The sequence below is a fragment of the Miscanthus floridulus genome, chromosome 13, assembly GCF_019320115.1.
Source record: "Miscanthus floridulus cultivar M001 chromosome 13, ASM1932011v1, whole genome shotgun sequence".
Taxonomy (NCBI): Eukaryota; Viridiplantae; Streptophyta; class Magnoliopsida; order Poales; family Poaceae; genus Miscanthus; species Miscanthus floridulus.
The window spans coordinates 51,583,988-51,712,846 of record NC_089592.1 but is presented as its reverse complement, the minus strand read 5'-3'; the positions used below and the strand labels follow the sequence as shown (position 1 = coordinate 51,712,846).

General features: G+C 47.3%; 4 protein-coding genes across 4 annotated transcripts; 3 read left to right on the top strand and 1 right to left on the bottom strand.

The window, feature by feature from the left end:
- The first annotated feature begins 7,200 nt into the window (after nt 1-7,200).
- Nucleotides 7,201-9,502, top strand: LOC136501226 (BURP domain-containing protein 12-like). Its single transcript, XM_066496724.1, has one exon. The coding sequence runs from the start codon at nt 7,241-7,243 to the stop codon at nt 9,179-9,181; it is 1,941 nt and encodes a 646-aa protein (XP_066352821.1). The 5' UTR covers nt 7,201-7,240; the 3' UTR covers nt 9,182-9,502.
- Nucleotides 9,503-52,445: 42,943 nt separating this feature from the next.
- On the top strand, nt 52,446-55,838 carry LOC136500393 (peptidyl-prolyl cis-trans isomerase, chloroplastic-like). Its single transcript, XM_066495734.1, has 7 exons — nt 52,446-52,601; nt 53,558-53,848; nt 53,986-54,185; nt 54,506-54,741; nt 55,030-55,172; nt 55,275-55,346; nt 55,441-55,838. The coding sequence occupies exons 1-7, from the start codon at nt 52,491-52,493 to the stop codon at nt 55,666-55,668; spliced, it is 1,281 nt and encodes a 426-aa protein (XP_066351831.1). The 5' UTR covers nt 52,446-52,490; the 3' UTR covers nt 55,669-55,838.
- A 22,197-nt stretch (nt 55,839-78,035) lies between these two features.
- Nucleotides 78,036-82,811, top strand: LOC136500422 (protein Dr1 homolog). The gene is made up of 5 exons (XM_066495766.1): nt 78,036-78,274; nt 79,950-80,039; nt 80,656-80,750; nt 81,754-81,822; nt 81,891-82,811. Exons 1-5 carry the CDS (start codon nt 78,220-78,222, stop codon nt 82,467-82,469), a joined length of 888 nt encoding a protein of 295 aa, XP_066351863.1. The 5' UTR covers nt 78,036-78,219; the 3' UTR covers nt 82,470-82,811.
- A 1,142-nt stretch (nt 82,812-83,953) lies between these two features.
- On the bottom strand, nt 83,954-85,324 carry LOC136502291 (clavaminate synthase-like protein At3g21360). Its single transcript, XM_066497740.1, has 2 exons — nt 84,922-85,324; nt 83,954-84,810 (listed from the first exon to the last, which is right to left on the bottom strand). The coding sequence occupies exons 1-2, from the start codon at nt 85,291-85,293 to the stop codon at nt 84,211-84,213; spliced, it is 972 nt and encodes a 323-aa protein (XP_066353837.1). The 5' UTR covers nt 85,294-85,324; the 3' UTR covers nt 83,954-84,210.
- Nucleotides 85,325-128,859: the final 43,535 nt, after the last annotated feature.

Genomic DNA, 128,859 nt, shown 5'->3' with positions numbered 1-128,859 from the left:
CCACGGTGGAGAGCGAGGGCATAGGCAGCTAGTGTTGGAGGCAATGCCGAGGTGGGCCATGGCCATGGTGGAGAGCGAGAGCGAAGGCAGCTCGCATTAGGGGTGACCCTGAGGCGGGCCACTACGATGGCTAAGGAGAGCCACGGGGACAAAGGGTAAGGCACACGGCAGGTGGCCGGATCGAAGGAGGAATGGCTCTTCTCGGTCCTTGCTCCCATGTCTTCATGGGCGCCCATGAGCTGAGGCTACCGCCATTCGGCTCGCTCCACCACTCTCCATGCTTCCTCCAGGTCATCAATAGGCTAGAGAGAGGGAGAGCAGAGAAAAAGGGAGGACACGGTTGATCTAATGGTAGAGGAGGCTTTTTACCCATCTTTGGCATTTTTAGCCAAAATTAGCTAGAGTTGAAGAGCTATGAAATAATAGCTAGTTGGTGTAGTGGCTAAAAATTAGCTGACCTTTTAGTCTACCTGTTTTGGATCCTTAAGGCCAAAAGACTAGCTGCTAATTGTTAGTCCATGGGATCAAACAAGAGCTTATAATATGCTCAATTATCTTTGGCCAAAGAAAACGCCACACCACAATATGGCTATTTTCTTTTGCCAATTGAACCAATATACATGCGCAGCTCCGTTCAATTCTCTCTTTGTATGTGTTTACCATCAATGCTAGCAGCCTTCACAAGCCTCACTAATTTCCAATGAGATAAAGCTTTGTTATCATGTCGACCACTTCCGATTGCACCATTTCCCTACTTGCTTGATGCCCTTATTACAACATGTCAGTAATTCAACACTTTTTCTACACTTCTCCCATGAAACTAGTGTAATAAATAGCCAACTATGGGCATTTAGCAATAGGGGTCTTGCGTTGATATAATGGGCTAAAATAGATAAATTATATATGAGTACAAATAACGGTGCACTCTCTAAAATAGTTATAGCCCAACATAATGTTACCTTACTTGAAACAGATAGTGTCATCAACCTGTCAGCTCCACCTCTCTCCCTTCTCGTTTCTGATAATAATGCCAGTCAGCCTCCTCTGATCGTGCATCCCAGGAGTCGTCTACCTTATCTTAATACAAAATATACTACTCATTTAATTTATTATCTACTTTTTCGTTCCAAATTACTAGCCATTCCTACGGGTACCTCTAATACTAGAATTGCCTGAACTTATAACAATTCACCTAACTAAACTAAACTTTCCACCATTTTGCAGAGACTACATTTTGTTCTCTTAGTGGAGGCTTCTCGATCCTCAGGTTGTAGTGAACAAGCACAATGGTGATTGGATGGAGGAGGAAGTGAAGGTATGCTTTATGTGAGGCTTTATATGTTGGATCTTTTTTGTTTGCCTAGTATCAATGGCTCCCATATTTCACTAGTGCCCTAGAAAGATGGACCAACTCGAATTGTTGATTTACGACTAATCTTATTGCTTAATACCTTAATTAAAATCCTTACGAAGATTTTAGCTAGCAGGATTTAGACACTCGTCCACTCTCTTGTGCTAAAAAATACCACAATGTTTTCATTCAGGCAAGAGCTATTCAACATTGCTTGGCCTAGTGTTTAGAATACTTGCATGTGTGTCATCACACCAAGAAACAACTCATTATTCTTAAGCTTCATTTGAAAAGGCCTTTGATCGAGTGGAACATGAGGTGATGCTGCAAATCACGAAATTCAATGGCTTTCGCACACATTGGTTGAGCTGGATGCCACTCATAGTCAACTCTGGCAAGGGCAGAGCCAGCATGTTGGTAGGGTATACCTAGGATTACACAACTCTTTTGCCAATAAGTCACTAGTATGTAGTACTCTCTCCATTCAAAATTGCTAAATGTTTTGGGTTTTCGAGATACATAGTTTTTACCATGTATCTAGATATAGCGTATGTCTAGGTCCATTATGTATCTAGAAAAGCCAAATGACTTACAATTTAAAATGGATAGGGAAGTTATATACACGTGTATAGTTTTATTTGATCATTGCTCCTCAATTCTTGAGTCCGTGTGTATGTCCAAAGTGCACAAAAATGCAACAAGTCATCTATCTGCCTAGTAAACCAATTGAATAGGCCAAACCAAAACCCAACCTAGTATGCATTTCCCCCTCACCTGGCCACTAAGTACTTAGGTTGTGCTTGGTTGTGAAATACATAGTTTAGTCTTGGTAATTGAGTGACAACTAGTGGATCCATACACTCCATTCACTTTGCTTACTTGAGATTGCTTTAGTGTGAGATTGGAGAGAGACCTAGCGCATTTATCTCCTCTCTCACCCTTTTTGTTTGTCCTTGCAATTGACTTCTTACGGACCCTGTTGAATGCTACCAAGTGCAAGTCATCCTTTCTTTGCCTTTCCTTTCAATAGCATACGAGTGACTTCCCAATTCTTCAACATGTCGATCACACACTCATCTTCATGCAAGGATGTATTAGACAACTTTTTCCCTATAAGCACAATGCTATAAATTCTTTTGTGGACTCCACTAGTCTGAAAAGTCAGTTATGCTAAATCCATGATGGTGCCAATCAATATCTCAGATGTTAAATTGAATGTTCTTGCATACACATTTGATTGCTCCAAGGATTCTTTGCCTTTCGGCTATCTCGGTCTACCCTTGAGTGATACTAAACCTAGAGATTAGGATTTATGGCCTTTGGTCTCGAGATGCGGAAAAAAGCTCAAGTGCGACAGAAAGGGAATAAATATGAACCATACGGAGATGCGAAAAAAGCTCAAGTGCGACAGAAAGGGAATAAATATGAACCATATGACATCAAGACTCATAATCCTTTTATTTTAGAATAATATAAAGGGGGTATGGTGGAACCTATCCATCCATGCTCAAGTTCTTTACTCGATGTAGGTGCTTATATTTTTATAGATTTATTTCAGGATTCAATGGTGTTATTTTTAGTGGCAGGCGACGTACTCGTCGACAATAAGGTATACGATGATTTTGTCAATCTTGAGATCTACCGGCTCAGTCCTTCTGAGGTTGATTGTAGAGTTATGGTCTGTGTGCGTGCGTTCATAGAGGACGAGTGTATGTGCATGTGTGTGTGATCATCTGCATCTATGCTATGATTCACACAAAAAGAAAATAATAATGGAAATTTTTGGATCACATCTAGGATTATTATAATCTTGATTATGAAGTTTAATAGTTAGAGTAATTGGATCTGTATATTATTTTGTTGGATTATTCTTGGATCAAGTGATAAATACTCATGGTCATCAAAAAACATATGAAGATGGATTATAGGATTATTGTAATATGGTGTTTTAGTTATAATAACCCACATCTTAATCTAGCATGTTTGATCACAATTAGATTATTTTAGCTTATTCTTACAATCACAATGGAGTAAAAGGCCCTTAGGACAACCCAACTATTTTAAAATTATGGAAACGCTCTAACCCAAGCATCCGATGTCTGGACGCTCCACCCACTCTATGTGCCACCCACACCACGCCCACCCGCCCTCTACGCTACCGCTGCCCATGCCGCCCCCACCCCACCTTCTGTGCACCGCCGCCCAGCTCTGCGTTGCCGGTGAGCACATCGGTGACCTCCACGTGCCACCCACCCGCCCTCTGCGCCGCTCGTGCTGCCCCCCACCCGCCCTCTGTGCGTCGCCACCTAGCTTCGCATTGCCGGCGACTCCACATCGCCGGCGAGCACATCAGTGATCTCCACGTACCGACAAGCCTCCATTCGACGAAGCTGTGAGCAGATGTTCGTGTTGAAAGAGATGTTGCAAACTTATGTTTCAAGTGTTTCAGAGATATATTGCAAGTGTTTTGTATCGATGTTGTAAAAGTAGATTGGGATGTTACAAAAGTAGATCAAGATGTTGCACATGTTGCAATGGCTATACACGTATGTTTTAAGTATATGTTTCAAATGTTTCATCTAAATCAGACGTATGTTGCAAGTGTTTTCATCAGGATGTTGCAAAAAGTTGATCTGGATGTGCAAGCGTGTGTTTCAAGTGTTCCATACGTCTGTTACAAGTGTTTCATCTGGATGTTGCATATATTTGCAATGGCTTTCAAGTGCTTTTCCATGTGTTTTGCAAGTGTTTCAGACGTATGTTGCAAGTGTTTCAGCTATTTTCGGATGTATGCTATAAGTGTTACATCTGTGTATTGCAAAAGTAGATCTGGTATTGCACATGTTGCAATGGGACCCATCTGTCGTAGCCACCTGCTGCAGTTGCTTGGTGACGTCCGAGCGGTGCAGGCCCGCTACTGGGGCATAGACGGGCGCTTGAGAAACTGAGCAAGACATGGGGCCCACGCGGTGGGGCGCGCCAAAAACAGGCGGCGCGGGCTCCTTCTCTTGTGTGCACGGCACCGTCCAACACTAACGCCCCGTATCGAATGTCCGAACGCTAGCAAGTCTTTTAAATTAAATTAATTTGTTACCCTAAAATAGTAAGCACCTTTAAAAATAAGCTGGCGGTGCTTGAGAAACAAAAATATTTTGCTTTTAGAAAATGGAAACAAGTACCTTAACCATTGTCCTTACTTGATGGCCGCGGGCATTCATACTCTGAGTTCCTGTTGGGAATGTGAATTTTTTTTTTCTATTCCTATATTTTTCCTGTAAAATTAAACTAATTTATATAAAGTTCCTGCGTTCCCAACCAGCCCTGAATCACAGCAATTACGACTACCCTATCAACAATTCAAATCCATTGCCGAATCATTCCTTCCAATATAGGAAAAGAAATCACTCACATTAACTAGTAGTCGTCGTTGTCAACAGACAACAGCTTCATCAAATCCAGTTGGAATCCTTGGTCGAACACCACACCAGAATAAACAACATTAATGTTGGCAAATAAAACATTAATGAATTACTCGCTGTTCATATATGGAGCAAAAAGACAGTGGTCTCCGCCTCCGGAGGTCAGCACGTGACAGACCAACCCAACAACAAAACATACCATCCAGCGCACGCGCCTCCACAGCCGAAAACGCGTCCTCAGTACTGCTCACGAGAACCAAATTCGACGACGCAGTGACGCGTGTAACTTTTGTGTTTGAAAAAAAAAGTAAACAAACGCGTTTGCTGCTTTCCAAATAAGGCGCTGCTTTCCAAATAAGGCCTTGTCTAGGCCTGGTATACTTGGCGAAATGGTACTGTAGCACTTTCGTTGTTATTTAATAATTAGTGTCTAATCATAGTCTAGTTAGCCTTAAAAGATTCGTCTCGTGAATTTCGTCTAAACTGTGTAATTAGTTTATTTTTTATTTATATTTAATGCTTCATGCATGCGTCCAAAGATTCGATGTGACGGAAAATCTTGAAAAAATTTGCAAAATTTTAGGAACTAAACACTACCTTAGTTCGGCCGGAACTTTGCATTTGCACAGTGTTTGATGTGACGGCAAACATTATAGCACTTTCGTTTATATTTATGAATTATTGTCCAAACATTGACTAATTAGGCTCAAAAGATTTGCCTCGCAAAGTTCAACCAAACTATGCAATTAGTTTTTTATTTCATCTACATTTAGTACTCCATACATGTACCGCAAGTTTGATGTGATTGTGAATCTTCTTTTTGTATAATGCCAAAGTTAGGAGTTTAGGGGAACTAAACAAGGGCTAAATTGGCTCTTCTCATTCCCAGGAGGAAACACAAATTTCACTGTTTTGCTCAGATATTTCACAAAGAGAATTCAAATTAGTATTAAAGGTTCTATTTGGCACAGCTTGGTGAGCTATTGTGAGATTTATTATTATTTTTTGTCAAACACCTATTTTCAAAACAGTTCACAGGGTGAAGCTCATTTTTTATGCTCCCACGAAGAAATAGAGAAATAAAGCTGAACAAAGTAGTTTTTCACAACTCTTTCCCTCATTTTCTTATCTTAACTATGCATGAAGTCAGTGAAGCTGTTTTACCAAACGGTTTTTTCAAAATAGCTGAACTTCACCGAGAAAACTGCTCATGAAACTGTTTTCAAAAAATATGTTCATACAAACGGGCCTAAGTTTAAGTACAACAACTTAGTGTATACTAGGGACCGAATGATAGAAGACAAGAAAATCTAGAACAGAAAATTAGTATGTACAACCGATTATGCATGATTCACCTGGCTTCCATGATGTCCAATGCCGAGTTCTACACGTATCTTCTCCGAGCAACAAGGCTGTTGTTGTGTCACCTCTTCGGGTCGCAGCACCGTTGCTAGTGTGTTTGCTTTGCCGTTGCGTCTACATTGTCGTGCCCTATGCATTGACGATATGCTACGTAATCTCTGGTGTGCCATCCGTCCATACAAGGTCTTCGTCAAGATATTCAAGTTCTCCATTGTCGACATCGAGCCACTTGTTGTCGTTGTACCTTGTGTCCGGACCGCTGCCTTTGGGCAAGTGCGTCCGCCCGGATTGCTCACCTCTGGGTTAGACGCATACGCCTCCGCATAGCTTCTTCTTCGTCCAGCACAACCATGTCTTATGCGTCGTCGTCTCTTATCCATCTACTTCGTCAACTCCGACAGCCGCGGGCTGCGTCGGCACCTTCTATCATGCTGTTCTGCGCACTATAACCGTCGCTGAGACCTTGTATGTTGATCCCTGAGATGTTGATGCATGGTTGGGGCCCTCTATCTCATACGTCCAGTATTGGCAACATTGGTGCGTGCCTTCGTCCATGACACGTTCCGAACCTAGCAACTTGGTGCATGCTTCGTCCTGGTGGCTTGACTACATGAACCCTCCCTCAATTGTGTCGCCATCTCCGACTACCCTGACTGCGTCGACATCGGCATCGCCCCCTTCCACGACGACTAGCTCGATGCGTCTCTGTCCTTGTCAACTTTTTTTTCCAGTCTGTCCGTCTGCAGTGCTCCCATTGTGACTGCAGGGGGATGTTAGAGTAAATGAGAATAGTACCATATTTTCCACTCAGGTGGGTGTTAGTGTTATGTACTGTGTATAATCGGCCCATAAGGCTCAATGTAATATAACAAATTCCTCCACCAATTATATTCTCACTGAAAATACAAGCAAAAAGGTTTTTTTTTAGAGAATGAGGGAGGGGAATACTACTGTATTTGCCAATTTTCCGACAACTGTCAGTTTTCTTTTTTTTTTAACCAATAACTGTCTTTTGCCATCCTGTCACTCACTCACATTCACACTCACTCCCCACTCTTGTTTATTAACCCGTCCTCCTCTTCTCTCAAGCCCCATCCCCAAATCTCCCATGGCTTCTTCCCCTACCCCACCGCCCATTCGCACCGTCCTCGCCGCCACCCTGCTCCTCCTCGTGTACCTCCTCCCGCACAATGCCGCCGCCGCCGCCGGTGCCGGCGCGTCGCCTGCGGTGAACCCGTTCACGGCGAAGGCGGCATTCATCCGGTACTGGAACCGCAAGGTGCCCAACAACCGCCCGCACCCAGCCTTCTTCGTCGCCAAGCTCTCCCCGCTCCCGGCCGCCGACTCCGCCTCCTTCCCCTCCGCACTGCCCGACATCCGCGCCCGCCTCCCCGCGCTCTGCACCAAGGCCGCGCTCCTCTGCCCCGGCCCGGCTACCACCGACGCGGCGTCGCTGGCGGCGTCGGGCCCCAGGGGCGGGGGCCCGTTCAAGGGCTACAGCAATGCCAACTTCAACAACTACGGCACCGGCGGCGTAGCAGGGTCCGACTCGTTCCGGAACTACTCCCCGGACCTCAACATCGCCGCCGACAGCTTCCGCCGCTACGGCCGGGACTCGTCGGGACGCGCCGACAGCTTCGCCTCCTACGAGGCCGACGGCAACGTGGTGACCGCCAACTTCACCTCCTACGCGGGCGGCGCCACGGGCGGCTCGGGCTCCTTCGCCGCGTACGCCGCCGAGACCAACGTCCCGGACTCCACCTTCACCAACTACGACGCCGGCGCCAACGGCCGCGGCCGCAGCTTCGCGTCCTACTCCCAGGAGGCCAACCACGGGGAGAACGGCTTCTCCGGCTACGGCAAGGACGGCAACGGCGTGCGGGAGACGTTCTCGTCCTACGGCAACGAGTCCAACGTGCTGGCCTCCGCCTTCGCCAACTACGGGCAGTCCGCCAACGGCGCCACGGACACCTTCACGGGGTACGGAGTGGAGGGGAACGTCCCCGAGAACACGTTCCGGAACTACGACGCCGGCGGGAACGCCGGCGTGGACACCTTCAAGAAGTACCGCGACGACGCCAATGTCGGCGATGACAGGTTCACCTCCTACGCCAAGGGCGCCAACGGCGGCGCCGCGGAGTTCGAGAGCTACGGCAACTCGGCCAACCCGGGCAGCACCACCTTCAAGGGCTACGGCGAGGGCACCAACCCCAACCACCACATTGGGTTCAAGGAGTACGCCGGCGAGAACAACACCTTCAAGGGCTACGCCAAGACCGGCGTCAGCTTCAAGGAGTACCACAACACCTCTACTGGGGCGCTGACGGTGTCGGCGGAGGCGGCGGCATCGATGCAGCACCACGAGCACCTGAAGTGGTCGCCGGAGCCCGGCAAGTTCTTCAGGGAGCGTGAGCTGGTGGCCGGGAACCGAATGCCGATGCCGGACATCAGGGACAAGATGCCGCCCCGGGCGTTCCTGCCCCGGGCCATCGCGGCGAGGATCCCGTTCGAGCACCGCGCCGTGTCGGAGGCGTTCGGCTTCCCCCTCGACACGGCGATGGGGAAAGCCGTGTCCTCGACGGTGGCGGAGTGCTTGCGCGCGCCGAGCAAGGGCGAGACGAAGCGGTGCGCGACGTCGGCCGAGGACGTGGTGGACTTCGCCGTGGAGACGCTGGGCGACCACATCGTGGTGCGCAGCACGGCGTCGACGGCGGGCAGCGGCGGCGACGTCCGGCTCGGGACGGTGACGGGCGTGGACGGCGGCCGGGTGACGCGGTCCGTGTCGTGCCACCAGAGCCTGTTCCCGTACCTGGTGTACTACTGCCACTCGGTGCCCAAGGTGCGGGTGTACGAGGCCGACATCATGGCCGCCGATGGCTCGGACGCCGGCGAGAAGAAGATCAACCACGGGGTGGCCATCTGCCACCTGGACACGTCGGACTGGAGCCCGAGCCACGGCGCATTCGTGGCGCTTGGCGGAAAGCCCGGCGAGGTGGAGGTGTGCCACTGGATCTTCGAGGGCGACATGACGTGGACAGTAGCAGATTGACGAGTGACGTTCCTCTGCCTGCTGCTGGCTTGGCAAGACTGAAGAACTATGAAGAATTATTTTCTCTCTCGCAATTAATTTTTTTTCACTCCTTTCTCGATCTACCTTATGTAACGACGAAGGTGGTAAGAATTGTGCGATTGTTGCAGGAGAAATGACCGATGAAAATTGTAAACTGTAAATCCCGAGAAATCTTGGGTGTGGGGTGGAATAGCTGGCGATGTGATTGTCTTGATCAAATTGCTGCTATTGTCAATGGTGGTGCAAACAAAGGAGTTATAATTCAAAAACAAAAGCTTGGTCAAATTTCAGCTATATAAAGTGGGGAGTGTGGTTCAAGGCCACGTTTAGATTAAAAGTTTTTTCAACCTGATGAATAGTACCACTTTCGTCTTATTTGACAAATATTGTCCAATCGTGGACCAACTAGGCTCAAAAGATTCATCTCGTGATTTCCAACTAAACTGTGTAATTAATTATTTTTTTTACCTACATTTAATACTCCATGCAAGCAGCTAAAAATTGATGTGATGGAGAGAGAGTGAAAAAACTTAGGAATTTTGAAGGTAACTAAACAAGGCCCAAGTACGACAATTTTCAGTGTGTATGTAGCAGATCTCAGAAGCAAATAGTTCCTTCCATGATCTCGATCTCATCTCAGAAGAAAAGCGAGCAGCAGCTTGTAACCCAAGGGTCGGGTGGCCGGCCTTTTGTAACCATGGACCATGGACGGATCATGGTCCTGTTCGGCAGGACTGAAAAATACTGTTCCGGCTGATTGCTGTGAGAGGAAAATACTGTTCTGACAGAACGTGAACAGTATTTTTGTGAGGTGGCTGGCCAGCCGGCAGCCAGCCAGCCGGCCGGCCGAACACGGCCCATGCTCCGATGTTCCAATGTTCCAAAGGGGGAAGGGGAGGGAAAGAAAATGACACGGCAAAGAAAAGAAACCGTGTGAGAGAGAACCACCGCAAGTTCCTTTCTCATGGCCCGTCAATTCCAGTTCCTGCAATGGAATTGATTCCGAACTCGATCCTGCCACTGGCGTGGCTCAAGAAAACGGCAACCCATGGTACCATTGCAGGAGTACGTGTTGCAATGTCATTTTCGGCGAGAATCTCGACAAGACTGCCATTTTGGATGGATTGGTAATCCTCAGGATCAAACGCCTATAACCGAGTGATTCGCTGCCTCATTGTGGGTTGTGACAGGTGACCGGGTTTGGGGACATGTTCTAGTGCTCTGAGCTCCTGATTCCTGAGCCCTGAGCCCTGCACGGCTGCACTGCATTGGCTGTCCTGTTCATGCGTGTTCTCATGGTTGTAACAGGGCAACCGATCGAGGGGGCGGTTGAAGACAACAAGAGGAGCCTGGACCTGGAGGTGACTGCGTTGTTGCCTAGCGTGTATCTTCAGTGGACGAGTGGTAGTTGTATCGGGGAGGACTTTGGCGTCTGGCCGGGCACGGCAGGCCGGCCAGTCCAGATTGCGAGCTGCTGGAACTTGCTGGGTGGGTGGCTTTGTCTGGCTGCTGCTCACGAGCTCTAGGCAGGAAGAGGCTGGGCCTCTCTCCGGCTCTCCCCGTGACGGCTACGAGTACTTAGCCCGATGCTGCTCTGTGATCTTGCAATCACGAGGGCGGGCTAATAATGGCGTTATGATATTCAGATTACTATACTGCTTGTTCAGGTTACCAGAGTCAGTGCCCGCTGGCCATTGACCCTGTTACTGAACCTGACCTTGCTCTCTGATTCTCAACGACGACATGCCTATCAGAGCTATCAGGTGTATCCTGTCGCCTGTTACTGACCTCAACCGAAAAAGATTTTTCACATCCTCATCTTCCATTGCATCCTGGATTGATTGATTGGTTGGTTGGTTTCTAAAATGAGCAGAATATGTATTAATTAATTTTGTTTAGTGCAAAGGTTGGATGGAATCATGGAGAAGGCATGAGCACTGCAAATCTCTCGTTCCATATGTCACCTCGGATGATCTACTTGGTGGGGTGGTGGTGGACGTTGCAGTGCAGGGCTGCAGGGGGCACCCAGCTGAGCTGAGCATGCCCAGCCCAGAGAGAGAGAGAGAGAGAGCAGTTGGCAGGGGGCCCGTGGTGACCTTCCTCAATGCAACGCCGTCTTTTTATGGGGCAGGCAATGCGTTTGGCGTTGGGAAGGGAACTGTACTGCTGCCGGCTGCCCCTGCCATGGCTGGTGTGGTGAGGTGAGCATCTTCGGGGTCAAAGAGCTGGAATTAATGGCCAGAGCGTCGTGCGTGCATCACATGAACAAGAAGAAGAGAAGAGAAGCTCAAGATGGATGGGGGGGTGGGGGGTGGGGGGGGGGGGGGGGCTCCTCCAATTTGAAGCCCTGTGATTTGCCAATTAATGCAAAGTCTCCTCACTCACAAGGGTAGCACAAATGTGCGTCCTCCCACCCTATCCATTTTTTTTTTGAGGAAACTGGAGGGCCTTTCGCCCCTACCTCCCACCCTATCCATGCATTGGATCCAATGGCATCCTTTTTTTCTCTCTTTTTTTCCATCATTTTTTTCCTTTGTTTGTTTGCGTGCGTGTGTGGTGGCGGTGGCGGTGGCAGCTCCGTCCTGGCTCACACTAGGCCTGCGTGTGTACTGTCTGGGGCCAAAGGAGGAGTGGCAGGCAAGTTTGGTGAATGAATTTAAGGCTCACTAGCCATGCATAATGCCGTGAATCATTCATTTTCCTGCCACTGAAAAAATATATGAATCGTCTTTATGATAAGTGAAATCTTTGTGAGTTCCTGGTGTCGATGATTGCGTGTCTGAATACTACTACCATGCATCTCCATTCTAATCTCCAGTGTGGGCACACCATCACACCCTGTACACCTTTCATCTGCTTCTGAAAGAGAAGCCGTGGCATGATAAATGGCAATGATTCCCTTGCTTCGTAACAAAAGACTAGCTGTGGATCCTTAGATTGGATGGAAATCATTCTTCCACATGAAGGATTTTTGACTTTTTCCTTCAGTGGTTGGTGCTGGCAGTCGCTGCACTTTGGATCTGTTCGGAAACTGGAGCCTGTAGTTTCATATGTCACTGGCTCATCATGGATCAGATGTGTAAAAACCAGTTTTACCTTTGCAACCTTAGAGAGTAAAAAACGATCTTACTTTTGTAGGCTTTCTGAAGCTTTTGTCAGAAACTGTGTTAGTCACACATTGATAAGAATGATAGTTTGATAATGAGACAGGAGCAGATTTTGCAATGATGCACTTTGGTGGAATTCCGGAAGATGCTTCCACCACCACAGATCTTGTAACCACAGATGCATGAATGCATACTCAGTTACTCATACAAAGTGCATGCTCAATTGCTCATACAAAGTGTTTGCCTTTAAATTATGAACTCTATTCACTAGCCACTAGGCTACTGATATGGTAGCCTCACGTTAATTTATTTAAGGATACATACATATTCTCTGCCACTGAATAGTCTTGCCGGAAAATCCTGCAAAAAAGTGAAGGAATAGTACAGAAGTTTGTTTTGGGGTTTCCTTAGTTGGTTTGCAAACAAGGCAAAGTTGTCGATCAAAGAACAAAGAGAGAGGTCATCGGTGAAGCAGCAAAGTTAATTTGTCCCTTTACAAGGGCCTCCCGACAAATGCTTAACAAGATCAAAGGTTTCTTCGGTACGCTTTGCCAAAGGTTTAGGCTCTCTTTGCCTCTTTGGAATAAAAGAAAAGCATAGGATTAAACTCTATGGAATTCTCGGATTACTATGCATGTGATGTATGAAATTATAGGAATTTGAGAGAAAAACTAGCATGAGGTTAGACCTCATGGAAACTTTCCTTTGCATCTAGAGGCTACAATGGAAACTTTCCTGCATTTTGAATTCTTGAAGGACTATAATTTTCGTACAACTTCAATCCTTCATTACTGCGTTTTAAAAATCCTGTGTTTCAAAGAGACCCTCGCTAGCTATAAATGATCTTGCAAGGAAGACAATGCTAGCATCTTAACCGTCCCATGAACTACGCGTTTAAGCGGAATGGAATTCTCTCTCGACAGTGGAGATTACAATCACGGAGTAATCTTTCCCCTGTTACACTTTACACTTACACTGTGGTGATTAGCCCAAGTCAGCACAGGTCATACTGACGTCATGCTAGATGGGCGAATCTCCAGTGCTTTTGTCTACCTATTTGTCATAGTGCAACAGCCATGCATAGCATCATCTTGCATGCGTACCCACTTCACTCACTGTTAGTTGTTGTCGATCTGCATTTTCACAAACGATTGTGCGATCCTATCAACACGATTCCCAAATTTCTGGAAAAAGTCCAAACCACTCTTGTTCACTGCCAGCCAGCTCTGCTCTGCTCTTTTGAGGCATTCCTGAATGACCACCCCCCCCCCCCCCCCCCCCCCCCCCCCCCCCCCCGGCCCCCTTCAGACAAACACACAAAGAAGGGTGTCGTTTCAATGCAATGCAAGACCTGTTCCTGCTTGTTGCAGCTCCACTCTGCTGAGACTCTTGACTGCAAAGGGTCAGGACATCCTCAATGCCAATGGATCGCAGAAAGTAAAAGGCAGGCACATGATGAATGAAGCACCGCTTGTTTAGCTTTAGCAAAAAGACGAAGTGTGAAATGAGAGGATGAATACAGGCAAGTGCTTGCTATAATTGGCTTTATTCCCTCATCCTTCTCCTGCTGCTCCTTTTCAGCTCCCTTTTTGTTTGGTTTCCTCTCGTCTGGCCTTCAGATTCTGATGGTCACTGATGATAAAATAAAAGGCTCAACTCAACAATGGTCCAGAGAGGTGGCTGGTTAGTTAGGCACTAATCTTTCTTTCTTGGTCCTGTAAAGTTGCAAAGCACCATGGCTTGTGCTCATTTGTTCTCACTTACATTAACACAGGAACAGACAAACTTTAATTAGGTTGCTTTTTCATGCTCTTGTTCTTTCAACAATGTGTTTCTTTCCCATCAGACATCAGCAGCCGAGCAGCGTGTTTAAACCAGCATTTGCCTTTTTAGATCGAGAACTGGCCTTCCCTGAGAAACAGCAAATTCAGTGTTCATTCCAATATACAGCACTGATCGTGGATGCTTTGACGAGTTACGTCCCATCGATGACCAAACCGCGAAAGCGATCACTTGCAAGCTTGCGCTTGGCAGCAGAAGATCCATGCATGCCAAATCATTCAGAGAGCAAAAGGCCGTGCACGCCCGCCACCGTACCATGCATGCATGTGCCAGAGGGCGAGGTTGGTTAGCAAAAGCCTCTTGCTGATCATATTCATATATATATGGTTTTATTTGGCTCCACCTCCAATCCGTAGCTGCTTCCTCTTGGTGCCTTGCATTGCACCAAAGATCCTTATTCTCTCCTCGTCAGTCCTCAGGGAAACACACTGCTGAGCAGTCGAGGACCATCAGGTTTTCAGATAAGCAGGCAGGCACACTGTGTTGTTGTGCGTCCGCTGCGTGGATTGGCATGCATAGCATAACGTGGTGTGGCAATTATGGGCGTGCTTGCTTTGTTTGTCATCTGGTTCAGACATGCGAAGTGGTAAGTTTTGCAGCATGCATGCCAGCATGTGACAGAGAGGTCTTCACTGATCACTGCAATATTCCTGCCTGCATTTGCAATTCTGCAATCTGCATGGTTGCTGGCTGTGAACAGCGTGGTCCTCGCTCTAGCTTGCTTAAAATTTGTCTCCTCACTGGCATGTCAATCGATGTTTTATCTTTTCGGTTCGTTCCTTCTCCATCACTGTGTGTGTGTGGAAGTGGAACTGTGCCTTTGCTTCTCGTCCACGGATGTTCATGCATGTTCACTGTGTGGGGAAGTGGAACTGTGCCTTTGGTCCTGTTCGCTTCTATTTTCTCTCACAACAAATCAGCCGAAATAGTGTTTTAGCTTGTTTTTTCAGCGAAACGAACGAGGCCAAAACAAAATGGACAAATTGTACGGTCCAGTCCAGAGGTGAAAGTGTGTGTGTGTGGGGGGGGGGGGGGGGGGGGGGGGGGGGTTGTGGAACAGTGGCTAATTAATCGCAGAAGAAGCAAAATCACGTGTTTCATTTTTGCAAGGACTGAGATTTGAGAGACATGAGCACGAGAGAGTAATTAATTACTGTCTGGTCACTACACATCAGGACATCATTGTCAGTTCAAAAACCACCTTTACTGCCGGATTTTGAACCGACAGTGGCATACCGGCAGTGATGGGGGGTTGACATCACTACCGGTTCCTAAGAACCGACACTGATCTACAGGCAACAGTGTTGGTTTCTGTCTCCACCTAGCAGTGTCCAGTTGAACAACACTGCCGGTTTGTAGATCCAACCAACAGTGATGATTGCTTCAAGAGTGTCGGTTCTTGGCTCAAGCCGGTAGTATCGAGCAAGACTACACTATCGGCTTGTGGCAGTGTTGAGCAAGCCATCACGGTTGGTTCATGGCTCAAGCCAGCTGTGTTGGTCGAGCCATCACTGCCGGCTGGTGGCTAAAACCGACAGTGCCGACAGTGATGGCTCAAGCCGGTAGTATCGAGCAAGCCTACACTATCGGCTTGTGTCTCAAGCCGGCAGTGTTGAGCAAGCCATCACTGTTGGTTCATGGCTCAAGCCGGCTATGTTGGTCGAGCTATCACTGGTGGCTAAAACCGACACTGCCGGCAGTGTCGGTTCCTATCTCCACCTAGCAGTGTCCAGTTGAACAACACTGCCGGTTTATAGATCCAACCGACAGTGATGGTTGCTTCAAGAGTGTCGGTTCTTGGCTCAAGCCGGTAGTATCGAGCAAGCCTACACTGTCGGCTTATGTCTCAAGCCGGCAGTGTTGAGCAAGCCATCACTGTTGGTTCATGGCTCAAGCCGGCTGTGTTGGTCGAGCCATCACTGCCGGCTGGTGGCTAAAACCGACACTGTTGTCTTCAGCAACACTGCCGGTTTGGATTTCAAGCCGACAGTGATGGCTCAACCAACACTGTCGGCTCGTGCCATGAACCGGCAGTGCCCTCTTTACCATCACTATCGGTTTTGTGCTAACCGACAATGATCTCTTTTTCGTATTTTACTATTTTATAATTTATTTTATTTTATTAGTGGAATCGGGTTTTGCTTTATATTCGTTACGTACATGACAGGTCCATCAACATTAAACATTACAAATGTTATGCCTACGGTTCAAATGTACTTATGAAGCTCTCGATCCCTTGAAATAAAAAAAAGAAATTACAATAGTCTAGCGAGTCGCTCTGGCCCGTATTGCGCCTTGTACTTCACGGATTGTGCAATGAAGAATGTTCTTTTTTTTTCCAAGCACTCCAATACGATGAAGGCTGCTAGCTCCGATGACAGTGCTTTGACCTCTATTTCTAACAGCATATTGTGTTTAAATTCCTTGCGATGTCATTCAAAAAACCGATTTCGAAAGGCAGAAATGTTAGAGAAATAAGTAGATCATTGTGTTGAATTAACAGATATAAATGAAATGGGGATTATACACACCAAAGCATCTGCCGCCTCCGATTTTACGCCGAGGTAGCGAAGCATTGCTCATATTATGTAGAACCCGCATTCATTGTTTCCCGTCGGCTGGTCTAGAGTCTCCAATTGCAATGGTGCAACCTGAAATGGAACCTTCGTCCCACCAACCATTCTTGCCTGGACATTGTGCCACGTTATAAAGTGTGAAAAAGGGGCAACATTAGAATATGCTATGTGCGATTAGAAAATAATATGTTATTAGGTTCGCTTATGCATTAAGCACTTCGACTAGTTGATCGAGCAAACAAAGTGGCTTTTTCTTCGAGTCCCACACCTTGATATGATTTCTTTTAATATCGACAATAATGAAGACGAAATGGTTGCTGCAATCACAAAAACTAAGTTAATGAATAATCGTAACTACAAAAAACAAGCATAAAAATAAGAGCAGAGAACACATACTCGCAGTTGTAGGCTAGAAGTATTTTGGTTTTATTACTCATCTTAAAAATTTTGAAAATGGCAGTCATTGTCTCCGTTAGATCTTCCACTTTATTTCCATGCATGCCTCAACATTTTCTCTCGTTGACTAGCTTGGGGTCCAGGAAAGACATATGAGCGTACTTTGTTTTGAAGCAATGTTTTGCTACACACCTGCATAATTCATGGGGAATGTGCAGTCGTTAACTATTTGTGTATCGAGAGAGTAGTTAATTATAATATCGTGCGAGTAGGGTACTTACATAGTCCATAGCGTCAACTTTTGTGTATCGAGATCGCAACTCTAGAATAGCTAAAACAAGTTATCCCAACCGACAAAGTGCTTCTCTTCATTAGGATAATGGAAAACATGCGACGGATGGATAATATATTCGAAAGCCGCCTGTCCCATCTCAAGTGCTTGGGCCATGTAATAATCATGCAAGTCACGCATATATGTTGTCAAATTTTTATACTCCTTCTCGTCCACCAAAAAATTTCCTCTTTGAAACTGCATTACCGGTCTTGTCGTCTCATATGCTAGTGAATCATAATAGATGTTCGCGGCATCATCCCTGCTTAATCCGGGGTTGTCTTCGATAATCTTGTTTATCTTCCTTTGATCTTCATGATGTATTTCTTCGACTCTTAATTGATTGTGCTTACTCTCTGTTTGCCTATTGAATTCATACTTCACCCTCCACTTAGGCAATGAGGCAAATAGATTCCAGAATCTAACTTTGTCTTCCTTGGAGGCTACTTCTGGCTTTTGTTGGTTCATCAAGTTTGTAACGCTGCCACTCATTGTCCTTTTCTTTTTTTGTTGGTCCACTTTGGGAGCATTAGCGATCGAATTCGAGGACCTTTTCTGCGACTGCGAGGATGCCTTAGATCTTGTTTTGGGCTGTTGTGGAGGAGGATGATGAGAATTATGTTTTCTTAGGGGTGATGAAGAGGGAGGAGGAGGAGGAGGAGGAGGAGGAGTCTTCTCTTTTCTTGGGGCCGATGAAGATGGAGGACGAGGAGGAAGAGAAGGAGGCTTTTGTCTTCTCGGGGGTGATGGCAAGGAACTAGGGAAGGTAGTGTGATCTCCTCTATTGGGAGATGGTGAGTGATCATCTCTGGGCGGCAAAGATTCATCATTGTCCTCATCATCATTCGAAGACAACTGATGATCAAGCTTAATGAAGCGCTTGCGCCAGGCCACATGAGCGCCCTTGTTCTGAACAAGGTGTTGCTTGTCTTCTTGTGCGAGGTAATCAATGTGCATCTTATTATACTTCTTATCAAGTATAGTATCAATGCCAACGTGGGCATATGCCATTGGAATTGGATGGCCATTAATGGTCCCGTCTCCCGTAGGCCGGGCCTGGCCGACCACCACCTTGTTAGTTGTCCATTGCTGATGGATGTACAGCCTGACATTGACAGGTTCGATGATGCTGTCCACCAGATGAGGCACATTTGCCTCTTCATTGTCGAGCAGGGTTGATCCGCAGCTGCTGCGACCCCTAAACTATGGGCTAAAGCTAGTCGGAAGAGGTTTTTGTGGTACTACTCCTGATCCCATGAACGCCATAAGTACATTGACTTTTTCTTGAACCCTCTCATCAATCCATTTTTTGAATTTGTCTTCCATCTCTTTTAGAACCCTCATATACTCTACCTCTTATGCCGCTTATCTACCACTTATAAGTGGAAGATTCTTCCTCGAATGCTATTTTCCAAGGAACAAGATCGGCTCACTAGTGCAACCAGGGTGCTCCTTGTTTCTAGGTGCTTGGGTGAGCACGTCATTCTCCCTATTAGTACTACGGGTCCCTTTCCTCACCTCATCATTTACCTCAAAGATCTTCTGGACGAGGCTGCTCATGGCTAGATTTGTGGAGCTAAAGCTCCCATCCGGGCCATGGTGTACCCCCCTCGCCATACAGAAATATATCGATCTGGCTCAATGTCAATGCATTCCACCTCCTCAAGTTCCCTTTCAAATGCATCCATCTTACTAGCGTAGCTACGAGAACCGAGTTTATGAGGATTCGTCGCTTTAAGCGAGTTCTCCTTATTCTTCCTGCTCAGTTCCAAGTACTCCTCGGTTTGCCTATATTGCTTGAATTCCTACCAGAAGTCCTTCTGCTTGGTGTACTCTCCACCATCCTAATTTGTCTCTTTATCCTCGAGGATAAATTTCTTATACAATGTCCCCTTGAAAGTCTTGAAGCATGTCCCCATGATTTCTTTTGCTTTTTTCTTGACTTGCTCCTTGTCATAGTCCTATGGGAAAGTGAAATACTATGGGATCCATTTCTCCCATATGTCATCCTTCTCACTTTCGGGAATCCTCCATGGGTCATCATCTTTCCCAATCCACTTCATGTACTTAATCGGGATGTAGTCCCTTACAAGTGTCCTTATGATAGTCTTGTATTTGGCCGCAGCTTTTTTAGGTGCGAGCGGCTCACCGACTTGGTCAAACTCAGTGATGTGCTAGTGTGCATTCCTACTAGTAGGAAGCTATGACACGCCTTGCTTAGTTCTAGCCTTGCTACTACCCGAACCATCTGGCTGCTCGGTCGGCTCAACCTCCTGCTAGAGACACTAAGTAAGCTAATAGACTCTCAATTAATTAGTGTGTGTGGCTACCTAGTCACATGATACATAAGTTACCTGGTCATCTTGGTCATCTTGATCTAGCTCGAGAAGAGTGGTAGGGGTCCATGGTACCTCGTTCTCACCGTCCTGATTGTTATCGCCACTGTTTGTCAGATCATGCTGCTCTCTCATCCCATCGATATCAGCCGCTTCTTGTTGCCTATCAGTTCTTGGGCGACGGGTTAACGGGCGATGATGAGTCATGGCTGTGACATGATCGTGGTCAGTTTTGGTTGCGTACAACTACTAGTAGCATTTGTGCATATATATATTACCCAACTAATAGAGATTTAATGCAAAGTCTAATAATAAGTCCACAAACAATTCACGTACAACAAATGCATTGTTTGATTGGCTCCATATAACAAAGTCCACCTACTGTTCTATGAAACAAAGCCTACATCAACTTCTAAATAAAAAAAGCAATGACTATAGCTATAAATAAAAGCATGGCATCTTTACAAGACCAAGGTGTAGGATCTTTGGTTGGCCCAGAGGGGGTGTGAATAGGCCTGTCAAAACAAACACTCAAACTTTTATCAAATTCACCCTGCGGCACTGCCGCTCTGGAGGGTGGCACTGCCAGACCAGAATAGCGGCACTACTGCACCTGTAGATAACTTCGAGTCATAGTCTAAAATCAGTAAACGGAAACTTAGATCAGAGAAATTTCTCAGCCTACTACAGGTATGATAGTCATAGATCAAGAGCTAGAAGTTGTAGTAACACCACACACAAGTAGATCGACCAGAAAGCCTAGAAATCACCTCAACCAACAATATGAAATGTAAGTAATGTAAATTAAGCACAAATGACACAATGATTTATCCCATGGTTTGGCTCGCCACTAAGGCTTACCTAACTCAGTTTGTTGAGGTTAGCCACTAAGGCTTAAGGCTTTCCAACTCTTCCTTATTCTCAAGTCAAGAGACTTAACTCTTGAGATGAGGGGTGAGTATACTGCTTTAAGAGATGGTTACAAACCTCCTAGGGCTGCCATACAAGTTGGCAAGCTTCACGGGCGATGCTCTAGTTGGCTAGGAGCCAAGCTCCAAGAGTAACAAATACAACCGTTGGCCAAAATATGAACCAAGTGCTCTTTTGAGTTGAGGAATCAATGGAGCTGCTCTCTAATCAAGTTTTGGACCCTTTTCTCTCAAGGATTGATGGGGAAATCAATGGATTTGCTTGAGGGCTCAAGGTCAACAATGGAGGGAGAGAGAGAGAGGCTCCTTTCTATTTTGGATGAGCTAGAGTGAGGAAGAAGAGGCAGAGAGCCATTGGGGAGGAAGGGGAAGGGTATAAATACCCCACAGCCCCCAACGGTCACTTAAGTCATGGCAGTGTCGTGGCTCAAGTGCGGCAGTGCCTCTCTTCAAGTGCGGCAGTGCCACACCAGTCAGGATAGCAAGGGTAAGAGTGAAGTTTAGGCTGTCTTGGCTATGAATCTGAAGATGCATGTGTATGTTTGAGCACTTGATATCATATGTTGGCTTAAGCATTGTGTCCCCCTTTATAGTATGGTTTTTCCTATACTCAAATTCAAAATATAAAAGAATTTAAACCTCCTTTGAGTTTGAAGCCATCAACATTTGTAATTGAGGTCTCCTAAGTTTCTTGTAGCATCCTCAAACATAAATTCCCTGCTTGTCATCTTGATAAATCTCATTAGTTCTCTAATTGCATGGTCATTATCACCGAAACCCACAATTAGGGCTTGATTGCACTTTCAATCTCCCCCTTTTTGGTGATTGATGACAACCCAATTATAGCTTACAAAAGATATGAAATAAATACTGAGATTTTTTGAGCCATGGGTGTAGAGCCTCCCCCTAAGTATGTGAATAGAGAATTAAATTCTCAAATTCACATAAGAAGCCAAGATTCACATTTTAGTGAAAGTGATGGGGCTCCCCCTACATCCATGCTCCAGTGGGGGTGCTGCATACTGTGTCAGGTATGTAAAACGTGATGCGAATGATAGTTTATGCACAACATGTTTTGTTGTAACAGCTGGGTGTGGCACTGCCGCACCAGAGTGTGGCACTGCCACACTTGTTGTAACAGCACAGATCAGAACAGACACCCACAGCATGTGATACATATAAAGATATACATTCTAGCACAATTGTATCACAAACGACAGCATAGATTAATATATGTCCATATCCCACATATATATAAAGTACCTAAGTAGCATTATTACACAAATAGAGTTTCTAATGGACTCTCAAACTCTCACCTAATGAAGACTACTCTAAACAGATACGAACATGACTCTAGCTGTAGCAACCTCCTCTCCATGGCGTCAAAAAGGTTGTTGACCCCTCTAATTTTCTCCCCCTTTGGCATAAAGCGCCAAAAAGAGAAGAAAAGAAGAAAGACCAACACTCACTCCTCATCCTCTTGGCTGGTATCCCAATCAACATCATCCCCACCAGTAGCTCCACTAGCACCTGCAACATCCTCCTCTCCATCATCATTATCGTCGGAGGAGGAGGAAGAAGACACCACCGCCCTTCCTTGGTGATGGGTGGTATAAGTGTGATGCTCATGCCTAGTGCTCCTCCTCATGGACTGCAAGGTGGACCTCAAACTCGTGTGAGGATCAAGCTCTAGCTGCTCCTGCTCCTCCATCTCCTCCTCATCCTCTAAATCTATCTCAGAAAGACTAGGGAGGTCATCAAACCTCGGCGGTGACTGAACTAGAGAAAGAGGTGGTAGCCCTGCATGCTCTCTAGCCTTCTAGTTGGCTTCATGGTTCTCCAACCAGTCCTGATATGTGGTCCTCGCTACATAGGTGCAAGTGGTGAAGATGGCCTTGATCCATCTCCTAAACTTCTCCATCTTCTTTTCCTTGTGAGGACTAGAGCAGGACGACTTAGGCACGTCCACAACTGATGGAGAGTGTCTCACTGGCCTGCTAGCACATACTCCTCGGGTCTTCTCAATCTTGTAGATGGTGTGAAGAGCATCTTTCTCAAATCTATAGCCAGTGACCCTCTCAATCATAAACATAAGATAGGGGGCATAGGGTATCCATTTCTCCTATCCTCCATGGCGTTCCTCAGCTCACACCACATGAAGCGAGGGACATTAAACCTGTCACCTCCAGGAGCAAATCTAGCAAGCACATTCCTCATATATCCATTAAGATTAGAAGCTGCTCCATCCTTAGGATTGATAGTGTGCCTAATCAAATTATTCAGAATGTAATAATAGCTCTTCAGGCCACTGACCTTCCCATCTGCACTTCTCTTGTCAATCCACATATATGCAATGTCATCAATATCAACTCTAGCCTCATCATGAATGTAAGTGAAGCCCCACTCCTTCTCTCCAAAACCAAGGATCCAGCTAAAAGTCACAAAATCAACTCTATAATGCCATCCCTTAATCATCCAGTGAATCTCATCTGTGTAGATACTATAGAAGAAAGTGGCATGGAACTGGGCTAGCACTTCCTCATTCCAATTATATCTGAAGCTCATAATATCAGTGAGGCCAAACAACTCACAAGCCTTGATCACCTTATTGAATTCTGGCTCATTCTTTACTTTATCTCCTCTTAATCAACATATTGCATCTTGACAACTTTGGATTTCTTGGAGTTGAAGTTCACAGATGCATAGAAGTTGGAATGAAACTCATTCCAAAACCTATAGTCTATCTCCAAATCCTTTGGCTACTCATAGGGATTGTTCTCATGTGCTTCCTCCACCATCTTCAGCTTTTCCCGCATAGTTGAGCACAGGATGAGCACGTGTGTCAACAAGATGCCTCATGACTATATCCTTAGAATACTCTCTGATGTAGCTCCTATCAAACTCCTCAAGATGAGGTGGAGTATCTAGGCAAGCACCTGGAGGAATGGTGCGGCCAGCCCTCTCTAGGTTCTCCTCATCCTAGATCATCTTATCTCTCCTCCCCTGTCTCTAGCAACATCTCTACCTACTGCATTGTTGCTGCCCCCTATGGTCCTACCATGGCCACGATGAGGCATCTGCTTATCCCAAGGCTCGGTCATCTTCCTCTTCCCCCTCCGGTCATCATCACCTCTAGAGGACATCTATGCAAACAAATATAGGTCTAAATAAGAAACTGTACATAAGGGGTATAAAAGAACACTCGTAAAATACTCTGGATAGATGAGATGATTTAAATCTCTAGTTAGGAAAGCACTCTGAACTAATCAGGTCAGAGGGTGTGGCACTACCGCACCCTAGGAGCGGCACTGCCACACCTAGTGCTTCACCTCTCCCATGATTTAATTCTTCTCAACTATTTATACTATTTCTCAAACATTCTCCTAAACCACTAGACAATCTCAGAATGAGTAGACCTAAACAAAAACATGGAGTTGTCTACAATGTAGGTAAAGTGGCTACATGTTTAAGATAGAAACAAATCAGGTGCATAAATCCAACCAAAACAGAGTTATCGATGGAACAACATCTGCATTTACAAGTTCAATCTATTGCGTGAGGCACTGCAGCACCCAACATGCGGCACTACCATGGGTATAGATGAGGCTCAACCAATGAATTGTTGTTTTGATTCAATTCATCCATCAAACTAATTTCTACCCTAATCATGCAGTCACTAGAAACTATCTTCCAACAAATATAGAACTCCATGGCATAGATCAGGATTAGGTTAGGGTTTCACCTTGATTCATGTGGATTGAAGAGGATAGGAAAAGAATGTCACTGTCCATGAGCTAGAGTTGTTGCTGCTATCGATGAGGAAGAGTAGTAGTAGGCCACGGCACAGCCGGAGTGGTGGCACGGCAGCAAGGAGACGGCGGTGGCTGGCTATGCGCACATTGAGGAGAAAAGAGGCGGCGGCGGCTACTGAGGAAAGATGAGAGGGGTTACCCTAGAGGGCCAGGTAAATAAGAGATAAGATGTGGCCCCCATGGTAACAACTGATATGGGCCGAATTTCCAGTTGAAATTAAAAGTGTGACACTGCAGCAGTCCACACGCGGCACTGCCACAGTGCGGCACTGCCGTAGGGCAGGCGCGGCATAGCCGCACTCCCTAGTATAGTAAATTTATCTACTAACTAAATACCTCTATATATAGGATATGGACACATATCTCAAGCACACTATGATCAGCAACAAATAATCAATACAAACAATGATCATAATGCACTTGTTTCTTATGATAAAATATTTTAAGCACAATATTTATACTTTTGCAATTCATTTCTCCTATCCATGCTAGTTCATCAATTAAGGTGTGCTATAGTTCAAACCACATTACGAGAATCAAGAATATTTTGCTTACTACGCAAAGCATAAAACCTTAACTCATCAAGAGGCTTAGTGAAGATATCGGCTAGTTGTTTTTTGGTGCTCACATGGCGAATTTCGATATCTCCTTTGGCTTTATGGTCTCTCAAGAAATGATATCGAATGTCTATGTGTTTAGTTCTTGAGTGGCTTTTGGGATTGTTGGCTAACTTTATGGCACTTTCGTTGTCACACAAGAGTGAGATTTTTATGAAGTGACATCTGAAATCTTGAAGGGTTTGCCTCATCCAAAGTAGTTGAGCACAACATGCACTGGCTGCAACATACTTAGCCTTGGTGGTGGAAAGGGCTATACAATTTTGCTTCTTAGAACTCCAAGACACTAGGGACCGTCTAAGGAATTGACATGTCCCCGAGGTGCTTTTTTGATCTACTTTGCAACCGGTATAATCAGAATCCAAATACCCAAGTAGATTAAACTTAGAGCCCTTAGGATACCACAAGCCAAGGGTAGAAGTGTGTACTAAATATCTCAAGATTCTCTTAACGGACACTAAGTGACACTTTTTGGGTTAGCTTAAAATCTAGCACACATGCACACACTAAGCATAATATTGGGCCTAGTTGCACATAATTAAAGTAGAGAGCCGATCATGGAGCGATATACCTTAGTATCCACGGCTTTTCCTTCATCATTGAGATCTAGATATCCATTAGTTCGCATGGAAGTTTTGATAGGCTTGGCATTCACCATGTTAAACTTCTTGAGCATATCATGGGTGTACTTCGTTTGGCTAATAAAAGTTCCATCCTTCACTTGCTTGACTTGAAATCTAAGGAAGAACTTCAATTCACCCATCATGGACATCTCAAATCTCTTGGTCATGATCCTACTAAATTCCTAACAAAAAGAATGATTAGTACTACCAAATATTATGTCATCGACATATATTTGGCACACAAATATATCTTTGCCAATTTTGTGAGTGAAAAGGGTAGGATCGACTTTGCCTATTTCAAAGCCTTGTTTAAGCAAGAATTCCTTAATGTATTCATACCATGCTCTTGGTGCTTGCTTAAGCCCATAGAGCGCCTTTTGGAGTTTGTAGACATGGTTGGGAAATTTTTGATCTTCAAAGCCCGGTGGTTGCTCAACATAGACAACTTCTTGAATGGGGCCGTTGAGAAATGCACTCTTCACATCCATTTGATATAGGTTGAAGTTGTGATGAGCGGCATAGGCTAGAAGCATTAGGATTGTTTCAAGCCTTGCCACCGGTGCATATGTTTCTTTAAAGTCCAAGCCCTCTACTTGAGTGAAATCTTGAGCAACCAACCTTGCCTTGTTCCTTGTCACCACTCCATTCTTATATTGCTTGTTGCGGAAGACCCACTTGGTGCCAATGACATTGGTATTGGGTCGTTCCACCAAAGTCCACACTTGGTTTCTTTTGAAGTTATTGAGCTCTTCTTGCATGGCCATCACCCAATTTGGGTCTCCAAGTTCTTGTTCTACCTTAAGAGGCTCCAAAGAGGAAACAAACGAGTAATATTGACAAAAGTTTCCTAAATGTGAATGAGTTGTTACCCCCCTTTCAAAGACTCCCAAGGATGTTGTTAATAGGATGATCCCATTGTATGGTTTGTCTTAGCCTTGGATGCTCAATGGCCTCTTGTTCATCTTCTAGATCTTCATCATCATCTTACTCAAATATGGGTTGTAGGTTTTATCCATGAGTTGGAGTCAAATTAGCTACTGCTGACTATGTAGGTGCGGCACTGCTACGCTCTAGAGTTGCAGCAGATGCTTGCTATAGTGTAGCATCAGATATGTCAGCGGAAATAGGTGCAGCAACAACTTGAGGAACCTCCACTTCAATGACTTCTTCTTCTTGTGGTCTAATATCACCAATAGCTAATTGCTTGATTGCTTCACATGGTGGATTGTCCTTTCCTACAACACTTGAATAAACTTGCTCCACTTGAGAGCCATTAGATTCATCAAATGTCACGTCTACCACAATCTCAACTCTCCTAGAGGTTTTGTTGAAGACACGGTAGGCATGCTCATTTGATCCATAACCAAGAAGAACACCTTCATCAACTTTAGGTGCAAACTTAGATGTTTTGGGTTTTTTAAGTATGAAACACTTGCACCCAAACACTCTAAAGTAAGACACCTTAGGCTTGTTACCAGTTAGAAGCTCATATGAAATTTTCTTGAACTTCTTGTGTAGGTAGAGGTGGTTGATGGCATGGCAAGCGGTGTTGACGGCCTCACACCAAAAGATGTCCGGCGTCTTATACTCATCTAGCATTGTCCTTGCCATGTTAATGAGTGTATGATTCTTTCTCTCTACTACACCATTTTATTGAGGGGTGTATGGAGTTGAAAACTCATGCTTAATGCCCTCTTCATCAAGAAACTCCTCAACTAGAGTATTCTTGAATTTAGTCCCATTGTCACTTCTCACTTTCTTGATGGGAAGACCGAACTCCTTTTGAGCTCTTCTAACAAATATCTTCACCTTCTCTTGAACTTGGCACTCGTCATGTAAGAAAAATACCCAAGTGAAACTAGAATAGTCATCAACAATAACAAGACCATATTTGTTATCCTAGATACTTAGGTAGGTGACCGATCCAAAGAGATCCATATGTATTAGCTCCAATGGTTGCTTGGTGGTCATGATGCTCGTTGGTGGGTGAGGTGCTCCAACTTGCTTTTTGGCTTGACAAGCGCTACAAATCCTATATTTCTCAAAGTGAACATTTGTTAGTCCAAGGATGTGTTCATCTTTTAGAAATTTGGCCAAGTTCCTCATCCCAACATGGGATAGTCGGCGATGCCAAAGCCAACCCATGCTATATTTTGCCATTAAACAAGTCTTAAGCTTAGCTGTACTTTTGTTGAAATCAACTAAGTAAAGCTTGTTCTTTAATTGACCCGTAAAGACAATAGAGGAATCATCCCTTCTAAAGACTTTCACACCCTTATCCGTAAAGAGACAATTGTAGCCCATCTCACACAATTGAGAAATGGACAACAAGTTATAACTTAATGAATCAACACGTAATACATTTGTAATTGAATGCTCAAGGGTTATAGCAACTTTATCGAGACCAATCACATCCCTCTATGAATTGCCTCCAAAGACAATATTTTCATTTGAGTGCATCGTCAGGGAATATAATGAGAACATACTCCTTTCTCCGGTCATATGATTTGTACATCCACTATCAAGCACCCAACTTGATCCATCGGAGGAGTATGCCTACAAAACAAGTTTTGTTGCTAGATTTAGGTCCCCAATTTGACTTGGGGCCTTGCATGTTAGTCACAAGAATCTTAGGAACCTAAATAGAAGTATTCCTATATATGTTGGTTTCCTTTCTAACATATTTTGCAACCACTTTTCCACTACTGTTGTTCCTCAAAACAGAGCATGATGTCAAGCTTTGTCGAGGTGCATAACTCTTTGGTTGATAGGCATACTTATTCTTGGTGGCCCACATTGATTCCTTAGGCTTCTGGAACACCTATTTCTCCTGGTACACCTTCTTCTTGGGCTTAGTTTGATCAGGAACAGAATTGGTAGCCTTCCCATTTTTGCGGGGCGCAGCACTGCCGCCCTTCACTACGGCACTGCCGCTGTGCGGCACTACTGCTCTAGGATGTTGCACTGCTACAGTCTGTGCAGGCTGATCTGTACCAATTTTGCCCTTCCTCTCAAACTGCACACTCATAGCCAATTACTATCCTTCTTCCATTTGTCTTGGCTCCTTTTGTGTGACCGAGCCCATGCTTGATTGAGGGATGCCTTCCTTGCTTAAATTGTGGCCCTTTTGATTCATGAACCTTCTTGTCATTGGATTGGGTCACACTTATCCACCCTTTTCTAATGACTTCATTGAGCCTAGCAATCTCCTTTCTCATAGCTTCCATGTTTGCAAGGTTAGTGGAATAAGCATTTAAGTGAAGATTAAAACATTTTCCACAACCTTGACTAGTAGAGGGAGTAGAGGTTTCCTTTGCCTTAGTGAGATGTGAGTTGCTATCCCAAAGAATGCTATATTGCATCTCAAGTTATTTGTGCTTTTCATCTAAGTCACAATACTTTTTCTTGAAAGCTTTATTTGCTTTCTTTGTGATAGCATGGTCCTCTTGCTCTTTGGCCAAGGCCTCGCACAAGGATTCCACCTCACTTCTCTCTAATATAAGAGCTTCTTTACTAGTAATGTAGAGATCCTCTTGTTGAATAAGGGTCTCTTCTCTAGATTCTAGCTCGGCTTAGACACTCTCTAAATCCTCCATTAGCTTAGTGATGAATAATTTGGTCTTTTTATCCAAATTTTTAGTTATCATGTTTATTTCTTCATCACTAGAGCTATCACGAATATCACTACTAGTGATATCACTAGGAGGTGGAGGAGATTTGGCCTTTGATTTGGATTTTACCTTCTCACGCTTTGCCATGAGACAAGTGTGGGGGAAGTAGTAGTCATCATCGAACATGTTGTTGAAGAGTCTTGGTGTAGGGGATGACATGTGAATAGTAATAGTTGCAACCTTCTCATCCTCTTCACTGGTGCTCTCATTAGTTGAGTCACATTCATACCCAATGTAAGCCTCTCCCATGTTTTTCTTGCTCTTCCTACGTTCGGACTTGTCCTCTTTTCTTGTCCTTCTTATATTTGTTGTCCTTGATCTCATATGCACACTTTGCAATAAAGTGATCGGTGCTTCCACAATTGTAGCATGTCCACTTTTTCTTGTTTGGGAAGCTTCTCTTCACTACCTTGTAGCCTTGCTTCTTTAGCTCCTTGTGAAACCTCCTCATAAAGAGAGCAACAACATCAATCTTCTCATATTGATCATCATCATTTTCACTTTCAATTGAAGATGATATGGTCTCTACTCTTTCTTGAACTTGCTTGCTTGCTTTGGGCTTGCTAGTTGAAGCTTGTTGGTTGATCTTGGACTTGATTGTAGAGCCTTGCTTGCTTGATTTGTTGGCCTTGAGAGCTACATCTTTGATCTTGATGCCCTCTAGCTTTGCTTGTAATTCTCTAAGTTTCTTCCTCTCATTTGCCTCTTCTCTTTGCATGTCAAAGGTCAAGATCCTCCCAAGTACATCATTTGGTGTGAAGTACTCAAATTTCTTCTTGTCTCTAATTAGAGTGACTATGGTCTCATTTCTAGGTGAATAAGCTTCCAACATAATCTTGACAACTTTATGATCATCTAGCTCATCACAACCATAGCCTTTAATCTTGCCCACCATTGTCATCAACCTATCAAACATCTCTTGTGGCCCCTCTCCATCCAAGATTACAAACCAGTTGAGCTTTGATATCAACAAGTCAATTCTTGCCTTTCTCACTTTGTCAACCCCTTCATGTGCTAGGTGCAAAGTGTCCCATATTTGCTTGGCAACATCAACTATAATCACTCTATTGTACTCATCACTATCCAAGGCACTAAGCAACACACTTGTGGCTTGACCATTGAGGTGAATGATTCTCATCTCTTCTAGTGTTGGGTTCATGGGATCAATCGGTGGCTCAAATAGTCAAATCCATTACAAACAATCTCCCAAATGCTGGGGTGAAGACCTATAAGATAGGCTCTCATCAAGTGCTTCCACTTGGCAAAGTTAGTCCCATTGAAATGAGGTAACTTGCCCACGGGCACATTGATGAAAGACCTCCAATCATGGTTAGTCATAGGAATAGAAGAGTAGTTAAAGGATACGGCGGCATATTTGTTGTTGTTGGCCTTGCCCTTTCCTTTCTTCTTCTTCTTGTTCCCCTCTGACACTTGGTATGACTTGTCATCATCTCCATCTTCGAAACTACTTGATATGTTTGATGATGTAGTTGTTGCCTTCTCTTCTTCTTCCTAGCTTCTCTTGTTTTTCTTCTTGCTTCTCTCTTGAGCCTTTTTTCTTCTTTCCTTTGCTTCTTCTCCTCTAATCGTTGCTCCTGCTTCTTCTCTCTTGCTTCTCTTTTTAGCTTTCTTGCCTCCTTCCTTCTTCTTCTCTCATTATCATTGAGAGCTCTTTTGGCATCAGTAGCCTCAAGATGTGGTAGTGTGGTGTTGCTTGCTGTCGATGCACTTAGCTTGCTACTATCTGTGTCAACATCCACCTGCTTCATGCCACTAGTCCCTTCTCCGGGCTCTATACCTCACGTGGTGAAGCGTATATGAGATAACCTGCTCTGATACCACTTGTAGGATCTCTGGTTAGCCTAGAGGGGGTGAATAGGCCAGTCAAAATAAACACTCAAACTTTTATCAAATTCACCCTGCGGCACTGCCACTCTAGAGGGTGGCACTACCGGACTGCGGTACTGCTGGACCAGAACAGTGGCACTGTTGCACCTACAGACAATTTGAGTCATAGTTCAAAATCAGTGAACAAAAACTTAGATCAGAGAAATTTCTTAGCCTACTGTAGGTATGATAGTCATAGATCAAGAGCTAAAAGTTGTAGGAACACCACACATAAATAGATCGACTAGAAAGCCTAGAAATCACCTCAACCAACAATATGAAATGCAAGTAATGTAAATCAAACACAAGTGACATAATGATTTATCTCGTGGTTTGACTCGCCACCAAGGCTTGCCTACCTCCATATTGTTGAGGTTAGCCACTAAGGCTTAGGGCTTTCTAACCCTTTCTCATTCTCAAGTCAAGAGACTTAACTCTTGAGATGAGGAGTGAGTATACTAGCTTCAAGAGATGGTTACAAACCTCACGGGGCTGCCACACAAGTTGGCAAGCTCCACAGGCAACGCTCTAGCTAGCTAGGAGCCAAGCTCCAAGAGTAACAAACACAACCACTAGCCAAAACATGAACCAAGTGCTCTTTTGAGTTGAGGAATCAATGGAGCTGCTCTCTAATCGAGTTTTGGACTCTTTTCTCTCAAGGATTGATGGGGAAATCAATGGATTTGCTTGAGGGCTCAAGGTCAACAATGGAGGGAGAGAGAGAGGCTCCTTTCTCTTTTGGATGAGCTGGAGTGAGGAAGAAGAGGCAGAGAACCATTGGAGAGGAGGGGGAAGGGTATAAATACCCCCTAGCCCCCAATGGTCACTTAAGTCACGGCAGTGCTATGGCTCAAGTGTGACAATGCCTCTCTTCAAGTGCGGCAGTGCTGCACCAGTCAGGACAGCAAGGGTAGGCTATCTTGGCTGTGAATCTAAGAATACATGTGTATGTTTAAGCACTTGGTAGAACAGTTAGCTTAAGCATTGTGTCCCCCTTTATAGTATGGCTTTTCCTATACTCAAATTCAAAATATAAAAGAATTTAAACCTCCTTTGAGTTTGAAGCCATCAACATTTGTAATTGGGGACTCCTTCATTTCGTGTAGCATCCTCGAATATAAATTCCCTGCTTGTCATCTCGATAAATCTCATTAGTTCTCTAATTGCATGGTCATTATCACCGAAACCTACAATTAGGGCTTGATTGCACTTTCACAAGGAACAATTCTCCTAATCTTCATATCTCCGGCAGGTGGCTCCTCTTCAATCTCTACAGCCGATGGATGGCCATGGTTTGCCCTCATTGGACCATAGTAGGCCCTCAAAGCTTTAGCTTTTATGTTGTTTTTTATAACAATTACCTGGGTATCGATTGACTTGAGCATAGCAATTTTCCCAGGTAAGGTAGATCCTAGGCATCCGACCAACATGCACTACATACCATGCCATGGTTGCCTATACATATAACCAAAATATGTTGATAGTGCTATGTCATTCATACATATTGTAGACCAAGCAAACTAAGTTTAGTGTATTGAGCAAAGTTGTAGACTATATTCAAATATTCAAACTTCAATTTCCAACAAAACTAAATCATGAATTTCAACATCTAACTCATTTCAATGTATGTTTGAGCACTAGTATGTATTCAACCATGCTTCAAATGACCATAGTGTTTTAAGCTAATTTGTTCGCCATAGATCAAAGAACATCTTAAATATCAATGTATACAAATATGGCCTCCATGCACCCAAATGTAAACACCATGCAAATTTGCATAAAAATCCTGAAAAGATTTGAGAATCTTAATAGCAAACCAATTTACCATGCCTTTCTAACTTGCCATTAACAGATCAAATTGTAGTGGACACTTGAGTCACGATTTATTCTCCATACACAAACAACGCCTAACAATATGATACATTCAAACACTAGGTGCACAAGTATAAATGACCATACATAAAATAGGTTGTTTGCAATATCAAGATATTTTTTTAGACATAGGTTGCATACTTACATCTGCATCCTTTTTTGGCACATGCATTCATTTAGATATGGTCAGTAATTAGGTATATAGTACCTTTCATTGCACTTGCTTCAATCCTAAACAACCATATTCTGCAGCTAGTGCTTACAAATGCAAACTGAAATGACTAAGTTGTCACAAAAGTACCAAATCCCAATCCCAGTTCCTAGTATCGATTCATGTTACATGGCATGCTACATTCCTTATAAATTGCTGCGCTCTGGCAAAAGTGGAAATAATAAAGCTACTTCAAAGTGATTGTTTGATGAGAATAATTTTCAAACAAACCAACTAATTCACTCAAAACATGAACTAAGGAAATTAGAAGTGATTCTACATGAATCTGTCATCCTCATGGGCATTTTAGCGAACACCAAAGGGGCATGGCTGAAGGCACTCACCATGGGGGCGGTAGCAACTCTCCGTGCACTCCTAAGGGCCTCGGTTCATAGTCGGCTTTGGTAGATGCAGGCATGGACGAGGGCATGGCCGGCGTGGACGACCAGACGAGGGCACGAGCGATGGCGGTAGTCTGGCGATTGTGGCAAAACCATCCAAAATAACACGCTTTCAGAGGTGCTCGTCTTCCACTAGACACTAAGCACCTCGAAAGTTAGCTAGATCGGGTGGTTCCATCGAGCACACCCCATGGGAGAACTCAAATCAATCCATGTTTTACCTCCAGAATCCAATAATGAGTATGAGCTTACAATACTTAGTCTATTTCATACAACAAGAGTTCTTGGAAATTATTTATTACAATACCAGGGTTTAGAGTATGATAATTAAACAGTAAAATAAAAATAAACATCTAGTGGAAACGATACAAGGATCTGTCCATGCCCACCAGAAGAATCCTCCACACAAGAGTTACCCCTCAAGCTGCACCTGCAACAGGGTAAAATAAACGCTGAGTACACAATGTACTCGCAAGACTTACCTGACTAGTGGGAATAGTTTTCTGACTCCAAGGGGTATGATAGGCAATATGGGTTTGCTGTTTTCTTTTTGTTTGCGAAAAGCATTACTAGAAGTATGTCCTTAAGATCAAGTTTAATTAGCAGTCATCATTACTTCATTAACTAACCATTCTAGATAAGCACATGTTCTACTTTTGAGCAAGGGTTAAGCAATCAAAACCATTTCACCATCTTTCATCTTTTAGTTTTTACTATGGTGCTAGACCATAGCCAAGTCGTACCATCTCATAGAAACAGTGATTCGCGAACCAATGTATCCTAGCTAGGTACCCCGAAACACATGCCCTGTTTGTACCCTAGGCACAAACAAGACTAACCCATTCCACTCATGTCATGGGGTCCAGGTCCCTGTCCAAACTTGAACTCCAAGCCCCCACACTTGAGACCCAGTCTCAATATGGTGCTTAGACCTCCACCTTTCCCACCTCCAATTAATCAGACTGGAAAGAGCCAGAACCCATGACAAGAGCATAACGAGCCTTCTCGCTCACAAAAGCAAGTATGTGCTCAGGATAATAAGTCTGTGACCTGACTACCATCCATAGCAATGGACGATCCTTAATCGACATGAATAGGAAAAATAGTGTAACCAAGCTAAGCCCTGTTGCCGTGGGACACAACTTGTCACACCCACCAATATCCATACCATATCCCTGCCATGTCTCCATTTTTCCTTCCATCATTTTATCATGAGAGTAATTATAATAATCACCTATTGTGAGTAATGGCAGGTTACTCACGCTACCAAAAACCTAAGCATAGTAGCTACTCGAACCTACACTAGTAAGACTCATAAGATAGATATATCTATGCATGTGGTTTCCATAGAATTCCTATAACATAAATGCACATCACATATATTTATGATGATTATCAAAAATAAGGGTTATGCACCGAGGCTTGCCTTGGGCAGACGCGGTGTCAGCTGAGTCAGTTAGTGGTGGCTCCGAGACCTCCTCCTACATGAGAATCTCCTCCTCATACTCCTCGACGATCTTCTCAAACTCACGATCGTCTATGGTCTCTATCTCCACCAACTCGTTCTCTATATGCATGCGATAACGATGCAACACTTAGCATTTAAGCAATAGCAACTCTTAAAATAAGAATACGCATACTAAGCTACTAAGATAGCTCTAATGACTAAGATACAAAGGTAACTATCATTTTCATCAAGCAAAATGTTGGGTTCAACTAACAAACCCTTAGCTTGGTAATTTAATGATATATCTTTATTTCTACTAGTGATTTAATGTATATTGAAACAAAGAGCATTTAACTACCCTAATGTCTAGTCTATTCTAAAGCTACAAAAATTATAGTGAATACATAATAATACAATGAAACTGCTGTAAAAATTTCAGGATCAAAACTATCACCAATTCACCACAAAAATTCCTACAATAATCAACTTAATAATATTAAGCATTCTCATACTATTTAAAAGCTCCGAGTGTCAACACATATAAACATGAACTAAATAAACCAACAGATAGATCACAATTTTAGGGACCTAACAAAATTTGTTTCACAATTTTTGGACACCTACATGATTTTATATTAATTACCAAAGATCAGCTCAGAAATTAAATTAGAAAACTATTTCTAATTCCTTAGGAAAATGAAAAGTGAATCTCCCGTGCGGCCCACACACGCGGCCCACGCGACACAGCGCGCGTGCAGCGGCCTGCTTCCACGGCCCATGTGATGTTGGCCCGCACGCGAGACGGACCGCGGTGGGGGAATCCTACGTGCGCTGGCGCTTTTGCAAAATAGACCTCGCACTTCTCTTGAATTACAACTAAGTCATAATGCTATTTTCTCCTCTCTCTCAAACCTTCTCACTTAACCCCCTGGCTTTCCTGGAATTCCTCTGCGCGCACCCCTAGTGACTTAGCGCACGACGGCGCGGCGGCGGTGACCCTCCTAATGGGTCGGTCACCATCTCCGACCTGAGCGACTATGATAAGTGGTGGTATGGGGTGACATGACTTGCTAGGGAAGGCTGCAGTAGCATGTGGCCATCCATGACGGCGGCGCCACTTTTTCGACGAGCTAGGACAACTACAGACCTAATTGGTTAGCGTAAGAGCATCAGGAGGCTACCATGGACTGGGGCGAGGTGACGGTTGGAGCGGAGAATGATGGAGAAGGGTTGGCCATGTGTGGCCAAGCCACGCAATGGCGCACCGTGGTGGCACATTCACGTCAGCAATGACGGGGAGGCGGTAGAGGTTTGGCTATGGCACGCAGGGCAAGGGATGAAGGAGAATCTAGCGGTGCATAGGAATTGGCTCGGGGTGAAGTGATGGAGGGCTACCCTCGGCCATGGCTGAGCGCAGCCTTATCGACATGGCGGCGGGGAAAGTTCCAAATTGGAGCTTTACCATGCACGGTTCAAGGCTAGGTGGGGTCAGGCGGTGAGGGGACTTGATGATGAAGCTGTGGACACGCTGAATTGAATGGAGGTGATCGCTCGATGCTTAATTTGATGGCGTGGCTTGACGGCGGTAGCAGAGAGAGATAGAGAGATGAGGCACGATAGGTGGGCTCAGCTTGGGTTCACCTTGGCGGGACGCGATCGGCGTGATCATGGAGGCATGCGCGCATATGCTATGGACAAGCGCGCATGTCCATGACCGGCATGGCCCACACGGTGCAGCACCATAAATGGTAAGGCGACGATGAGCTCAGCCACATGCGCGCGACAGTGGCGGCCAGGCCACAGCTAGGCACGAGCGCGGGTCTTAGGGTCCAGAGTGTGCGGCCTTAACCGCTGCGGTAGTATAGGGAGTTTAGTTAGATTGTTTTATTTTTTGTTTTATCCCACGCTAACGCACTATTAATTAATAAAACAAAACAGAAAAAAGTTTGGCCTACCTGGGGCTCGAGCGTGGGTCTCAGGGTCCAGAGTGCACGACCTTAACCACTGCGGGAGTATATAGAGTTCAGTAAGTTTGGTTTTATTTTTTGTTTTATCCCGTTCTAACACGCTATTAATTAATAAGACAGAAAAATGTACTCAAAATTAGTTTATATTCTATTTTCTTTTATTTAGACACACTATTAAAAGTTTTGTTCAATTTTCTTTTATTTAGACTTGGATTGGTTTTGTTTTTTCTTTTATTTGTTTATTGTTTGTAAATACAGTTAGTTTATATTCTAAAATAACACAAAAATTTGTGTCTTTATTATTTAATTCTATGATAATTAATTAATGGTCTATAATTATCAAATAATAGTATTTGTGAACATCATCTCAATATTTGATTACATAGTCAATAATTAAATTATAGAGATGCACATAAAATACAAATTAGATATTTAGAGCGAATTACTGATACAACGTCTGAATAATGATTACATAGTTAATAATAATCTAACTATCTTCATTGGGTCCAACAATGAGGGCCTCATCGTGATCACGCTAGACGTAAGCAGGTTTGTCACCCTCTTTAAGGATAGTTAGGGGTACGTTCGTCCTAAATGCAAGCATTTTCTGATAGCCCCTGTAGCCTTCTTCGTCTGTCACTCCATCGACAACGATAATCTTTCTTTTTCCTTATAGGACTACTTTTAGCTTTTCTTTTGTCTTATTGTCCTCTACATAGAAGATTTGCATAACATCTTTTTGCAAGGACAAAGGGGTTATCTCTGTATGCGGTCTTGGTGAGATCAATGGTAGTGAACCCTTATCTGTCGGTGGTGATTTCCTCAAGCCAGACCCACTGGCAGCGAAAAAGAGCTACCTTCAATCGGTCATAGTCTAGCTCCCATATCTCCTCTATGAAACTATAGTACATCGCCTGCACATTACCATTTTCGTCGTGAGCATCGAAACGAACACCATTGTTTTGGTATATGCTCTTTTCATCTTACTTTTTTTGTATAAAATGTAAATCCATTTATCTCATACCCTTGGTACTTATGCAATATACTTGAAGGTCCCTTGGCTAAGATATCCAGTTGATTACCCAACGTTGTTCCAATCAAGCGGCATCGCAACCAGCGGACAAATTCCTCCTTATGTTTTTTATCAAGCCAAGCCTACGACCTGCTCGGATACAAAGTTTGCAGCGATTGCCTATGCTTGTCAATATATGGCATCACATCCTCTGCTTGCTGGAGAACAACGAACTATGCCTATCTAAAAGAAACGGGGTCGTCTACTGTGATATATTTCTCCCCGATTGTTCCTTTACCACCTATTCTTCCCTCATAACGAGATTCTGAAACTCTAACCCTATTGATGTCTAGATAATATGTGCAGAACTCAATGGCCTCCTCTGTTGACCATCCTTCAACCATACCCCCTTCTAGCCTAAATCTGTTCCTAACATACCTCCTAAAAACTTTCATCAACCTTTTGAAAGGGAACATCTGATGCAGGTATATTGGGCCAAGGGCTCTAATTTGGTCAACAAGATGAACGAGTAGATGCACTAAGATATCAAAGTAAGTCGGTGGAAAATGCATCTCAAGCCTAACGAGAGTTTTGACTATGTCTCACTACAGCTGGTCCAGTGTGGACACATCAATGACCTTTTTTGAGATCGCGTTGAAGAACGAGCACAGCTTTATGATTGGGGCGCCGACCTTTGGGGGAGGATACCACGCAGGACAATAGGGAGCAGTTGAGTCATAATGATATGACAGTCATGAGCCTTCATACAGCCATAGTTGAACTTGAGTTCTCTTATGTTCACTAGCTGAAAGGTCCTAATGGCTAGAGGGGGGGTAAATAGCCTAATAAAAATTTCTACAACAACACTTAGCAAACCGGTTAGACAATTATAAGGCGAAGCAAGTGTTGCACTAGCCTACTAAAATTGTAAGCCACCTACCACAATTCTAGTTGATATAGTTTCTATCAACACGATAGCTATGTCACTACACTAAGTTAGTGTGCTCTCAAAGGCTAACTAAAGAGCCACACTAACCAAACTAACAAGCTCTCACAACTAGTTACACTAAAGAGCTTGACAACTAGTTTGCGGTAATGTAAAGAGAGTTAGTAAGAAGGTTATACCGCCATGTCGAGGAAGGAGCCAATCAATCACAAGAATGAATAACAATGAAGACCAATCACCTCGAAATCAAATGATGAACACAATGAATTTTTATCGAGGTTCACTTGCTTATCGGCAAGCTACTCCTCGTTGTGGCGATTCACTCACTTGGAGGTTCACGCGCTAATTTGCATCACACACCAAACCCTCAATAGGGTGCCGCACAACCAACACAAGATGAGGATCACATAAGCCATGAGCAATCCACTAGAGTACCTTTTGGCTCTCCGCTAGGGAAAGGTCAAGAACCCCTCACAATCACCACAATCGGAGCCGGAGATAATCACCAACCTTCGCTCGACGATCCTCGCTGCTCCAAGCCATCTAGGTGGCGGCAACCACCAAGAGTAACAAGCGAATCCTGCAGCAAAACACGAACACCAAGTGCCTCTAGATGTAAACACTCAAGCAGTGCACTTGGATTCTCTCCCAATCTCATAAAGATGATGAATCAATGATGGAGATGAGTGGGAGGGCTTTGGCTAAGCTCATAAGGTTGCTATGTCAATGTAAATGGCCAAGAGAGTGAGCTTGAACCGGCCATGGGGCTTAAATAGAAGCCCCCATGAAATAGAGTCATTGTACCCCTTCACTGGGCACAACACGGGGTGACCGGACGCTCCGGTCATATTGACCGGACGCTGGACCCCAGTGTTTGGTCACACGATGCGTGCCACATGTCCCCTCTCTTCAAATGTCGATCGCCCGATCTCAATGGTCAAGTGACGACCAGACACAACAGTTCAAAGTGACCAGACGCTGAGCCCCAGCGTCCGGTCATTTCCAGTAAGCATCTAGAGATGATTTTTCACGACCGGACGTGTCTGGTCAAGCTCGACCAGACTCACCCAGTGTCCGGTCACACGGTGACTCTTCTGTGTGCTGCCACATCAGCTAGACTAGACGCGACCTTCCAGCGTCCGGTCACTAAGTGACCCAGCGTCTGGTCAAAGACCGACGCCAGCGTCTTCATGCTTCACCTGACTGGACGCTCCGGTCCTACTAAGACCAGCATCTGGTCACTTACAGTGACCTCTGTCTTTTCTATCTAGGGAGCCGGTGGCACCATCGAACTGTCTGCACTCTATGGGCAGACACTCCGTCAATGAAGTTTCCTACCCTTGCTCAAATGTGCCAACCACCAAATGTATCACCTTATGCACATGTGTTAGCATATTTTCACAAAACATTTTCAAGGGTGTTAGCACTCCACTAGATCCTAAATGCATATGCAATGAGTTAGAGCATCTACTAGCACTTTGATAACCGCATTTTGATACAAGTTTCACCCCTCTTAATAGTATGGCTACCAATCCTAAATGTGATCACACTCACTAAGTGTCTCGATCACCAAAACAAAATGGCTCCTACAATTTATACCTTTGCCTTGAGCCTTTTGTTTTTCTCTTTCTTCTTTTCAAGTCCAAGCACTTGATCATCACCATGGCATCACCATCATCATGTCATGATCTTTATTTGCTTCACCACTTGGAATGTGTTACCTATCTCATGATCACTTGATAAACTAGGTTAGCACTTAGGGTTTTATCAATTCACCAAAACCAAACTAGAGCTTTCACTAGCCTCTTCGGGTTCGCATAGTAGCCCAAACTTGAGTTCATTGAAGAAAGAAATAAGCGCACACTTTTCTTCCTTCTTCAAGGTCCACGACACAACCAGAAGTTTGAACTGGCCATCCTCTACCGCCATAGGATGCAGCTCCTTCCTGATTCCCAAGTGTTGCATGTCCAAGCATGTGGCTAGTGAATCCTTCAATGTCCCTCCGGTGTCCATTAAGGTGTTATGCGTGTTAACGCACATGTTTTTAGTAATGTACATGGGATCAAGATAGTGGCGTACACTCAGCACTAGCCAGTAAGGTAGTTTCTAGAAAATCGATTTTTTCTTCCAAACGCTCCCATCAGGCGCTGCTACTGCATTGTGCCCCTTCCAAAGGACAACCTCCAGTTTGTTGACTTCTCGAAGTATCACATGCCCGTCTCGATATTTTGGAGGTAAGCGTTTCTCAATAGTCTCGTCAAAATCTTTCATGTTCCTGCGGTAAGGGTGATCCTGAGGTAGGAACCTATGGTGTCCCATATAAACTATCTTTGACTTCTTTGGCAGATGTACCGCATCGGTGTCGTCCAACCACTCGACATATCTAGTATAGCCTTTTGTCTTCTCTTCGGATAAGTAACCTCGACTTGGCAGGTCAGTAATTGTAGCAATAAGTACTGCCTTGATCGTGACATGTTCCTTTTTGTACTAGTCCCAAACATCCTCCACACCCTTTTCAAACATCTCCACTAGTTCATCGATCACTGGTTTCAGAAACACATTGATGTCATTCCCAGGTTATCTTGGCCCTTGGATCAGTAGTGGCATTTAGATGTACGACCGCTTCATACAAAGCCAAGGTGAAAGGTTGTATATACAGAACATCACTGGCCAGGTGCTATGATTGCTTCTAACTTGGTCAAAAGGATTCATCCCATCTATGCTCAAACCAAACCAAATGTGCCTTACCTCTCCATTGATGTTATTATAGAACACAGTATTGACTGTCCTCCAGTCCTTCCCATCGGCGGGGTGCCTCATCATCGTATCTTTCTTACGCTCTTCGCTATGCCAGCGCAACAGCTTGGCTAACTTTGCACATGCAAACAACCTATGCACTCGGGGAGCTATAGGAAAATACCAAATGACCTTCACGGAACCTCCTCTAGTGTTGGTACCCTCATCTAACGGTCCATTCTTGTACCATGGAGCTTCACACTTGGGGCATGCATTCAAGTCTTTGTATTCATCTCCATAGTATAATATGCAATCATTGGAACACGCATGGATTTTTTCAACCTCAAGGCCGATGGGGCAGATCATTTGCTTAGCCAGGTATGTCTTTTCTGGCAACTCATTTTTTCTAGGAGTATTTTCCTTATTATACCTAACAACTAATCAAAGCCTTTATCGCTCAATTCATTTGTCGATTTGAACTCTAACAGCATAATATTGGCTTCCAATTTGCTCATTGGACAATTCTTATACAATGATGTTTTGCCATCTTGTCTCATTTTCTCTAGCTTTCTCAGCTGTCTTTCACTAAGACATCCGGTCTCTACATTACATAGCAGCTAGGGCTGGACAAAATATTCATGGCTCGCCAACTCGCTCGACTTGTGGCTGGCTCGATTCGGTTCGGCTCGGCTCGGCTCATTTTAACTTTTTCATGAGCTGAGCTGGAAGTCTAGCTCGGTGTTTTAACGAGTCAGCTCGTGAGCTGCTCACGAGCTAAAACGAGATGAGGCCTATCAGCTCATGACCATAAATCTAAAAGATGATGATGCTTACATAGAAATATCAACTTATTCTATTGGTATGTAATCCTTATTTTTAGTTGGTTCACATGGATTTTGATTTTATAATTGTCGTGGTACTTAAATGTTGATTTATGGATTATTTTTCAGGGAGAAAATGATGATGCTGATATTGAATTTGTGGACTTTCCTAAGTCTGTGGTGGCAAGCAACTAGTAAGTATGCTAGAACTACATGAATCATGGATCGACTAACTATGTTGTATGGTTGATATTTTTGATGAATCTGATGTGTATTAATCATGTATGGTTGCATAATAGTGGATGTGAACTTCTAGAATTAATGTAGCATAAACATTATAAATATGTGTGTCCTATTTTTTTAGTAACTCGGGAGCTAAACGAGCCAGCTCAAGCTCGCTAACGAGCCAAGCTGAGCTACCCCTCAAGCTCGTAATATTAATGAGCTGAGCCAAGCTGGCTCGTTAGCCCAACAAGCCAGCTCAAGCTGGACCAAGCCGAGCTGAGGTGGCTCGATATCCAGCCCTAGTAGCAGCTGAGAAATGCCATCGTTATCCTCGGTGTCGTCAGCTAGTATGCTTCTAAACACATCATTAACTGTGGCCATAAGCTCAGTGTTGACACTAGGTTCTTCGTCAGCATCATGAATGGCTACGTCAGGCATGGCCACATCATTATCGTTTTTCTTTGGAACATTCACACCAACCTCACTATGCATAGTCCATATCGTATAATTTAGCACGAACCCCTAGTAATCAAGTGCATTCGTATAGACTCAATTGGAGCCCATATCATTTGATTCATGCAATCTTTGCATGGGCAGAAGATAGAGTTTCCATTCCCAACATGGGCTTTGGCATCGATGAGAAACTTATCGACGCCAACTATGTACCGCTTGTCCATTCGAGATCCATACATCCACTCTCGATCCATCTCTGCACAACAAAATATTGAGACAGTAATTACAGAGAAATTAATAACAAGTGGAGCTTCATGAACAACAATTATTGCTCGGAACAACATTTTATTCTACATTTATTTAATTTAGTCACCCCATTTTTAAAAAAACATTATTGTACACTAACTATTGGAATATTGAAATCGGTAGTCTCGGCCATATAAATTGAAAATAGTAGCACTATTAAAAACAATTATTTCACAATAATAAAGAACAATTATTCTACTCCATGCTACATAAGATTGGAGATACTGATTAAAAAATAATAAAATTAGAGATATGATCATGAACAACAATGTAGCTCCAAACAATATGTTGGTAGGTGGTACATGGATTATTTTGCTCACCAAAATTGTAAAAGAATCTACTCTACTCCTATCAAGAACTAATTATAGCATCACATACTAACAATGATCTTGACCACCATGTTATTAGCTAGGAATTTAAATATGTTCAAAGACACCAATCTTTTGGATGATGGATTTACCACAATTTGCTTGCAAGCCTTGCACAAAGTCCAATTGAAAAAGTGCTCTCTAGAATGAAGAAAGACCTAGAATAAGAATCAAGCAATGTAGCCATCAAAACAACGCTAATTAAGCAACAAAATCAAAAGAGTGGATGGTTGTTACTAACCTTAAAGCAAGAAGATCAAGTCATTTTTCAAAATCTAAGAGCTAGCTTCATGGTGAAGAGTAGCCGCAACAATGGAGGGAGTGGCTCAAACACGCATCTCTATGCTTGGGGTGAAAGAGATGAGGAAGGAGAGGACGGCGCCAGCTTTTTATACTGTGGTGTTATCACCGTCGGTTCTTGTCTAGAACCGACAGTGATAGCCCAACATCACTGACGGTTCTTAGCTAGAATTGGCAGTGATAAGTAGACGTCAAGCCACTACCGGTGCAGTCCACAAACCGACAGTGATGTGGACCTTTATTGTTGGTTTTGGCTCAGCCCCAATTACTTTCTGATTTTAAGCTTAGAACCAGCAGTGAAGGTACATCGCTGCCGGTTCATCCTAATCCGACAGTGCTGTAGTAGTGGGTCCCTCTTATCGGTTTATCGCTAACTAACAAATGCGTGGCCCCTTTTCTGTGTTTTCATTCAGTGAGGTCTGAGGCAAGGGCTGTGTTTAGTTCGTGAAATTTGGGAATTTGGCTACTATAGCATTTTCGTTTTTATTTGACAATTAGTGTTCAATCATGGACTAATTAGGCTCAAAACGTTCGTCTCGCGATTTCCAACCAAACTGTGCAATTAGTTTTTTTTCGTCTATATTTAATGCTCCATACACGTATCGTAAGATTCGATGTGATAGCTACTGTAGCACTTTTTGGGAACTTTTTAGGAACTAAACACAGCCAAAGTCAAAATCCAACTCGAAATGTAGGTTTTGCACTTCACGTCTTCATGTCCTGCCAAAGCCACAGTATATAGATTATCCGAACGGTCAAGGGCATCAGGGACTCTGTAAAAAAAGGTCATTATTGTGCTATATGCTGCAAGAGTTGCCCTAACTTAAATGTTAGCCTAGTAATGGCTATCTTTTTCTTTCTTTTAAAAAAGTGAAGGGTGTTTGTTTGTTCTAAGTCAACCCATCTTTAACCTTGATCAAATTTGTAGAAAAATATTAACATTTATCAAAAAAAGGTTAGACTATGAAAATATATGTAATTAACATAGTTCATTTGGTATCGTAAATATTTGTTGTGGCGCTAGGTTAAAAAACCGACAGTATAAATACATTTTTACTAGCCATTCTCTTAAGTCTACTAAAAACGACCAGTAAAAATGCATGGGTTAATTAGATACACACCATTATAATTCTATTGTTTTTGAAAAACGTCATTACTATTTGCGAAATTGTGCCAATGCCATTATAATTCTTATGAAAGCTAAAATATGTCATTACATACATCTGCGCCGTCTTTAGGCCCACGTGGAGGCATATGGACAATTTTGTATTTTCGTATGGGCCAAAATACTCCTCATATACTCTATTGAATAGTAAAACAAAAAGGAAGAACTAGAAGGGGATTTTCGCAAAATGGCTTTCTTCTTCCTTGGATCGGCCATGGCTGCCGTGAGGCTTCCTGCGCAGGGCCCAGCCTGGGCTGCTCCAACCAGCCGGGCAGCCAGTCGCGGCGGCACAATGGCCGCCCAAGGCAGCCACGGCAAAGGGCAGGCGCGCGCACGGGGCGGCAGTGCGCTATCGGCAGGCGATGTGGTGGCGGCGGCTCTGCAGCGCGCAGGCGGAGGCAGCTGGCGACTCACTGTGGGGCGGCGAGGTGAGGTGCAGGCGGCGGTGTGGCCGCGCACGGCGCTAGGGTAGGGCAGCACGTGGGTGGCGTAGGAGTAGGACCGAGCGGCGGCGGCGTCAGGGCCCGCGCGGGCTGCTCAGGAAAGCGGCGGCGGCGGCCATGCCGTGCCATGGAGGCGCGGCTGGTTGCTGGCCCGGTGGTGGCGGCACAGCAGCCCCCACGCAGCCGGCCGGCTGCTCGACGAAGGCCTGTGCGCGTGTTGTGTTCAACTAGGAGGAGGATAGAGGAAGGGGATGACACATTGGGCCCGCCTGTAAGTGAGATAGAGTGAGAGGGGTATTTTGGTCTGTATGAAAAATACAAAATTGTCCATACACCTGCATATGGGCCTAAAGACGTTGTATACGTGTATAATGGCATATTTCAGCTTTGACGAGAATTGTAATGACAGTGGCATAGTTTCTTGAATAGTAATGGTGTGTTTCAGAAACGGTAAAATTATAATCACTAGTAGAGAACAGACCTTTCATCCGAGGCTAAAATGGGCTCTAGTCCCGGTATTTTTTGCGCCCGGGACTAGAGAGACCTTTAGTCCCGGTTGGTGTCTCCAACCGGGACTAAAGGTCCCTGCCCAACGGCTACTGCGCTCGGCATAGTGGCAGGGGACCTTTAGTCCCGGTTGGAGACACCAACCGGGACTAAAGGTGGACCTTTACTCCCGGTTGGAGCCACCAACCGGGACTAAAAGTCCTCAACCTTTAGTCCCGGTTGGTAACACCAACCGGGACTAAAGGTAGACCCTTTAGTCCCGGTTGGTAACACCAACCCGGACTAAAGGACCCTTTAGTCCCGGTTGGAGCCACCAACCGGGACTAAAGGTCCCCCGATGTGTTAGTTCAAAAGGGAAGCATCCCATCCATTGTCAAATGTGTTGTGTAGGTGGGGTGGTAAGCTACGCGCGAGGCAATGCATGAGGTCTTGGGTTCGAATCTCACGGGACGCAGCGGTGGGAGGTATTATTTTTTTTAAAGCTGGGAGGACCTTTAGTCCCGGTTGGTGGGACTAAAGGTCCCCCTTTAATCCCGGTTCGTGACCCGGGACTAAAGGACCCCCCCTTTAGTCCCGGATGCTTACTCCCGGGTGGGGAACCGGGACTAGAGGGGGTTCCCCACCGGGAGTAAAGCCCGTCTCTGTATTAGTGAATGGTACAGATCCAATTAACCCAAAATACATTTGTATCGGGGCTATAGTTTTATTTTTATTGGTGTCTATACATTTTGAACCATCAGTGAAAATATCTTAAGCATCACTAAAAATCGATTTTTATACTACTGGGAACATGAGTTATCTGAACCATTTTCACCCCTACGCATAATGATGTGAAAGATTGATAGGATAGTGCCATTATGAGCGTCTTTGGTTCGTGAGCAAGTGTAGCCTCTCCCTACCTCACTTTCGTGGCCTGAGCAAACTTGCCTCGCCAGTGAAAGCAAGTTGACGCTTGCTAGTAAAAGCAAGAAAAAAATCTCGCTAATACAGGCATCGAGGAAGCCTTGCTTATCAACCAAACACGCAATTCTCTAATTTGACAATAATATACAGTGTGCAGCAAAGGATCCAATCTCAGGAGTGAATTTAGGCATGTTTGTCAGGGGTCCACCGACCCCCAATAATACATGCAAATCCTTTAGTAAAGTGTTGTTATAAATTAAGAAAATCCGTACCATATAATGAAGTTAACCTTGATGACCCATTAATATTCTAGGCTAGATTCGCCACTGTCCAAGCTATCCTAATATGCATAAGTAAGGGCATTGGAAGTGTATGAAGTCCCTATGAATTTTAAGATGGGCCCCACGTATAATAAGGTCCACCCTTATATTATGTTTAAGACAAAGTTTTAGCTTTAAGGTGGATCCACAATGAAGTAAAAGGTTCTTTCTAGAAACCACGTGCAACCAAGCTATACCAGCAGCGCAGTCACAATGGCAGAAGCATTACCATAGCTATTAGAGATGCAAGCGGGTTTGTCCGTGAGCCCGTAAATATATTTAATTTTTGTATGTTTTGTAAAAATTAAACATAGCTATTTGTGAGCTCGCAGACAATTCACCCATCCCATGCATTTGTTTATTGCTTATAAATAAGGAGTGGGTTTCAAGTATGAGAGCGGGCTTTAGTTTTTTTTTTCTCCAAACACCGATGTTACTATGTATATGAGTATACGACCGACTTAAGGCTGCTCCCTTATCCTTAAGACTCCCTTGTTTTCTCATTTTGTGGATGCCCTAAGGTTTAACCAGTTAAATAAATGCTTGTGTCAAAATGTACCTAGCTTTTCACTCTCAGACAAAAGAGGAAGAGGTGTCAAAGACATGAAAATATAAAATGCTAAGTGCTTCGAACATATTCATATTCATATGTAAAAAAACAATAAATTACTGCCAATTAACAACAAGTGTTTTTACACGTTTTGCAAGGATTGAGAAACGTGGGAATGAAGAGAAAATAGTAAGATCGAGCTAGTACCATGTTGTCGTTTTTGTCACTATGATCCAACACATGTGACCGCTTTCTTTGTTTTCAGTGAGACAACAGATAAGGCCAAGATCAGTTCTAATTGTGCTTTGGCACTTAACAACTTACCAATATAATTAAATCACATTATCCATTAAGGGCCTGTTTGGAGGACTTCATCTTGCTTCGGCTTCATGCTACTTCTAGAGGACGCAGTGAAATCAGTTTTTCTAGATCAACCAGGTTTTAGTTTATTATGAGAAAAGAGAGAAAAATAACTTTATACCACAACGTTCAAGAGTCCCTAAAAACTAGAACAGTTTGCTGAGGAAAAGCTTTCCCAACTGAGACGAACAACAGAGGATATGTAAAGAATTCATTTTTGAGTTGTCTTAAAAGAGTTGTCTTAGGGTACGATTCGATTTTAGTGCTGATGAGGTGGATTTCAAGGCTCTGTTCGGCTGATCTATAAGCTAATTGTGTTGATTTATACGACTAATTTACTGAGAGAGAAAAATACTATACCATAACTTATAATGACAGCCGAACATAGTCTGAGTGTGGAATTGATTGTCTGGGGACCTCAACAGAATAGAAAAGAGAAAAATATGTGTTGTTCTCTCCATACACTCTGCAAGAAAGGACGGAAGTAGAGGCTTTTACCTGTGTACTCTTAAAAAAGATGCCACACTCCTGCGTACCCCTCAAAAGTTGGTCGTCACCTACATGCCCTCGCTCGAACTTTTCTTTTCCCTCACGCTATTCCATCGGCATTTGCTCCTAATGGTGGGTAACAGCTCTGGAGAATGACTCAGTTGCCCTTGGACTTGTATGGGCGTCTGAACTTTTTCGTTTCCCCTGTGTCATTGCCAGGCCAATGGTGATGCGTGTGTTGGTTGCTCTATAGCAAGCAATGGTGATGCGTGTGTTGGTTGCTCTATAGCAAGCAATGGTGATGCGTGTGTATATGCATATCCTTGTAGCCCATCGATCCACCATGGGTCTGTCGTCGATGATGGCTGATGAGTCAGCGGCACGCCGCCTGATGCGTTCGTGCGTGTCACCCTGCCGTTCCTTTATATACAGCGGCTGAATTTTCAGCGCTGTGCCACGACCACCACGACGATAGCGTCTCTCTCTTGATCCCAGCTTTCAGGGGGTAATGATCTAGTGTAGGTGTAGTAGGCAAATAAAAGGATGTGGGTTTTGTCAAAATCAGCTCATTTTTGGTGCTTGTAGTCCTAGACTAGACGGTACATCTATCTATGCGTATTTGATACTCCAAGTGAAGGAAATAAATCAATTACAGAAATCAATGATTAGTATACTAGCACAAATTAATGAGTGAAATGGTACACTGAAACGGTTATTACGGTTAGGAATCTTAGCTAGTACGTAGACGGCAGGTGCGCACAGTAATGGCAACATATAGTCCCACCAATCCTGTGCGGAATCCATTCCATTTGAGAACGGTGCAAGTAAGTTACGCACAATTAATCGGTCTTTATTACTGCCAAAACCGGAAACGTTCAAATTTATTTGTAAACGCAGGAGATGCTGTTGATCCGAATATTCTCTCGGATTCTGATCATCCATATTGCATTGTTTAAATATATTTATTACTGTGCAGCGTTATATATCCGTCAATATTACTACTACACCTTAATTACTACACCAAGGATCCCACAATATCTACACGCCGATTATTCGAATCGCATACGGTTTTATTTGCATTGTCTTATTGAATTCTGACCCACTTGAATTATTGCTTGATTCATTTACGCACCACTTTATTCATTGCGTTTTTACCACTTTATTCATTGCGTTTTACTACCAAAATGTACACATGTAGCAGATTCTTTGATCCGAATATTCTGCGCCGGCTGATTCAATTCTATCAGGTTGATTCTATATATTTTATTATAATTACCGCACATATATTTATGTGACATTATATACGGAGAGTACACTATTCCACTGATACCCCTTTTTATAGCTATACTAGTAGTAGTATAATTTAGTCTTAGCTTTGAATGTATGCCAGTGAAAGAAAAAATTAACAGTGCCTGATTCTTGAATCCTGAACATGCATGTACGCACGCGACGAAAAAAAAAAGGAGCGAGAGAGAGGTGTGGGAAATTGACTTTGCCTTCAGCATCGTCTTGAAATTTTGGTCAAAGGAAGCTAAAATTTCCTTGTCCGGCCTTGCATGCTTTGAACTGGTCTATACAAACGTTGGAGGAAGGAGAAAAAGCATAGTTACAGCATTTTACCGAGTTTAGCCTCCTGGTTGCATACGGCGGTACGGACAGTAAGTTTTTTGTATTAAAAATTTCAGAAACGTTTACAATTTTGTCAGTTGGCCTGGCAATGGCCTGGCAATGGCACAGGGGAAACGAAAAAGTTCAGACGCCCATACAAGCCTAAGGGCAACTGAGTCATTCTCCAGAGCCGTTACCCACCGTTAGCAGCAAATGCCGACGGAATGGCGTGAGGGAAAAGAAAAGTTCGAGCGAGGGCATGTAGGTGACGACCAACTTTTGAAGGGTACGCAGGAGTGTGACATCTTTTTTTAAAAATATACAGGTAAAAGTCTCACGGAAGTAGTACTTGCTTAGCTGCACTGGCTGATTATTTTACTCGCTCGGTTTGAACCGTAAGGAAGAATCGATTTGCTTGGATCGGTTGCTTTAGTGTTGGAATCGAATCATACTTGTTTTCTCTCTTCTCATAGTTCGGTTTTACAGCACACTAGAGCTGCTCTTAGAGAGGAAATAAGGTCTTGTTTAAATTCAGGCGTAAAATTTTAGGGTGTCTCATCAATGTCGTATGGGGTATTCGAATACTAATAAAAAAAATAAATTATAGAATCGGTAAGTATTTCGCGAGACGAATTTATTAAGTCTAATTAATCTGACATTAGCACGTGTGTTACTGTAGCCCCACATTGTCAAAATCATAGACTAATTAGGCTTAAAAGATTCGTCTCGTAAATTAGTCACAAACTATGCAATTAGTTATTTTTTTAGTCTTTAATACTCCAAACCTTCGATAGGATAGGGAGTAAACTTTAGGGTTAGGAACTAAATAAGGCCTAAAAAAATTGACACTCAGCTAGTTCCCCAATAATGGTGGCACCACAAGATGAGGCTTCGTTGGTCCCACAACAATTAAACTACTAGAGGCTAAAGTTTAGTCCCGTCACATCAAATGTTTCATGCTAATTAAAAGTACTAAATATAGGTTAATTACAAAGCTAATTACATAAAATGAGGACTAATTCGCGAGACGGATCTATTGAGCCTAATTAGCCTATGATTTGACAATGTGACGCTACAGTAAATATGTGCTAATTATGGATTAATTAGGCTTAATAGATTCGTCTCGCGAATTAGCCATGGCTTCTGCAATTAGTTTTATAATTAACTTATATTTAATCCTATTAATTAGCATGAACATCCAATGTGACAAGGACTAAACTTTATGTCAAGGATTCAACACCGGCGCCTGCCAAACGTATAACAATAATAATTAGATTTAAATATTATTTTTATATAACAGGTAAAATGTACAATAAAACCTCATGCTATTGGGAACCAAATCAAAATACATACACAGAAATTTGAAAAATCCGCAAACAGATATATAATTTTCTTCACCGTTGCATCCGTTGAGCCAGGCTTGGCTCGTCGGCGGTCGGCCAGCCAATCAAACAGCGTGACACTGTTGCATCCGGCGAGCCAATGACGTCCTTATCCATGCCGTTATCCACCTCAGCGGGCATTCCACCAATCCTAGCGCGCCTCCGTCGCCCCGCCTTATCCACCTCACCGACCCACCACCGGCACGACACGAACCATCTCGTTCTCGGTTCTCGTCTCCACCACCGGCGCCTCGTCTCTTCGATTCTTCCCCTCTCTCCCCGGTCTCACCCCCGCTCCCTACAAAGTCCAAACCCTATCCCCCCCGCCCCCCCCCCCCCCCCCCCCCCCCCAACCACCACCACCACCACATGGCGGCGGCGCTCGCCTCCTCCCGCTGCTGCTGCAGCCGCCCGTCGCTGCCGCCCCTACCGACCCGCGGCCGCCGCTCCGTCGCCCGCTGCGCGCTCTCCGGAGGGGAGGTCAGGTTCATGGGCCCCAGCTGCATTTCTTATTATTTCTCTTCGGGTGTGTGTGAAACTGGGGGTATATGCTTCGATGTCTGTTTAGCAATGTGGATCGTTGGTACTGCATTGCAACTTTCGGCCAGGCAGGTGAAGCACACCAGTGCCTAGCAATGCTGGCATGCTGATCCCGGCTGTTGATTGAAACCATGAGCTCGACTGGTGAAGAAATTTTCTAGTTGAAGCTGTAAACTGGTGACAATTGTTTATGTCTGTTAGTTAGTAGTTTGGGTAAGATCAGATAAAAGGGATTTTTGTGCTTCCTGTGGGAATATGGGTAACAAGGTTCAGATTTTTTATCAGGATATAAAGGGTGCAGGGTTGCTCAATGTTGTGATTCATAATTCTACAAACTATTTGTGACGTGTAGTTGAGCAGTCAATGAAAAAGATGTGTCAAGTTGTTGAGCAGTCAGTGAAAAAGATGTGAAGTTGTGTGTAATCAATGGAAATTTGATGTTTTGCCACTTCCTTCAGACATCTGTCACGAAAACAGTAGGGTGGAAAAAAATCATGAAATGCGAACTAGTCTAGTGTTAAGTCCTGAGAATTCTCATCATTGAAATGGTACTGTGTGTGATAAGAGGAAAACAATGCCAGCCTTGAGTTTTTTGCTCAAAGATTCGAAGCTGAAAGATTAGTTTTCTAAACTAGACTACTGTAGTTCTTTTATTCATGCACCCAACAAATTATGCTTAAGATTATATCTACTGTACAAATTTTTTCCAAAGTTATATTCACTACTAGTACATTAATACCCATCTAAAGTGAGAATGCAATTCCTTAGCATGTTCTGAGCAATGTAAGCTTTGGGAGGTAACACTTTATGCCAAGGACATGCACTATGATTAGTACTGCATTTTAGAATGCGCTAATATGTCACCTCTCTCTCAAGTTTTCCTTACTACCTTGCAGAAAAGAAACTCCTTCAGCTGGAAAGAGTGTGCAATTTCTGTTGCATTATCAGTTGGACTAATCACCGGTGCACCAACTTTTGGGTCACCGGCGTATGCTTCTCCTCTTGAACCTGTTCTTCCAGATTTGTCTGTTCTTATCTCTGGACCTCCCATTAAAGATCCAGGTGCTTTATTGAGATATGCTTTACCAATAGATAATAAAGCTATTCGTGAAGTTCAAAAGCCACTGGAGGATATCACCAACAGCCTCAAGGTTGCTGGTGTTAGAGCTTTGGATTCAGTTGAAAGAGTAAGTCATGATCCAGGGTTTATCAGATGATGGAAACTGCATTTGATTACTGAAAGGAGTTGCCATTCCATTCCAAGTGTTATCAATTTGATTTACACCTCTTTTGTGGAACTTATGAATTTTCCTTTGAATTCTAGAATATCAAGCAAGCATCAAGAGCACTGAACAATGGGAGAAGCTTAATTCTTGCTGGTCTTGCTGAACCAAAAAGAGCAAATGGAGAAGAGTTATTGAATAAGTTGGCTGTTGGACTTGAGGAGCTTCAAAGAATTGTGGAGGACAGAAATAGGGATGCAGTAGCTCCAAAGCAGAAAGAGCTTCTCCAGTATGTTGGAACGTGAGTAAACTTACTCCTTGAAGCAAAACTACCATGTTCTTTTTCATGCCAGTGTAGTGCAAAGCAGCAATAGTTCTGAAACCTATTTCTGGATGCCAGATGTGAAATTTCTTGCCAGAAAGAAGTTGTGTCTATCAATATAATATTCTTGTTCACTGAGCGAAAATTCTTGTTAAACAAAAATAACTCTCTAATGCTAGAGAACAGAATTGTATCTGCCTCTAAATAGCTGTAAGTACTGTTCTGAAACAGCTCTTCTCATTTATACCTTGTCATTGACTCTGCAGCTGAGATCTTGCTGGGACATTGCATTTCTGCAGTGTAGAAGAAGACATGGTTGATGGCTTTCCGTATGAAATACCAGAAGAGTACAGAACCATGCCTCTTCTCAAAGGAAGAGCTACCGTGGATATGAAGGTTAAAATTAAGGACAATCCCAACATAGAAGATTGTGTATTTCGGATAGTTCTGGATGGATATAATGCTCCTGTGACTGCTGGGAACTTCGTAGATCTGGTCGAACGGAAATTCTATGATGGCATGGAAATCCAAAGAGGTAATTCAACATTTCGGTCCTTCCTAACAATCAGTCTCTTTCTTGCACTATCCACCATTTGTTACAATGTTTCAATTTGGTAACCATTAAGTTTTATTAGACATGAGTTTTATTTGGGGAAGTAGTATATAAATTTCTGCAATTCTTAGCCATCACAAGGATGATATTTCCTGGAAATTTCTTGAACATTACAATTCATCTAACCGTTATAAATGTTCAATGTTTTAGATGACCTAGTGTGCCAAGAGGTCAGTGAGCTTTCTCTGAACTGTGTTGGTTCTTATGCAGCTGATGGCTTTGTTGTTCAAACTGGAGATCCAGAGGGACCAGCTGAGGGTTTTATCGATCCCAGCACTGGCAAAATTCGTACAGTACCTCTTGAAATAATGGTTGATGGTGATAAGGCTCCTGTATATGGTGAAACACTTGAAGTAAGCAGAAGCAGTCTTTTCTCTTAATCCTTTCATTTCATCAGTGCTTCAAATTTTCATCAGATTGGAATAAGCCCTTACATCATACGGGTCGATTTGCAGGAACTTGGCCGCTACAAGGCTCAAACAAAGCTTCCTTTTAACGCTTTTGGAACAATGGCTATGGCTAGAGAAGTAAGAGACATGCAGATTGCACATATCAGCATATGCAGACGATCTGCATAGTATCTAATGTATTCTAACCTGACATGACTGAATTGCATGACAGGAATTTGATGACAATTCTGCTTCTAGTCAAGTATTTTGGCTCTTGAAAGAGAGTGAGCTAACACCAAGCAATGCCAATATATTGGATGGGCGGTACGCGGTATTTGGATATGTAACTGAGAATGAGGATTACTTGGCGGATGTCAAAGTTGGGGATGTCATCGAATCAATCCAAGTCGTCTCAGGCTTCGACAATCTTGTCAACCCAAGCTACAAAATTGTAGGATAACATGTTTGGTATCAGAGTTCCTTGTCTGCGAATCTGTCTCAAAGTCGATGTAAAGCGCTATATAGTATCTAACTGTCTTATCCTTCTCGCTTGTTAATGAGGTTTTGTGTCATGCGGAATTCAATATATTAATGAAAGTTCAAAGCTATTGATCGGTTGTCCCATGCCAATGCCATGTAGGTTCATAGTGCCAGTGCATTTAACATCACACGTTTAATTGAATATATTTTGCTTTTGTTACAACACAGAGAGTATGCTTAAATTGATAGTTTTTAATTGATTTTATGGTTTAGGCACAATTGCAAAAAATTTACCCCTGAAGAGCCGTAACTGCAAGTTTTCAGTTAGAAAATTATAAAAATGTCATGTGAGGTACCATTCAAGTGCCAGTTCTTGCAAAATGTAAAAACCAGTGGTACTTTGTAAATTCCCCTATGATTTTTCTAGGGAGGCGTCACTTGTTGAATCCGTGTAATATGATACATTTCAAAAAAATTAAGACAACTTATGTAAATACTCATATAACACGTATACCCATGGATTAAACCAAGTAAGGAGTTTCTTCTTAAACTATAGTTTTCTTTATAACAAAGTGTGTCAAATCTGAGCATAAGGGCCACATAAAATGCCTTATATTTTAGTACACATTTTAGAAGTCATAATACACTGTATTTCAGGATGGAAAGAGTATAATATAGGTGGATTGACACGTCCATCTATGAGTGCCTACAACCCTCAAATCCAAATTCAGAAGTAAAAAGTCTTTTTAAAAATAGGACAAAAACCTCGGAAGTTCGCTTATAAAAGGCATTTCACTTGAAAATTTTGAGGGCATGCAATCCCACTTGCTTGCTGTGTGATCAAGAGTCAAAAACTACTCCCTTTGTCTACACTGCCCTTTTGCCAAGAAAGTCTGCGAGTAAATAAGAGCATAGAACACTAATGTGATTAGGGGACCTCACTATCAAAGATTGGTGGGCATAGTCATTGGAGAACCAAAATGGCCAACAATCTCTTATCTCCTACAACTAAAAAGAACAGAGCGTGGACACTTTTTGGTGCGAAATCCAACTTCCTCCTGTCGCTCTGCTTGTGCGATCCTAGTGTACGTCAGCTTCCATTGCTTCCCCCTGCGACCCCATGCCCCACCCGGTAGGTGGCCCCACCGCCTGCCCTCCATCCTCCTCGGCTCCTCTCGACTCGGTCTCAATACGTCGCCCCACCCCATTCGCCGCCTCCCCTGTGTCCCCGCCCTTCCCGTCTGAAAGGATCAAGATGCCCAAGAGGGGGTGAATTGGGCTAATTCTTAATTTTCTTGCAATAATCAAATCCTACGGATAGCCCAATTAACCCCTTGTGCCTAGAAAAGTGTTTCTATCAAATTAACGCACAAAAGACTTGCAACCTATGTTCCAAACTTACTCTAGCATGACAATTCTATGAATGTAAAGACAAGTATTGAATTACTCAAAGTAAATACTTAAAGTAAATGCTCAAAGTAAATGGAGAGAGGAACGCGGCGATGTTTTGCCAAGGTATCGGATAGTCGCCACTCCCCACTAGTTCTCGTTGGAGCACCCGCGCAAGGGTGTAGCTCTTCCTTGATCCGCGCAAGGATCAAGTGCTCTCTACGGGTTGATTCTTCGACACTTCATCGCGGCGAATCACCCAAAGCCGCTCACAACTTGAGTTGGGTCACCCACAAGCTCCGCCGGGTGAACACCAAGCTCCTAATCACCACCAAGCCGTCTAGGTGATGGCGATCACCAAGAGTAACAAGCACGAACTCTCACTTGACCACGCGAAGCCTAATGAGAAGATGGATGCACACTTGTCTACTCTTGATTCACTAATGAGGTTTCACTCTTGGATTCTCAAATCATAAACACCTCACTAGGACCTTGCTCTTCTTGGCACTCATAAACGAGTTTCTCAGCTGTTGGAATGAGCAAAAGTAACTCCACACACGAGTGGAGCTTCTATTTATAAGGCCGCCTGAAAAACGAACCGTTATGAGCTTCTGCGGGTTGACCGGACGCTCCGGTCAGTTCAACCCGCGAACCAGTAAAAATGCATTGACCGGACGCTGGCAGAGTCCGGTCAGCACTGACCGGACGCGTCCGGTCGCATGAAACCCTTACTGGACCCTTACTGGACTCGACCGGATGCTGAACCCTCAGGGTCCAGTCAGTACTGACCGGACGCGTCTGGTCGCAGATTCCCTTCTCTGGAACCTTACTGGAGTCGACCGGACGCTGCCTTTCAGCGTCCGGTCACTTGACCTCTCTAGTGTCTGGTCGCACCAAACGCAGACAGCTGATCAAATGAACTGACCGAACCCTTGCGGCCAGCTTCTGATCGCACCGGGGCCAGCGTCCGGTCAGCATTTGACCCTCCATTCACTTCCAACTCTCGATCATATGTGAATGAAGTTTGCTCCAAAGGATCTTAGGCATTCATAGGAGCTACCTAGAGCTAGTTTTAACAAGTGTGCACCACACCTAACTCACTAGACTTAACTAGGTCAAGCTACCCGTCCATACCCCCCTTAATAGTACGGCCAAAGGAAAAACAAAGTCCTAAACTACTCTAAGTGTCTCTCCAACTCCAATCGACACTTAGAACTAGTCATCCTTAACTGTGTCGTCCATCCTTTAAAAACCGAAACGATTTCCATCGTAGGGGCATGACAACTTTGATTGCCCGATTGATCTCCATTACCATAACCTAACTTAATTGCATCTGCAAAACACACATTAGTCATATTAATCTTGTATTGTCATTAATCACCGAAACCCAACTAGGGGCCTAGATGCTTTCAATCTCCCCCTTTTTGGTGATTGATGACAATACCACCTCGAGTATGTGAAAGAGTGAGGTTTTTGACGGGCTTAGTTCATATAAGCTTTTGTCGGTAAGAACAAAAAGTGTTAGTCAAGCTTATATGATCCCAAGCCAACACAATGTACTCAAAGAATATGAATTAAGCATGAGTACAAGTAACAAAGCTCATTTGCATCAGGAGTAAAACTACGGAAGCAAAGGCAAATGAGCATAACACAAGTGATATGACACATAAATAATGTAAAGTGGAGAGCACACATGTCATATATCACAATCAGCGTAGATAGCACTGTCACATAGATATAATAATATGCATGAAAGTAATCACACGAATGCATAAATAAGTGTATCTCACAAATAAAAACTCCAAATGTATATAATAAGCTAATACTAGACAACTAGCTCCCCCTGAAACTCGCTCCCCCTAAGTCTACATACTCAAACCCTCTCCCCCTTTGGCGTCAAACACCAAAACCTAAGGGTCGGTCGGTGGGGTTGCAGCGGATGAGTCGGGCGCTGAAGTACGTGGGGCAAGCTGGAACTAGGCACCATCATCATCTGACCCTGAGCTCTGAACTGACTGACCCTCTAGTGGCAGGAAGTGTCACTGAAGCAGGTCTAGGGTCTGAGCTGGGATAGGTGCTGCCTGTGAAGCTGCTGGTACATCTATAGGATCTGATGATGCGACTAAGCTAGGAAGCCTCTGAAGTAGTCACTGCGACTGGGGCTGCTAGTAGAAGGACCAGGCGGCATGCATATGAGGTGGTGTAGGCATGCCGGTCAGCTTGCACTGAAAGATGCTCCAAGACTCCTGGAGACTGACTGTGTCAGGCACAAATAGCGAGGGTGACTGCTCTGGTGAGAAGCCCATGTGATATGGAGTGAACTATGGGGCAACCACCGGTGAGGACAACCACTGGGACACCTGAACTGTAGGTGAAGCAAACTGAGCTGGAGGCTATCCCTGACTCTGAAGTCCGCTGGGCTGTATAGCTGGAGTCATCGTGGTGGAGGTAGGCTGAGCAAGTTGGGGCGAAGACTGTGGTAGTGGGGCCCCAAGTGCTGTTACGACATGCTGCATAAAAGCCCATAAGCTGCTGTTGCATGAGTATCTGCTGGTGATGCATCTGCTGCTGCTGCTGGAGAAGCTGCTGCTGCCTCTAGAACTCGTCCTGACGAGCCTAGAACTGTGCGAAGTTGGCAGCGGTCTCCTGTGCCTGTCGTGCCTGGTCCTGCTGCATCTGCTCAAGAATAGCTATCAATGCAGGGTCCGTCTACGGTGCTGGTGGAGCTAAGCTGGAACTACCGGCCTCTGCATCATGTCTGCGTGGAGGCATATGAGGAATCGGTAGATAGTCATCATCCGAGCTATCACTGGACTCGGTCATCTCCTGCTGTGCCTCAAGCTGCTCCTCCTCTGTAGCGGTGATGCCTCTAATGATCTTGTCCTGTTGAGCTGCTGACTCGGGAACATCTGGACGACGGCTAGGCCGAGCTGGTGCCTGTGGAGTGCTGTGCCTGATCCTCTGTGCCATGTTGTATGCTGGAAACTCTATGGTGGCAGCCCTGTACTCGGCAACTAACGCAGGAGTCCTGACCTGCACACACTTGAGCATAAAAAATGTGACCCAATGTGCATAAGGAAGCTGTCGGTGACCCTTGAAACCCTTAGCAATAGTATCCTCTATCTCTGATAGAAGGAGGTCCCAAATGTCGAATACGGTCTGCTGCATCAGGGCATTAAGAAGCCAGAGCTGTAAGCGAGTTAGGCCCTCCCTATATCCCAACCTAGGAAGTAGTGTCCTCCTGATAATGGCCTCTAGCACTCTCACTGTAGGAGTCAAGTCACTGGGGTTCCTGCTCGACCCCTCACCAAAGAGCTCCTTGAAGCAATGTCGCACTAAATCTGTAGGGGGGGCCAACCCTCCATGAGGACGCCTGGGAGGCTCCTACTATCCATAGCATACCTCATGTATCTTGACAGGCTAATCCTGTACCCGTAGTATCTCCTAGACCCTAGAGCTCATCACCCAGTAATCTCTGCCGTTGAATGCAAAATGAATGAAGTTGTGATGCGGATCAACGTAGAGTGAAGCATAGAACTGTCGGACCCAAGATGGTACATATACACCTATCCGGCCAATTAGATCTGCAAGCCCCGGTAAATATGACAAGTAGGGGTGGATGTGCTCTCCAGCTGCTGCCATAATAGACTCCAAACTACAGACCCTCTGTGATCTGAATACTACCCCACTGTTGATATAGGCATTGTAGAAGTCCTCCTAGAGCAGTGTATAGAACCCCTCAGCTGCTCTCTCATCCCTCCTCGGAGGGAACCACACATCGAACTCAACAAAGCACAGCTGGCGAACCTGCCTGGCTATAGCGGCCCTCAAGTCGAGGTGTACCACTAGAGGCGGACCCTGTGGTCTGGGCGGAGGGCGTGACCCCCTGCATTGTGTAGCTAGCCTCGGTGGAACTATAGCACTAGTACGACCTAAGCGGCGTAGCTGGGGTGCTGGCTCGGTCTCCTTGGTCTGCTGACTCTCCTGAGTCTCCTGGGCTGGCTGAGGCTCTACTAGTGGGGGCTACTGCTGTGCCTCCTGCTAGGACTCCCCCTGACGCTGAGGCTCCTCAATGGCTAGATGACGTCCTGCCATCATGACAATCCTAGGTGGACTACCATGAAGTCGCTCAATCTCCCTCAGTCTGTCCAGCGCATCTGGTGCCAGCTGATCTACTATGACGACTCCACTGCGGGCACCACCTCTCTTGGCTCGCTCTACGGCCTCTACAATAGCTGTAGCTCTTGCTGTCTCTACGTTGGGGTACTTGCGCTTCTTGAATGTCACCTGCTTGGTTGACTTGCCCTTCGATCCTACAGGCTGGCGAGGGGGGGGCCTCCGATCATCATCACCTAGACCACCACCAACGTTCTTGGTGTGAGCCATCTGATCTGATAAGAGGGTGAACTGCCGCTGATGAAGATCAACAGACAAACTGACACTCCCGAGGCTTGGCCTCGATCCTTACTCACGAGCTTGGCTCCGAGTTGACTGCCAACTACCACACGAACCACAACGGCACCGACTCGCTGAACGATAGAATAGATGGATATATGAATAAATACAATATATCTAATAGATGCGAAAACCTAGGAAGCAAACAATGTAGGTATGAAATTGAGACGACGAGCAAGCTACCTAATGAAATGGCAAACCAGGAAAAGGAAAGACGTCGCGCGGGGGAACCTCAGAACCGGCTAGGGTTAGGTCGAAAGCCCTGAATGCGATTGGGAATCAATACAATGCAGTTGATCTAGATTCACAGGCAAAACAAATTTGGAGCAATGATCTGGCCTTACCAAGGAGGAAACAGAGCTAGGGCGCTTGCTTGAGCAGCAGGAAGACTGGAGGCGTTGGATCCACAAGCTTGACATCGACGTGGCTGACCTGCGAGAGGCACGCGGCAAGGCTTGGCAGCGGGCTGCAGTGGCGCGGAGGCGAGCAAGGCAGGGGAAGGCGTGGTGGCGTGCGTGGCTAGGGCACGGAGCTCAGCTATGGGCTCGACTAGCGGCGGCGTGGTGTGCTAGACGACGACGTTGGCGTGGGAGAGCAGCGGCGGTGACCTGGCGGCGGCACGGGCTAGGGCAAAACGAGATGAGGGGCAACAAGGGTACGGCGGCGGTTAAATAGATCCCCCAAACGCGATAGATAAGGAAACAGAGAAAAGAGTCCTGAAGCCGCGCGAAATCCACTGACTGGACGCTCCGGTGGTAGCGACCGAACGCTACCACCCAGCATCCGGTCGATTCTAGAGAGGTCCAATTCCTCTGGAATCAAGACCGGACGGGTCCGGTGGTCCATGACCAGACGCAGGCAGGGTCCGATCAGTACAACCTGTTTCTTCACCAAACGACCGGACGCTGGAACCCCTTCTGACCGGACGCACAAACACAGCGTCCGGTCACTCCTTCACCAGTAGTTCACCTCCTGTGAACTGATCGGACGCTGGACAGCAGCGTCCGGGGCAGCGTCCGGTGCACCTTTTCCAGCAAATCTTCAAACTTCCTTCGCGCTGCCTGTTCCCAATCAAGTCCCAACTTGAATAAGATCCAAATAAACACCAATTGGGACTGATGTGAGTGACCTCTCTCAAACCCTCATATTTTTCAAAATATTTTTCCTTAGGCTATAATTCTTTTTAAGAAGATAGGCAACAAGAGGGCAAATGGGACAAAATGACAAAACAACATTCATGCATATGCAGTACTTGTAAATAAATCTAGTTGCTTGTCAAGTTTGATCCAAGGTTAAGCTTCTTCACACGCTTTTCGGCGGTTATCTTAACCATATCAGACAAGCCCTATATGCATTGCCACAAATTAAGTATGTTGTAAATTACAATGAATGCAAGGGACAACACAAGCTCAGTTTTTAGTGAAGTTACTAAAATCAAGCACATTGAGCTCATTCCGCAATCTACAAAATATAGCCTCATCTAGCGGTTTAGTGAAGATATCCGCTAATTGATCTTCAGATCTTACACCTTCTAGTGATATATTATTTTTGGCAACATGATCTCTTAGAAAGTGATGGCGGATATCTATGTGCTTGGTGCGAGAGTGTTGAACCGGATTATTTGCAAGTTTTACTACACTTTCGTTGTCGCACAAAAGAGGCACCTTTTCTAGAACAACATCATAGTCTAGCAAAGTTTGTTTCATGTATAAAATTTGTGCACAATAAGCACCCACGGCAATGTATTCCGCTTCGGCGGTGGACAAAGCTACACTATTTTGTTTCTTGGAGGACCAAGACACAAGTGATCTACCAAGCAAATGACACCCTCAAGATGTGCTCTTTCTATCAACTTTGCATCCGGCGTAATCCGAGTCGGAATAGCCAATTAATTCAAATAAAGCTCCTTTGGGATACCAAAGGCCAATGCTTGGTGTGTGCTTAAGATACCTAAGGATTTTTTTACGGCAATTAAATGTGTTTCCTTAGGACTAGCTTGAAATCTAGCACACATACACACACTAAACATGATGTCGGGCCTAGATACGGTTAAATATAATAAGCTACCAATCATAGAATGGTAGAGAGTTTGATCAACTGGGTTACCTCCCTCGTCTAGGTCGAGATGTCCATTTGTAGGCATTGGTGTCTTGATTGGCTTACATTCATCCATCTTGAATCTCTTGAGAAGATCTTTTGTATATTTCTCTTGAGAGATGAAGATGCTTTCTTTCATTTGCTTGACTTGAAAACCAAGAAAGAATATAAGCTCACCAATCATTGACATCTCGAACTCATTCGACATCAATTCACCAAATTCTTTGCATGAGTCTTCATTTGATGATCCAAAGATGATATCATCAACATATACTTGACAAATGAAGATATGCCCATCAAGCTTCTTGGTGAATAGTGTGGTGTCGACCTTCCCAATGGTGAAGCCCTTTTCAATGAGGAAGTCCTGAAGGCGCTCATACCAAGCTCTTGGGGCTTGTTTAAGCCCATATAGTGCCTTGGACAACCTATAAACATGATTAGGATATCTAGGGTCTTCAAACCCAGGAGGTTGATCAACATAGACTAGTTCATTAATAAAGCCATTTAAAAATGCACTTTTCACATCCATTTGATATAGTTTCATTTCATGATGTGATGCATATGCAAGAAGGATACGGATGGCTTCTAATCTTGCAACCGGTGCAAAGGTCTCTCCAAAATCTAAACCTTCAACTTAAGAGAACCCCTTTGCTACTAGTCTAGCCTTGTTCCTCACAACAACACCTTGATCATCTTGCTTGTTGCGGAACACCCACTTTGTTCTAATGACTCTTGCACCTTTTGGTCGCTCTTCAAGAGTCTAAACTTCATTGCGAGTGAAGTTGTTCAACTCTTCATGCATGGCATTGATCCAATTCGGATCTTTAAGAGCTTCTTCTACTTTGGTAGGCTCATAGCAAGAGACAAAAGAGTGATGAGCAATAAATGAAGTAAGTTTTTGAGATCGAGTCATTACACCCTTTGATGGACTCCCTATGATGAGATCTTATGGATGATCTTGTAGGAGGGGTGTATTTCTTCTATTGACCACTTGAGGAGGAGGTTGTGGAGCATCAACATCTTGTGCTTGTACTACCATTTGCTCATGGGAGATATGAGTATCTTCATTTTCTACTCTCCCATCTTTTTCACCATCTTGTGGTACACTTGATGAAGAAGGTTGGTTAATGACTTGTACATCATCTTTTGGCTTGATGTCTCCCACCAGAATATTCTTCATAGCCTCTCTCAACAGTTCATCACCTACATCATCAAGATTCTCATGTGCTCCTTGGGAGCCGTTAGATTCATCAAATTCCACATCATATGTTTCTTCAACCAAGCCAGTGGCATGATTAAATACTCTATATGCTTTGGACTTCAATAAGTAACCAACAAGAAAACCTATATCATAACGTCTTTGAAACTTCCCTAGGTGTTGCCGCTTCTTGTAGATGTAGCATTTGCAACCAAACACCCTAAAGAATGAGACGTCTGGCTTCTTCCCATTAAGCAACTCATAAGGTGTCTTGCCAAGGAACTTTTGAAGGAATAGGCGGTTGGATGCATAACATGCGGTGTTGATTACTTCCGCCCATAGAGCTTTGGGGGTGTTGTACTCATCTAGCATTGTCCTTGCAAGAGTGATCAAAGTCCGGTTCTTCCTCTCAACTATACCATTTTGTTGAGGAGTATAAGTTGTAGAGACTTCATGTTTGATTCCAACTTCATCACAATAAGCTTCTATGTTTGTGTTGTCAAACTCTTTGCCATTGTCACTTCTTATCTTCTTGAGCTTCACTTCAAATTCATTTTGAGCTGTCTTGGCAAACTTCTTGAAGCACGAGGCAACTTTGGATTTGTCATAAAGGAAGAACACCCATGTGTACCTTGAATAGTCATCCATAATCACAAGACAATAGAGATTTCCTCCCAAACTCTTGTATGCTATTGGTCCAAATAAATCCATGTGTAAGAGTTCTAGCACTCTTGTGGTTGACATGAAAGCTTTGGTTGGATGAGTGTTTGCAACTTGCTTGCTGGCTTGACATGCACTACAAAGCTTGTCCTTTTCAAACTTCACATCCTTCAACCCTCTCACCAAATCATTCTTCATAAGCTTCTTGAGTGAGCTCATCCCAACATGAGCAAGTCTTCTATGCTATAGCCACCTAAGAGTTGTTTTGGTGAATAGGCAAGTCTTCAAATTTGCATCTTCGGATGTGAAGTCAACTAGATATAAGTTGTTGTATCTAAATCCATTGAATATCACTTGATTGCCATCTACCTTGGATACAACAACCTCCTTCTCGGTGAACAAGCATTAGAAGCCAAGATCACACAATTGCCCAATGGATAGCAAGTTGAAGCTCAATGAAGCAACATATAGCACATTGGAGATGGAATGATCATTTGATATTGCCACTTTGCCCAATCCTTTAACCTTGCCCTTTGAGTTATCTCCAAAAGTTATTTTCTTTTGCCCATCTACCTCTTCATCTAGTGAGGTGAACATACGAGGATCACTGGTCATATGTTGAGTGCAACCACTATCAATAACCCAATGACTTCCACCGGTCTTGTAGTTCACCTACACACATGAGATTCAAACTTTAGGAATCCAAACTTGTTGAGAACCCTTCACCTTCTCAACAAGTGACTTAGCCACCCAAATCTTCTTAGGTCTACTCTTATTGGGGGGTCCTAAGAACATGACTTTTATCTTTCCACTTGAATCTTTTCTAAGCATGTAGTGAGCATTGAAAGCAAAGGGTCTAGCATGCTTGGGCAAGGGTTGTGGCGGTGGAGTTTGACACTCATAAGAAAAGTGGCCTTCTTGTCCACACTCAAAACATCTCTTTGGCTTTGGCTTTGGCTTTGATTGTTGTTGTTGAGCTTGAGCCTTCTTCTTTTCTACACTTGTCACATATCCAATGCCACTTCTATCCATCTTCATGACGGTGTTCATGAGTAGCTCACTTTGGAGATGCTTGCCTCTAGCAAACTTGCTCAATCCAATCTTGAGATGCTTTTTCTCCAACTTGAGCTTCTTATTCTCTTCTTTTAGAGCATCATCTTTCTTTTCTTCCTTGAGCTTCTTGTTTTCTTCTTTGAGCTTCTCATTCTCAAGAATCAGCTCTTTGTCATGATCAAGAGTTTCTAGCATAATGATGTTGTGGCTTTTCATCTCTTCAAGATCTTTCATGAGCTTTTCATTATCACTCTTGAGCTTGACATACTCATCATAGTCATTGCACTCAACCACTTGCTTGCCTTTGCTCCTAGATCCATGCTCAATGCTCTCATCAATTAAATCATCACATGAAGTAGCTATATCAATCTTGACAACATGGTTAGTAGCATCATGTGGCTCATTCGGTAAAAATTCTTGAGCAATAACAAGAGTATCATGATTGATCTTAAGAGTAGTGTATTCATCTTTTAGCTTGTTGTAGCTAGTGATGAGTTCATTGTGCACCCACTCAAGTTTATCATGTTTATCTTTAAGCTCTTTCTTAGAAGATTTGAGCTCCTTGAGTTTGGATGATATAGCATCATTAGTTTCTCTAAGCTCATCATTATTCTTTTCTAATGTATCACACTTAGCTAAGAGTGAATCATTTTTAGCATCAAGCTTTTTATTTGTAGCTCTACTCTTTCTAATGATCTTAGTGTATTTTCTTAGTATTTTGATGAGATCATCATATGTAGGTGAATCATCATCATCGCTATCGCTATCATCATTACTAGCATGCTCATCATCACTACTATCATCACTCTTAGTTACCTTGCATTCACCCTTGGCCATAAGGCATAGGTGTGTAGAGGATGATGACGATGGTGGCGGTGAAGATGCAAGATCAATAGCAATGGCGGCCACCTTCTCATTGTCACTATCATCATCGGATGATCCACTTGATGAATCAATATCCGTGAGCCAATCACCAACAATGTAGGCCTTTCCACTCTTCTTTTTCTTGTGGAAGTCTCTCTTTTTGCCATCTCTCTTCTTGTATGGCTTGTTCTTTTTCTTCTCATCTTCATCTTCATTGCTTGAGTCATCTTTCTTGCCCTTGTTCTTGTTCTTGAACTTGTCTTTCTTGAGCTTTGTGCATTGATGAGCAAGATGGCCAAGTTCACCATAATTGTAGCAATCCATCTTGGAGATTGGCTTTCTTCTTGAGCTAGTGAAGAACTTCTTCTTCTTGCCATCAAACTTGATGCCACTCTTGTTTAGCTTCTTTAGCATCTTGGTGGTCTTCTTCACCATGAGAGCAAGACTTTCTTCATCATCTTCTTCATCACTTGAGCTCTCATACTCAAGTCTTGCTTTGCCCTTATCTTGACTCACTTTGAATGCTAAGTCCTTCTCTTTCTTCTTTGTAGAGGATGAGCCATCTTGTGGGGTGATGTGCATGTACATCTCATGAGCATTGATCTTTCCCAAGATTTGTGTCGGTGTAGCGGTGGAAAGATCACCTTGGTGTAGCACGGTCACAATATGGCCATATTTGTCAATGGGGAGGACACTCAAGATCTTTCTCACAACATCGGATGGTGACATTTGAGTAAATCCAAGCCCATTGACTTCCTCTACAAGAACATTCAAACATGAATACATCTCATTAGCACATTCTTTGGGAAGCATCTCAAATGAAATTAGCTTTTTAATCATAAGATGATAGCGTTCCTCACGCTCACTCTTAGTTCCCTCATGGAGCGCACAAACGTCCGACCAAAGTGCATGGGCATCTTTATGGTTCCTTACGCGGTTGAACACATCTTTGCAAAGGCCTCTAAAGATGGTGTTGCGAGCCTTTGCATTCTATTTTTCATAGTTCACTTCATCGCCTTGAAGTTGTGCAGGATTCTTAGGTGTTGGGAACCCTTGAGAGGCGGCTCTAAGTATTCCAACGTCTAGAGCTTCTAGGTATGCCTCCATGCGAATTTTCCAATATGGAAAATCGTCCCCCTCAAAGATAGGAGGTGGTCCATCCCCATCAGACATCTTGCTCTAAGCGGTTAAGCTTAAAAACATGAGCACGAGACTCTGATACCAATTGAAAGAATTAAGATGCCCAAGAGGGGGGTGAATTGGGCTAATTCTTAATTTTCTTGCAATAATCAAATCCTACGGATAGCCCAATTAACCCCTTGTGCCTAGAAAAGTGTTTCTATCAAATTAACACACAAAAGACTTGTAACCTATGTTCCAAACTTACTTTAGCATGGCAATTCTATGAATGTAAAGACAAGTATTGAATTGCTCAAAGTAAATACTTAAAGTAAATGCTCAAAGTAAATGGAGAGAGGAACGCGGCGATGTTTTGCCGAGGTATCAGAGAGTCGCCACTCCCCACTAGTCCTCGTTGGAGCAACCGCGCAAGGGTGTAACTCCCCCTTGATCCATGCAAGGATCAAGTGCTCTCTACGGGTTGATTCTTCGACACTCTGTTGCGGCGAATCACCCAAAGCCGCTCACAACTTGAGTTGGGTCACCCACAAGCTCCGCCAGGTGAACACCAAGCTCCCAATCACCACCAAGCCATCTAGGTGATGGCGATCACTAAGAGTAACAAGCACGAACTCTCACTTGACCACACGAATCCTAATGAGAAGATAGATGCACACTTGTCTACTCTTGATTCACTAATGAGGTTTCACTCTTGGATTCTCAAATCACAAACACCTCACTAGGACCTTGCTCTTTTTGGCACTCACAAATGAGTTTCTCAGCTGTTGGAATGAGCAAAAGTAACTCCACACACGAGTGGAGCTTCTATTTATAAGGTAGCCTGAAAAACGAACCGTTATGAGCTTCTATGGGCTGACCGGATGCTCCGGTCGTGTTGACCGGACGCTCCGGTCAGTTCAACCCATGAACCAGTAAAAATGCATTGACCGGACATTGGCAGGGTCCGGTCAGCACTGACTGGACGCGTCCGATCGCATGAAACCCTTACTGGACTCGACCGGACGCTAAACCCTCAGGGTCCAGTCAGTTCTGACCGGATGCGTCCGGTCGCAGATTCCCTTCTCTAGAACCTTACTAGAGTCGACCGGACGCTGCCTTTCAGCGTCCGTTCGCACTGAACGTAGACAGCTAATCAAATGAACTGACCGGACCCTGCGGCCAGCTTCCGGTCGCACCGGGGCCAGCGTTCGGTCAGCATTTGACCCTCCATTCACTTCCAACTCTCGATCATATGTGAATGAAGTTTGCTCCAAAGGATCTTAGGCATTCATAGGAGCTACCTAGAGCTAGTTTTAACAAGTGTGCACCACACCTAACTCACTAGACTTAACTTGGTCAAGCTACCCGTCCATACCCCCCTTAATAGTACGGCTAAAGGAAAAACAAAGTCCTAAACTACTCTAAGTGTCTCTCCAACTCCAATCGACACTTAGAACTAGTCATCCTTAACCTTGTCGTCCATCCTTTGAAAACCGAAACGATTTCCATCGTAGGGGCATGACAACTTTGATTACCCGATTGATCTCCATTACCATGACCTAACTTAATTGCATCTGCAAAACACATGTTAGTCATAGTAATCTTGTATTGTCATTAATCACCGAAACCCAACTAGGGGCCTAGATGCTTTCACCATCGACACCAGCCCTTGATCCTATCCTGTCCCGCATCGATGACCATGGTGACGAGGACAGGTGAGAACCGGGGAGGAGGGAGCAAGTCTGCACGGTCTCCCTTTGCCCCGCTCGCTCCCGCTCCACCTCCGCCTCCGCCTCCAGCGCCTGCAATCTGCACACGCCCCTCACACAAGCACGCCCAGTCTACGCACCCCATCCCCTGACGTCACGCCCCTACCTGGCTCTACGCCACTGCCACCGCAGATGGGACCTAGCCCTGCCATAGTCCCACATGGCCCCATCGTTCGTCACCCTGGCCTCTGGCACCCCTCCCCCCATCGCTCCACCCTACCAAGCTCGACCTCGTCGGTGTCTGCGGCCCTACCATCCTGCTTCTCCTTGGCAATCATATAGGTAGACAATGAACCCTAGGGGGCTGGTATTCGAATCGCCACCCGGTCTCCATCTAGATAGCAAAATGATGTGTTGCTTCGATGCAATTGCAGGAGCCACGTGTGGATGGACCTGGATTTGGGAGCACATTGGAGCTGCATTTTTGTGCCTCCCGCACCACCCAGCACCTCATCAGCAAGGGCGCCAAGGTCATCCTATCAAGACACTTGGTGAGTTCCTTATCACTTCTTTTTTCCGTTGTGAAAGAGAATTATTTTATATGGTCAGGTGCTCACCCAGTTCGATGAACTTAGGGAGGTCTGCTTCCTTGAATCCACAACGGGGTGCATTATGCAGATGCTTGGCTTTGGGGACGATGTTGTTGTGTGCCCTGCTTGCAGGAAAAGGTCTCCAAATTTTAGTTGGATATGATGTCATGCTCCAATTTTACATTTTAGGTTTGCACTGTCAATTCTCTGGCTTTGCTCTGAGATTAACTATTTGCTATTCGGTGATTTGTCATGGCTTTGCAGGTACAGATCAAATTAGTGAAGCAGAAAATGGCATGAAGATCAATAATACAAGGATGTAGCACAACTGAGCAAGGGGCACCTGCAGCTGTAACTCAGATGTACCCAAGGTTCATTTAGTTTCCCTCATAGAACAAGTAACATGTTCATGTTTCCACGATGCTAAGGCCAAAAGGCATGTCATTTTCTGCTTGACATTAAAATAATAATTTGTTTATTAAATAGTGGTCATGCACCTGTGGTACGCACGTGTCTATGGTACAACAAACTCATATCTAAATGTATGATGGAAGTTGTTCCTATCAACTAGGAAACTTCTTCATTAGCAATATCATAAGCCTCAGTCAACAATCATAAATTCATAGTCATGTAACATTGAACTGAAATGGTGTAGTAAGTTATTGCAAAAATAATTTCTAGTTCTTAACCGAAACGGATCAATTGTTCATGTGCTTCCAAAAAGCCAGCATGAGCTTCAATGACCCTTACATTTTTAGGTCATGCTATATTGTAAATAAAAAACATACCTGTAAATAAAAATCATTTACCCTGCTAGAAATACGAAAGGATATCGAATATGAGTGTCGAGTTTTTACTTCGATAAGGTCAGATATAGTCTCTAAATAGAATGGGCAAATATTATGAATAAGATCTCATAAGCTATCTGGTGTCTATACTCTTTTAGCAGCTATTTCATACAACAAATGTCAGGGATCAGCTAAAGGATATAGAAGAAATCTGTATTTCATTGCATTTTCCCCACAAATTTCAGAGTTCAATTGCTAACAATGCAAGCCATAATTGCCAGCTTTATACAGCGTCCCTAATTTTTTGCCACTCTTACGTTTGGTGCATATATCTCGTCGGAGCTCAGGCCATCGAGGTTCAATTCTGATGTGGTCCACCATCCACATGTGTGGGCTCTATCATCTTTCTCAATAAACTTACCATGCAGCCCACTAAGATCTTGTAGGAACTCAACCTCTTGTCTTTGCTTATGTGCTTGATCTACTTGTGCCTGCTTCTTGGTAGGTTTGGCTCTTGTTGGCTTCACAACTTTTTTTTGGCTTTAGAACATGCACATGTAGAGATAGTTTTTTTTGTAAGAACATTGTGCAATATAAAAAGGATAATATCTCACTCCAATTCATACGGGTCATTCTCCAAGATCAGGGGTGTGGGAATCATTAAATCATCATCTCAATTTCAAATAAATATTTTAGGGACACGAAAGCTCATCAGGGAATCACAATGTAGCTGAGAGAACTACTCCATTCATAAACTTGTCTTTGTTGTCCAGTTAAGCAAAAGGGGCTTCAAAGTCCAGACCTACTCAAGAAGGAAGAGCAGAAAATAGTTTGGGCATGCAGGAATCATTAAATCATCCAATTTCAAATAAATATATATTCAGGAACACGAAAGATAATCAGGGAAACACACTAGAGCTGAGAAAACCACTCTATTCATAAACTTGTTTACTGTCCAGTTAAGCAAAATGGGATCCAGACCTTACCCAAGACTTAAGAGTAGAGAGTTGTGGTTACTTTTTCAATCCCTTTCTCCAACCCAGTGTTTTAGAAAGTCTACACATAATTCAAAGTCAGATACATCATTGTACCACTCAGTTCTGAACTGCAGTAACATACATATATAGGAGAAATCATTGTTTGTTTACTGAAGGGAAATTAACTTACATTGGCCATATCAATTGTAAATCCACCAGTATGCCCTGAACAAGAAAACTTCCATGAGTTTACAAATTAATTAAGAATAGCTTCACAAAAAATGTGTTGTTCCCATAAGAGCCAGAAAGTTGTCAATGTAAAGAGTTTCCGACTGAATTTACGACCGGCCCCGCTTGTCATACCAGACTGAGAGATTTAGATGCGTTGGACCTGAGTTTAAAGTAGATCCAACAGACAAGAATCAAGGTGGTTAGAACATATTTGTGTGAGAATTTATTTTTAATTCCTTTGCTCTTTATAGTATAGATTTATCGTTGTGTTTGTTTCCATATCTCATAAAAAGTTTGTGGTCGTATCTTATATGTAAGGAGGCAGTGAGAAATGTTTTTTTTCAATGAATTGGCAAGACATTGTAGCCATCCTTTTCTGATCCCAATTTCATTTTATTTTCTCCCTCCTTCCATGCATTTGAGCTACTCTTTGTTCTGTATATTTTTATAAGGATTTTTCAGTTAAGGTTGGCTAACTTGTTGACGATCTCCTGTACAGCAGCCTGAAGTAAACCTTCCCTTTGCTGACATGAACACAGTCCCTGCCAACCATTAGGCAAGCCGAATATGCAAGGCCAGTCTTTGAACTTTGACAAAAAAATATTTGAATTTTATACTCAACATTATACTGACATTTGCGACAAAACAAATAGTGGTTTCAGGACAGCTCAAAGGACATCAAGAGCCTCTGCAGATGCTGCAACCCCACAAATGTTGGGAGGTAAGTGCAGTTCAGCTTGTGGAGAACACATGACAATTAATGGTGCCATGTGTGTAATCTAAATTCTGAATCAGGATGCTGCAAAAATTTGTGTAGGTGCCATCAGATGTACTTCCATGAGAAGATCTTGGAGACAACCGGCGCTGATCATCATGCCGACGACATGGCTGCATACTTAGACTGCCACGCAAGGGCGATAGTGTACGCGCTGCAGGCTGACACATTGAGCACAGGGGAGCTGGACTACATCAACAGAGGTAATGGACTATTCTGATACATCAACAAATTATTTTTTTATTCCACTTTTTTGCAAAGCTTGTAGAAAATGAATTTGTTCATTTATGATCCATGTGCTAACACCAGGTGTAAAGATTGACATTAGTTGGAGATGAACTTAGCCTTGTGACCAGTTGACAGGGGATTCACTGAACTTTGCTAGACAGTTCAATGCTTCCTCAAGGTCAACTCCCTCTTTTTTCTCTATTCTACATTTTTCCCTTTTATCTGTTCAACAGGTGGCTAGGTGCTCCTTTTCAGTTAGCAGATGCATTGATATTATACTATTTTTTTCCAAATCTTTTCTATAAGTCGACTAAAAAGTTATCAAGAGTATGATTTAGAAATCCTACCTGTAGGGAAAAATGGTGCAAGATTAAAGCTCCATTCTATTTGTTGAGTTCTGCAAGTTATGACTGCTGATTTCAATCAAGTTTAGAAATATGTTGATTTCTAGAAGTTTTCCTTGCAGATGGTTGCATCTTATCCAGAAATAATTATTTGCATCTCCAAGTCAATCTTTGCACTTGGTGTTAGCACCTGTTTATTTATTCATGGTTTTTGTAATTTCTTCTAGAGACATAATCCAATCTTTATGTAATACGAGCTAGATGCTGATTTTGATAGTTAATGTTTCGCCTCCACGTAAGCAACCTGAGCCACCGCAGTGTGGGGAGCAGAGGGCCATCATGATCGGGGCAGTGTGGCGGCCGTGGTGTCGGCGGCGGCTTGCGTGGTAGGCATACGATGGCAAGATTAGAAGGTTGAACTTTTCATATCTATGTATGCAACAAAAGCAAGAGCTAATGCTTGCGGTATGGGATTAAGAATACTGTATTCTAGAGGCAACCCACAAAGCCACAACAATCGAGGTGACGCTATTAAGGACAATAGAGGATTCATGGATTTGTACAACACACGTATTAATTTAAAATTATTGTGCATTATTTTGTTCTTGTCACAACGGATGTGATGTCATTATTTGTTTCCCGTTGCAACGCACGAAAATGTCTATAAAGTAGATCTGTTGGTGAGCCTGCGATGCCACGCTCTTAGTGACCGTGTTAATTTCTAAAACTTTGCTTTTTTATTATATATCACTTTAATGTCGGTATTTAATTTTATAGTATTGTTATTTTATCATGTGATCCGTGTGTTTTTAGTATAAAAGTTTAGTTGTCCCATAACAACGTACGGACATACTACCTAGTAAAGAATAATTGTAGCTTTTTTTTTATTTACACGACTAGGAAGATCAGGAAGGATTGTAATTGTCATATCTTCGAAGGCAAGTCGGCTCGTCAGTGCAAGCTTTCATGTTAACTAAAGAGGAGAGAGCACTCAAGAGACAAAAGGTCTTACTCAGGACAGCTTATAATCGATTCAAATATAATAATCGTACCACAGATATTTTTTTCAATTCTTGATTGCCGATAAGGCCCTGTTCAGCTTACCCAGAAGTTGACTTGTTCGGCTTCTTTTTTTAATCGGAATAGTATTTTTCTCTCACAACAATTAAGCCAGAACAGTGTTTTTCAGTCAGTTTCAAGCCAAAATTCAGCAAGCCGAACGGAGCCTCTGAAACAGTGGTCAAAAGAATCTAAATAAACTAAGCATTTGGCACACCAAGACTTCAGATTATACGCGGAAACAAATATGACCAAAAGTGTGTGGTCATCTATGGATAGCCTGCTCTGTTTGAGCTCCCAGGTTTCAACCATTGCAAGCGTGTGGCTTGTGTGCTTTGCACTCCTGCCGTTCAAAGTTCGAACCCTCTCGGGACTGGATTTGTTGACTGGAGGAGGTATAGTTTATCTGCGCGTTGAAAAAAAAACTTGTCTGCCCCGTGCCAAAACACAAGGTCTAAGATCAATCTAGTCTCACGGAGCTACGATGCCACTATATATACATGGGACAGAGGTTCATGGGTTTTCTCGATCCTGCATGAGAAGATCTTTCTAAACACAATATCCAGGATTGTCTTACCTCGGTGGATCGATTTTTTTATAATATAATACACCATTCTCAAACTCGTTCCTTCTTCTAACATGACAATATGACATAACAGTGTTCCTGCCTATTTCAAAAAAAAAAGGGCGAGATACTTGCAGCAGCACCACCTGCTAAGTGCTAACGGAGCTGTCCGAGCATATACTGCTGGAAACTTGGGTGTTTGGCTGGTCACATTTAGAATTTATTTTGGTTGATTTTAGCTAATTTAATAATTGTTTTGTAAAAGAGAATAAGCTGAAAGTAGTACAGCCGAACATGATTAGTCAATCATCAGTCATCACTACAGCGAGTCCGTGCTCAACTTAGGTCCCACATTCGAAGAAAGTACTCGTAAGCAAAAACACACGTCAGGGACTATAATGAAATATTTTAGTTTCTGATTGTGACCCACAAACTCAGGGCCTGTTTGAAATGGAGGAATAAAGAACGTAGGAATGTAAAAAAAATATAGGAACAAGAAAAACACAGGATTTAAATGAATGGCTAAAACATATGATCAGAAAAATACAGAAATTTTATAGGAGTTGGTGTTTGGAACATAGAAATTGAAATGTCTCATGAATTTGAGAGCTAGAAATAATCGAGGCGCTTAGACTAATATACAGTATTCTTTCACATAACACATATATAATAATTAGACTGTCTCCAACGGCGTAGGCAAAGGGTGACCCAAACGCAAAATGCGTTGTGCACAGTGTTTTACGTCTTAGAATCACGCTCCAACGGAGGATGCATCCAAAGCAGCCATTTTGGGTACTCCGAATTGATAGGCAAAACAACGTCGTCTCTCGCGACGACGCAAAAGCATAGCAGAGAGGGGGAGCTGTGGGGGGCTTCGGCGTGAGCTCCGTCCACCCCGCCGCCGCACCGGCGCCTCTAGGAGCGGCCGCAAGTGGGAGTCCTCCTCGGGCTCCGGGGGCAGCTCCTCCTCCACCGACGAGCCCGAGCCACGCCGCATCCGCTCGGAGGCCCACTGCCCACACTGCTCCAAGCACATGGACATCCTCTTCTCCCACCGGGGCCCCCCTCCGACGACCGCGGGTGCCACCGCCGCTGTCGGCTACCAGGCGCTGAACCTCTGCCCCAACTGCCGCAGCGCCTACTTCTTCTGCCCTCAAGTCCTCACCCTCTTCCTCTTCCGCCACACCGCCCGCCGCTCCGCGCTGCTCCTCCTTCCTCCGCTTCAAGCCCCGCGCCCTCACCACCACCAGCATCGGCACAGCCGCGGCGCCCCCTGTCCGGATCTACGTTGAGGTAGTTCTTGGGGTTGTACTTGTGCGGGTAGCTCCCCGAGAGATAGAACCTCGTGGGGCGCCTGGCAGCGCCGTCGCGAGCAGTAGGGTCTGGGGTGGGCGAGGCGGGTCGGTTGTGGCGCTCGGCCCTGCTCTGGTGAGGAGCTCGCCGGAGGAAGGCGAGGAGGGGGGTGTCGGTGGCGGCGGAGCAGATCTAGTGGGGGGCGGTGGTGTGGTTGCTCGGGCTCTGTTGGAGAAGGCAGAGATTTGGGTCCGTGACTTTTCACTATAGATGACCTATATTAGTGAATGGGTATCGTTTTTTGGTCGTTTTTGTTGGAGACAGTCTTAGAGATCAGGTCAATGAGGTCCAAATGGAGTGGGTCCACATGCTAGTTATTAAATGTATAAATATTGTGGTCTGTTGTGATCCACTCATTTCTTGTATTTTTTAATGCCTCATGGGTGGAATCATGAAAGGTGGCTCTGGTGGCTCAGGTAGGTACTGCTAACGAGGCTCCTAGATCGCTATTTGTTGCGTTCGCTTGACTGATAAGTCATGGTTGAAAGTACTGTTAGCTGATTTGTTGTGAAAGAAAAATATTGTTCGTTTGCTGAAAATGTACGGCTTATAAGCTCAGCGAACAGGCAATTAGCAAGTGATCAGGCCATCCTTCACGCGAATGAAAATTTCCAAGAGATTCAAGTGGATGTTTCCTTAGCTTTATTTTGCTTAGGAAACGAAGCCTTTCCAGAGAAAAGGGACGTTCGGTTCCTACAATCGAAACACATAGTGACGTAAGCACAATAGTGACGTAAGCACAATAGATGAATCTTGTTCCTTTGAAATTCCTAGGCAAAACTCTAGTCCAAACAGGCCCTCACGCTTGGTTTCCATCATAAGGATGTCACAGAAATACTGAACAAATCCAGGGGCAGGACTGCAAAATACGCGCTTCGTTTTTTTTACCCTTTCTGTTCCTCTCCGGACTTGAACCCTTTCCCCCCTCGTATTCTTCCCCGGCTCACCGCGCGCCCTAACCCTAGCTCCTCGATTCCACTCTGCCCGAGCCCGAATTCTCGCCCGAATTCGCTCGCGGGGAGCACTCGCTACCTCGCGCCCGCCTTCCGTCGCGCGGATTCGGTGCCGCGCCTGGAGATGGATCCGATGGACATCGTGGGCAAGTCCAAGGAGGACGTCTCCCTCCCCAAATGTAAGCTCCCTGGCCTCGGGTTACCCCCGTAGAACCCATATTCTGCCGCCTTTTATTTATTGTGTTGAAATTTGACGCCATTAGGGGTGTCGTGTGGATGGGCGTGTTCTTCTTGGTCTGAATAATCTCGTTAGCTGGGTTTAGTTTGCGTAATCTTGTCAGATAGTAAGCTAGGAAGCTGGGGTTTTGAAGCGATGCTATGAGGAAAGTTAGGTCTGTCCTAAGTGCTATTTGATTTCTGCGCCAGTCCGTATGTAGGATGGTTGTCCTGGGGCTTGTGGCGAAGTGTTGAATTGCGTGGGTTGTGGATAGCTAAATCTGGCAGCCTTGTTGATAGTCTTGGGTTAGTGGACCTTTTTAATTGAAGGGAGTATAGTGGTGCTAGTTGATAGCTGGTGTTGTTGCCCCTGGTTTCTTGTTTGTCTGCTAGTGGGATTCATGTTTTCTTATTGCTAAAAGATTGGGCAGTGCTTTTAAGTCTGTGTATAGTCAGGCCCTGTTTAGTTCCCTTCCAACATGCCAAATTTTTCAAGATTCCCCGTCACATCGAATCTTTGGACGCATGCATGAAGCATTAAATATAAATAAAAAATAAAACTAATTACACAGTTTAGACGAAATCCACGAGAAAAATAAAACTAATTACACAGTTTAGACGAAATCCACGAGACGAATCTTTTAAGCCTAATTAGACTATGATTGGACACTAATTGTCAAATAACAACGAAAACGCTACAGTAGCGTTTTGCCAAATTTTTCGGCAACCAAACTGGCCCTCATGTAACGCCTGAACTGTCATGTTAAATGTGTCTTTGGGCTATCTTGCTTGGAGTTACTCGCTCCAGTCTGGTTTATAAGGCGTGTGAGGGAGTTTTAGAAAAAGTCCACTATGTAGGGTGGATGGGGAATCTGATGAGTATTAGGCAGAGTATTGATGTGTCACGGGAGCTTAACTGTTCTTTGCATGGCAACATGCAAACTACTATGATGTGGCACCATATAGTTCCTTTCTTGGGGTATGCTTGAGTGCTCTGGACGGATCCAATTCAAGGCTTCGATGTGGCATGTACAGGACCATGGGAGCTCAGCATTTGGTGCTGGTTTAATACGATTCCTCAGTATCCTGGCGCTCCTTGGTATATGGAATTTGAGCCCCTGTGCCTTACAAACAGGACTGGATGGACTAGTAGTATAGTTTTGATGGTTTCGGGTTGGTGAACTGTGACACCAGTCGTTGGAAATGTTGCATCATGTAATGGTTTGGTTCTTGTTGTGGCTCAGTATATGAAATCTCTTCTGTGAATTGTATGGCTGTTTGCGATAACATAGGAAAAGAGGGCTTTGTTTCATAATTTGATATGTTTTTTCATATAAAAAAACATCTGTTCTTATCAGTTTAATGTTTTTTTCATATATTGTGGATTATACTGGGAATATTTGATGATTATTATTATATATAATAGTATTGGATTATCTTTTAATTAATGTGATTCCATGAAATGTGAATGAACAATTATATGGAGTTACAACTATGCTAATATGATGCAAATTAGTGTTATGCGATTCGAATAAAGTTCCTTGAACCTGGATGGGAGCAGATCAGCAGTTGGCTTCATTTTATTTGTGGAGTTGTTTAAAATCTTGTACTGACTGAACTTTCTGCTTTGCATTTTAGCAACAATGGTTAAGATAATTAAGGAGATGCTTCCTCCTGATGTACGAGTGGCAAGAGATGCACAGGATCTTCTTGTTGAATGCTGCGTAGGTAAGACATCTGAGTGCTACACAGTATACACCACTAGAGTATCATCCATCATATGGTACAACTTGTATGCTCAGCTATGCGAGAATCACTGTTTGAATAACATGGTTCTGCACATGTATCTTCTTGTAAATTACTACAGCCTGACATAAATTGTTGTCCTTTATGAAATATCATTTTGGAGCACTGAGCTTTCTGGTTGTAGTTCAGAAGACAATGAAGTTTCAGCATTAAAAATACACTGCGCAGTGCTGACTGTAGTAACATATAAGGTTATCTGTTTGATTTGTCTGGGAGCTTTCAAGCTTGCAGGTCATCTTGTGAAGTATAGTAGATAATAAAAGATTGAACATGTTTTTTTTAGAAGGATAGCATAGGTAAAATTTGCAAGTTTATATCATTTCATATGCTGTCTACATGAGAGCCAATATACTCCTACCATATTCAGTTCATTACCCATTAATGAAGTAACTGCATAGCTTGTTCTGTCTAAATGGTTTACACTTCTTGTATGGATATCTCTCTCTCACAGCCTTACATTCAACAAAAAAAAGTCTTCATAAGCGTAGAGTTTGGTCTCTCTTTTTCTAATCTAACTACATGTAAAACCAATTTTCAGAGTTCATCAATCTCCTTTCGTCTGAATCCAATGAAGTGTGCAGCAGAGAGGAGAAGAAAACGATTGCTCCTGAACATGTTCTTAAGGCTCTAAGTGTTAGTATTTTCTCCTTTCATGTTTTTTTATGTTTGATTTCTCAAAGAATAATTTGTGGTAAACACAGGGTTAGGTATGAGGTTATCCTTGATGGTTTTTGGGTTTCTTGGTGAACATTCATTATTTGGCTTTAATTTTGTGTAGACATGCGTTTGTAGATGCTTGTTTAATATAGAAGCACATCATCTTTATCATTCAACTTTCTGCAAACTCTCTGTGTGCATATAATAATATACTTGGGGACAGTGTGTAAGAGAAGCATATCAGTGATTAGCACAATTTAGAAGGTCAATATTTGAGTTCATCAAATCTGGTATAATGGACCATAACAAACTTTGGAGTTCAACAGAATATTTGGGGCACTGTTATATGTAATAATGTTCTGGGGAGTGCATTTGATATGTGCTATCTTTGTATATACTCCCTCACAGAATAAATCAATTTGAGTTGTCCTAAGTCAAACTACCTTAGGTGTGACCAACTTTATGAAGAAAAGTACCAATATCTGAGCAATAAAGTACACTATGAAAAAATATTTCATGGTCTGTCTAATCTTAGGGCCTGTTTAGTTCGCCTCCAAAACGCCAAATTTGTCAAGATTCCCCGTCACATCGAATCTTTGAACGCATGCATGAAGCATTAAATATAAATAAAAAATAAAACTAATTACACAGTTTAGACGAAATCCACGAGACGAATCTTTTAAGCCTAATTAGACTATGATTGGACACTAATTGCCAAATAACAACGAAATGCTACAGTGTCATTTTGCCAAAATTTTCGGCAACTAAACTGGGCCTTATACTAAATTTGGTGTCATAAATATCGGTACTCTTTCCCATAATTTTGGTCAAACTTAAGATAGTTTGACTTAAGACTGACTGTAGAAGTTGATTTATTTTGGGATGAGGGGAGTAGTATTTATTTGTTTAAATTCGAAGTGTCAATATTACTAATCAACATGTGAGTTCCTTTAGCTTATCATAATTCTTCCTAAATCAGGATCTTGGCTTCAGAGAGTACATTGAGGAGGTTTATGCTGCGTATGAACAGCACAAACTTGATACTCTGGTTTGTACCACTTCTTACTCACTTCTAATCTGTGTACTATGCTTGACACCAATATGTCTCTTGAGCAGGATTCTCCAAAAGCCAGCAAGTTCACTGGGATTGAGATGACAGAGGAAGAAGCTGTTGCTGAGCAACAAAGGATGTTTGCTGAGGCTCGAGCAAGGATGAATAATGGAGCCCCCAAGCCAAAGGAGCCAGAACTAGAGCCGCCACAGCAACCACAAGCACAACCCCAACTTCAGCTGCATACTCAACCACAGCAACCCGTGCAATCTCAACTGCAGCTGCATTCGCCAACACAGCATTCCCTCCAACCTCAACTGCAGCTGCACCCTCAGCCACAACAGCAGCCCCAAGTGCAGCTGCACCCTCAGCCGCAGCAGCCCCCACAAGTGCAGGTCCATCCGCAGCTGCAGCAACCCCCACAAGTGCAGGTCCACCCGCAGCCTCCGCAACCCCCAGTGCAGATCCGCCCTCAGCCGCAGCAGCCCCCACAAGTGCAGTTGCATTCATCAGCCCAACAAGCTTCTCAACCCCAACCTCAGGTGCATCTGCAATCACAGGAGCCCTCACAAGTTCAGCTGCAATCCCAACTGCGAGGTCAGCTGCAGACACAGGCGCAAAGCGGACCTGGCATGGACAGTTAGACTGTGTTGTGTAGCCTCAGTATAAGCAAAAGACCGGGCACTTTTGCTGGCATATACTAGGAGCTTGTGACCCGTTAGATCCTGATTTAGGTTTCCGTGCTTCCTGTACAATGTAAATCCAGTGTGATTGCACTTGCCTTGTTGCTAATAATGCGAAGCCGTTAGTTACTGATGATGTCCTTGCTGTGTCGAATACTGAATTCCTGACAGGTGTCATGGCGTGGTTTATGTGCCGTGCTGAAACATATTCCGTTGTCATTGTAATAGCCTAACTTGACATTTGTCCATGGTGATAGTGACTGATTTGAATGAGCACTTGGTGCATATCGTCACTTGGACTGACCTGGGCGGTCGTTCCGTGTCTTATCTGTGTTTTCTGTAAGGGAATGTGGTGTGTGCAAGCCAGCTTTACATTGTTGTCTTGTTGCTGAGCACCTTGGGGGCATCCATTCGAGCCATTTGGATGTGACCCAAACTGCTGTTACTCAACTGAAAGTTCAATGCAGCATATTTCTTCTCTTTTGTTTTTGGTGTGTGGAGTTCTATCCAAGGGCCCAAGAGGTTTTTTATATGTAGGCATATAGCACAAAGTGTTGGTAGGAACTTCAATGCGGCATTTGGTAGCTGCCATTATAATTTTGCTAAATTAGAGATATGCTATCCTGTGTCACATGTCATTGACTCGTGTGAGCTCCACATGTCAGTGAGATACCAATGGTATATCTCTAACTTTGCAAAATTATAATGACACTGTTCAAATTGGTTGCTTTTAAAAAGCAATTAAGCAAATATCAAGTTTACAAACTAGAGCAGGGATACAGGTAACATCCAGAAACTAAGGGCATGGTGATATTTTTTTATTAATTTTTTTATAACAAGGGCATGGTGATATTGACCGGCCCGTTGCCTAACAGTCTACAGCTCCCTGTTTAAATGAGTTAGGACTAAAAATTAGGTTAGCTAGTTGGTTAAGCTCTATGTTTGAATGAGTAAGGACTAAAAATTAGATGAGCTAGTTGGCTAATAGTCTATCTTTTAGCTTCATGTTTGGATGTCCTAGGACTAAAATTCTAAAAATGAGATTGTATATATTAAAGCTAAATTAGCTGGCTAACAATTGTTGGGGTTGAAACGTTTAAGCCAATTGAGCAAGCTATACACCATGTCATCCAGGAACGGGCAGAGTTGCCCAAAACTATGAATAAACTGTCTTCTTCGTCACTGAACCAGAAGTTGCCCAAAACGATTTTCAGAACACGATAATTAGATGCATATATTATGAACTAAAGTGTCATGTGAAATTTCACACGGTTTGGAGTTTGTAGAGTCAATCCTGGATCAAATCTTTTCAAACTCATATAAAATCCATTTTTTGTTTAATTCAGGTGTTAACGCTGAGGTTAACCCGTGTACACATGCATCATATATTATTATAAATTTATAATGGTTGCATTCACATGCATGCTCTCTTTACTCAAAAGAAGAAGAATCTATAGTAGAATACCTTACAACATCATACATGACGATCGATAGATTGCCGACGCTCCTCAACACAACCTAATACGTAATATAGTAAGAATCTTATATGTTTATTGCAGCGGACTAATTGACACCAACACATAGAACATGGACGACGATCGAGGAGCTAGCGGTCCAAGTGTAGTAGGTGTAGCTCCGCATCTGCGCCGGCCGGCCGGCTGGCCGGCGACGGAGATCGATTCCATCATGCATGCATCTTCGATCACTTGCAGGTGGCGACGAGGACCCTGCGCGGCGGCAGCGAGGGGCGGCGGCCGTGGAGCGTGGCGAGGTTGTCGAGGATGAGGATGTCCCTCTTCTCCCACCGGAACTGGATGCTCTCCTCCTCGATGATCTCGCCGCATCGGCGCACGAAGTCGGCGGGGATCTCGGAGCCGTCGGCGAGCGTGGCGGAGCTGAGCTCCTTGCCGTGCATCCCCACCACGGTGTTGAACCACATACGGCGTTCCTTGCGGCCCGGGAAGACGCGCGTGAGCTTCCGCGGGCCGAGGATGGTGCGCACGCCGCCGTCGGGGAGCCACTCCACGTCCATGCCCAGCGCCCGCGCGCGCTTCTCGGCCTCGGCCCTGTCGGAGGTGGCGAAGGCGTCCTCCCACCCGCGCCCGCGCATGGACTTGGTGTCGTTCTTGCTCAGCGCCGTGAAGGTGTAGCGCAGGCCCTTCTCGTCCACCTCCTCCACCAGCTCCGGGAACTCCTCCAGCGCGCGCTCCGTCACACGGAAGCTCGGCACGAACGGCGTCTCACCACCCGACGGCGGCGGCACCTCGCAGAACAGGATCACCTTCCCGGGGAACTCCTTGATCTAATGATCGCGATTGATTGATTCGAAATCACAAGAACGTACACGTACGCCATCATTAGCAACAATAATGGCGATGGATGGAAATGCTGATGCCATACGTGGACGACGTACCAGGACCATCTCGTGGTGGTAGTAGATGAACTCCTCGAGCGGGCCTTCGTTGGCGGTCCAGACGCGGCCGTGGACGTGCGTGCGCGGGGCCGGCCCCACGTAGCGGATGTCCGGCCACCCCAGTGCCTCCACGACGGCGTTGACTTCGGCGGCGTCGCGCACGTCGAAGCCGCGCAGCAGCAGGCCGCTGTTGGCCACCACCTTGGCCTCCACCCACTCCCGGTTCGCCTTCAGCGCTTCAACCAGCGCCTCGTAGCCGTTGCTCTTGGCGTCGTCGCCGGAAGGAGCCAGCACCAGGGGCACCTGCTCGCCGTCGATGGTCTTCTGCCCCTTGCACTCGCTCACGCAGAAGAAGTCCGTCGCCGCCGCCATTGCGACTCTCTTTCTCTCTCTGTTCACCCTTCGTTGGATTAGAAGATGCGCTGCGACTTGTGAGTGCACGTACGCGTCTATATATATATATATAGTGAGGGAGAGAGAAGGCAATGCAGTTCAGTGCCGATTAAAAATCATACTGTAATTTGGAGGCTGACATTGTTTGAAGCGACGAATATATATTTATCCTTACAAAGATTCAAAAGAAGCCGCGAAGGAAACCATGCGGTTTCTTTGACGTTTATGATGGCGGCAAGCCGGCAACGATCTTTTTCATCAATAAAGAAAAAAGAAGTGATATATATGGCGGCAACCGGCAACTGATAAGCCAAACGGTGCTGCCGCAGTTAGTGACGATGTGCCCGGAAATTTTTCCATCATCATCACGTATGTCAGGACGACGCCCTTGACATATATTTACATCACATACGAGCACAAAATAAAATTACGGCTTCATGGATGGATTCGTACGAGTGCGACAGGGAGTTTGATTTGTTCAATGGCGAGTTTGCTTGCATTGTTGCTTTTTACCAAGCATGCCACAAGGTGATCGATATAACAAAAAAAATTAAAGCATGGCACAAGGTGAGGTAAAAAAAAAACGCCATGGTCGAAAACAAATGTTTTACGTACTCGTCGTAGTGAGACATAGTTATCAACGATATACGGTGGCAACGAAAGCTAGAGATCAGATCCATCGATGTGCTGTAATTTTTCGATAACCTCAGTACCACCATACTTGTACTATACACCACCCTGTTTAGTTTGTTATACTACAGGTTGTCCTGATGATGCTCTATCCAATCAATGTTTGACAGGAAACAAATAAAATAGAAAATAACCTCAATCCGTTCAGTGAAATCCCATAGTTAAAAAAGAAGATGAACCTATTAAAAGGAACTTAAATTGTGAATCGAAACTGAAAATTAATGGACCGAAACTGAAAATTTCTGGACTCAGAACTAGTTACAAAATTATTTCGAAAGGTATTTGTATTTTCATATCCAAGGGTTATTTGATTCAGCTCAGCTCAAACAAGTCCATGACCTGGATCCAAATATCAACTCATTGGATTCGCTGGCGATGAAACCTTTGTCTTCTCGGAGCGGCATCGGCGACTGTCCTTCCCCCTCCCAACCGGCGCTCCCGTTCCCTCCTTTTCTGCAATCATGTGGGTAGCGCGGCGGCCTCCCATGGTCACATCCCATCACTCTCTCTGCCGGCGCTCGGCCGTCCATCACTCTCTCTGCCGGCGCTCCGCTTCCATTCTCTTTCGCAACCACGCTGAGCCCAGGCAGCGTTTTGGTCCGTGTTGGCCTCCCGTGATCGCATCATGTGTCCCCGCCAATTCTGAATCTTTTCATCATGGAAGTGTGCCAATGTTGTCCAAATAAACAGCCGAGTTATCAGCAATCGATCACCTGTGTAGTTACCCTACACGAGTTTAGCTAGACAACTAACACCGCTGTACTATTGGGCCACAGAATCACCGACTCAGGTGAGTCGACCACTCACCAGTCTTACCGAGCATCCGTTAGTGTTGCCGAGCACATACTAGCTGTTCCTACCACGAACCAGCGTTGTCCGACCACACACTTATAGCTAGAGGTAGAAAAAGGAAGAATAGAGCATACACACAGCAGAGACACCGGCGTTGGCCGGAGCCTTGTATAGGAGATGGCAAATCTGAACTCTCTTTACTGAGTTGCAGTGACAAACTATTTATACAACTCTATCCATCTAGTCATAGTACAGCTGTCATGTTGCTACAGTGACAAGAAAACACAGTATGACTGACTTCTGCGCCTGTCCCTGCATGTGGCTACAAAGAGACAGGTGAGCCGTTCAGCACCTGCCTTCTACAGCGGCTACTGTCGGTGTTTCGGACCGAGGGTCTTCAACCAACTAGTGAATTTATCCTGCGTGTTCTCGATTCCAGATGGTGATGCAAAGAGACACAAGGTTTATATTGGTTCGGGCAATTCGGGCCCTACGTCCAGTCTGGGAGATCGATTTTGTATTCCTTGCACCGAAATGCTTGTTGTAGGGGGTTACAAGCTAGGTGAGAGAGGGAGTTAGTCCCAGGTCTCGGCGAGGTGTGGTGTGGACTGCTTGAGACGTTGCTCTCAGGCGGCTGAAAAGTGTGTGTTACAGGGCGTTGTTCTTCGTGAGTCCCTATCCCTCCAGAAATAGCCCAAGTCCTTTTCTTTTATAGTTTGAAGGGAGGACAAGGGTAGTACATGAGCTAACTATACGGCGTCGTGCAAACAGAGGCGGCGTGTCCGAGCCCTGTGGCCTGTTCCTGTGGCGGCGTAGTCGTCGGAGTGGTCCGTCCTTGGAGCACTGGGGCAGCGTGCTGGTCACATCCGATAATGTGCGTCATGGGAGCTCCAGGGCTGCCTCAGAGTGGGTGCGGCGGTCAGCGTGCGAGTCGCTGTGGACTGACTGTGCGCGAGGCCGAGGCTCGGTCGGTGCCGAGGCTGCACCGCAGTGGGGGGTCTCGGCAGACACGAATCCCGAGATAGCCGAGACCCTGGTGCATAGTGCCGAGGCCCGAAGAGAGCGGTTGATCTGGTGTGCTGGCTCGGAGGCGGTGATGACCCGGGCCAGGCTGTCCATGTCGTGTTGTTTTCGAGGCAGGGATCGCGGGGCATAGTGTAGTGCGGGCGCTGATCGTGGGCACAGCGTCAGAATACAGTGACCGGTAATCCTCGCCGTGCCCTGTCTCAGCTGGTATGGCGCTGATGCGACCTCACGTCCCGTCGGCCATTCCACGGTGTCGAGCTGTCGTTCGGCTGAGATTGCAGGAGTGGTTGACGTATTAATGGGACATGACGTGCTGTCGGGAAGATCGGTCGAGGCGGGGGCGACGGGCTATGGACAAGCCGGCCTCGAGCGATACGGAGAATGAGGCCTCGCGCGAGACGGAGATTGGGCTCCTTGCCGAGGCCTTCCGTGAGAGGCCTCGCGTGAGGCGGAAATTGCGTCAGGATGCTGAGACCTCCCGTGAGAGGCCTGAGGCGATGCGGAGAGCCGGGTGGGCTCAGACGGGGCTAGTTATGAGCTCATGGCTTACCCTCTAACTTTGTCGTTGATGGGATGTTAGTGCCTCTTTTGGTGTATGCTCAGGGTACCCCGTTTTATGGTACCCGATAGTAGCCCTCGAGCCTTAGGGAGGGTGAGTGCATTCTCCCTGAGGGTTTATCGAGACTTGGTTTGCAGTCGCTCCCGTAGGGATTATGTTTTATTTCTTGAGGTTTCGGTGGGTGCGCGCGAGCGCACCCGCCGGGTGTAGCCCCCGAGGCCCTGGAGGAGTGGAGTTACTCCTCCAGGGGCTTTTTTCGTTTTCATGTTTGAGTGGGGAGTTTTTATCGTATTTGCCGAGCCCACAAGTGCGAGTTCGGGTCGTGGGGGTCTCGGCGAGGTTGCAGGAAGAGCCCTCTAGCCTCCGCACAGAGTGAGAGGTCCGTCAGGGGTTCCCTGGCTTTGGGTACGACCCTCACGCTTCCTTTTCGCTCAGAAGGAGGGGTGGAATGTGCCAGGCTACCCTCGATGGACACGAGCATTGGCACTTCCGGTGAGCTGTTATCGGGTGAGTCCGAGTGGAGGCCCGTGCCCCGTTCGCTAGGGGACGGCTAGCGGTCCAGAGACACACTCCAAGAGTACCAGAGGGTTTCTCTAGTGGGTGCCGAGGCTGTTCGCTGGGCCTCGATGGCTCGGTGCCTCCCTACGGTGGGATCCCATTCAGAGACTTCCCTGCCGGTCTCGGACACAACTTAGGACGCCCCGAGCGATTGTTCGCTCGGGCCTCGGCCATTCGTAGGCTCACCCCAAAGTCGTCCCTGACTCTGTTGCCCTAGGGCGGCTGTCGAAACCTCTGGGGGCCCAGCCTTCGAACCCCTGGACCGTAACGGGCTCGGTGCCCTTTATCGTATTTGTAACAAAACTTCTAGCACGGACTTAGATCGTTTGTCTTTGTCTAGGGTGCAGGAGGAGCCCCCGAGCCTCCGCCTAGAGCAAGAGGGCGGTCTGGGGTCCCCTGCCTTTTTTATTCGACCCTCACATATCCTTTTCGTTCAGACGGAGGGTTTGTTTGCCGAGCCCATTCGGGTGCGAGCCGGAGCCGCTGGGTCTCGACAGGGTTGCAGGAAGAGCCTCCTAGCCTCTACATGGGGCGAGAGGGCCGTCGGGAGCTCCCCTGGCTTTTTATACGCCCCTCGTGCTTGAGGGTTTGTTTGCTGAGGCCCCTTTGGGCGCGAGCCTTAGTCGTGGGGTCTCGGCGAGGTTGCATGAAGGGCTCCCTAGCCTCCGCACGGAGCAGAGGGCCATCAGGAGCTCCCCTGGCTTTTTATACAACCCTCGTGCTTCCTTTTCGCTCAGAAGGAGGGGTTGTTTTGCCGAGCCCCCTCGAGTGCGAACCGGGGTTGCTAGGTCTCGGCAAGATTGCAGGAAAAGCCCCCTAGCCTCTGCATGGGGTGAGAGGTCCATCGAGGGTTCCCCTGACTTTTTTGTACGACCCTCACGCTTCCTTTTCGCTCAGAAGGAGGGGTGGAATGTGCTAGGCTACCCTCGGTGGGCACGAGCGTTGGCACTTCCGGTGAGCTGTTATCAGGTAAGTCCGAGTGGAGGCCCATGCCCCGTTCGCTAGGGGACGGCTAGCGGTCCAGAGACACACTCCAAGAGTACCAGAGGGTTTCTCTAGTGGGTGCCGAGGCCGTTCGCTAGGCCTCAGTGGCTCAGTGCCTCCCTACGGTGGGATCCCATTCAGAGACCTTCCTGCCGGTCTCGGACACGACTTAGGGCATCCCAAGCGTTTCACTTGCTTGGGCCTTAGCCTCGTATAGGCTCGCCCATGGTCGTCCCTGACTCTGTTGTCCTAGGGTGGCTGTCGAAACCCCTTAGGGCCCAGCCTTCGAACCCCTGGACCATAATAGGCTCAGAGCCTGGTTCCTTCATCTGAAAGGAATAGGCCGGGGGGAATATCTTCCCCATTGGCTCGGCAACAGGTGGCGCGCCTTTTGAGGCGGTTTCCTAGGGAGGCAAAACGATGCCTGCTGCCGTAGTGGCCGAGCGTGACGTGGTGGATGGGATGTAACTGTTCCCGCAATTAATGAGAAAGAAGTGGGCGCGTGGGCGGCAAAATCGGCTCGTGGTTAACTGCTCCGGATCAGGGGGAAACTTCCCCGATTTCATCACCCGTTCATTTTGCCTTCCCCCTACATAAATACTCGAAGAGTCTCGCCCCTCCTCACCTTACCTTGCCTGCGTTAGCTCTGCCTCCATCGAGCCGTCGCTAGAGCAGCGGGTGCCGGGAAGAAGAAGGGAGAAGAGCGAGCTAGGGAGAAAGCGAGAAAAAGCGAGAGCGTGGGAGAGAGAGAAAAACTCACCGCCGCATCCGATCCCTCCATCGCACTCATGGCCGGTGACATCGTTGTTGTCAAGGCGGACCCCTAGGATCCTTTCGATGTTACCGTGGAGACACTCCAGTCGCACGTCGACGGCGGACTCCTTCGTCCGGTGACGAATCCCACTGTCGACGAAATATGGTCGGCAGTCTACCTAGGGGTATGCCCAAGGTAGTAGATTATCGGCAGACGGTGCGCGTGATCTAGAACCAGATGGTGACACAAGGCGCAGAGACAGCGATTTAGATAGGTTCGGGCCGTCTGATCGATGTAATACCCTACGTCCTGTGTCTTTGGTGTATCGTATTGAGATGTATATTGTATGATCTGTCCCTGAGGGGGACCCCTGCCTCTCCTTATATACTCTGGAGGAGGAGGATTACAAGTAAAGTATCCTATTTGGTACTATTACAATATATAGTACAACTTGTAATCTTGCTATGCACGCCTTGATCTTACAGGCCAGGCCACCTCGGATGGTGCGGCCCATGTACCATCTTGTGGTACCCGGGGGTATATCCCCCACAGCTAGTCCCCGAGCGCCATGTATTCTGATGCGACACGCCATTTCAACCTTCTCCGAACAGTGAGGCTTGAGTTCTTGACATCTCCGACCACCGTTGTCGCTGGAGAAGGAGGTTGTCCGAAGAATGTATGGTGCTCTTAAGAAAAAAGAAATAGATTTCCATCCCAGGAAGTGTGCCCACTTGTATTTCTGAAAAGAAATGTAAGTGCGTCTTGAAGCGTAGCATCTTTGATCATCAGAGGCGTAGTGGTCGAAAAACAAGCACATTCACCGCAAGGTGAAGTGTGCCCACTTAGTCCCCGAGCCTGGTAGTAGGTGACTTAGGCACGTGGTGCCAGGGTCTAAAAAGAATTCCCAGTTAAATTGAGAACCCAATCGTCATACAGGCGATACGAGATGCACCGACAGGTGCATCGTACCGATGTAGTCCCCGAGCTTGCTGGAAGGCGAGGTACGAGCCTTATAGCAAGGTCTAAGTAAGAAAAAAAAATATCTCAACTGTATGCGAGTTGCCAGTCACATGTAGTCGAGACGCAAAGTCCCTGAGCCGTGGTCGGAGAGTGGTCGAGGCAGTCCCCGAGCATAGGTCGAGGAGCGAGCGACGAAGTCCCTGAGCCGTGGTCGGAGAGTGATCGAGGCAGGCAGTCCCCGAGCACAAGTCGAGGAGCGAGCGACGAAGTCCCCGAGCCGTGGTCGAGGCAGTCCCCGAGCATAGGTCGAGGAGCGACCGACGAAGTCCCCGAGACGTGGTCGGAGCTCAACGGAGCTGCTCAAGATGTGGTCGATGTGGTCGGAGCTCGGAGTGGTCTGGCGAGAAGTCCCAGAGCACGGAGTGGTCTGGCGAGTCCCCGAGCACGAGCGTGGTCTGGCCAGAGTCCCCGAGCACGAGCGTGGTCTGGCCAGAGTCCTCGAGCACCGTAGTGGTCTTGGCGAACCCTGAAGCATGAGCTCGCTGATCGAACTGTGTTCCTGAAAAATAAACACCGAGAGCGGTAATACATGATGGTGTACGAAATATATTGACCTCTCTATAGGAGGTGAAGTAAACACTTGGTGTTCGGTTGGCGATGAATTATACTTGGTGTAATATTTGAAAAATAACATTAGCTGTTTTTAGCCCTTTTGTTATGTAGAGGCGTAGCACGATGTATTAACCTGTCCTGAAGAATGTGCCAGCCCTGGGCTGACCAACATCTCGTAGCGCGAGGTACGGAACGCTGCCGCGCATAGAGTGCCAGTGTTACCAGGGAGCGACTGCCGACTACCCGTAGCGCAAAGGGCGGACTCTCATGCACGCGTGGGGTGGAGCCGGAGACAGTGCCGGCTCTGGGATTCTCAAGCAGGAAGGAAAACGTATCGGCGAACCGTTGTAAAAACTTATACATGTTTTGGACTGTATGTATGGAGAAAATTCGACGCGGAGCGCACCCTAAGGGTGGTCGGCGGAGGTGTACGATGATCGAAGAAATTTTCAATTAAAAATAATACTTAGCTTTATTGACGACCGGTGGGTGTAGTCGGTGTGTTGCGATGTTCGAGAGATGGCTTGACGTGTCGTTGGCGACAAAGTTGTCCGGTCCTCGAGCTTTCCGACTTGTCGTCATGACGATGGTCGCGGTTGTCGTAGCGCCATTCTTCGCGGCGATCATTATTGCGACGTGGTCTGGTGGTCGGAGCTCGGCGGAGCCGCTCGAGACGTGGTCGACGTGGTCCATGGTCGATGTGGTTGGAGATTGGCGGTGTCGGTCCGCGTACGAAGACATGTCGTCCATCTGCTTCATTAACACGCGTAGCCTTCCTTCCCCATACGTGGATGCATGTGTACAGGCAAGTCTTGATAACTTGCATGGCGGTGTACATCGGACACGTTGCTTGCGTAAATCATGCATGCCTTCCTCTTGCTAGCTTGCTGTAGTACGTAGGTGCACAATCGTACACGGTGCCGATGCGCTAGTACCCAACCAGCACATACACGAATCCTCAGCACGTGCACGAAATTGATTCGGAGATTGATTTGACGCTGGAGAGCCGGCGGGCACTGTGCCGATCCTAGATCCATGGGGTCCCATGGTGGCGTTATTCCTCGTTGCTGGAGGATGTCGCCGTGGGACGTCAAGTCCTTGCTGGCCGCCGCGTGCAGCCGCCAAGATCCGTGCCGTGGAGCCGTGTGCGCCGAACAGGATCCGTTGCTTGACTTCACATATCAAAACTTGCTGCCACGAATTCGCAACAAGTTGCGCCGTAGCGTCAGGTCATCGCAGATGATGTTGATGTTGATTTTGAGATCCCATCTGGCGACCATGCTGAACCGATCAATCCCCACGTGCGCAATCGGGCGATGATTTCGTCAACCACCAGACAAGCTCCGACTTGTAGATGGATTTGATGACGGTTGCCGCGCACGATGTTAAACGCCGCCGCCGATTTGTCGTAGATGTTGTTGAAGGAGGCCGTCGCAGCAAGATGAGTTGCCGCAAACGACGTTGGTCGTGAGATCCCATCTGGTTCGCCAGGGATCAGCATGCACATCCCCTACCTGGCACGCCACTGTCGACGAAATATGGTCGGCAGTCTACCTAGGGGTATGCCCAAGGTAGTAGATTATCGGCAGACGGTGCGCGTGATCTGGAACCAGATGGTGACACAAGGCGCAGAGACAGCGATTTAGACAGGTTCGAGCCGTCTGATCGACGTAATACCCTACGTCCTGTGTCTTTGGTGTATCGTATTGAGATGTATACTGTATGATCTGTCCCTAAGGGGAACCCCTGCCTCTCCTTATATACTCTAGAGGAGGAGGGTTACAAGTAAAGTATCCTATTTGGTACTATTACAATATATAGTACAACTTGTAATCTTGCTATGCACGCCTTGATCTTACAGGCCAGGCCACCTCGGATGGTGCGGCCCATGTACCATCTTGTGGTACCCGGGGGTATATCCCCCACACCCACCAGGCCGGAGTGGATTGCTCCGTACGGCGAGCCAGAGCCGAGGCCTCACAACGGCTACGTCGTGAGCTTCGTCTCCTTTCATGAGCGTGGCCTTGGCGTCCTAGTGGATCGGTTCATGTGGGCGCTCCCGCACTACTATGGCGTGGAGCTCCACAACTTCAACCCCAACTCCATCGCACAGGCGGCCATCTTCGTTGCCGTCTACGAGGGGTACTTGGGGATTGCTCCCCATTGGGAGTTATGGCTCCATCTATTCCGGGCGGGGCACACCACTAAGCCAATGGGCACGTCGAGTACGAGGAAAGCGACGAGGGCCGGCGGCTGCACTCTCCAAGTGCGCCAGGACCACCAGCACCTCTACATCCCGGCCCAGCTCGTGTCATCCAATCGCCGGTGGTACACGAGCTGGTTCTACCTTCGTAACGACGATGGAGGACTTCCCCCCTACACTGGGCGGATTGTGGGGAGCTGCCCGGAGAGATGGAAGTACGGCGTCCCGAAGGATGACCAGCCCAAGCTACAGCCGCTTCTGGAGGGGCTGGAGAGGCTACGGGGCCGTGGCCTTACCGTGGCTGTGGTCGTGGCTGCCTTCCACCGTCGGAGGGTGCTGCCGCTGATGGCTCGGCGGCGGCGGCTGTTCGAGATGAAGCCGGGTGAGCCCATTGAGGGCATCCGGATGTCCTCCTCCGCCCTTTCCGACGAGGAAATTGTTCGTCGGGTGGGGGAGACGGTAGAGGCGAAGCTGAGGGGCAGCAACTTGACCCCCATCACGATGCGACCATCGCAGGGGTTCCTCTCACTGGTAAGTCATGTGCCGCTGTAGCCCTCGAGCCTCCTCCGTTTCCCCTTACTTCTTGTTCCCTTATGCACGTTCGTCGTTCCTATAGGGGATGAGGGACGTGCGCTCCTCTCCGCCACCCGTTCCCAAGGACACAAGGTGGCGGGCGATCAACTAGGCGCACGCCGATGCGCAGAAAAAATGGAAAGACGCCAAGGCGGTGAAGCACACAAAGAAGATCCTCGCGCACGAGGAGCTAGACAAGCGCCGCCGTCAACAAAGGAAGGATGGCCTCCGATTGGAGGAATCCCCATCGCCGTCGCTGTCGATGGAGGCCTCGGACGGGGATGACGAGGGCGAGGTGGGGCGAGGTCCCCTGGACCATCTCCCTGACGTAGTGGAGGTGGTGCCCGGGGTGTTGGCAAGTAGCCCGGCACTCCCAGGAGGAGGAGGAGAAGCGGACCCGGGGTCAGCGATTGCCCGCTCCGAGGCCGAGGCCGACACGCCCGAGGCGCAGGCATTGGGCAAACGTGCCATTAGCCCGGTGGGCTCAACGGCGATGGTGGAACAAGTGGCGGCGGAGGCGACGCAACCGCCCCCGCAGAGGACCGACAGGGCACCGGGGTCCTTTGAGGACTGGCCGGTGCCGATGGACACAGAGGCGATGCCTCTACCACCGCCACCGTCTTTGCGGACGAGGGTCGCCGTGGCGAAGCGGTTGCCGCCCCATTCAAGGTAGGTGTATTTTTGGTGGGGTCGCAGTGCCTTTCGTTCGCTCTTTGGTCTCGTGCTGACCCTGTAGGTGATTTTTCCTTAGTCGGAAGCGGCCTGCGGACGAGCTTCCCTTGGCGCCCCTTAAGGCGCTCAAGGTGAGCCTCGGCTCCTCCACCCACTAGGTGGCGGAGGCACAAGCCGCTATACAATGCGGCACGGCGTCGGCGAGGGCCGACCCGAAGGAGCCGGCCACCCAAGGAGGGGCTGCCGAGGCGACCCCAACACAAACAGGGGAGGGAGTGCTTCCACCCCGCGAGGGCAAGGCTCACGAGTCAGATGGGGCTAGGGTGCCCTTGGTTGCTGAGGCCCCCGAGGTCTTCGAGGCTGAGGCGACAGAGGCCGGGGCACCCAAGACCGCCGAGACCGCAGCGGCAGCGGTCGGTGTTTCTACGACCACTGAGGCCACGATGGCGAAGGCCGAAGCCCCCAAGACCGTTGAGGCCATAATTGTGGAGGTCGGAGCCCCCGAGATCACCAAGGCCGACATGATGGTGGCAAGGCCATCTGTCCAGGAGGCGAAGATGAAGGCGGCGGAGGCCTCGGTGGCGCCCTTGGTTCAGGGCCCGCCGTTGTTACAAGAGAGCGCCCAGGAGGCGGAGGTCTATCCTATCTCCTCCGATGATACTTCTCAGGCATGGGAGGTGGTCGACGCCGAGGAGACTAGCGCTGTGGAACAGCCGGCTCCAATCTTGGGCGAGGGAAGCTCGGCCCTCGTGCGGGCGTGACCCGAGCCTCACGGGTGGGATCACCCGTGGGTACTGTGGCGGAGCCAGGACGACCCTGAGGGGGAGCCTCTATTCGCCCTCGAGGACGCAGCCGAGGGCGGGTGCTGGGGCACCTTCAAGTAATACCACCAGCTAGCGGAGCGGTCGCTACGGACGGCGCTGTCCGTGGTGGCCGACGAACTGCCCGAAGTCGCCCAGGTTCGCGTTTTCTTTTCTCGTGTGACATTGTCTTTTTCTGAGTTTTGTTGCAATCAATGACCCCTATTCTGCTTCCCCAGGAGCTCGAGACCCGGTCCCTTAGGAAGTCGGTCTTTCTCCGGTGGGAGAGGGACGTCTGGGACCAGCTTCAGCGGCAAAAGGGCCTACTTGCAGGTGCCAACGAGCTTCTGGCGGCGCAGAGCGCGGAGGTGGAGGACCTCCACCTCCATTGTGCCGACATGAAGGTCGAGGCGGCCACAGCCTAGGAGCAGCTCGCCCCTCTGGTGGCACGGGTCAAGGAGTTGGAGGAGGAGCTCGCCCGCGTGACCAGTGATCGGGATGCCTTCAGGGCTCGAGCCGTTGAAGCTACAACCTCGGCCACCGCTCTTGCGGGGCAGCTAGGGGCAGAACAGAACACACACCAGCTGACGAAAGGTGCCTTGGATGAGGCCCTTGCTGCAGCTAAGGCCTCACAAACCAAGGCTGTGGTTTGGAGGAGGACGATTGAGGGTGAGTTTTAGTCCCCTCGTTTTGTTTTGTTTTCCTTATGTTCGCTCCCTAACTTCCTTGTGTGATGTAGAGTTGGGGAGTGAAGCTTCCAGGGTGGCCGAGGCTTCTCGGGTCGAGGCCCAGTGCTTGAAGGAGAAGGCCAAGGCTTCCTAGGCCGAGGCCCTATGCTGGAAGGAGAAAGCCGAGGCCTATCAGGTCAAGACCCGACGCTGGGAGCAGAAGGCCAAGGGTGAGTTTCGTGGGCTTCCGCCCCTAATTTAGGTTGTTTTTTCCCTCACTCAACCTCATTCCATTTTCCGTGGTGCAGAGTCAGAGGCGGAGGTTACTCGGGTAGCCGAGGCTTCCAGCGTGGTGCGGACGGTGCTCAAGACCGAGATTGGGGAGCACGAGGCACTGAAACGTGCCGCCCTTTCTGCCTGTGAGGCCTTGGAGGTCGAAGGGGTTCAGTCAGGTAGCTCCCTTGGGAGCCATTTGATCGTGCTGAGTAGCAAGATGTGCGAGCGACTTCGAGGAGCGCTGCACACGGGTGTTAAGCGCACGTTGGCCGTCATCTCCTCTCACTATGTTGGCGTCAACCTCCTAGCCATCAGTGATGGCTATGTCCTGCCTGATGAGGAGGAGGAGGCCGACGCGGCAGTCATGAAGCTGATGGAGGCGGCGGAAGGCCCTGGCATGGCGCTGGTGACGCTCTTTGAAGAGGAGGTGGTCCCTCCCCTACCATCTACCGATGCTGGAGGCCCTGAGCCTTGACCTAGGCCCAAGGGGCCATGTAAAAATAGAGTAGGAATTATCTTTGTATCGTAACGCTTGTAGCCATCGAGGCCTTTCTTTTTGAAGTATTTGTGTTTCTTAGTTGTTTTTCTCATGTTTTCGAGCCTCTACCCTCTGTTGCTTCTGATCAGATTTCTTTTGCAAAACACCTCCTTGGAGCCTAAGCCATCCCTTGGGTGAGAGGTAGTGAGGGAGTGCCGTAGCCCGGAGGCGTAGACCGTCTCGCGACTCTACCGGCCTCTTGCTTAGGAAACAGACTTTGGTCCGAGGGGTTTTTACAACCGATTCGTCAGAGCATGCTAGAGACTTGGCGTAGGAATTTTTTTCGAAAAACGACTGAAGAATGGTGCATGGGACTTAGGGGGAGTCCCCCATATAGCCCCCGAGGGAGGCTTGGTTCTGCCGAGGCAGAGCTGAGTCTCCCTTACCGTGTTATCGTATTGCCGAGACCCATGATGGGCTTGGGGGGGTTTCTCGAAAAATTAGACCAACTAAAGAACGCTTTTTAATTGTATTCCAAGAAACAATATATACAATGCTTGGAAATTTAAGGATAAAAGCGATGTAGCTGTTCTATGTTCCAAGCGTTGGTGAAGATTTCGCCCTTCTCGTTGGCCAGCTTGTAGGTCCCAGGCTTCAGTACTTGGGCGATGATGTACGGTCCTTCCCATGGCGAGGTCAGCTTATGGTGGCCCTTGTTGCTCTGTGCTAGCCTCAACACCAGGTCGCCTACCTTCAAGTCTCGGCCTCGGACGCGCCGAGCCTGATAGCGCCATAGGGTCTGCTGGTATTTAGCCGAGTGTAGTAGCGCGACGTCTCGGGCTTCCTCCAGTTGATCGAGGGCGTCCTCTCGGGTGGTGCGGTTACTTTGTTCGTTATAGGCTTGTAGCCTTGGGGAACCATATTCCAAGTCAGTGGGGAGGATGGCCTCGGCCCCATAGACCAGGAAGAAAGGCATGAACCCCGTGGCTCGGCTTGGAGTGTTCCTCAGGCTCCAGATGGCCGATGGGAGTTTGGCGAGCCATTTCTTGCCAAACTTTTTCAACCAGTTGTAAATTCTTGGCTTGAGGCCTTGTAGGATCATGCCATTGGCATGTTCTACTTGGCCGTTGGTCCTTGGGTGTCCTATGGCCGACTAGGCCACATGGATGTGGTGGTCGTCGCAAAATGTCAGGAACTTTTTGCCGGTGAACTGTGTTCCATTGTCGGTGATGATGGTGTTAGGAACCCCAAATCTGTGGATAATGTTAGTGAAGAGTAGCACTGTCTGCTCGAATTTGATTCGATTGATCGGATGAGCCTCGATCCATTTGGAGAACTTGTCGATTGATACTAGTAGATGGGTGTAGCCTCCGGGGGCCTTTTGTAGAGGCCCGACCATGTCGAGCCCCCATACGGCAAACGACCACGTGATGGGGATGGTTTGGAGGGCCAGGGCTGGGAGATGTGTTTATCGAGCATAGTACTGACATCCTTCGCAGGAGCGTACTAGCTTGGTGGCGTCGGTGACCGCCGTCGGCCAGTAAAACCCTTGGCGGAAAGCATTTCCTACGAGCGTCCGAGGCGCCGCATGGTGCCTGCAGGCACCTACATGTAAGTCCCAAAGCAGGGCTCGGCCCACCTCAGCAGTGATACATCGTTGGAGGACACTAGAGGGACTTCGCCTATACAATTCATCATCGCAGAGGACGTAAGTCTTGGCTCGGCGTGCAAGCTGTCGGGCTTCGATCCTATTGCTAGGAAGCCCCCCCCTCGATCAAGCCAATCAAGGAACGGGATTCGCCAATTCGTGTCCTGGTCGGTCTACGGAGGCTCGGTGTTGACTTCCATGACCTCGGGCTCGGTTGAGGGGGTCTCGGTAGTAGAGGGGGCGTCAAGCCTCACCGTGGTTTCCACAGGTGGGCCCTCTTCCGTTACCAAGATGTAGTCAATGGAAGGTTTGTGAAGGTCCCTGGCAAATACGTTTGGGGGGACCGGAGCCCGTGCCGAGGCCATCCTTGCCAGTTCATCGGCGGCCTCGTTGTACTTCCACGCGATGTGGTTTAGTTTGAGACCGTCAAACTTGTCTTCTAGGCGACGTACCAACTTGCAGTAAGCCTCCATTTTGGGGTCGAGGCAATTTGACTCCTTCATGACTTGATCGACGACGAGCTACGAGTCGCCCCAGACGTCGAGACGCCATACCCCAAGTTTGATGGCGACTTGTAAGCCATTGATGAGGGCCTCGTACTCAGCCACATTGTTGGAGGCGGCGAAGTGGAGCCGCACCATGTAGCGCATGTGTACTCCGAGGGGCGAGACAAAGAGGAGTCCCGCGCCTACCCCGGTCTTCATCAGAGACCCATCGAAGTACATGGTCTAGCATTCTGTCTGGACTTGGGTAGGTGGTAATTGGGTGTCGGTCCACTCAGCCACAAAATCAGCCAAGACCTGAGACTTAATCGCTTTCCAAGGCGCAAAAGTCAAGGTTTCCCCCATAAGCTCGATGGCCCACTTGGCTATCCTGCCTGAGGCCTCCCGGTTATGGACTATCTCTCCCAAGGGGAAAGATGATACCACGGTCACTGGGTGAGACTCGAAGTAGTGACGCAGCTTGCGCCGGGCCAGGACTACGGCGTAGACCAGCTTCTGGATGTGGTGGTAATGCGTTTTGGTCTCGGAGAGCACTTCACTAATAAAGTAAACAGGTCATTGGGTGGGTAGAGCATGCCCCTCTTCCTGCCTTTCTACTACTACGGCAGCGCTGACCACTTGGGTCGTTGCGGCAATGTAGAGTAAGAGGGCCTCATCCTTGGCTGGGGGTACCAGGATGGGAGGATTTGTGAGCAGTGCTTTGAGTCTATCGAGGGCTTCTTCGGCCTCGGGGGTCCAAGAAAAATGCTCAAATTTTCTCAAGAGTTGGTACAGAGGCAAGCCTTTTTCGCCGAGGCGTGAGATGAAGCGACTCAAGGCCGGAAGGCATCCCATGACCCTCTGTACTCCCTTGAGGTCTCTGATTGGTCCTATGCTGGTTATGGCCGAGACCTTCTCTGGGTTGGCTTTGATGCTGCATTCCGAGACTATGAATCCCAAGAGCATGCCTCGGGGGACCCCGAACACACACTTCTCGGGATTGAGCTTGATGCCCTTCTCTCTAAGGCATTTGAAGACTATCCTTAAGTCATCGACGAGATCCTCAGCCTTTCTGGCCTTGACCACGATGTCATCCACATAGGCCTCAATGGTCCGCCTAATGTGGTCGCCAAAGACCTGGGTCATGCACCGTTGGTATGTGGCCCCTGTGTTTCTAAGGCCGAAAGGCATAGTCATGTAGCAGTACATGCCGAATGGGGTGATGAAAGAAGTCGCAAGCAGGTCGGACTCTTTCATCTTGATTTGATGGTAACCAGAATACGCATCAAGGAAAGACAGGGTCTCGCACCCAGCAGTGGAGTCAATGATCTGATCGATTCGGAGTAATGGGAAGGGGACTTTTGGACAGGCTTTGTTCAAACCGGTGTAGTCTACACACATCCTCCATTTCCCATTTTTCTTCCTAACTAACACGGGGTTAGCCAACCACTCTGGGTGGGACACTTCCTTGATGAACTCGGCTACCAAGAGTTTCTGCACCTCCTCGCCGATGGCCCTATGCTTTTCCTCGTCGAAGCGGCACAGGCATTGCTTCACCGGTCTAGAACCGGCCTAGATATCCAAGGTGTGCTTGGCGACCTCCCTTGGTATGCTCGGCTTATCCGAGGGACTCCATGCGAATATGTCGGCATTCGCACGGAGGAAGTCGACGAGCATGGCTTCCTATTTGATGTCGAGGGTGGCGCTGATCCTCAGCGCCTGGTCATCGGGGCAGGCGGGGTCGACCGGGACGAGCTTGATGGCCTCCGCGGGCTCGAACATCCCTGCGCGACGCTTGGAGTCAGGCGCCTCACCATTGAATTGGTTTAGGTTGGCGATGAGGGTCTCGGCCTCGATGAGAGCCTCGGCGTACTCGATGCACTCGACATCACAGTCATATGCATGTTCGTATGTGGACTCAATCGTGATGATACCGCTGGGGCCTGGCATCTTGAGCTTGAGGTAGGTATAGTTGGGAACTGCCATGAACTTGGCGTAGCACGGCCGCCCTAGGATGGCATGTGTAACACCCCTGGTATTACGATCTTATTTAGCACCGCGATTTAGGCCTAAGTCAGATTTTCAAGACGAGTTCCTCAGAATTTTTAATTTAAACGTACTTGAGGCGGTAAGCGAATCATGTGTGACTTAGTTTCGTGGACTCAAATCAACGCCAAGTTAAATTGCTCAGTGTGTAAAGATAGTTGGGACTGTCCGATAACGATTCTAGCAAGTAAATGACGAGCGGTTTGTTCTGTTAGATTAAGCAGGAAAAAGCAACTTGTATAAATCAAATAAAATCCATTAATAAATAGAATGATATACATATATATATATATAGCGTTTTAATCAAATTTAAATTCGAGCTTTGCTATAAATTTTCCTGCGCCTAGACGTCACAATTTATGTAAATTAGTAAACCGTTATATATATATATATATATATATATATATATATATATATATATATATATATAGAGAGAGAGAGAGAGAGAGAGAGAGAGGTATATATCAGTTACGTGTAGGGATGAAAACGGTACGGATATTTTCCGACCATATTTGAAACCGAATCCGTTTAGAGGGGTTGAGATCTGTCCGTATCCGAGTCTGGATATCCAACATCCGATACCGTATCCGTATCCGAATACTCAAATCGCATATTTATGATGTCGATATCCAATCGTATCCTATCCGACATAGTTGACAATATCCGTATTCGAATCCGAATCTGGACAAAAATATGAAAACAAATGTAATATCGGTGATATTCGTCCGTATCCGATCCGTTTTCATCCATAGTTACGTGAAGTAAAGGGCCAGCGAGCTCCTTTGATGATTGAAATGCTGTTGCCAGCTCTGCTCCACAGTCATAATTTCAACCCTGTCGCTGCGCCTCTGCTGCCTCTGTCTGTGTCTCTCCTCAATATTGTACTAGTTGACCTCCTCTCTTGCTTGTTTTTCTTTTTCTTCGGTCGTATGCCTCTGCTGCCTCGCTAGACTTGCATGCTCTCTGCTCTCTACCATGCCCTCTGTGGCCATGGTCTTATCCGTGTCAACCGTCACGTCCTACTGACCACATTGGGCCAAGCCATCCCATCAAGTTCGATGTTCTTTGCCGTAAAGCCGAGCAGCGTTGCTGTATCACCCATCGCCGTCCGGACCATGTGCTTGGGCGTGTTCGCTCAGGCGCGCAGCTAATGGCCACGCGATGCTGTCTCACCCTGTCCCCCTCTCTCACGCACGTTTGATCTTGCCTCCATCCGCTTCCCTTTTTCTCTGCTGACAATTGCGGACGCCGCTGCCCGAGCCCGTGCGTGGCACCTCTCCTTCCCTCTCCGCCTCCCCGAGCCACTCGGCCGCTGAACCCCGTGCCGAGCCCACTCGGTACCTCGCATCCGCGCCCCACCGTCGCCTCCACGCGCGAGCCTGCCTACCGCCGTGGGTGCTGCGAGCCAAGCTCGGCCGCTCCCTCTGCTCTCTACCGCGCCTGCTCGCCCCCTTCTTCTTCCTCCTCACGCGCGCCCTTGGCCCCGCGCTGCCCCGCCGTTCCAGCTCCGCCTCGCGCAAGCAATCGCCTGTAACCTACGCAGTTTCGCTGCCAAGCCGCAGCCGCGCCGTGTGCCCTGCAGCACTAGCTAGCGCACGCGCCGCCGTCCTTTCCTTCCTAGCTACTATGGCCACGCCCTGTAGTGCCGTGCCGCAGCACCTTGCTCCACCGGTGCGCCATGTTTGCTCGCGCTGCTCTTTCCCTCTGGCCGTTGCCCGTCATGGCCAGTTCGGTTCCCTCCTCGCGCAGACGCACCCACGCCACCAGCGCCCTCCTTTTCCCCCACCGCAGTCGCCCATGCCCGGAGCTCCGCCGGTCCACGTGCCTCCTCGTGCCGAGCTCCGCAGCACCACGCCGCCGTCCGCGCACGCCCTCGGTCCCGCGCTGGACCCGCTATCACCACGCTTGGAGAGCCATGCCGCCATGCGCCGAGGCCGCCGTCGCTGCGTCCCTTGCTCGCCGTCGTCGGTCCTCTCCGCGTGAGCACGCCCGCGCCCCAGTCTCACGCTAGGCCGCTGCCCCCCAGCGCCCATGCCGCAGTGCCCGGCCGCACCGTGGCTCGTCGCTATCCCGCGCCGTCGTCCCCCTCCGGTGTGTGCGTTGGTGGTCGGGAGTTGGCTGGTCGTGCCCGTCGGGCGGTGCTCCTCTGCTTCCCCATGTGAAGAAGACGAAGTCAAGGGTATAAATCCAAGCGAATGTTTTATACAGGGTTCTTTACGCAAATACGTGACACAGGGGAATAGTGAGTTGTCTTGCGGATTGATTTAAGAAAAATGTAGGGACCTCACCGCAAAATGACCGCCGCGCGCCCATTCACACGTAGGCCGCTGCCTGCTCGCTGTCCGTTTGGGCCGCACTATGGGCCGCGCGCGCCGCATGCTCTGGCTGGGCCGCACCTGGTCGCTGGGCCGCGCCGCGCTGCGCTGGGCCGGCCTGCCGCGCGCGCCTGTGGGCCGCCCGCTGCTGTGCGTCTGGGCTACCATGCAGCTGGGCCAGTTCGTTGACGCCGGCTTTTCAAATTGTAGGACAGTTTTTAATTTAGCTTACAAGGTAAATTGGTAAATTTAAAATATAAAATTATGTGGTTGTCCATAAATACTGAAACCAGTTTTATTAGTCTCCTAAAATTTTGATCTACCTGTTAGTATATTTTGTTCACATGGTGTGATAATATTCTTCGAAGCTATATAATTAATTTAAGGTAATTGATATTGTAAAATATAAACTTGTAGGAATTGTTGTGGTAAAGTGGTAATAGTGTTGGGTCTGAAAATTTTATAATAGGCTCCTAGCAATATTAGGTACTCACTACAATTGTTGTAGCTCAATAATAATTAGTTTGCTAGGTGGATAATGATGCTTTATTTTGAATAACGATTAAATCGATAGAACGGAATAAAGAAACACCTTGGTTTATATAGCTAAAATAATTTTTATGAAATAACGCCTTATCCGACAACGTGTATATGTAGCCTAAGTACGATCGTCGTTAGAACTAGCCGTTAACTCGAGAGGCATACGTCGTATTTGATGAGTCACGATTGCAGTTGATTAATTACATATTTGCATTTACATCGCATGCATATCATATAGGTACGATGATGGATCAACGGATCGATCAAAGGATAATTGGGAATCCGAAGATGGTGTAAGGGTATTCTCTCTAGGAGATGATGCGATGGGCTTTCTATCTAGATGATTGTGGATGATCTGAAGATGCAGATACTAACTTTATATATATCTTACCCAGGCAAGCCCCGGTGCATAACCCCTACTTTCTACAGTTTAAATTATATTTGTACATTAAGTTTCAAGGAGTTGAATGAAGCCCACTTGCATATATATCTTTATCCTATGAGTCTTCTAGTATGACAGGATCGTGTAGATTGCTATGCTACAGGACTCCGGTAGAAGTCGAGTGATTGCCTGTCACTCGCGAGATACAGGAAATATGTTACTATATGATTATCACCTGGAATATATAAAATGGTGGAAAGGAAAAATGGTGACCGGGCAGGGATATGGTTTGGGTATTGGTGGGTGTAAGAAGTTGTGTCACCACAGAGGTGGGTCATAGCTTGGTTACACCATTTCTCCCTGTCTGGTCGATTAAGGACCGATCGTGCATATGACTCTAGGCAGGTCACAGACTTATTATCCCGAGCACATACTTGTGTATGGGCGCTTAGAAAGCTTGTTGCTCTCTTGTCGCGGATCCGGCTCTTTCCGGACCGACTGTCAGGGTTTTGTTTTGGTGAAGGAGGTCCTTGCACCGCACTGAGTCTGGGACTCAGGGGCGGGGGCTTGGAGTCCCAGTTTGGACAGGGACCTGGACACCCGGGACAGGAGAGTGATCGATTGGTCCTGCTTGTGCCCGAGGTACAAGCGGGGCGTGTGTTTTTGGGGTACCCAGCTGGGGGCATTGATTCGCGAATCGTCGGGTTATCTGGTACGGCTTGTCTACGGTTTAGCATCGTAGTAAGAACTGAAAGATGGAAGGTGGACAAAGGAAATCTGATTGCTTACCACCTACTTGAAAGTAGCATAGGTGCTTACATAGAATGGTTAGTTAATGAACCAATGCGGCTTTTAATAAAAATCGAATATAAGGACTCACGTGTAGTAATGCTTTCTGCAAATGCAATGAACCCACAAGCCAAATAGCTTTGCATATCCTTGGAGTCTTTTCTTTTCTCCTATCGGGTAAGTCTTGCTGAGTACAATTGAGTACTCAGGGTTTTATTCCCCCTGTTGTAGGTGACAGGTGGATGCTAGAGCTGACCTTTGTGTGTGGATTCCTCCTGGTGGGCTCAGCGAGGATTTCCTTTACGCTGCGATCGTAGTTGTTATTTATAACTCTCACCAAATGCTTTTATAAATGAAAGTTTAAAAATCTATTGTCGTAGTTTATATATCAATACTTCATCATGTCATTAATAGAGGTTTATTTCCACTGTAACTCTGATCACATGTTTATATTCCACTGTTCAATTAAATTGTTTACAACTCTGATAATATGATTTCATTCCGCTGTTATATTAATAGATATTATACTCTGACGTTGTATTAAAAAGTGATGTAAGAAATGGTTATGAATGATGTAAGCTTTATTCTCTCATTTGTGATCCTGATGGCAAAAATGTGGATTTTTGGGTTCTCCCCTGGGGTGTGTCCGACGGAACCGAGTAATCTAGTGTTCTCCCCTGAGTGCTTAGTGTCTAATGGAAGACAAGCACTCCTGCGAGGCATTAAATTAGGCGGTTCTACCACAGGTGGTATCAGAGCATAAATGAGGAAATAAAGCTTCGAAAACCTTTTCTAAACTAAAATTTGACAACCCATTGTTGCAAAAAGTTAGGATGTTTACATGTGATGTTATATAAGTAGCCCTATTACTATGGTTATGTATCTAGGATAGATGGCACTCTGCTGACTTAGATAGGCTTGATCAAGTTTTCTACAGGTACACTGACTCGAGCATAGTTCGATAGTATCGACTAGTTACAGGGAGAGAACGATGTGCCAAAAATCTAAGAACGGTTGCCCTATATGTTGGCAACAGTGCAAGGACGTATAGGACGTGCATTCATACATATCCTACCTGTGCATTGTAGTACTCGTATTACTTACAGATACGCCATCCATAGGTGTCACGCGTGTCGTATTGTGCTTGACTGTCTCGTCCTATTCTAGAGTTAGGTCTGAACTATGGCTTCGTGTTTTGCGTTCACCTGTGGTTCGCACCGGTCGTGACCCACGTCTCCCCGTACCCCTTTCTACGCTCTTGTCGGACCGTTGCCCTGTAGTCGTACTAGTCAGCAATGGCATCGCACGTCGCTCACCTCGAATGCGCGGAATTTGGTCGATTCGTTGTAGTGATCCCGCGCGGGAACCCTGGTGAACCACGCCAGGACCACTAAGCGCTCTGCCTTTATAAGTAGAGCTTGGCTTAGCCATTGGTACCACCACTCGGCGCACTTTAGCTCGCTTAGCTTTTCCTTTGAGCCAGATTTTCGCTCAGCCTTCCTTGCAACCATCGCCAAAGATGGCAGGAGCCTGGGTTAGTACCTACTGCCTGAACGTTGAGGGTTTTCCTAGAATCCTGTATGCCACCCTACAAAAGCTCGGAGTCAATGATCGCCCCGAGTATGAGGGCCGTGAGTATGAGGAGCATGGCACCGATCGGTGTGAGGTTACCGTCTACATCGGGAAGAGTGAAGAGTTACCCGACCTCACTGAAGCCTGGAGTGTGACCACAACCGGGTTTCGCTTTGTCGATACCTATCAGGTTGTGGCCCACAAAGCCTTGCGGTACCTCTGCCAGATCTATGAGGAGCCCATTGCTCGTACCCCCATGCGGTTCTTTCCTCCTTTGGACAAGAATCGGTGGGCATGGAGGGCCCGCATGGAGGCTTTGCAAGGGCGAGATGTGCAAGAGGACAGTCCCACCATGGTGCACTTGACCACGTACCTGCTCGCTCTAGATGAGCAGTACGACCGTCAAGCCTTGGAGCTAAGGGCGTGCCTTCGGCGCGCTGAGGAAGCCGAGATCTTCAACCGGATGCTCCAGGTGCAGCTCGCCGAAGCGCATGCCAGCGCTATAGCTGCTGAGAGCCGAGAGGCTGCCATGGAGGAAGCTCTAAAGGGAGCCGAAGATCGGCATGTTCATTAGCTGCGGGTGGCCTATCTTGTCACTAGGGCCGAACGGAGGACGTTGGCTGCTGGAAGGCAGGATGTCCCGATCTTGGAAGGGATCCCTATCCACCTGCCCGAGAGAAGAAGAACCGGTGTTGCAGCACCGCTAGCACCTCCACCCTTGGAAGTGTCAGAAGAAGAACCCTCGATTCCTCTCGCTCAGCCGTTGCCCCGTGAGGATGTAGACTAGTTGCCTTGGTACGTTGTACCCATAGTAGTAGTGTTTTTCGTTGCTGTCCCCCTGTATTGTACTCTTGCTGTTGTTGTCATCCATAGTGTTGAGATCGCCTGACCGTAGGTAAATGCTATGTCATGAAAGGGAGCATGAGCGTCTGTACGTTGTACCCGTATAAGATCATTGGAACGTGCATTTTAATTATTTCACTGTGTTTGTTGCGTTCATTTACTTTAAAGCCTCATTAGACGTGCTCCAAGTTTTCAAGGGCGATGTTAAGTGAGTTACAAGAGAAGTTGCCATTCAGATACCAGCAGATCAGCCGTGATTGGGTGTTATTGGATATTGTATCGACTAATTATGGATGTTCCAATAGAACACTTGAATCTTTTTAAAAACAAATCCGTCGTTGGATTTAAATTCCTTGTCCCTTGTTGTGGAGGGAAACCTTTGTTGTTGAATTTTTCCCTTGCGATACCCCTTACTCTGTGGTCTATGACCCCACTGCCTTCATGGTGTGTAAGTTGGTAATAGTTGCCTGGTTAAAAGCTTATGGTGCCGTGACAAAACTGAGGGCTCCCTGTGGAACAACTGCCACATGTGACGCTGCTCGGCACGCGCTGGTATCGAGGTTGTTAACCAAGTACCTTTACCAAGCTACACCGCCGTACCATTTTGTTTTAAAAAATTTCTCCTTGGAAATGTTCAGGTGTTCAAATGGGAAATCCACAATGGGTTGATGTAGAGGTGTTCTCTCTAGTAACCAAGTGGAGATGGTTTGGAGAAAGAAAATATGACATGATTTGGGTTTACAGAAAAGACGGATGTGGTTAAGGAAGAAAAGCAAAAGAAGAGTAGTAACGGAAGGTTAGCTATGGATAGTCGTAAAAGTCTGAGTGGACGTCTTGCCCAAAGCCCTGTGCTTAGTTGACCGCTACGCATGTTGGGTCATTTCGCTGCGTGCCCTACGAACGCCGTCGGTGTCGGGTCCATTATCGTCCTGTTTTCGCGTGGCCGCGGCATCATGCAGTGCTCGCCGTCTTTGTGCATTGTGCGTTGCTCCTTTTCCCCAACATCCGGTCGGCTCTCAACTCTCACGCCTTGTCCCTCGTACCGGACCCCCCCCCTTCCCCTCCCTCTTTTCTTCTTTTGTGAACATGGTCGTCCGCACGCCTGCCTCGTCGAGCGGACCCCCTCTACTCTCCTTTATTTCCCCCTCCGCCGCTCACACAGGAAGCGCATCCTATTTTCGATCTTATCTCCGCGGCATGCACCGTCTGTGTATCCCATCCCCACCGCAACAGCCTCCGGTGTGTTGCGCCCCACCTCCGTTCGCCTCTATAAATGCCTTGGTCCTTGCTCTTCTTCTTCATCCCCATTCCTCTCGCTTTCACAATAGAGCTATGAAATCCAGTCGACGTTGTGAAGCTAGGTTTGTCGGTTTGACGTGATGGTGTGATCTGAGAAGAAGGAAGGATCCGGTTCGTCGAAGAAGTTCAAGTTCCCTTGGTTAGTTGGCCTTAGGATTCATGATGTTTTACTTCTCAGTCGACTATTTCTAGATTTGTTGGTGCTATGCCATGTTTTGGATAATCAGTATCTTGTTGCTTCTCCATTGTCCTCGTCTATCTCAACTTCTGGAGTAGGTCTCGGTTGTACCAAGTTGCTCTTAACCATGTATCCCTAGATCCCCGTGTGGTTTAGTATTCGAGGTCGTGAAATCTTTCGTGTAATCCCTGATCTACGAATGTAATCGCGTTTCCCCATTTTTGGTTCTTGCTTTGAATCTCGGGACGAGATTCTTTTTAAGGGGGGTTGGTTGTAACACCCCTGGTATTATGATCTTATTTAGTACCGCGATTTAGGCCTAAGTCAGATTTTCAAGACGGGTTCCTCGGAATTTTTAATTTAAACATACTTGAGGCGGTAAGCGAATCATGTGTGACTTAGTTTCGTGGACTCAAATCAACGCCAAGTTAATTTGCTCAGTGTGTAAAGATAGTTGGGACTGTCCGATAACGATTCTAGCAAGTAAATGACGAGCGGTTTGTTCTGTTAGATTAAGCAGGAAAAAGCAACTTGTATAAATCAAATAAAATCCATTAATAAATAGAATGATATACATATATATATAGCGTTTTAATCAAATTTAAATTCGAGCTTTGCTATAAATTTTCCTGCGCCTAGATGTCACAATTTATGTAAATTAGTAAACCGTTATATATATATATATATATATATATATATATATATATATATATATATATATATATATATATATATATATATATATATATATAGAGAGAGAGAGAGAGAGAGAGAGAGAGAGGTATATATCAGTTACGTGAAGCAAAGGGCCGGCGAGCTCCTTTGATGATTGAAACGCTGTTGCCTGCTCTGCTCCACAGTCATAATGTCAACCCCGTTGCTGCGCCTCTACTGCCTCTGTCTGTGTCTCTCCTCAATACTGTACCAGTTGACCTCCTCTCTTGCTTGTTTTTCTTTTTCTCCGGTCGTATGCCTCTGCTGCCTCACCAGACTTGCATGCTCTCTGCTCTCTACCGTGCCCTCTGTGGCCATGGTCTTATCCGTGTCAACCGTCACGTCCTACTGACCACATTGGGCCAAGCCATCCCATCAAGTTCGCTGTACTTTGCCGTAAAGCCGAGCAGCGTTGCTGTATCGCCCATCGCTGTCTGGACCATGTGCTTGGGCGTGTTCGCTCAGGCGCGCAGCTGACGGCCACGCGATGCTGTCTCGCCCTGTCCCCCTCTCTCATGCGCGTTTGATCTTGCCTCTGTCCGCTTCCCTTTTTCTCTACTGACAATTGCGGCCGCCGCTGCCCAAGCCCGTGCGTGGCACCTCTCCTTCCCTCTCCGCCTCCCCGAGCCACTCGGCCGCTGAACCCCGTGCCGAGCCCACTCGGTACCTCGCATCTGCGCCCCACCGTCGCCTCCACGCGCGAGCCTGCCTGCCGCCGTGGGTGCTGCGAGCCAAGCTCGGCCGCTCCCTCTGCTCTCTGCCGCGCCTCCTCGCCCCCTTCTTCTTCCTCCTCACGCGTGCCCTTGGCCCCGCACTGCCCTGCCGTTCCAGCTCCGCCTCGCGCGAGCAATCGCCTGTAACCTGCGCAGTTTCGCTGCCAAGCCGCAGCCACGCCGTGTGCCCTGCAGCACTAGCTAGCACACGTGTCGTCGTCCTTTCCTTCCTAGCTACTACGGCCATGCCCTGTAGTGCCGTGCCGCAGCACCTTGCTCCACCGGTGCGCCATGTCTGCTCGCGCTGCTCTTTCCCTCTGGCCGTTGCCCGCTGTGGCCGGTCCGGTTCCCTCCTCGCGCAGACGCACCCACGCCACCAGCGCCCTCCTTTTCCCCCACCGCAGTCGCCCATGCCCGGAGCTTTGCCGGTCCGCGTGCCTCCTCGTGCCGAGCTCCGCAGCACCACGCCGCCGTCCGCGCGTGCCCTCGGTCCCGTGCTGGACCCGCTGTCACCGTGCCTGGAGAGCCATGCCGCCATGCGTCGAAGCCGCCGTCGTTGCGTCCCTCGCTCGCCATCGTCGGTCCTCTCTGCGTGAGCGCGCCCATGCCCCGGTCCCGCGCTGGGCCGCTGCCCCCTAGTGCCCATGCCACAGTGCCCGGTCGCACCGTGGCTCGTCGCTATCCCGCGCCGTCGTCCCCCTCCGGCGTGTGCGTTGGTGGCCGGGAGTTGGCCAGTCGTGCCCGTCGGGCGGTGCTCCTCTGCTTCCCCATGTGAAGAAGACGAAGTCAAGGGTATAAATCCAAGCGAATGTTTTATACAGGGTTCTTTACGCAAATACGTGACATAGGGGAATAGTGAGTTGTCTTGCGGATTAATTTAAGAAAAATGTAGGGACCTCGCCGCAAAATGACCGCCGCGCGCCCATTCATGCGTAGGCCGCTGCCTGCTCGCTGACCGTTTGGGCCGCTCTGTGGGCCGTGCGCGCCGCATGCTCTGGCTGGGCCGCACCTGGTCACTGGGCCGCGCCGCGCTGTGCTGGGCCGGCCTGCCACGCACGGCCTGTGGGCCGCCCGCTGCTGTGCGTCTGGGCTGCCATGCAGCTGGGCCAGTTCGTTGACGCTGGCTTTTCAAATTGTAGGACAGTTTTTAATTTAGCTTACAAGGTAAATCGGTAAATTTAAAATATAAAATTGTGTGGTTGTCCATAAATACTGAAACCAGTTTTATTAGTCTCCTAAAATTTTGATCTACCTATTAGTATATTTTGTTCACATGGTGTGATAATATTCTTGGAAGCTATATAATTAATTTAAGGTAATGATATTGTAAAATATAAACTTGTAGGAATTGTTGTGGTAAAGTGGTAATAGTGTTGGGTCTGAAAATTTTATAATAGGCTCCTAGCAATATTAGGTACTCACTACAATTGTTGTAGCTCAATAATAATTAGTTTGCTAGGTGGATAATGATGCTTTATTTCGAATAACGATTAAATCGATAGAACGGAATAAAGAAACACCTTGGTTTATATAGCTAAAATAATTATTGGGAAATAACGCCTTATCCGACAACGTGTATATGTAGCCTAAGTACGATCATCGTTAGAACTAGCCGTTAACTCAAGAGGTGTACGTCGTATTTGATGAGTCACGATTGCAGTTGATTAATTACATATTTGCATTTGCATCGCATGCATATCATATAGGTACGATGATGGATCAACGGATCGATCAAAGGATGATTGGGAATCCGAAGATGGTGTAAGGGTATTCTCTCTAGGAGATGATGCGATGGGCTTTCTATCTAGATGATTGTGGATGATCTGAAGATGCAGATACTAACTTTATATATATCTTACCCAGGCAAGCCCCGGTGCATAACCCCTACTTTCTACAGTTTAAATTATATTTGTGCATTAAGTTTCAAGGAGTTGAATGAAGCCCACTTGCATATATATCTTTATCCTATGAGTCTTCTAGTATGATAGGATCGTGTAGATTGCTATGCTATAGGACTCCGGTAGAAGTCGAGTGATTGCCTGTCACTCGCGAGATACAGGAAATATGTTACTATATGATTATCACCTGGAATATATAAAATGGTGGAAAGGAAAAATGGTGACCGGGCAGGGATATGGTTTGGGTATTGGTGGGTGTAAGAAGTTGTGTCACCGCGGAGGCGGGTCATAGCTTGGTTACACCGTTTCTCCCTGTCTGGTCGATTAAGGACCGATCGTGCATATGACTCTAGGCAGGTCACAGACTTATTATCCCGAGCACATACTTGTGTATGGGCGCTTGGAAAGCTTGTTGCTCTCTTGTCGTGGATCCGGCTCTTTCCGGACCGACTGTCAGGGTTTTGTTTTGGTGGAGGAGGTCCTTGCACCACACTGAGTCCGGGACTCAGGGGTGGGGGCTTGGAGTCCCAGTTTGGACGGGGACCTAGACACCTGAGATAGGAGAGTGATGGGTTGGTCCTGCTTGTGCCTAGGGTACAAGCGGGGCGTGTGTTTTCGGGGTACCCAGCTGGGGGCATTGATTCATGAATTGCCAGGTTATTCCGGTACGGCTTGTCTACGGTTTAGCATCGAAGTAAGAACTAAAAGATGGAAGGTGGACAAAGGAAATCTGATTGCTTACCACCTGCTTGAAAGTAGCATAGGTGCTTACATAGAATGGTTAGTTAATGAACCAATGTGGCTTTTAATAAAAATCAAATATAAGGACTCACGTGTAGTAATGCTTCCTGCAAATGCAATGAACCCACAAGCCAAATAGCTTTGCATATCCTTGGAGTCTTTTCTTATCTCCTATCGGGTAAGTCTTGCTGAGTACAATTGAGTACTCAGGGTTTTATTCCCCCTGTTGTAGGTGACAGGTGGATGCTAGAGCTGACCTTTGTGTGTGGATTCCTCCTGGTGGGCTCAGCAAGGATTTCCTTTATGCTGCGATCGTAGTTGTTATTTATAACTCTCACCAAATGCTTTTATAAATGAAAGTTTAAAAATCTGTTGTCGTAGTTTATATATCAATACTTCATCATGTCATTAATAGAGGTTTATTTCCGCTGTAACTCTGATCACATGTTTATATTCCGTTGTTCAATTAAATTGTTTATAACTCTGATAATATGATTTCATTCCGCTGTTATATTAATAGATATTATACTCTGACGTTGTATTAAAAAGTGATGTAAGAAATGGTTACGAATGATGTAAGCTTTATTCTCTCATTTGTGATCCTGATGGCAAAAATGTGGATTTTCAGGTTCTCCCCTGGGGTGTGTCCGATGGAACTGAGTAATCTAGTGTTCTCCCCTGAGTGCTTAGTGTCTAATGGAAGACAAGCACTCCTATGAGGCATTAAATTAGGTGGTTCTACCACTGCATGGTAGGTTCCTCCGAATCCAACCACCTCGAAGGTAAGGACTTCCTTGCGGTAGTTAGAGGGGATGCCGAAGCAGACGGGAAGGTCGATGTGCCCGAGGGGTCATGTGCGTTTCCCTGGCATGATGCCGTGGAAGGGTGCGGCGTCGCCTCGGAGCCTCGATTGGTCAATCTCCAAGAGCTCTAGGGTGTTGGCGTATAGGATATTGAGGCCGCTGCTTCCATCCATCAACACCTTGGAGAGTCGGGTGTTGCCGATGATCGGGTCGACAACAAGTGGGTACTGCCCGGGATTCAGAACATGGTCGGGGTGGTCGTCTCGATCAAAGGTGATCACCTCCTAAGACCAGTCGAGGTATCGGGGAGTGGCCACCTTGACTAAGAAGACCTCTCAGGCGTTCCCTCTTTCACTGCCGCACCGTAAGGCACGCTGAGGGTCCACCGAAGATCATGAAGGCATTGTGTACCTTGGGGAACCCATCAGTCCTTGTCATCATCCCAGTCAGCCGGCAGCCCTTCTACTTGGCAGTCATCATCGGGGGGCCCGAGCCTGGTGTAGTAACACCGCAGCATGGAGCAATCCTCGAGGGCGTGCTTGACCGAGCCTTGGTGGTAAGGGCTAGGGTTTCTTAAGCATGTCAGTCGAAGGGTCTAGGGGCCCCTAGGGCCTCGGAGATTCTTGTGTTCTGTAGGCCGCGACCATATCGGTCTCGAGGACAGGCCCGCTTCCCCTAGCAATCCTTCTTCTTCCTTTTGGGGAGGCGGGGAACCGAGGCCTCGGGAGCCTCATCCCTCCGCTTCCCCTTGGCAGTCGTCCAGTGGGGAAGATGGCCCCCATAGCCTCCTTGCCTAAGGCGAAGTTGGTGGCGATATCGAGGAGCGCAGGCGGCCTGAACGCGGCATGTTTCGGCCTAATTCTCGGACCAAGTCTCGGCTGGTGGTGCTAGAGAGAAAAGCCTGGACAATCTCTGAGTCACCGACGCTGGGCAACGTGGTGCATTGTTTCGAGAAGCACCGGATGAAGTCTCGAAGAGACTTGTCTGGTTTCTGGCGACAACTCTTAAGGTCCTAGGAGTTTCTAGGGCGCACGTATGTGCCCTAGAAATTCCCGATGAAGATCCAAACCAAGTCACGCCAATCGTGGATCTGAGAGGAAGGAAGGTGCTCGAGCCAGGCTCGCACTGAGTCTGATAAGAGCAAAGGAAGGTTGCGGATGATGAGCCAGTCATCGTCGGCGCCGCCTAGCTGACAAGCCAGGTGGTAATCGGTGAGCTAGAGCTCGGGGTTGGTCTCACCACTATACTTGGTGAGGTTGGCTGGCTGGCGAAACCAGGCTAGAAACTGAGCATTGCGGATGGCTCTACTAAAGACTCGAGGGCCATGTGGTTCAGGAGAAGGACTGCGGTCCTCTCCGCTGTCGTAGCGGCCACCTCGATGTGGATGGTAGCCTCGGGCGGGCCCCTCGCTATCGTGGCGTCATCGTTGGCCGACCACCTCGTGGTCACCCTGCGCCTCGTGTTGATTATCGAGGCGGTCGTGGACTAGGGGGACCCTACCGATTGCTAGAACCCGAATGGGCTTGGGACGAACCGAGGCCTCCCTATCCTGCCAATGCGGTGCTGAGGGGAGGTCCGAGACAGCATCGCGCCGCTGGGAGGCAGAACTCTCGGCCTGCTACACCACGGCGGTCTTGAGGAGATCCTAGAGCTCGCCACGAACCCACCGTCCTTCTATGGTGGAGGGCTCGGGCATCGCGCGCACTAGCATTGCCGCAGCCACGACATTATGGCTAGCGTGATTAAAGATTGGGGGACGATCGTCCCCTCCGTCGTCGTTGATGCGGTGGTGTACGTCATGAGCCCACCGTCGAGCTCCCCTGCCGTCACCGCGGCCTTGCTGCTCCTGCTCGAGAGTGCTTCGGAGCTGAGTCGATCTTGCTTCGACCTTGGCCTAAAGCTTGTGGAGTTGTTCTAGGTTCAGGCACTGGAATTGTCCGAGGGCAAAGTTCTCATTCCGTGCTATGGGTGGGACAATACACGAAGGCGTAGCATCGCCCAGTTCCCTAATGAAGTGGAGTGTGATTGTCTACCCCCTCAGTCCTCGTCGCCCGTGCTTGGCATCCCAAGTCCTGACATGTGGAAGCACTCACAAGTGGGATCGTAAGTATCTCCATCGTCAGAATCGGAGTAGCCAAAGCAATAGTCGCTTGCGGCCAAGAAGCGACGCATAGTTTTGTGGTCGCGGAAGGTCGGAAGAAATCCGCTCTGGCCCACGCCTCGTCCTCCTCCGAGGAGTCAGGCATGGGTGTGAGTCGACGCTGTGGTGTCGAAGTCGAGAACGAAGCGCTGGCAGCGCTCTGAGAGATCCACTGTGAGCGGAAGTGTAGGCGTAAGCATAAGATGCGGACAGCATTTCTCAACCCGAAGGGGTATGGACATAGTGCCAGCCACCGGGCTCTATTCTACCAGAGATAGCTCCGCAAGGATTGGTGGAGCGGAGCTTGATGTCGGGGCGTCGCTAGGTGCCACCGGCATTTTTCCCTTGTCCATGCTTAGGCTAGATAGATCCCCAACCAGGGACCCTACGCCAACAGCTGGTCATGGGGTGCCAGCGGAGAGCGATGAGTCGCCCTGGGTTTGCATGGCATCGGGATGATCTTGCTCGCGTCGTGCCTGGCGAGCGCGGCAAGAACGGCCGCCCGAGTGCCGCCTGCACCTGGGCTGCCGATGCGTGACGTCATCATTAGCAGGCAGGGCTCGGGGTGTGAGAAGTACCATGTTGTACTCATGCCCTAGGGACATGAACACTAGGCTCCCAAACCACACCACCGTGCCGAGACACAGCGGTCGTATGGGGTCTGCCATCCGGAACCTGTTGGGATGATGAAGCTGACATGCAGATTCCCCTACCTGGCGCGCCAACTGTCGGTGTTTCGGACCGAGGGGGTCCTCAACCAACTAGTGAATTTATCCTATGTGTTCCCTGATTCTAGATGGTGATGCAAAAAGACACAAGGTTTATACTGGTTTGGGCAATTCGGGCCCTACGTCTAGTCTGGGAGATCGATCTTGTATTCCTTGCACCGAAATGCTTGTTGTAGGGGGTTACAAGCTAGGTGAGAGAGGGAGTTAGTCCTAGGTCTCAGCGAGGTGTGGTGTGGGCTGCTTGAGACGTTGCTCTCAGGTGGCTGGGAAGTGTGTGTTACAGGGCGTTGTTCTTTGTGAGTCCCTGTCCCTCCAGAAATAGCCCAAGTCCTTTCCTTTTATAGTTTGAAGGGAGGACAAGGGTAGTACATGAGCTAACTATACGGGGTCATGCAAATAGAGGTGGCATGTCCGAGCCCTATGGCCTATTCCTGTGGCGGCGTAGTCGTCGGAGTGGTCCGTCCTTGGAGCACTGGGGCGGCAGTGCTGGTCACATCCTGATCCTGTGCATCATGGGAGCTCTAGGGCTGCCTCAGAGTGGGTGCAGCGGTCAGCGTGTGAGTCACTATGGACTGACTGTGCATGAGGCCAAGGCTCGGTCGGGGCCGAGGCTACACCACAGTGGGGGGTCTCGGCAGACACAAATCCCGAGATAGCCGAGACCCTGGTGCATAGTGCTGAGGCCCGGAGAGAGCAGTTGATCTGGTGCGCTGGCTCGGAGGCGGTGATGACCCGGGCCAGGCTGTCCATGTCGTGTTGTTTTTGAGGCGGGGATCACAGGGCACAGTGTAGTGCGGGCGCTGATCGTGGGCACAGCGTCAGAATACAGTGACCGGTAATCCCCGTCGTGCCCTGTCTCAGCTGGTATGGCACTGATGTGACCTCACGTCCCATCGGCCATTCTGCGGTGTCGAGCCATCGTCCAGCTGAGGTTGCGGGAGTGGTTGACGTATTAATGGGACATGACGTGCTGTCGGGAAGATCGGTCGAGGCGGGGGCGACGGGCTATGGACAAGCCGACCTCGAGCGATACAGAGCATGAGGCCTCATGCGAGACGGAGATTGGGCTCCTTACCGAGGCCTTCCATTAGAGGCCTTCGCACGAGGCAGAAATTGCAGTCAGGATGCCGAGACCTCCTGTGAGAGGCCTGAGGCGATGCGGAGAGCCAGGTGGGCTTAGGACGGGGCTGGTTATGAGCTCATGGCTTACCCTCTAACTTTGCCATTGATGGGATTTTAGGTGCCTCTTTTGGTGTACTGCTCGGGGTACCCCAGTTTTATGGTACCCGACAGCTACAGTACCACAACAGGGAGCTTTTTTGGCGCCGTCTTCCCTTATTGTAGGTTCACACAAGGAAGCAAATAGATTATCTAACAATTCTTCCAATAATACTACTGCTATCCCTTGTACCCCTCCATGCCGATCATCTCCTTCAGCTCCGTGAGTCGAAGACGGCCGAGCGGCTTGGTGAGGACATTCACGTGAGTTGTCGACCAGTTTCGACGAACTCGATGATGATCTACCCTCCATCGACACAGTACCTGAGGAAGTGGAACTTCACGTCGATGTGCTTGCTCCAATCGTGTAGAACCAGATTCTTCGTGGGGGTGATGGCAGGCTGGTTGTCCACCATCAGTGCTGGTGGGTGAGCTTCCACACTGGTTAGCTCACCCAATAGCCGGCGTAGCCACACAACTTGGCACAGCCGCTGTGGCCGCTGCTACATACTCTGCCTCGCACGTAGACAGCGCCACCACCTTCTGTTTCAGCGATAGCCATGAAATTGGAGCTGACCCGAGGAAGATGAGCACGCCTGAGGTGCTCCATCGTCCATCGATGTCCCCTACCATGTCTGTATCGCTGAACACAGTGAGCTACAGCCTACTCCCACTAGCTTAGGGAAGATGATCCCTTGATCCACTGTCCCCTTGACATAGCGCAGTAGCCGCTTCACCATAGCCTAGTGATCCTCTCTGAAATCCTCCATGAAGCGACTAACATAGCCCACTGGTGAACGCAATGTCCGACCTCATGTGGACTAGGTAGCGCAGACCACTGACGATGCTTTGGTAGAGTGTTGCATCCACCTTCACCGTGGTGCTGGCCTTCGTCAGCTTCAACCGTTCCTCCATCGGAGTCACGCATGGCTTGCACTCAGCCATGCCGCTCCGCTCCAATAGCTTCACGGCGTACGCGCTCTGAACGAGCATGAGTGCCTCCTTCCTCTATCTCACCTCGATGCTAAGATAGTAGGAGAGTGCGCCAAGATCGCTCATTCAAAAACGAGCCGCCATCTCACGTTTGAAGCTATCAATGTCCTCCGTACGCACGTCGATGATGATCAAGTCATCCACATACATGCCGACGACTGAGATCCTCCTCCCCCCATCACCGTGTGTAGAGCACATGCTCGGTTGCACACCTCGTGAACCCAAGCTTGCCTAGTTTGGCGTCAAGCTTGGCGTTCCATGCTCGCAGGGCCTACCACAACCCATAGAGCGCCTTACGTAGTCGGAGCACCATGTGCTCCTCTCCCTTGACTGATGAAACCCAGAGGTTGTCTAACGAAGACCGTCTCTGCTAGCTCGCCATTGAGGAAGGCCGATTTAACATCCAGATGATGGACACGCTAGTCCTTTGCTGTTGCTAAGGCTAGTAGCAAATGGACAAACTCCATGCGCGCTACCGGCACAAAGACTTCCTCGAAGTCGATGCCCTCATGCTGTACAAAGCCTCAGGCCACAAGGCATGCCTTGTGCTTGACAGTGGCGCCGTGCTTGTCCTGCTTAACTTTGTACACCTACTTCAGGCTGATCGGATGGCACCCTGGAGGTGGATCGACTAGCTACCAAGTCTCATTTTCCTCGATTGCCTTCATCTCCTCTAGCATTGTCCATCGCCAGTCTCCATCGCACTCGGCCAGCACGAACGTGGGTGGTTCCTCAGCACTGACGAGTAGCAGCTCTGGGTCATTGAGCAGCCTACCCACCAAGCCTGAGGGCCCTGTGCTACTGACGATGTCGTCCAGCCTACGGAACCACGCCTCCTCACCTTTGTGGAAGGTGCACCCATGAACTCAGTGATGCCACTTGGAGGTGAGGTGAACTCGATTAGTGTTGAAGGAGTTCCCTATTTTGCCAGGAGTGCTCGGCATAGCAACTGGAATGCTCGGCACCCTGGTTGTAGTCCTTAGCACTACTCTTAGATAGCTCAGTCACAACTCCTATAGTGCTCGGCACACTGTAGGAGTGCTGAGCCTCAGTCTTGGAGTGGTCCCAAGCCGCCTTCTTGTCGAACACGACGTCGCGTGAAACAAGCACCTTATTTCCACAGTGTGTCGTAGAGCTGGTACATCTTGGTACCCTCTGCACTAGCCTAGGAACACCATCGATGTGCTCCTGTCCTTTAGCTTGGTTAGGACCTGGCTTCGTCTTCCTAACATGGGCGATGCAGCCGAATGTCCGGAGGAAGTACATGCTCGGCTTTCGTCCATACCAAGCCTCGAACGACGTCTTGCCATTTAGGGCCTTGGTGGGAGCGCACTTGAGGATGAACACCTGCCGTGGTCACCTCCTCACCCTAGAAGCTTACCTGGCATGCCTTTGGCCTTCATCATAGATCGAGCCATGCCAACCACCGTCTGGTTCCATCGCTCCACCACGCCATTCTGTTGTGGTGAGTACTGGCGCGGTGTGGTGTCATACCACATCCTGATCCACGTAGTATGCAATGAACTCCGCCGAAGTGAATTCATCACCACAATCAGTCCTCATCGTGTGGAGCTTCTTGCCACTCTCGGCCTCCACGCACGTCTTGAACTTCTTGATCACCGCCGCTGCTTCATCCTTGCTCATCAGGAGTTGCAGCCACATGTAGCAATTGCAATCATCCATGAGTAAGAGGAAGTACCACCGACCACCATTTGTGGCTGGCGTGATCGGCCCGTAGAGATCACCGTGGGCAAGCTCGAGAGCGTCCTCTGTGCGATACTTGGCCTGCCTTTGGGAATGACAGCCTTCTCTGCTTCCCTGGCCAGACAGCTATCACACAGCTCGCCTTCATGCTCAATGTGGGGTGGCCCTCGAACCATCTTCTCTAGCTAACCAAGCGCAGTCGAAGCTGAGATGTCCGAACCAGGGCATGCTAAAGCCACTGGTTCCTCAATGTGCCTTGCCACCAGGCACACCAACTACTCTACCTTCAGGTCGAGCAGGTACAATCGGTTCTGGGACCTCTTCATCTTAGCAAGAAGTCTCTGTTCCTAGTCTCTGATCCTAAGGACTCCGTCCTTGATCAGTACCTCGCTACCACGCTCATCCAGCAGACCAATGCTGATGATGCTTGAACATAGCCATGAGATGTAATATACATCTGTTAGCGCATGGTGCTCCCTAGTTCTAGCACCTAAAGATGATGGTGTCATGCCCTTAGATTGCCACCCTTGAGCCGTCACCAAACTTCACCGTACCGGTAACATCGTCGTTGAGCTCAGAGAAGGCTTCCTTGGAGTCCATCATGTGGTTACTAGGCACCAGTCTAGATACCACCGCTGCTCCTGCTCGGTGCTCATACATCCAAGGAGGACTTGGGTGCGTGGTTTGTCAAGGTCGATAGCCTTTAGGGCCTTCCCAGGTCCTTCCATCGTCGTCACCTCTCTCTTCTCCTCGGCCTCAATGTCATGTAGTGCACAAAACGTCGCCATCAGGATAGTGACCTCATCATCATCATCAGCTTGCGCCAGATGAGCCTCAGCCTTCTTCTCCTACTTGCGATTTGGACACTCCCATGCCCAATGGCCCGTCTTCCCGCAGCACCAGCAGGTGTTGGGGTCGACCTGCTTCTTTCTCTCCGAAGAAGCCTTGCCACGGCGCTTGCCATCGCCACCATGGCTGGAGGAGGCTACCCTAGAGTTCCTCTGAGCAGCCCACTCCTCCTCTATCAGCAGCAGTTTACCGCTATCCTTTGTTGCTGTCGTCAGCTCTAGGTGCTCGTCCATCGCCCGTAGATGGCCTGTCACATCCTCAATGGTGAGTGTCGGTGCAGAAAATGACCAACTAGTAAATATTTGTAGTTTTGCTGTACGTTATGATCGGAGGTGGCCTAGCACTCAATAACATAGGATCTATACTAGTTTGGGCAACAGTGCCCTATGTCCAGTCAGGGGTCGGATCGGCGACTTTATTCCTAAGCTCAGGTGCTCAAAGTTTGTAGTGGGGATTACAAACGAGAGGGAGAAAGATGGGATGTACAAGAGGTCCGATCGAACTCTGACCTGAAAGGGCCGAGAGTGACAGGAACTTTGCTATGAGCTGGGTATTCAAGCATGTGCTTGAGGGATTGTGAGCTATCGATCTAGTGAGTCTGAACTTGAAGAAGTCGACCTCCTCTTGTTTGGAGGGAGCGCATCCCCTTTTATAGATGAAGGGGATGGCTTTATAGGTGAGAGGGAGAGGGTATGGATGTTTCTAAGCCTTGTTGCCTATGCTAATGAAGATTGGATAATGGTAGGTGCCCCCAACACTGTTGATGCCGCTGTAGAATATCAAATGCGCACAGGAGGTCGGGCTATCTTCTTTAGGAAGGATGGTACGCCGGTACCTATAAATATTATTTGATGCCTAGAGGCATGTGAGGAGCCACACTATGTTTACCTGGTATGGCAAATCCTGGTGCCCATACTGAGATCGATGTCTAGAGACACGTGGGGGGCTTACCGTATGGGAGTTTTAGCGGCCCCTACAATACCATTGGGGGAGATGTCGGCGCCTATAATACTGTTTGTGTCAGGGTGGCTGCAGAGTACTATTTCGTGTAGGGTATGGTCCTTGGTACAGTAGTTTTGACTTGTGAGCCTGCCTTGCCTTTCTCAGCACGTCTTCTGGTGCCCTCCAAATGAGGTGCCCCCGGTCGGATGGCTCCAGTCGGCTCTGAGTGCGCCGGTTGGAGAAGAGCGGTGAGCAGGGTTCCCATGAGCCCTGGTCATGAGGTTGGAGTCGCGGGGTCGGAGTAGGAAGCAGCATTTTGGGCCAGGCCCTCTGATTGGAGAGACCGCTCAGAGGTGGCTGGTAGCCGAAGCGAGTGCTCCGAGCGAAGAGGTGGGCCAAAGAAGTTGACGAGCGGGTGCTTGTTCTTTTGGGTAGACCTGCTGGTCAATGACCAGACTACCCTTCTGGCCCGTTGTGTTTTAGGCTCTTAGGCCGGCCCATGAACTACATGTTGTTTTCCCTAGGCCAAGCTCGGGCGTGGAAGCCGGTCCCTGAGGGACCCCAGGTTTATGAACCCGACAGGAGCCCCCGAGCTCTCGGGCGATTTGAGCCAAATCATCCGAGGGATTTTTTGTCTTGCCAGCGTGTGCACGCAAGTGCACCCGCGGGTGTAGCCCCCGAGCCCCCAGTCGATTCAGGCGGAATCGGTTGGGGGGTTTTCTGCATTGTCAGCGGGAGAGGTTTTTGTGTTCGGTGGGTGCGCGCGAGCGCACCTGCAGGTGTAGCCCCCGAACCCCTGGGTGGTTCGGGCAGAACCGCCTGGGGGTGTTTGGAGCGTGTGTGCATATTTTTTAGTCTGAGATGGATTTTTGTTAATCCACGGCGTTGATGTGTAGCCGAGGCATTTTTAGGCGCGGAGATTGGTTAGTTACGGAGATGGATGAGACGGAGCCTGTGGGTCTTGATGTTGGTGCGGCCTGGGCAGTCGAGATAGTTAGTTCAGTTAGTTTTTACGTGAGTTAGAGTTGTGGTCCCTGGCCAGGGTTTCTTGGATTGTAGTCAGTAGTGAAGCCAGTTATGCGAGTTTGGAGTCACTGGTCCTAGGCCGTAGCCGGATGTCGTAGATCCTATCGATGCGAGTTCGGGGTCGCTGGTCCTAGGGTTTTTGTCAGAAGTGAAGTTTGTTACGCGAGTTCGGAGTCGCGGTCCTCAGATTTTTTTGTAGCGCAATCGGAAGTGAAGCTGTTACGCGAGTTCAGAGTCACGGTCCCAAGCCATAGCCGGATGTCATAGATCCTATCGACTGTGAGTTTAGAGTCAGTGGTCCCAAGCCATAGCCGGATGTCATAGATCCTGTCGACGTGAGTTCAGAGTCGCGGTCCTAAGGTTTTTGGCATTTGAGCCCCCGAGCCTTGTCGGGCCTTTGTGGGGGTCGATGTGAGTTGTTTTGCGCTACCCCATCTAGTTCCTCACAACCGGAGGGACTGAGTTTCATCGCCTGTCCTGATCGCTCAGGCTCGAAGATTAGCTCAGTGAGCTCGCTAACGGGTGTGATCGAGTGGAATCCAGGTCCATCATTCATGACGAGGTTAGCATAGCCCTCTAGTGACATTCCTACTACTCCTTTACCTACAACCCGATGGATGCCTAGGTCATTTCGAAGACCGACCCGGGTGGCCTAATGGCCTCCCCTTTGATGGAGATTATGTGGGCCTGGCGAGAGGTTCAGGATCGAACGAAAAGGTTGAGATGACCCAGTTTGCCAGACTGGGCAAAGGCCACACATGTGCTCATCTATGGTTTTCTCCCTTGGCTCTGTTGTTTTCATATGTCGAATGAGGCAACCACCGTTTCATGGCGCAACACGGAGCGTTCTAGTGCATTTCGCTGCACGTGCGATGCTTAGTTCCTGAGCCCCTGGGTGGTTCATGCCCCAATCGTCTGGGGGGTTTAGGCGTATGAGATGAATGCACGTATGGATGTATGAATGATTTGTAATGAAATAGAGGGGGTAGTGTTTACCTTGATGACTGGAGTGACGAGGCTTAGAGGGCCTCAGTCGGAAAAGTCTAAATGGGACACTGACGACCTGAGTGATGGGGTTCGGAGAGCTTTAGTCAGAAATGTCCGAATGGGACCTATGCTCATCGTCCGTGATGAAGTTGACGTGGCCTACATGGGGCGCCCCTTTGCTTCCTTACCTGTCAGTCGGTGTCTATCCTTACCTATCATTTAGGTTCCTTTAGGTCTGGCCTGGGGAAGTGGGGAGCCGCTCACGTGAGGTGGCACTTCGGTTCATGTGCCTATCGTGTGGTAGTGGTTGATCGTGTGGTAGTGGTGGGCCATGGCTAGGCCACGTCCCGTTCAATCAGGAGCCATTCCATCGCGCGGGGCGCGTCTCATCGATTCAGGGTACGTCTTATCTGCATTAAATGAAAGAAATAGAAAATCTTGCCCTGTCGTTCTGGCTTCCCCGATCGGTGCGTCCCTCCATAACTGCTGCTCCCTTTTCCTTAAGTAGGAGAGGGGAGAGGGTTTTCGTTCTGCTCTTTTGCCTATTCTTTGTTTGCCACCACCTTCTCTTCTCCTCTTTGCCGTGAGCGTTCCTAAGAGCCACAAAGGTTTCTAGGAAAGAAGGGGAGAGAGTGAGGGAGAAGAGAGGAACTCACCGACATGTCGGACTAGAGGTTGTCCACCGTGAGGGCATCGGTGCTAGAGGCGTTCATCGCGAAGGGGTTCCTGTCGCCGTAGGAGGTGGCACACTAGAGGGTCCCTGGGAAAGATGAGGAGTTCCTGCAACCTTGTCCCGATGAGGTGGTTTCTTTCCTTACCTTCCACAAGTGTGGATTAGGATACCCCACGCACTAGTTCTTGCGCAGGCTCCACAACGAGAAGGGTCTGGAGCTGCAGCATCTCAATCCGATGGGGGTGCTGCACATCGCTGGCTTCGTCACCGTCTGCGAGGTTTTCCTCGGGATGGAGCCGCACGTGGATCTCTTCTGGCTTTTCTTCTCTAGGAGAGCTATGGCAGACTGGAGTTCAGCCGAGATTGCACCGGTCAAAGGTTTCACCCCATAGAGGAAGACGCATGCGGGAGGCTCGTACCCCACGCACTCCCCTTGTGACTCCAATCGGGGATGGCATGGGGAGTGGTTCTACATTAGGGATCTGGAGGGGGCACCATTTCTAGTGTTTATCGGTGGGAGGCCAGTGAAACAGAAGAGTTGGTCATGGGGCTGCGCCCACATGGAGAAGCACAAGGTGGAGGCCATCGAGGAGGAGCTCCAAAAGCTCATAAGGGGTGGCCTCGATGGGGTGTGGGTGTTCCACACCCTTTACTGCCACCGGGTCACGCCGTTGGCGGAGAGGACGCACCCAATGTGGATGTACGGTGGTCGGTCGGACCCAGATCACGCGTTGCCAGGAGGAGCTGCCGGATGATAAGATCTAGAGTTGAGTCGGTCGAGTGTTGCAGCTGAGGCCTGGAGAGACGGTGGTGGGAAAACTCATACTGTTTAATGCCTCAATCGTGCCCACGCTGGTATGCTCCCTTATTTTGTTCGTGCTTTTTTCTCTTGCCCCCTTCTTTTTTGATTTTAGTTCATTCAGTTCCGTAGGGGCTTGGGAGGTACAAGTCCTGGCTGCACACCTTCCCAAGGGACTGGTGGGCCAGGCCCAGCACGCCGCCTAGAAGGAGGCGATAGACGCTCGGAAGAAGAAGAAAATCAGGGAGGTTTGGAGGAAGGAAGAGAAGAAGATGGAGGTCGCCCGACGCATGAGGGTCAGGGAATGTAGGAGCGAAGTCGAGTCAGAACTCATGTCGGACGATCCTACTGGATTTGGGTGACATGATCTTCTCCAACGAGGAGGAGAGTCAGGAGGTCGTTGCGACCTTCGGCGGTGCGTCACGACCCTGCGGTGACATCCGCTGGTGAGGAGCAGCGGGCCGCGTGGCGTGTGGAGGTTCCTACATCGAGGAAGTGCACTGCGAGTGCGGATGTCGTTGGTGAACAGGCGGCGAAGCAGACGAGGTCACCGCGCCCCTCAGCGGCGTTGCCAGCTCCATTGTCGCCTACAGCGGATGTGGCTGGACGAGCTAGGCGGTCCGAGGAGTGGACCAGCGCCTGTGCGGCGACGGAGCCGGTGCCAATGCCGGACTTGTGGCCGGAGGAGGCCCCACCTACCATGGGTGCGGTCAAGCAGTCCGGGTGATCTGAGGGGCAAACTAGTGCCCGGTTGACACACGACTCGTAGTCGGGGGACTCCCCGCCCGCTGCTCCAGTTGGGGAGCCCCAAGCCAGAGGTCGTAGCGACCCGCAGGCCAGGAAAGAGCCGGTTGGAATGACTTTGACCCTGTCTGAAGTGAGGGGGAGCGGGTCGCAGGCCGGGAGCGGTCCTCATCCTATGGGCCCATCATCATTGGAGCCTGCCTTCAGAGTAGTGCCACTCGCCACCCGGTATGTTTCCTTTTGTTACCTCTTCGACTTTTGATGGTTGAGTCTTTTTGGAGTGTGGCTTACCCTGTGATTTTTGTCAGCGGATGGGGGATGCCAGGGTTGAGCATCACCTCGACCCCTATGTAGGAGGTTTGGAGGCCCACTCTATAGCGTGTTGTGGTGAGCGAAGGGGACAGCAGGGTGGCGGCGGCAAAGCCTTCCCTCCTGGGGGTGGTGCCCCCGGGGCAGGCTACTGACAATGTGACAGCGGTGGCGATGCTGTTGGTAGGTGATCCTAGTGCTGATGGTGGAGGTGGCGTCAGAGGTAACTCTTGCGGCCCCTCCTCCACCGATCACGGTGGAGGAGACAAGGGGGGCGAGCTCCCTACCTCACCGGGTGGAGGGTTGCATGACCTATCCTTGCCATCAGAGCCAAAGGCGCTAGAGGGAAGCATGGTCGAGACAGAGTTGGGATGCCCGATGGTGTCCCATGCGAACGTGGTGGTGGAGATCCCATCTGACGATGAGGCAGATACTATGGCGGAACTGGTGGTGTCGCCGCAAGTGCTGGTGGTGGTCTGGTCGGAGGCTAGGCCCTTCGTCGGTTCATCGGAGGGTGATCTAGAGTGGCCCTTCCCTGAGGACCCGTCGAAGGCGAGGTTCATCCTCCGGGATTCTCGGGAGCGCCAGCTCTGGGACATTTTCGGGGGGGGGCAAGGGCATGCCACGGTGTTCGAACTCACCAAGCTATCCGTGAAGCTTGATAGTGCCCAGAAACATACTCAGTTTGCCCGGCAGCTGGTTGAGGTCGACCTACAGCTCGCTACGGAGGTGAGTTTCTGGTACTTATCCTTGCCCTTTGAATCTTTCATCGGGTGTTTTTAGCATGCCTTTTTCTCACAGGAAATAAGGAAGGTGCCGTCCCGCAAGTCTTACTTCCTCCAGGCAGAACATGCCTGGATGGCCG

Excerpts from the sequence above, each read along its gene's own strand:
- LOC136501226 (XM_066496724.1), top strand. The coding sequence starts at position 7,241 with ATGGCTTCTTCCCCTACCCCACCGCCCATTCGCACCGTCCTCGCCGCC.
- LOC136500393 (XM_066495734.1), top strand. The coding sequence starts at position 52,491 with ATGGCGGCGGCGCTCGCCTCCTCCCGCTGCTGCTGCAGCCGCCCGTCG. Across the intron at positions 53,849-53,985 it reads CTTTGGATTCAGTTGAAAGA|AATATCAAGCAAGCATCAAG; the intron begins GTAAGTCATGAT and ends TTTGAATTCTAG. Across the intron at positions 54,742-55,029 it reads TGGCATGGAAATCCAAAGAG|CTGATGGCTTTGTTGTTCAA; the intron begins GTAATTCAACAT and ends GTTCTTATGCAG.
- LOC136500422 (XM_066495766.1), top strand. The coding sequence starts at position 78,220 with ATGGATCCGATGGACATCGTGGGCAAGTCCAAGGAGGACGTCTCCCTC. Across the intron at positions 80,040-80,655 it reads TCTTGTTGAATGCTGCGTAG|AGTTCATCAATCTCCTTTCG; the intron begins GTAAGACATCTG and ends ACCAATTTTCAG. Across the intron at positions 81,823-81,890 it reads AGCACAAACTTGATACTCTG|GATTCTCCAAAAGCCAGCAA; the intron begins GTTTGTACCACT and ends TCTCTTGAGCAG.
- LOC136502291 (XM_066497740.1), bottom strand. The coding sequence starts at position 85,293 with ATGGCGGCGGCGACGGACTTCTTCTGCGTGAGCGAGTGCAAGGGGCAG. Across the intron at positions 84,811-84,921 it reads ACCACCACGAGATGGTCCTG|ATCAAGGAGTTCCCCGGGAA; the intron begins GTACGTCGTCCA and ends CGCGATCATTAG.